This window comes from Lissotriton vulgaris, chromosome 12 (assembly GCF_964263255.1).
Source record: "Lissotriton vulgaris chromosome 12, aLisVul1.2, whole genome shotgun sequence".
In the NCBI taxonomy this organism is placed as follows: domain Eukaryota; kingdom Metazoa; phylum Chordata; class Amphibia; order Caudata; family Salamandridae; genus Lissotriton; species Lissotriton vulgaris.
The window spans coordinates 717,392,749-717,507,219 of record NC_141700.1 but is presented as its reverse complement, the minus strand read 5'-3'; the positions used below and the strand labels follow the sequence as shown (position 1 = coordinate 717,507,219).

Genomic DNA, 114,471 nt, shown 5'->3' with positions numbered 1-114,471 from the left:
TACTGTCCCGCTCAGCGTCTAAACTCCGAGCACCATTAGCCTTGCCATACTAAGGCTTGATTACTCCCTTAGGTGCCCGAGCGTGAAGATTTTTCCCCCAGCCGCGAGCCCATGCGGTGCTGTGAAATAGTCATGCAAGTGAGTAAATTGACTCGTTGTAACATTTTTAATCCCAGTATCTCCTATTTGGTGACGGTATATATATATACATCTTTAACATGCTCAATATTTCTGAGTATCCGGTTGGCCAATAGCTTTTGGCTGCTGGATTGTTTTTAAATTGTTGGACACTAGTACAAGAATATGGACTGAATTATCCTTTCCATTGCGCACCTTTCTCCTGAAAGTTGACTGCGCTTATGAAGTTCTTGTCTTTCTGTCGAATCTTCAGAAAAACTTTAGCTGGCTCCCTGTTTACAATTCTTCATAAATAACTTATGAAGGCCACATTGGAACTTTAGTAAACAATATATACAAAATTCCATGTCCAATTGGCGGAGCTAATTCATCTAATCGCTCCATTAGCCACTTCTGTAGCAAATCAAGATCCCTCTCTAGATCAAATGATAGAGGGCAGGGATGATCCAAACAAGGCTGTGCCAGACTTTCAGGGGTCACCCGATGGTATGCCCGACTAGTCTGCTTAGGATGACTTGACGTTGCACAGGGGGATTTACTAATACCCCGAATCTGAAAGCTAATCAGAAAATGGTCCGACCAAAGGACAGGGACGGGGCTGGCCATAACAAGTGGAATGGTGGAAAACACCTGATCAAGGGTGTGGCCCTTATTAGGAGTCGGAACAGACAGATTGGGAATAAGGCCCAGGGGGGCGGTGACATCATTGATTTTAATTGTGTCACCGTCCGTTCCTGCCTCCATATGTATATTAATATCCCCAAGCACAATACAGTGTTCTGTCTTTAGACAAAGTGCCGAAGTTAACACCTGCAGCTCCTCATAAAAGGACCCCCGCTGACCTGGTGGTCTGTAGACCAGGAGCCCGGAAAAGGATTGATGGGGAGATAGGGCTATAGAAAAAGCCAGGGACTCGCAGCCAGAAATGGGGTCCATAGGAATAACCACACATGTGGCATATCTCCGGACCACAATCGCCACCCCTCCACCCCTCCCGATTGGTCTATCGTGACTAAAAATCACATAATCAGGAGGGATAGCAGTCGCAAAATCAGGGTTGGAGGACTCTCCTAGCCAGGTTTCAGTGAGCATTAAGCAAACAGGTTTTTTGACAGTTAAAAGCTCGAAGATATCAAGAGCATGCCTGCTCAAAGAGCGAGTATTAAATAAGAGGCACCTATAGTTAACAATGGTCTCAGGGCTGGAGGCCCCGAGCGCCGGGATATTGCCTGGTAACCATCCGCATCCCAGACACCGGCGTTTGCCTCTGCATCGCCCAGGAAAGACCACATGACACACACCCATACCTTTCCTAAATGAAAGGAGATCTGACGCCGAATACATGAGCCTAGATCCAGCCCCTCCCGCCACGCCAGCCGCCTCCGAGATGCTGACGAGCACAGACGGGCTAGACTCTGGCTCGATATGGCGCGCTCGCTGCTCGCGTTCGCTGCGCGAAGTGGTAGCCATATCCTTTTGTAGTCCCTTTGAGAGCGCAAGGGCGCTGGGACTTGTAGTTCTAAGTCCTGAAACCTGGGGGGGGGGGGGCTGATCGCGCGTATCCGGCCACAGAACCTAATCGTCTGTGAGCAAGAGGAGAGAGGCGCTGTGCATGCGGTATGTGCTTTCAACAACAAACAATATAGTTAAAATACACAGATTCCGCGCAAAAACAAACTAACCAAGACAGTGCTATTTTAAAAGGATGTTAGCAGGCTATCACCCGGCTTCCGCCTCAGGTGCAAGGAAAAGCTATTGGCGCAGTAGTCAGAGGCAAATTAGATATACTTTGTTGCCAGGCTTCTGCTGTCGTTGTATTGAGGAATCTTGCGTCAAAGGTGCGGCTCGTCCTTTTGTAGTCCCTTTGAGAGCGCAAGGGTGCTGGGACTTGTAGTTCTAAGTCCTGAAACCTGGGGGGTGCTGATCGCGCGTCTCCGGCCGCAGAACCTAATCGTCTGTGAGCAAGAGGAGAGAGGTGCTGTGCATGCGGTATGTGCTTTCAACAACAAACAATATAGTTAAAATACACAGATTTGGCGCAAAAACAAACTAACCAAGACAGTGCTATTTTAAAAGGATGTTAGCAGGCTATCACCCGGCTTCTGCCTCAGGTGCAAGGAAAAGCTATTGGCGCAGTAGTCAGAGGCAAATTAGATATACTTTGTTGCCAGGCTTCTGCTGTCGTTGTATCAAGGAATCTCACGTCAAAGGCGCGGCTCCTCCTTTTGTAGTCCCTTTGAGAGCGCAGGGGCTCTGGGACTTGTAGTTCTAAGTCCTGAAGTCCTGCCCTAGAAACCCCACCCATACTCTGCCCATATTTGTCATTGGCTTGTGTAATTGTCCTTCATAAATGCTAGCTTCTGATTTGTTAATAGGCTTGTTAGTCCCTCCTTAGAACTACCTTGTCTTCATTTGTAATCTCCCATGAGGACTGGCCCTTTACTTCTGTTACACCGTATGTCTTTTTTAGTCTGCAAGCACTATTTTCTTTAATGAGTTTCTCCTAGTGCAGGCACGACATGCTTTCCTGCAACATTTAGTGCACCACATGCTCTTTAACTTTCCAAGCAGCCCGGGACAATGGCGACTGCTTCTTTGAATACGTTGCACATTTAAAAGAGTTTGAGCTATTAGCATTGTAAATGACAATGTGTTTTATGTACGTGTTAATTATCAAAATAGATAAATAAAAAGTATTGTCATTTACAGTACAAATGGCTTAAACTGTAGAAAATGCAAGACCTTCTGCATTGCAAATGCTGGTTATCTTTACCTCACTGTCTTACATCTCTTTACCACCGTTCTCACAACCTCACCTGAATATTATGTGCCTCCCTCTACATTTCCTCCCCTGTCCTGCTCTCTCTTCAACTCTCTCAAATCCACCCCACAGTAGGGCTCGAATGAGCTGAAATAGAGTAATACGTCTAAAACGGTTCTGAACATGGTGCCCTAAACTCTCTCTTGCTCAGGGCTCTAAGTGCCTTGAAGATGACACTGGGGACAGCACCTAACCCCAGGCACTTTGTGTGATTGGCACGGTGCACTATGACAAAGACCCTCACATTTACACAAAACTGCAGGGGGTCCGCTGTAATAGCGCCTATTTTCAGCTCCAGTACCCAGCGCTCCGTAGCAGCACATGATTCCTAATTAAAGAAAATTACAGCAATAAACGATAGCGTATAAATCGCACACCTTACTGTCTCCACCCTCCCCTGCACACGCGCCCAAACATGTTCGTCTGTGCCTCTACCTGCAGCCCCTGACAGGAAATCAGCGCCAAAGTGATCGAGAAGGCGCTTTTCACCCTCGGCCAGTAGGGTGACCAACCGTCCGTAAATTTCACAGACAGTCCGTAATTGGGACCTCACGTCTGTTGTCCGTGAGGATCCCTTTTACGGACGCCTTTTGTCCGTAATTTTGGCCATCACAGGGAGCAGCACTGCTCCCCTGTGAGAGGCCTCACCCCCGCTGATGGAGCCACCTCGCACTCCTCCTGGAGCACAAGAGCAGCTCCACCCCCCCATTGTCATTCTGTATGCCGGGTAATTGCCACATACAGAATGTCAATGAGCCTGGGGTGTTAAAAGGGTGTGGCGGACTCCTCCTGCCTCAGTCTAGGGCCGGACATTCTGTTAGACGTTGCAGCATGGGCGTTTTACCTTTTATCTAAGTTAGATAAAAGGTAACACGCCAATGCTGCAACTTAAGAGAACAGTTCATTTAAGGAAGCCAGTAAAAGAAGTTAGAAAGAACGGGTTATCGTTCTTTCACTGTCTCGTCATTTTAGAACTGAAGTATTTTCAATATAATATTCAACAAAGCCATGGTTGCTGCTTTTTTATTTTAAGGAACTAGCAAACATTGACAAAGCCAATAGTCCTGGCTTGTTGTTGGTGTAATGTTACTTGCTGTATTATATATCTGGAGGATGCAATGACAGAAATAACAATACCAGTCACGCGAAACACTATGCCAAGCGCAGATTTTTAGCCTAGGTGTTTTAAACCACGCTCTTAATTACATCAATCACCCCCTTTGAAAAGACCCACCAGTTTTTTACACCACTTAAAGCCCTGGAAACAACACCATGTCACAGTCACCTCACATCCTGGCACTGTGCATCATGCATGATTCATGACTTCTACGTTTTCAGACTGCCTGTATGCAGGTGCATAGTGAAGCCACCCCACCCCACCCCTTGCTTTAGGAACTACAGCAAGGAGAAGTTCTTGATGGGCCTCTTCTGTCTGCAACTCTGCAGAAAAAGGCTCGGCTCATAATGTGAAGAGGTGGGTGAGTAAATAAGTGAAGGAATGTGTGAATGGCTGGATATATTACTGAATGGATGAATAAAAGGGGGAATGGATTGAGAATGAAAGAAAGGATGGACGGATGAGTGAAAGTATGGATGAGAGAAAAGGTAAATGGATGTATGGGTGGAAGGGTAGATGGATGGGTAAAAGGGGGGTTAATGGGTGGATGAATTGATAAGTGAAAAGGTGAATGGATGGATGTGCGAAGGGGTGGATGTAAGGATTGATGAGTGAGGGAAAGGGTGGATGGATGAGAGAACGGATGGCTGGATGAGTGAAAGGATGGATGAGTAATAGGATCAATGGATGGATTCATGAATGGATGAGTAGATGGGTGGATGGATAAGTGAAAGGGGGATGGGGAGAGAAAGTGAGGATGAATGACTGAAAGGGTGAATGGGTGGAAGGATAAGTGACTGGGTGGATGGATGAGTAAGTAGATGGATGAGTAAGTGAATGGATGGATGGGTAAAAGGGTAAATGGCTGGATGGGTGAGTGAATAGATAGATGGGGGAAGAGTGGATGGATGACTGTACGGATGGATGGGGTGAAAGGGTGGGTAGATGAATAATGGATGGATGAGTGAAAGGGTGGATGGAGGGATGGATGAGTGAAATGATGGATGGAAGTGGACATGGTGGATAGGTTTGCAAATGGTTGAATATGTTTGGATATAGATGGGCACACAGATGGGACAGAATGAATGGTGAAAGACTGAATGATGGATGAAAGAATGATTACACCTTGTAGCACCCATTATCTTAAGTCACATTTCCTATACATTGACTTTCATGTTAATATGAGTCATTGTCTCTATATAATGTGTGTGTGATGTAACACACTCAGACACCCTGCGCTACATACTTGGGCTGAGTAACACTATAAAAGAAATTAAATACACATGAGACCATCTAAGTGAAGATGAGGGGCACCATTGGAGGGTGGTAGCAAGGCCGGACTGGCTGGACCAGGCATCAGAAGTTTGCCTGGGAGGCTGGAAGGGGAGGGGGGGTGTTACTGGGGCTGGCACTGCAAAGTTCCTTGTATAGCCAGACAAATGAAGATTAAGGAAGGAGCGTTGTGTTCATAAACAAGTCTTCAGTTCGAATTCTGGTTTCAAAGTTTTATTAGTGCAAAATTCATCCAATATCAACAATCAAAGATTTATTCCAACAGTACAAAAGTTCAGTTGAATGTAGATTCAATAATCCAATCAGACTTCTTATTCAAATTCAAATTGACTTTATTTCGGATATATTGCAATCCATAAAAGTACGAAACATTACACATTTCATATTAAAAACATCACAATAATTGCAAAGTCAATCTTAATTACATACAACACATATGCTTCTTAAAAGAGTGAGTAGCCAAAATCAATACAGGAAAAGTGCAAGTAGTGCCCACGTACAGAAAAAGTGCATTAGTGCATTGAGCTGCAGATGATTCACAGTTACTCATCTAAACATTTTCTTAGTCTCATAGTTAGTTTTAAAAATTCTAACACCTGGAGGACACTATCAGAGTGCAGCAGCTGTAAATACATAAGGGCGGGTCTAATTTGATTAAAATTTAATTTCTTTAAAAGAATGACAAGATACCGCCTACGGGGGTATTCATAAAATGTACATAAAAATATAAAATGCAGCATATCCTGTGGAGACTTCCCGTCGCAGCCACTGGGAGCTGCAGGTTTCTTAAAAATGTCCGACTTAGGTCTAATTAAAAGATGATGAAAGATGTTGAACCTGAACCGGGTCAGCAAAAATTTCTCATGAGAGGTAAAGGAGCATGTTAGGTACATTTCCATAGTATCACAAGTTCTCAGCAAGATATACTTTCTAACATTGGGTTTCGAAAGCTCAACTTCATCTCTTAGGGCATTACGATCCATGTAAAAAGCACTCTTAATTGCTGCAACATCACCCTTAACTATATCCCTAGGGTTATCAAACAAGTTCAGGCGTCCAAGCTTCAGAAATTGGGACTTCAGATATTTAAGCCAAGGTACACACATTGCATGATCAAGTGATACAAGATCTTCCACTATCTGGTGGGTTAAAGGAATTTCACTACTTAACCATAATTTTACCCAGCATAACAGTGGTTTCAATCCAACAATGTCGGATAAGTGCTGGCAACCAAGCTCTTCATGTACAGTTAAATTTGGTGTGCTACCTGGGACACACAACAGACTCTTTAAGAAATTATTTTCAACTATTTGTAGTTGTTCGCCATTTGTATAGCCCCATATCTCGCTACCGTATACTGCGGTGGCTATTGATTTAGCATTGTATAATTTCATCATGGCCACGTTTGGCTTTTTCCCCAATTTAGAGGCAAAGTTGAAGATGGAGGCATTTACTCTAGTCAGTTCCCCTTCTTCCTGGCCACATGTGGAGCCCAACTAAGCTTCGTATCGAATAAGACACCCAAGTATGAGAACGTATGGGTGATGGGGATCAAGACATCATTTAATTTAAAAATGAACTTTTTTTGTTGACGGCCAACATGCATTATATAAGATTTAGAGTTGTTGACCAGAAGGTCCCTATCAGACATAAAATTATTAAAAGCATTCAAAAGTGCCTGGAGACCCTTTTCTGTTCGTGAAATTAAAACCGCATTGTCGGCATATAAAAGTAAAGGAATACCCCTCGCACCAGCTCTAGGGCAATCTGATTTTACCTCTTGCAGTTCAGCCTCTAAATCATTTATATAAAAATTAAAAAGAAATGGGGCCAGAATACACCCCTGACGTACTCCTTTATTAATACTGAAATTTCCTGTGGTTTCCCCAGTCGATGAGAACCTCACATTGGCTCGTGTCATTGTGCAGATCCGCTAGGAAATCCACAATCCCCCTATCAACACCTTTATCCCTCATGGTCTGCCACAGCCTCCCCCTGTTAACACAGTCGAAGGCTGAGGACAGATCCATGAAGGCAAGGTGAATTACTCCTTTCTGTACGACAGTATATTTATTCAGAATAAGAAACAGGTTGAGACACTGGGTTATAGTAGAGCGGCCTTCACAAAAGCCGTATTGAGAAGTCGACATGATGTTATTTTCAATCGTCCAACTTGTTAAGCGTTGAAGGAGAACTCTGCCCATAATCTTAACCATTGAGTCAATTAGGGATATTGGTCGGTAACAAAGAGCACTTCCCCTATCTCCCTTCTTGAAGACCGGGACTATAGTTGACAGTCCCCACGTTCCCGGACAGCCCACTATGGCCGCAGCATTAAATACAGCAACCAGGATGGGTGCCCAGAAAGCTGGATCAGATTTATAAAGATCCGGTGGTATTCAGTCAGGTCCTGGGGCTTTATTTGCAGTGAGACCCATTATGGCAGCCAAGACCTCACTTTTTGTCAAATGTAATAGCGCTGCCCCTATCATGGGGGACAGCAGCCATAGTTCCAGAACTCTCAGAGTAGTACAGGCTTTTAAAATGACTTTCCCATTCCTCTTTGGTTATGCAGCAGACAAGTCCATCTCCAGGGTCCTCGGTCAAAAAAGGTTTTTTAACCAGTGCCCAGAATTTGGTGCTGCTATTCAGGGTAGAAGGGTCAAGTAGTTCCTCCAAGGCCTCTTTCCTTAGAAACTCCTTGCGGGCGACAGTAATAGCCTTCTATTCCTTTCTACATTGTTTTACGTCCTCCCGATTCCTCGGGGAAGCTGACAATGCAAACCTCAGTTTGCGAGCAGCTTTAGTGCAGTCATGGCTAAACCATCTCAGGCCTGTATTAACCTGGGTTTTGTTAGGGACAGATAGAAACGCTGGCACCTTCTCCGAAACATTTTGATAAGCCTCTAGAACCAGCCTAGGTTCACCCCCCACATTGGTACAGACTTTAATATCCTCTGCACACCTTTCAGCAATGTTCTTATAAAGGATATCCGCATTGACCATTTTAACCGCCTCTACCCATCTGTTGTGCCCAGTCTGCCGTGACTAGTGATCTTAGTACCTTTTTTTGCCCAGGGACATTTTAAGCAGATTGTTAGAAGGTTATGATCACTGAATTCGCTCGAACAATGCAAAAAGAATCTAAAAAAGTTTGCATCGTCCGAGAGACCAGTATATGGTCTATAAAGGTACCCCTTCCATGCCCTTTAAAGGTGGGGGTATCAAAGCAAAAAAGCGGGTCATTTAGTGACATAGCCAGAGAGAGGTCAAAGTCATCCAGTAGGTCATTGCACATTTCCCCCTCCTTAGTGTGCTCCATGTGGAGACAGTCCGCACGTTCACAGGACATTTCTGGTAAGCACTTGTGCAGTGGATCTATACAAGGATGCAGGTTAAAATCCCCCATAATCATGAAGTTATGGCCCAGGTTTTTCATGAAACTAGAGACAAAAGAATTTAACATAAGAATTTGATTCCTGCCTGCACTAACATAAGTAGCATTATAAAAATTCACCAGGCCCACAAGGACATTACCTCCAGATAAAGTTAAGCCCAATACACCTGTATGATGTGCTTCAATTCTTCGTACTTCACAGGGTATTAGTATGGAGACAAAAATTAGAAGACCCCCTTGGGCCTACCCCGCAATGATGGCAAAGCTGGCACAAAGAAGGCCTTGTACCCTTCCAAAAAAAGGTTACAGCCCACCTCCCAGGTTTCTTGTAAACAGATGATTGAAAATTGCTTAATGTATGTCACCCAATTTACATCAAACATTTTGGCCGAAAGACCAGCAATATTCCAAGAGACAACAAGACATCCTGGCATTATGCCCACCGGGTTATCTGAGTTTATAAATTCACCTGTAGCCACAGTGTCCTGAGCCGCAGGTGCCACCCGTCAATCACACAGCTCAAGACCGGATAACACTTCGTACCTGTTCTGTGTGTTTAAGTTCGACCCATATTGATAGCGGCCAGCACTAGAGCTCCTGTTATAAATTCCATTGGGTCCACCTGACCCACAGGGATTAGTGATGTTTTCGAGAAATTGAGTCTCTTGGACAGGAGTGTAAGGTTCAAACACCCGCCTGGTTAAACTCTGTTGGGGGTAAAGGTTTGCACAAATGCGATAAAAGTAACCCAGGGGGCGTACACAGATACTGTTCACATTATATACCAGTGAGGAAGCTCTCAAGAGGACAGTTGCCACATGCTGGGGATGTTTGAAATTTATAACTATACAATCCCCGGAACCAGTCTTTTTAGAAGGTCCCACCCAATTTACACGCCTTACTGCCATTATCTGGTCAGAATATGAAATGGGAAAACCACAATTTTTGTTAAGCCATGCCACTGTCTTATTTTTCAGGGAAGTGTGGGATTCATCATAAGGAGATGCGGGATGGGTGCCACAAGGGGGCACATTAGTCAGTACTACCACATACGGAGCACAGTCTGGTGGTAAATTTAAATAGCGGTTATACCTCGGGAGTCTGGGAGCTCTACTGCTTTGGGGGTTTGTAGACGATTGTGGCTGCGAGGCAGTTGCCACAGGGATATCCGATCGAATAGGAATTTCAGACCCTGTGGCCACTGCGGCAACAATATTTCCCCTCCCCTTATTCCGTGTGTCATTAACTTCAACAGTTTCTCTCCCTTTTCCCCCAGAGTGTACATTTCCACTAGATGTTACAATCTTCTGACGATAACAGACCACCCAGCCTTGTCGCTTCCTTTACTAGGTTATCTATCTTGTTGGTTAATGGTTTAATAAGCTCCTCTATTTTTGCTTTTAAAGAAACTTCTAGATTTTTTTATAAGTGAAGCAAGCAAATCAGAGTTTAAATTTACACCATAGCAGGACTATTGATTGCCTTACCATCCTTTTTTTTAGACTTAGAGTTATGTTTCCCAGTCTCCTTTTGAGATACTGTTCAACAAGTTCTCAGGGGCCTGGTTTCAAGTTGGGTCTCATTCAACACACCGGTATCTAAGCTTGACAGCGCCCGTGAGTCTGAATGAACCTCGACACTCACTAGAATGGGCGCTGGAGGGTCAATAGAAATGACATAGCTCGTGTTAATTTCACTGTCTTGGGTCAGACTAATAGGGGATTTTTCTGATAGTTCCCCTGTCATAGTGCCCTTCCCCACAGATGCACGTCTATCATTGTTAATCTGATTTACTTTCCTAACCAGGAAATTGTCCAGAGAAGCAGGGCCCACCATCACCTTATCAGTTTTGGATTTAGACATTATGAGCAGTGGTGATATAAAACTTACACACAAGTACCTTTGAGTCTAAACACTCACAAAGAAACAAAACAATAATGAATAAAAAGTCTTACGTGCTCGCAGCACGTTAGAGGTCCAAAAGAGGCGATGTAAAGTCCCTGGCCCAGTCCAGTCTCCTCAGGCCTCTGAGGGCCACAGAGGGCCCACACTTGTCCCGGGCTTCTCCCGGGTGCGCCCGCGCGCGTCCCGCGGGACGAGGGACCAGTGAAGCCTTTAAGCGCCTCCTTTCGCCTTGTGTTCGTCGTCAGCGGCGTCCTTGCCGCGCTGGGGCTGCTGGGGTTTGTAGTTGAACAAGCGGCCCGGCGGAGCCAAGCCCGGCCAGACCCAGAGCGGAGCTAAGCCCGGCTCGCAAATCACGGGGAGAACAGGAAGCACAGCGGAGCCAAGCCCGGCCATCAGTAGCACTCCCAAGCAGCTGCAGGTAGCTTCCCCAGGACTCAGCACCAGTGACGCCTTTAAGCGCCTCCTTGCGCCTTGTGTTCGTCGTCAGCGGCGTCCTTGCCGCGCTGGGGCTGCTGGGGTTTGTAGTTGAACAAGCGGCCCGGCGGAGCCAAGCCCGGCCAGACCCAGAGCGGAGCTAAGCCCGGCTCGCAAATCACGGGGAGAACAGGAAGCACAGCGGAGCCAAGCCCGGCCGTCAGCAGCACTCCCAAGCAGAGTGGATGTACACGTACCTAGTGTCGCCGGCCTGGATCTCGTTGAATTGAACTTCGCTTTGCCTAGATGGAGGCAAATGGTTGCTCTGGAACCTTTTTGAACTTTTTGTGAATTATATTGGATTCTTTACTAGGGAGATATAAATTTGGAGATTATACAAGTCACTTTATCCAGGCCTAAATAGAATAAGGAGTCGTTATTTTGAGAGTTTAACTGCCAGAAGATTTATCAATTGAATGTTGTTGGGAATCGCAGTGAGGATCTGATGTGTTGGATCTAGGCACTTAGTAAAGGCCACCGTACCACAGATTACTTACTGTTATTCACGAGCCCTGATGTCCGTATAGGACAAAACGCGTTGGCTGTTTCAAGTTATCTACACAACATTGATTTGGATGAGATTGGATTATTGAATCCACATCCAACTGAAATTTTGTGCTGTTGGAATAGATCTTTGATTGCTGATATTGGATGAATTTTGCAATATTAAAACTTTGGAACACAGCATTCGTACTGCAGACTTGTTTATGAACACGACGCTCTTTCCTTAATCTTCATTTATTTGGATCATTTGGGTACCTTAAACGGTAGACCCAAGGAAGAAGAGCGTACGGACTACTTATACTATATTGTCATCAATATATTGATATTCTCCCTGTGCTTGTCGAGTCACCCTTACCGTTTTATACGTATTTCTATTCCTTGTATAGCCAGTAGTTTTCAAATCAACAATAAAAGCGGCCTCACTTATATTCAGGTGCGGTTCACCATTGTCTGGTGACTAATGTACCTGCTGGAGAGAGGTGGGAATTTTGAATCGTCTAAGGTAGCAAGTTGCGGCCATACTGAAAAACCGTGAAGTGCATGATTGTCTCAACCTGATAAAAACTTATTTAGACTTGTACTTAGGTGGTTGTTAATTTACTTACTTATATATTATTGCACGACCACCTCTGACGTGTCTGTAAAACGTACCTTTTGTCCCGAAGTTTTGTCCTGAATTTTTACTCTCACCGTCCTGAATTTGCACCTATGCCAGTTGGTCACCCTATCGATCAGGGACCCCACCAGGTTGATGGAGATGGAGTCCAGGGTCTTGGCAAGGGCGGCCCAGCCGGACTCCACCTGAATTTTTTAGTCAGCCATATCCCAGAGCAGCTCTCCGGTACTGGGAGAGAGGGGTGAACAACTTTTTTTTTTTTTAAAGATGCAGCGGCCCCGGCGTCCTTATAAGCAGCCAACCCCTTACAGGATTATATGGGCGCGGCAATAAACTAACAGGCAGAGCCGAGCCAGAGGGCTGGCGTGGCTAAGAGCCCGCTCAAGGACTGAGCCTTAAAGCCATGCACATAGCTGCATGCCAATGGTGTAACCAGCTTTTGATATATGAAAGGTGTCATGTTTTTACAAGTGTTTTTCTTTAACATGCGAAACGGTTTACCCTCAGTACATCCAATTGTATCACTGCATTGAAAGCTATTCATTAAAAAGCTAATAGTTTTTGACCCTGAACTTCAGCAAATTCTTGCCCCTCCCTGCCCGAAAATTAGGGATTTAAGAGGAGAGTCCGATATCATGTGCACCCTGTATGTGGCCTAGATTCTTATTACACACGGATCAACATTATGATACATTACACGAAGCTTGAAGTTTTTACAGTGCACACCCCGAGCCCACCTATTCGAAGGCGTTCTCATGGAATAAGGAAGAAAAACAAGGCTTGGCGAAAATTTGTGCCTAAGTTAACACAACTGGATCAACGACGAAGCCAGGATTGATCCACCGATCCCTGGTTTCATAATATGAAATGCAGAGATAGATCGATATGTTTCTTAAAGTTTTATGCTTTGGTTTTAAATCTTGACACAGGAAGGTCCAGCTTGGGAGGCAGCCAGAAGGCACATGGCGGTTTGGCTCAGCTTGAGGTCCTTTTGTCCCTTGAGCCCAAAATGAGCCAGAGGCAGGCCTCCGACTCAAGCCTTAAGTGCTCGCATGAGTCAACTTGTTTTGAGCTTTCATAGTAGGATTCCGTGAAATAATTGGAATTTATATAGGTAGACTTTGCTTCAGATCTCTTACGAGAGACCACTTTAAATAGGATTCTTAAACTCATTGTTGCATTGCCAATCCAGAAATGAGCCAGGCCCTTCTCCTAAATTGGATCCATCAACAGCTTGGTCCAGACGGTAACTGAAGAATCCTCCTGACCGTCAATGAATTCCCAGATCATACTTGCTAATGAGACTTTCCTAAACACACTTAACTGAACCTCAAGAAGGTGCTTTTCACTGCTAATGTCAGTTTCCTCGGGCCACATTCCAGCCCGATCTGAGATGGCTTTGGGTACCCGGAACAAGCTCCTAAAGGGGTTACATTGACTGAGGCAAAGTGCTGGTCCAGATTCCTCTGGAACGACAACCTGACCATAAGACAGAAGGTAGTAACTTTAATGTAACTATTCACAAAACGTGCACAGTGGTGAGTCTATAAAAGTTGTCAATGGACCTCCCAAAAACATTAAAAAAAGAATGCCAATCTCTTAGTCTTCTGGTACAACAGAGGGTGGAATCAAAATTAACATCAATATACACAAAAATACCTGACACCATCAATCAATTATCCATTCTGCCACAATGGTTATAGCAAAAATAACCCTAGTCTACTATTTATGGATTCCTTCAATGTTTTTCAAATGAAAAAAGAGGTTGCCATCATATTATATTTTATGACATATGACCCCTTCTATTTGGAAGCAAACACTACTTTGAACACAGGTGCATAACACATAGGCGCTATTTATATTACAAACATTAATATGACCTAATACTTAAACAAGAGAACATACAAACAGCCGTGTTCCAGGTTAGAACAAGGCTTTTACACATTTCTTATTAACAACAATGGTCAGTCCTACTTAAATCGTGTAATTGGGACTTTATTTTTGTTTTCTACCAAATAAAAGGGGTCATTTGTCATAAAATATAATGTGATGGCAACCGCTTTTTTGAATTTGAAAAACATAGACTGAATCCATAAATAAATAGTAGACCAGGATTATTGCAGATAGCTATTGTGGCAGAATGGATAAATGATTGATTGTGTCAGAGGTATTTTTGTGTGTATTGCTGTTAATCTCTTAGTCTTAAACACAGGGTACATCTTGATCAGTTTTATGCTCCATGAATATGTTTGCCCCATACTTACAGGTTACCTCTTACTAGGGAGCCCAAGGCACGTAACCAAATGCAGCATCTCAAATCGAGTTCTGATGAACTATATACTGGTGACGTGAAACTGAGTGAAAGCATTTCTGATGTTGGTTGTGATCAGTCTGAAGATTCTGTGGCGCATGCAAAGTGTATTGGAGCAGCCGGAGGCAACTTTGTAGGCTTGTAATTTCTTGGTAAGTTATCTGTAGTGGATGATGCTGAGGTTGCATGTATGGTCGCTTGGTGTGGGTGTAGGTCCAAGTTCTGCAGAATTGTCACACATCAACGTAATATATATATCCAGGTTATTACCTTGAAGCAGAGGACATGGTCCAGTGTGCTGATCTTGGATCTAAAGCCAGCCTGGGACTCTTCAAGAATGTGTTTTGTTGTATCCACTCATTTAGTTTATATAAAACCTGTCTGCAAAAGTTTTACGAGTTTTCAAGTAGGTTTATAGGCCTATAATTTGAGGGATTAGTTCTCACGTTTTGTAGATGGTAGAATGACAGCACCTTGCCAAGCAGCGGGATCAGGTTGCCTTTTATAATGCTATTAGATAAGGCACTCCGGTAGGGGGACCAGATATCTATTGCAGAGCAAAAAAAGTCACCAGGGATGCCATCCGTTCCTGGGGCCTTGCCTTTTTCCATTTGTTGTATTGCTTTGTGTGTGCCGGATAGGGTAAATGAAAGTGTAGAATGTGCAGCTGTGGTAGGAGATTGGAAAAGCTCATTCGGTCTTTGATAGACACTAACCTCTTTTAGGGAAGTGCTCTCTATGGTGGTATTTCGCTACGCACACTCATACCACTGAAATGAGTGACCCAACTATCAGGCTTCATCACTGAATCTAAAGAATTAGAATGGCTAACTGCTATTAATTTCCAGAAACTTTTAGGTTCACCCTTCTCTAGGGACTCAGCAAATAGTGATTGGTACTCTTCCCATTCTCTTTTAGCCAAGAGGGTTTTACAGTCATCTGGTTTTTCGGATTTCAGGCCTAGAACCCTTGGTTTGCCAGCAGGTGGGTCCTTCCTAAACTACATGTTCTACAATACCAGATGGCATTTTCCTTTTGAGAGCTCCTCTCTTCTGTTCTATCATGAAACATGGTCTCCGTGTGTTCATGAGTTCAGTGTACATGAACAAAATTAGTGTTATGAGCATTGATTAAGTCGATCTGGGAAAGTTTAGACAAACTGATTATAGACTAGTGTCAGTTTGGTTTCATCTGCCACCAGTTCTGCCCACTTGACATTTCTCAGATTATATGAGGTTATAATTAACGCAGTGGAAAAACCATTTCCAGTTTTACATCACTGCAGCTGGTCATAGAAAAAGATGCGCTTATTGCCAGATGGTCGCAGTGCAATCTGGTATTAACTTGCATATCATACAAATCTTATTCACTAATATATAATCAATTCTTGATTCGCCAAGACCTCTCAAAGGTGGACAGAGGGGAAGATCAAATTTGGTATTACCATTAAGAATTCTTAGGCCATAAATCAGTGATAAGCTCAATTTGAGCGCCCACCTTTGATATTTATTAATTTCATATGTTCCGGGAGGGCAATACTTCCAAATGTCTACACCCCTCAAATACATGAATGTAGGTATTAAAATCTCCTGCTACAATTTGAGGCCTTCTGGGCAAATGGTCCCAGAAGGGCATCTAGCCTTCTTACTATGGGTGATGGCACATTTGGGGGTGTGGACCTGTTGTATAGGCTTACTAAAGTTATATGTCTGGGACCTAACCATGTGTTAATATTGACTTAAAGGCAAGTAGATCTTTGGATTTAGTAGGAAGCATTTTGACCACTGGAAACAAGTCCAGTCTTCGCCACATTACAGGTCCGCCTGATGGTCGCCCAGCCGAAGAGTGGGCTGCACTTTCACTAAAGGCGATAAAACCGGAGTGAGGCATCGGTTCAATGGCCCATGTTTCTTGGAGCAGTATAATGTGATAAGTTGATGAAAATTCCCCGCTTAAGGTCAGGGAGTTTAGACTGGATACCCGCTACTTTCCAAGAAAATAATTTTAGGCAATCACTGACGACCCTATGACCGAGATGGCCTGGATAGGTTCTCCCTGTGATGTGTGTTCTCCTTTGGCATTATGTAGGTCTGGTCCCCTCTACACTGTAGACCTATCAGTGCCCACAGCTACATGTGGTATGGTCCCTTCATCTACTGGGAAACAAGGCAATTGAATTCTAGTACACCGTCCAGGGGGGGCAATAGTAAGTCAATCGACATCGAAGGTATTTGATAGACTAGAAGGTTGGACTGCTCTGCACTGGATGGCAGATTTTGTAGGCTTTTGACGGGTGCATCCAATATGTAACGGGGAGGTTTCAGTTTTAGGGATATTTGGAGATCAGTATCTGGTCTAAAACACAATTCTAATGACATTAGGGCCACATCCATGAAGGTCACTCCGATATAGTCCCAATCAAGGTTTCCTACTGTAAACTTTCTAACATTAGTTATATCCTCCCTTATGATTGAGCGGCATCCCTTTTGTGACAAATCCAGTGGGTCACTTTATTCACTAAACCCTCATATGTTTCAGTGTAGGGCATCGGGAGCTTAGGGACACTGATCATGTAAAGATCAAAACATTGGCTGTTGGAGATTCCCTTAGTGTCAACTACGTGTTTTTTTGTTGGTAAAAATGCTATGAGGTTTGTAGTTCAGGTCAACCTTAGCCAGTTTGACAAGTTTTACATGCAGCATTTCCCTCAGGGGGGACACAATCCTGTTTGGGTGTATTGTCGAAAGGTGAAGTGTCATTTCTACTATGACTTTCGGAATGGGTGGACAACTTTATAATGCTTGCTATGTAGCTTATATGTCCCCTATAGGAGGCTCTTTGCTGGGCCAGTTTTGTCCAGTACGCATGGTAACCCTTCTTCCTTGTGGGTTTGTCGGTCCCTGGGCCACAACAGGGAGTGTGTCCAATTTACCAACTAACAGGTTTACCATCTTTTCCATAGTCACCTTAAAGGATTTAATTTTATCCCTAAGAGCGTTGAATTGGTCAACCAGACCAGAGATTCAGATGCACTCATCGCAGTTGTGTTCTCCCCCCGGAGTATGTAAGTGATTAACTACATTCTCCTGGTTGTCCAATAGAGAATATTTATTTGAACAGTGGTGACAAAGTGGTCCTTGCGGTTATTTGCGAAGTCTGCCAGGTGGTGGCTAGGCCGTTTATCATTACAATGGCTTTGAGTGTTGGAGATAGTAACTGAGTTTAAACCTGGCGGGATCCCAAAGAAAGATGCTATACTCAGTTTGTGGATCGGTTCCCAGTAGCACCTTTTCCCTTCCCCTTGTGATTTGAGCCAAGAGGACTTAGTTTAGGAGCTAGGAGGACTTTAACCTTCTCTATAAGCTCATCAATTTCATTTGGGTACAATTTTCTGCAGCATTGTGCGGCATTTTCCTTGTGCTACCTGGGCCCATACTTTTGATGGATGCCTTCCTTTTACCCATTGTAATAACAGACCAATCAAGGGGGGAGGGGGGAGTGGAGGAGATATGTCAAAGATATTCCAAGTTGAGCCCAGAGAGTCACGTTATGCAGTACTAACAGTTGATGTTGCCCTGGAGTATGACCAAGAGGGTTGGCCCTGCCCGGCCTCCTCCAGTCGCTGACAGGCACAGATGGGCCTGCCCTTGGCCCACACACGTCTCGCACTGCAGGAGTCTAAGGCCCTTTAGAAGCCACTCCAGGTGCATAAGGAAATTGCTGGCGGCCCTTGCACCGCAAAGAATGCTGAATGCTGAATGCTGGAAGTGTGGTCCCCGGTATCGCTGGTTTCTCCTTCCAAGATAAGATACATTAGCTGAAGACTGACCCCATTTCCAAATGGTGCTTAACTTCCATCCTCCAGAATCTAGTCTTTGTTCTGCTGTTTCTCACCTCCTCAATCATTACAGACCCAAAACATTTACTCCATCAATGGGTTACACCAGTAAAGCAAAGTGGGCACAAGTACACATTTAACAGTTCAAAGAAAAGAACGCATTTTAAGATCATATCTCCAATTTGCAAAACTTGTTTATTAAACACTTTTACTAACAGCTAGCCAGTGTGCCTACATTTGAATACTCAAGGTACGCATCAATTACATGCACCACTTTCTCAGAGAATCAATGTTTTCTTAAACGTCCTGAGCGACAACAGGGAAACCTCTGGTTTCATCATCTTTTAAGTCCCCTTAAGACAGATGTGTAGAAGAGGCCAGATGTCAATTAGATCTAGTTTGGAAATGAAATGACTTGCTTTCTGTGAAAGCTTCTCTCTGCACTTGACATATTCCAAAAAAACTGTCCATTTGTTTTTAGCACCTCTAACACTGGAACCCTTGAAGTGACCCCTGTCCAAGGTCCAAAGATGTCAATACTTGACTGGTCAGGATCCAGAACAGAGTGGTATCTGGGCCAAGAAATGCAATTTACTGACTAGTGTGGAGCGTGGGATGCTCGTGTTGGTTATTTTGTTATATGGACACGCTGTTCTCAATCACTTTGGGGTTGAGGTAATTGTATTTGAGAGGCAGGGATGAGTTTCTACTTTCAATCTCTGCAGATATCTGGGACAGGCGTTCCTGGAAAGCTTTGATGCACCGTTTGGGTTCCTCCTCTGTAAAATGTTCATCAGGGAATGTGCCTAAAGGCCTCTATAAAAAAAAATAAAAAAAATACATTAGTTCATACAGAGCGTAGATTAGGTCAGCAACAAACAAAGCATTCACCAATGTTCCTTGCTTTTAAGTGATCAGGCTAGCATAAGCATGGAATCAGCTTTACTTTCCTCCCTCCCTTTTTGTACTATTCAGTGGTCCTCTGACCTTTGAACTCACTCCAAGAGATAAACACTGATCCCATGACAACTCTGGGTCTCTCAAGTGTCTATCCTAGGCTCAGCGTTATTCTCCCTATACACAAGCTCCCTTCGCAGCATCTCCTGTGGCTACTAATGTGTCGTTAGCAAGAATTATGCAACTATTGTTTCATACAATCTTCCTAGGAGCGACCACTTCTCTATGACCAGATGTTGGATAGTTCCCATGAATCTTAACTCCCCCCCCCCCCCCCAAAAAAAACCCTTAGAATCTTTACTTTCTCTTCACCTCTGCACCAACATCCCTGTGTAGAGTTGAATGGACTTTAAGACATCTGTACTTTCACATACTCTGCCAGAAACCTTGGGGTTTCCACACATGGGTACAACATGTTTAATGCAAGAAAAATACAGTCCTGTACTTTCACACCACTGACATTAATCCACAAATAGCTTGTAAGGTATTTGTTTACCTGTAATCGCAGTTCTCTCAGGGGCATCACAATTGAAGTCATAAGCATTTGACTAGTCCTGCCCATGTGCAGGAATCCCAGAGCACCTTTCCATAGAATATCCTAAGTGTACACGGTCGCCTTTGTTCGGTAAGGCCTGTACAAGCACTTAAGAACATATTATGCAGCTTATAAACACAGGCTACAGTGGTGAAATTCTTCAGATTGTGTATACAATAGGGTCAGTGTGTTCATATATCTATAATTGTAGGTAAAAAATGTATATACAAGCTTAAATCTTTGACAAACCCTTTTTGTAAAAGTAAAAGATTAAGGATAGCAGGACAGTGTAGCCCTTAAGGCTGCTATTATGAGAGTTCAAAACAAAGTCTCCAGCTCTAAGGACCCAAAGACCACCAGTATCTCATCAAGCCTAGCAGGTGGCAGTTGCCTCAGTACTTTTTGATGAATCGTGTCAGTAATAGGCAAGTCGAATAATGTTCTCCGTTATGTCCACCTTGAGAGGATTGCTTAGAACTTCAATGGAGATTCTCCCAAGAGAGAACCGAGATAACAGGTAAGAAACCATACCTTCTCATAGGGGAACTCAATTGATAGTCGTAAACATGTAAATAGAACAAGCCAATCCCTACCTGGAGTGGTGGAAAACGAAAATCAAAATCAGAGTGAAGATAGAACAGAATTAAGCAAATAAATGAAATTCTTTTCCTACTGAAGCATCTGCTCAAGCATCCAAATCCAAACAATAGTGCTTGGTGAGTGAACAGAACTCCATGTAGCGGCTTTACAAATATCTACTATAGGGACATTTTCTTCAAAGCAGCAGTAGCTGCTTTGCCTCTAGTAGAATAGGATTTAGGTATAGGACAATCTTGTTGGCCTTTTGGTAGCATAACAGTATGCAAGACACTATCCATCGGGAGATGGATTGTTTGGAAGTGACTAAACCTGTACAGACCCAGGCCATAATTGAGAAACAATTGGTCTGATCTACGCATGTCACATGTCTTACCAAGATAAAACGTTGACCTTACTCACCTCCTGGGAATGATGCGCTCTCTCTGCCAGGGATGAAGGATGCTGAAAGAGGGTTGATAATGAAATACTGACATAAGAATCAGATCCAGCTTTAACATGGTAGCCATGAGGACTTGCCCAAAATTGTTCCTTAGAGTGAAAAACTGTTAACCCCTTCGATGCTCATGATGAGCTCAGCTCGTCATGATGCACGGTGCTCGTGACTAGCTGAGCTAGGCATCACCACACCCATTTACATGGACCTCCAGCACAGGAGGAGAATATCCCAAGCACCCAAGAGGTTAAGTTTGGAGAACATAATGCCTAGATTTCACTAACCCTACAAGATGTGATGGCTATGAGGAAAGCAGTTTTCCATGAGAGATGCTGCAGGGAAGACTTACGAATGGGTTCAAAAGGATCCAGCAAGAGTTGTGAAAGGACTTAAACTCCCAGGGAGGGAAAGGATGCCTAATGGGAGGCAACACCGCCTTCAACCCAAATCCTTGATCACAAGGATTTTGAGAAAAAAAAGGTTTGTGAAAGACATTTTCAGTAGGCATTAAGAGCGGCCAAGTGAACCTTTATGGAAGAGAATTGCAAGCCAGATGTTGCCAAATGGAGAAGGGAGGGAAGAATGACATCTTTGTGTAAAGTGGTAGAGTTTACATTCTTCCAAGAACACCAAATGCAAAATATCTTCCACTTGAAGGCATATGTTGAATGGGAGAGCAGTTTAGCCTCCCTTGAGGACGTGAATGCAGTGTTGTCGAAGGCGCGCCTAAGGCAAGCCCGTCTGCGCCCGTCCGCGCCTGACCGCTGCCAGCTGTCCAGTCACTATCTTCCACCTATCTACCGGATTTTCAGCACTTTCCTGGGCTCTAGAAATGACTTTCTGCACTCCGACCTCCATCAGGTATGCACGACAAGATCTGGTGGCTCTAAATCGCCCTCCCCTAACGTTATCTGACAATCTAAAAACTGATCTCTCAAAAGCCCCCAAAGACTGTATTAGGTCGGCTTACGACCAAACAAAACTCAGTCCCATACTAGGGAAATACACTGCTATATATGTGAATGCCAGATCTATCCCTAAACATGCCATGGAAATATGGAGTCTCCTTAATGATGAAGAACCAGAACTGTGTTTCATTACGGAAACTTGGCTGCATGAACATGCAACCCCGGACCTCCATATTGCCTTTCCCCCACAATACACCATAATAAGACGATAGAATAGGAGGTAAAGGTGGTGGAGTACTCATAGCAGCTACAAAGAACATAAATGTTCAAATCATAGACAGTCTAGTAGTAAGTGACACTGAAATTTTAATTTTCAAAATCAACGAGCTAGAAAAGGAAGGTATTTGGAAAGGGGCTTTATTATATCGCCCTCCAAGAAACAAAGGAGATTTTGCAAATGCCCTACTAGAAACCATCGCCCCTCACGTACTGACGTCTGACAATTTCTTACTATTAGGCGATTTTAACTATCATGTGGATGATCAGTCCAAAGCGGACACAGATAAACTGATTTCCACAATGAACACACTTAATTTGACACAATTGATCACTGGTCCCACCCATCTAGCTGGTCATACTCTTGATCTTTTATTCACAAACTTGCCAAATGTCTCACTAAAGACTCCCACTCCATTATTATGGACCGATCACTTTCTGGTGAAATTCTCTATAAGTGGACATAGTGCTAAAAATATAATAAAAAAAACGCAAAAAGCATGCCGAAACATGAAAAGTGTTACTCAGGCCTCTTTTTCAGCAAATTTCAAGATAGATCACATAAATCTCAAGGAAAATGTACACCTCGGAGCTATACACCTGGAGTCTGCCATTCATAAAACACTAGACAAAATAGCCCCCTTACGAAAGGTATACTGTAGGGAAAAAACCTCACCATGGTTTACCGACCAACTAAAATATCTTAAAACTCAAACAAGAAATGCCGAAAAAATCTGGCGTAAAACAAAAAACTCCAATGATCGCCAAATTTACCAAACCCTACATACTGAATACATGAGGAAAATCAAAGCAGCAAAAAAAACCATATAGCTGAACACATAAGTAAAGCTAAAAACTCGTCCAAAGAGCTCCACCACATACTAAAAGAACTTACGTCCGTTAAAAGCCCACCAGAGGCCCCAAAAACCAAAAAATGGACAGAAGATCTTTCAATGTTCCTAGACGATAAGATCACAAAAATATGTCAACCATTCAATGCAGAAAATACACCTCTCCAACACCTGGACATAGAACTACACATGAACAAAGAGGTCTCTTCCTCTAACTGGTCCACTTTTGAATTGCTAGACGATGATAAAATCCTACGTCTAGGACATAAAATAAAATCCGGATCTCCCTGTGACCACCTAACATCCAAACTATTTACTACCCTCACTCCAGTGTTGGCCCATCCCCTCTCCTGCCTCCTAAACACATCCCTGAGAGAAGCGGAATTTCCTCAAATCTGGAAAGCGGCTAGAGTAAAACCTCTACTAAAAAAGCCTGGTGCGGATGCAAACACCTTTTCAAATTATCGCCCCATCTCCTTGCTACCTTTCTCGGGGAAGGTGCTGGAGGCATTTGTAAATGAGCAGTTGAGAAGCTATCTCGAGAAGAACAATCTACTTGACACCTCACAGTCAGGTTTCCGTGCGGCACATAGTACGGAGACAGCCCTGATAGAGGTGACGGATAACATCAGAGGTGCCTTTGACAAGCGCCAATCATGCATTCTGGTACTTTTAGACCGATCAGCTGCCTTTGACACCATCTCCCACCATATCCTAATCAGACGACTGTGGGAGTATGGTGTCAAGGGGCAGGTCTTAAAGTGGTTCATTAGCTATCTGTCAAACCGAACCACCACACTGCAATTAGATGAAACCTTAGCCAGCACACGGCCAGTTACAAGGGGTGTGCCACAGGGCTCTATTCTCAGCCCCTCACTTTTTAATGTTTATATGGCCCCCCTGGCCAATCTCATTAGGGCACATGGATTTGACGTATTATCATATGCTGATGACACGCAAATACTTGTTACCCTTGAACATGATATTAATGACACCAAAAAACGCTTTAAAAAGTGCTTAATAGAGGTTAAAAACTGGATGAGTCTAAATCATTTACAACTAAACGGCGCAAAGTCTGAAATAATGACTTTCGGTCAAGCCAGTGCGCACTGGTCTCAGGACTGGTGGCCCCCGGAAATGGGGGAATGTCCGGGCCCAAAAGAATCTGTCCGCAACCTTGGAATTCACATGGATAATAAATTATCCATGAAGGACCACGTGAACCACACTGTTGGAACCTGTTTTGGAATCATGCGAAGTCTCCGTAGAGCCTTTAAATGGATACCAAAAGAAGCACGTAAAGTTCTAGTTCAGGGCCTTATTATAAATAGGCTAGATTACTGCAACTCCATTCTGCTTGCCATAAATGAATGCCACATAAAGAGACTGCAAGTTGTTCAGAACACTGCTGCTCGTCTGATTTTAGGACTCCCAAAACGATCCCCCTCCCTTCCTAGCCTGAAAAATTTACACTGGCTACCCATAAAAAAGAGAGTCATTTTTAAAACCATGTGTCTGGTCCACAAACATATGCATGGCACTGGACCCAAATACTGGAACCAAAAACTGACTTGGTACCAGCCCGGACGAGAACTGAGATCTAGCTATAAGTTCCAACTTACGCCATCTAGAATACAAACAGTCAGGAATGGGGGACGTGCTTTCTCACATATGGCACCTCTCCTATGGAACAAACTTCCTCTGAATATTCGTGCAACGACCGAGCACATGAGTTTCCGAAGACTGTTGAAAACATGGCTCTTCAGCTAGGTCTCCGCCTTTTTCGCAAGATCTCTCTCCTTTTTACTCCGGGGCTGTCCGCATGCGCCATGAGACTCCCTCACGGGACGTGATAGGTTTTGCGCAATACAAATTTCCAGACTAGACTAGACTAGACTAGTGTTGTGGTAGGTTCAAGTGTCTATACTGCACTAACTCAGGAGCCATGACAAATTCAAGGAGGAGGGTGAGGGTGAGGGGGGGGGGGGGGGGGGGTCAACCGTTTTGCCCCTGAACTTCGTTACCAGGTCTGGTCTGCATGGCAGTTTGAGACATAGCTGCTCTGACTGTTGAAGGGCCATGAGCCACCATTGTTGTGGCCACAATGTGGTTATGGAGAGGTTTCCATCTCTTGAATAGGACAGTTTGAGAACGGACAGGATCTGTGGAATCGGTGTAAAAGCGTAGAGAAATCTGCTGGACCAGTCGTTCCATTGGGCATTCCCCAGAGTCCCTGCTTGGAAGTATCGAGGCAAAGTCTTGGCAGTTTCTGCTTTCCGCGGTGGCAAGCAAGGATGTGTGGGGCTCCCCACAGCCTGAAGACAGCTTGCACGACATTGTGAAGGACCCATTAGTAGTTTTCTTGCAGAACTCTGCTGAGGGCATCTGCCTGAACATATTGTACACCCGTTAGGTTCCTGGCTATGAGCCTTTGCCCTCAATCAATCATCGCATTTATATAGCGCACTACTCACCCAGAGGGTCTCAAGGCGCTGGGGGAGGGGGGTCCGCTACTGCTCGAACAGCCAGGTCTTGAGTTGCTTCCTGAAGGCGAGGTGGTCCTGGGTCAGGCGGAGGTGGGTGGGGAGGGAGTTCCATGTCTTGGTGGCGAGGTAGGAGAAGGACCGTCCCCCTGTGGTGGCTCTTCAGATGCGGGGGACGGCGGCGACCCTGGCTCTTCGTGGAATAAGTGTCTGGACCTAGTTACCTAGTTTCCCCTCCCCTTTCCCCCTACCCCCCACTTGAGGTAGAACATGGTGGTTTTATCAGTCAGAGCAAGCAGGACTGGGTCTTAAATGACAAGGGAAAAGCTTTTAACGCCAAGTGAACAGCCTGGATAGGAGATTACTAGGTTATCTTGGAGACCATGCACCCTGAATATGGAGATAATCCATGTGGGCTCACCAGTTAAGCAGGGATTCATTCACCATTACGGTCCGATAGGAGGAAACGTGTTGGTGAAAAGGAATTTCTTGAAGGTTGGTTGGCGAAAACCACCATTTATAAGACCACTTTGAATGAGGGGAGAGAATGACATTGTCCTCCTAGTTCCTGGTCCATTGGTCCCACTCATCCTCGAGACACTCCTAAATAGGATGCATGTAAAGTCTTGCATTCGGAGTGAGGAAGATACATGAGGTTGTATTGTAGCTAGTCTTCCTGTGGAGTGGACTCCTTGATTAACCAATGATCTAGGCAGGGGTAGACAAAGGGTCAATGTTTCCCGAGGTGGGAAACTACAACTGCCATGCAACTTTGAAAAAGCTCTGGGTGCTGACTTTAGGCCAAATGGAAGAACCTGGTACTGAGAATGATCCTACCCCATGACTAACCTCAAGAATTTGCAAAGTTTCTTGGTGATTTGTACATCAAAGCACACGTCTTGGAGGTATGTGCAGCAGAGCCAATCTCACTGGTGTAGTTTGGGATCGATCTGATGCAATGCCAGCATCCAAAACCTTTATACCCAAATACATTGGTATCTTTATTTCAAGAATTAATCTGAATGAATGCCTTTCTTTTAGACCAGAAAATATATGGAGTAAATTCCTGTTGCTCGTTTGTAAGGAACCACCTCGACTGCATGCTTCTGCAGCAGGATGTTGACTTCCATCGTAGTCTTAACAGATGGTGATTGAATGGTTTTGGTGGTATGGTCAGTGGAGGACGTGTGAATCTCAGACAATACCAGTTTTGAATAATATTCAATACTAAGGTGTCTTTCGTGATTTTTTTTTCCACTCTGCCAGAGACTTACCGGAGTGGGTAACTGAAGAGGGGGGGTGCGATAGATTCATGGCTTGGAACCGGTTGTCTGTTTACCCCCCTGGGTATACTGTTGGGTGGATCTTTACTCTAGGCTTCCTTTGATGCTGCTATTTAGGTTGTTTCTGTTGTGGCTCCTGGCAACCTGGATACCATTACAAGATTGGAACCCTCAGAGAGAAACCGGTGCTAGTAGGACTTGGAAGACAGTCTTTGCCCTTTTGGCTTTTCTAGGCCCAGCACCTTAAGAGTCTCGTTCTTTGATTGCATCTTTGCCAGCTCAGTGTGGCTGCCGAAGAGGGTAGAACCCAAGAAAAGAAGATTTAGGAGCCTCTGTTGACTCTGGTTTAAGAGTTGTAAGACTAAGCAAAAATGCCTTTGCTGAAACTATATGTGCCAACAACAACGAAGAATCAGCTGTGGCACTAATGACTTGATTGGAAGCCATGAGGCTGCTGTTGACTATTTCTAGGAAGTCTTCCAATCTGTCCGTGAGAAGATCTGCACACTTTAATACAGTCTCAGAATGCTCTATGATACCTGCCTAGTAGGACAGCTGGACTAGTCACTTTCATGGTGGATGCAGCTGTGCTACAGACTTTGCAGCCTACAGAGTCCAGCTGTTTTGTTCTCTTCATTGGGTGGTACATAGGAGGCAGGAGTACCTGCATGGTGTTTTTTTGGCCACCAATATGCCCGCTGAGTCTGGAGGTGGGTGTGAGCGGAGGAAGATTGAATCCTGCTCAGGAGGTCTATATTTTTCTGTACCCTCAACGGAGGCCAAAGTCAAACCATTCCATTGCTGGCTTTAAGAGATCTGGCTATAAAGGAAGGCGTGGTCTTGGTGCAGAGTGGTGGTGAAGTGTCTCAAACATAACTGATGTAGAAGGTGTAGGAAATGACATCTATGTATTAGAGTTTTGAAGCTACTCTTACCAGGTAGTGAGGTCATCCACTGGAGAAATGCGAGGTGATGGAGAACCTGACAGGGTCTGTGAATAACTTCCTGTAGAAGTGGAGGATATACATCTGGAAAAATGCTTAGATCTTGTGCACGATCTTGATAGAGCTCTATGACTGATGGGGAGTCCACCTGGAAGATTGACGGGACGATGAACGCGTGGATCTGTGGCTAAGGTGTGTGGTCTAAAGTGTCAACATACTTATAGACACTTGTAAAAACACTTTGTAAAGGTTTTAGGCAGCCGATTGAAGCTCGGGAGTAGTCTCATTCGATGTCCCAATTTGGTTCCCGAGAGTAGCCAGTCTTTAAACCTGCTCCGGTCTCCCGTAGTCCAAACTCGCTGAGCCCAAATTGGGGAATGGGATGAGACTCCTCCCGAGCCTAGATCAGCTGCCCAAAACCTTTAGTGTTTTTACAAGTGTCCGCAAGTACGCTGACACTGAGATCCCTACACACGCGCTAAGGTGTGTGGTCTACTTTTCACGTGGCTTTCTACTTTGCCACTCACTAGGCTCACTAACTGGTCCTGAAGAAATCCCCTTCCATAATCTCGCGAGCTGAAACATGTAGACCACTCACGTAGTCTACTAAGGACAACAATTTCCTACTAGTTGCACTACACATTTTTTAACCATATCCTGGGCCGCCACTAAAAGTTTACAGGCAAGGATTCTCAGATATAGTATAGATCACGTCACATCACTCATTCACACCACACCAGCTCCTCTGTAATCAGGTGTCGTAGCACAACCGGGGGCATTCGGCCACCCGGTCTGGACCCCAATGAATGTAGGATGACACCAACCAGGCTGGTATGTTAGGGGTCTTTTAAACAAACCTAGTGGGTCCATGTACCAACCACAATAGTGATTGTACTATACCAACATAGTGGGTTTGTCCACATTTGTTTAGTCTCATTAGACTGGGGATACGGATGCACCCTGCATTTCCCTTGCCATCTCATGGTTTCCCTTAAAATCAACTATACAAATCAATAAAAAGACAAATGCGGTTATTTCCAAGACTAAGTTTGCAAACAGCAAAGAATGCGGTGTATAAAGTGCTATAATGCAGAAGTATTAGGTCAATCGCTATGTTATGGTGTGGTCTGAATAGAAACACGGGATGGCGCATAGTGATCCCTGGATACAGCCAAAAGAGACTAGCTCATGTGAAGGCAACCTCTTCCTGTGTCCAATGGCACCAGTTAAAAAGCTCCGAATCCCAAAGCAGAACCATGGGGGAAGATCGCATTTGAAGATGTACTAATGCAGGCCTTACTTGGCGAATTGACAGTTTGAACAACGGAAGTATAAACTTTCTACGCAGGTGGTCATAATAGTCACAGAAAGAAATTCAATGTATGGTGTCCTGCTCCGAGAAATTGTCACATGGCCAGGGTTTTAATATGCCAGGTTTTCGTATAGCCTTTAGGGAATGCCAATAGCCAGGAGACCAGGTTCAAACAGAATCTAATAAACACAAAACTGTGAAAAGTATTTGTGACAAAAAAATAGGTATGGTTCTACCTGTGGGCTCAAACTCAGTGTGACAGACCTTCTCACGAGGGCTTAGCTAGCTCCTTATCTTACCGAAGCCTCTGCCATTTGGCCATTAACTGCTTTTTAATATCCCTAATGGCTGCCGTGCCTAAGGGCTTGGTATTTAGATACAAATTGGGACAGCCAAGCTATATATTCTGTTCCTGGATGTATTTAAGCCAGGGAATGCGTAAAGCCCTCTCAAGTGCAATGTGATCCATAATATTGAGTTGATTTAAAGTAGGGGTAGGACATGCCCAGATTCTCAGCCAGTGCAACAGTGGGGCTACTGCTGTCAGATCTGTGAAATATCCTACACCCAGCTCCTCGTGTAGAATGAACACCGGGTGGTGAATGGGACTGCCAAAATCTTGCGCATAGATTTGTTACTCCGCCCCTTGGATGTCACTCACATCCTTACAGCCCCAGACATCATACTTATACGTGGCTATAGGGATACATTTTTCTTTGTAAAGCCCAATATTTTGGCAAGGTCCAGTGTGGCACCAGACACTTGCCAAAACATTGTGTTTTGTGCGCACCAGGACCCTCGCTCGTCAAATAGCACCCCTAGATATGGGAAGGTTGGTACTTTAGTGAATTCTGCCTCCTTACAAAATACAGACGTAACCATGGCAACCTTTCGAGCGCCTGTTGATATGGTGTGCAATTTCATAAAATGAGTGGCTAAATTAAGTGAATCAATAAAATCTAGAACTGTTTAAACGTTGCCACATCTTCTGCATACAGAAGTGCAGGGATCATCTTAGATAAGACATTTACAACAATCACTCTGAAATACCACCTCATGAGTCTTTAAAAAAGGAATTAAAGCAGCACACCCTGTCAACATTGTGACTCTACTTAGTTACTATGTGTTTTATTATTGTTGGTGTGTTGCATTCCCTTTATCACAAACTGCTGTTTTGTTCAAAGCGGGAATCACCTCTGGTTTATTTATTCCATCATAGTGAATTATCTATGCAAGAATCCACCTTACAGAAGGTGTCTGACAAAATGTCATGCCAGTTATTTGTAAGTAAACATAGCTGCCAAGGTGTCACTATGGCTATGTGGGACATTCTATACTTTGAGTGTGCCATTGTTTTACAATTGAACACCCAACGTGTAACAATTTGAGTGACAATGTAGCACAAGTTTCAGCAACAAACTGGAAATTAATCGCTCCATTTTTTCTCTGAATCCAGGCACACATGTAGTTCTGCATTTATAATGAAAGCAGCAAAACTTCAAATACAAGAACAATGGAAAGAATGAACAGATCCGAGCCCTGAAGTCGTCCCATAACATGTTCCAGCTTACTATTTTTTTTGTGGTGCTTGTGAACATGACATGTTCAGCTAACCCTCTGAGTCCCCAGACAGATGTATTTCCTGATGTCTGGGTTTCGGAGAGCGCTGGGCAAGGTCTCACCTAATATTTTGGGGACCTTTTTCTGACAGTTCAAGCTGTGAAAGCGTGAGGGCAACCTGGGAAGAAAAGCTTCCTGATAAAAAAATGTCATTATGTGACTAGCTTAAAGATCTCATTGTTATACCTACACATACAAATGAAATATTCATAGCAAAGGAATCTGGCTTCATGTTGATTTTAATATGCATATTTTACAAATCTGAAGAGTTTAAACAGCACATAAAATCTGAAATCATATATTGTGGAATCATGTAGTGTGGAATCATGTAGTGTGGAATCATGTAGTGTGGAATCATGTAGTGTGGAATCATGTAGTGTGGAATCATGTAGTGTGGAATCATGTAGTCAGGATCCATACCGGTTGGAGACTGTTGAAGCAGAGTTCTAACTTTCCATTGTATGCTCACACTTTGTGAATGCAAATATAGCTTTCGCAATTGAGTTCAGAGATGGCCAGTTTCTAGCACCTTGGGTACTCAACACTTCCCTGTTGACAGGGACACGTTAAAAGAATCTATTCTGGGCGTTCCAAGGGTTCTAAACACCTGTGATAGTTGCAGTAACTCAAGCTAAAACATGCTAAGTCACCATGGCTGCTCTTTGCGTTCTAATAAACTGACATATGCATGGCTGCCTCTCCTCAGTTTGTGACACCCAAAACTGGGAAAGAATGCCACATTTATAACCTCATTTTACTTTCTCAGGAGAGATCTGGACTAGAGTAATTCTCTAGTACAGCAGCTGCTGAATGACTGGGCGCCATCGCTGTTCAGGGATGGCACGAGCACCCCTCAGCACACAGGCTCACACCAGCCCAGGCTCAAAGATCTGGTAAGAGTTCTTTGTTGCCACACTAAGAAGCAGTGGGCACGTAAGTGTCTAATTCCATTACTTTAGTATTTTAATCAGCCATTCATTCGCCGATAGATAACTCTAAGGGTTACTGTAGCTGCTGTGGAAATTTGTCAGTAAATGAGTGGTCAAAACCCTATTCTTGGAAGAGTAACCACAATGAGGACACTCAGATTCCAGATCAAGTTCTGCTTTTATAAATAGGATTTAAAAGAGGTAGGCCTAAAGCAGGAATGATGTATTAAACATCAAATGCACAACTGAGCAGTGCTCCGTGTGAGAAGGTATCCACCGACAGTAGAGGCCTTTCACTAAAAGCAGCAGAGATGTTCAGAAGAGGAGTGTAAGTAAACAAAAGTACATGCTGTTTAGGGGAGACACCCACTCATAAGTAGCACAAAGCACCTGCACACTTGTAGCTCACAACTGCCACTAAGTAAATATTTAACTTGTAGCTCACAACTGCCACTAAGTAAATATTTATTTGTTGATTACTTAAAATCATTACAATCAGCAAAGTACATATACAAAACTAGATTAAAAATATGCAGCTACAGTGTACACTTATATCGAAGCAAAACCTACAGCTAAGCCCCAAGTTTGTTTGACTGCAAATTATCAGTATGCAAAAATAAAGTGCATTGTGCCAGCAGCTATAATTCACACTATACATTACTCTAAGAAAAACTTTAAAACAATAAGACCTGCAAAGATAAAAAAGGACCAAAAGAATAACATTTAAGACAAATTTGGCAATGAAGTGCAATTGAGCTAGTAAACGTGTAGCAGCAGAAACTAAGGTATTTGTCATTCTTGTATCCTTTCAATTGTTTGATTTGTTGGGATACAACAAAATTAGATATTCCTTTCGCTTTTCTATACAATTCTCTTATTTTATGGTATAGCAATCGATTAGAAAACCACCCTAGATTATTTGAAGTCAAAGTTACACTTTGATGGTTTAAAGTTCGAAAAATTAGCCAAAAGAGCAGAACACAAACCAGGCCAGAGAGCAACCATAGATTTTCCTTCAGCAATAGCATCTTGGACATTTCTAATTAAACGGTAAAGGACTTCCAATATACCCTTTTCAGTTCTCTCATTCCATATTAACCTTTTAAGGTTAAATGGAATAGGAGCAGTTTTGATTATTCTTGATTCCTGTAAGAATTCAAAAGAAAAAGGAAATAGCTTGTGGATTATGATCACTCAATCCTTGGTAATACATGATAACTTTGTAGCGAATTAAAAAATTCTCAGAAATTATGGAGTAATCAATAATAGAGGGACTACATGTTTCGTTAAATGTCGGTGTGTTATCCTAGTCTTGCATAATCTTAAGATTACATTTTATAAACTCGGAATTCATCCACTGGGATAACATTCAAATGTATATTCAGCTTTTTACAAGTAAAAAGGTGTGTGTTAAAATCACCAGAAATGATCAAATCTAAATGGTCATAATATAACTTTCACTATTTCCCAATAAGCACAAAAGTGGAGTGGATTTAACCTTATTTTTTTAACTTTTATAAACATTTAAAAAAATAGATCGCTTGGAAATTTAACACACTGTAGGCATTTTACCAGAAGATCAATCTCAAAATGTTTAACATCCATGTTCACAGAAACATTGACAAGCCGCCACTAGGACGACTGGTAGAGGCCTTACGAATAGCCACATTTGAATATTCAAAATAACCAATAATGGGTTCACTAAACATATTCCAAGTTTCCTGGAGCATTAATATGTCAAAGGTTTTAAGAAAAATTATTACATCTAGATCTTCAAGAAGTGATTTAAGACCGTTTGTGTTCCAAAAACAGATTTTAAAAGGTTTTAATACTTTTTCAAGAGAATTCGGGCATCAATTCACAGGGTTTCCATTTGCCAATGTTGACTGAAGCCAACTCCAATCTTCAACTGGATTGGTTTCTTTCTTTGACTCTTAACATACACGAAGTCCTGGTTGACAGCTCCTGATCTTAATTCCGAACGACAAATTCAACTTAGTTCTGAAAGGTGCCTCTGGTCCATCAACAAACATGTGATCCCTGACCTGTTTTTTGCCCACCGATCTTTAAGTCCAGGCTACAAGGTAACCTACTCTGAACCAACAGTCAGATATTGAGACCCATAAGTTCTCCAAACTTTGATGCCCCATTTCTCAAATTGATTATTGTTAATGATTATTTTACTGACAATTTTATCACTTTGCCAAGTTGTAACGTTTATTTCATTACAAAAGTTATTACAATCTTTCTTAAACTAAACTGATTCCAAATCATCCATTACATCCTTCAAATTTGCAATTTTATGCAATAATTTCAGAATATTTCCAAGGTTCAAGATATCATAAGGGCCTCTTGTAGTATACTGAGGGCAAAATACTACTTTCTTCAGTTCATACGAGTAATCTGTAGCCTCCATTTCCTCCTTATTTATAGAACCAATTCGATCCCTCTTCCCAATTATAGTAGCCGGAACTGGGACTACAGATTGTCTTGGTACATGGACTTCTGTCTTTTGGTGATGAAGTAGTTGCTCAATATGAATCTCGTTATGACTTTGATGGTTAACACTTACAATTTTCTGAGTGAAGGTATTTTGTTCTCCACATTGATCAACCAATTCTTTAGGTAACTTGCCTAATGACCCCGGACTTTGATTGAGCAGAAATTTTCGACCGTATACTGGCATTGGGCAAGTCAGTGGTGGGTATATCGATGGTTTGTCCATTTTTTTTAACATTTAGATTGACCACAGGTGCTTCCGCAGATCTAAAAATCGGAAGTAGGGCTTTTGTATCTGACTCTTTAGGCTCATTAAGTTCTTTGGTTTCAACCTCCTTGAGGTTTTTTTTACCCCGTGATATATTTATTGTGGGTTTCCCTTAACCTTTTTCTTGCCCGTTTGGACAAGATCTGAGTTTGTAATAGCACTTAATGCTGGATTTGCTTCAGAACAGATAGTTTTCACCTCTTCCACTACCAAATGATCCTTAGATTCAGCACTTTTAGGCCTATCTTGAGATACCTCAGACTTTTTCAAATCGATGGCATCATTTGCAGGTTGTTCATTCGTAGCGGTAATTTTCCTATTTCCTCTATTCACATTTTCTTGTGAGTTCACTGACTTTTCTATGGTGGTCAATCCCGATTGAACTGGATAATTTAAATTATTTTTTACCACAATTCATTTCATCTTCGTTAGTAATTAATTTACCTTGGGCTGTTCTACCAGACAGTTTTACTTCCTGTACCATAGAACCAACGATTGACGGTAGATCTGAAATGTTGTCACAGTTGTTCACAAGTAAAAGTTATTAATTGGTTCTCTTTATTCTATTGGACTTTGGCTATCAATTTGGTCAATTGGAGAAGTCTTGCGTCTATCCCTACTAATGTGTTTAAAATATCTACCTGGACGTTTAATTTATCGGAGTGAAAATTAAGAGCATTTGTGATCTAATCCATAGTGTGGAGTAAACACTCCCATATTCCACGGTCAGGGCTAGAAGGGTTATTTTCTTTGTCACCAGATCTAGTTTGGAAATGCCCATCAAATTCTGTTAATAAAGATAAGTCCACTGAATTAAACGGATTTAGAAGTATGTGTGGATTTACTTTGCTCATTCGAAATGGGAACACTCAGCACTAGCAGTCCCAAATATTGGGAAGGAGAGGACACAAGCATCCTTCAGTGAGCAAGCAATTACGGGTGCAGACTGATCACACCGACTGGCCATAAGCGAGTCACCGAATGCCAGTCTGGGAGTTTAGATTTTTTTTGCTTTCAATTTTACACTAAATACATGTCAAGAAGGTGGGGGTGTTTCCACTCCTTCTTCCTAATGGATTCAAGTGGCCAGTATGTTTAACAGTAGATTAACTCACGCAGGGGCAGGGTGAGTACATGTTCCAGGGACATCGTAAGTATTTTGGGGGCCCAGTGCCAAATGCATTTACGGGATCCTGGTTTGGAAAAGCTTTTAATTTAGGATCCAATTTCAGCTCTGGCCAGGCCACTGACCGTGCATAGGCGCACTTGTCAAAATCAGAATAGAGTACATCTAACAATAAGGGATATTTTCTCTTAAAGAAACTGTCTGGTGAGTGTTCTTTTAAAAACTGAAAGGGGCTGCCTACTCACAGTAGTAAGAGCAATCTCAGCTAGCTCACTTTGATTGTTGCATTTGATAAAGGAAGTGATTTTAGCCTCCTCTCTTCCCACTCTTTTTGTTATTCTCTGGAACACAACATTTCTCTGTAAAATGTCAATAATACTCACACATAACCCACAATAAAAATTTTAAGGAAAGTGGATTTTAAAAATTTATGTTGAAGGATTATTCAAAGTCATTGCGGCACGACTCCCTGCAGAGCCGAGCTTGCTCTACAGGGGGCCTCTTGGAAGGCTGGGGCTCTGGCCCAGAGTGCACTTGGCCCATGTCTTAAAAACATCTTGGGTCGATCTGGGGCTTTGGCTTCACTGCTGTCCACTTCCCCCATCAGTGAAACAGTGAAAGGCACTGATGCCTTGGGTGGAAAGGCTGTGCACTGCATGAGACATGGTGTTCCCTTCTCGTTTAAACCAATTCTAACATGAAAGACTCTAGCCAAGCTAGCAAAACCCTTCGAGAACCAACAAAAAACATTGTAGTCCAACGAGGCGAGCTCCTTGGTAACCAGGAGTGTATCTCACCTACAGGCCAGCCCAGACTTCACTTCTTTATTTTAATAGATGCCCGGTTAGCATTAGAATGTTGGTATTGAAGTAACATGTTTTAGATTAATTGTGTGACAATCTTGTCAGTTTACGGGGTGGGAAAGAGCTTAAAAAAAGATGACTTGCATAACGAATAAGAATGACCAGTCGGCCTTGGAATTTAAACCTGACCTGCAGACATTTGGTGCTGAGAATATGAGGTTTTGATATTCAAAAGCTTTTAACCAGACGCTATCCCTTTAATAGAATCATGTTCTTTAGAATGCTAATATATGCCCATCTATAATTTAGAGTTAATGTGATTAGCTTAGATCGTTGAACTATAGAATGTGGTTATTAAACTTACAATAATTGTTAAACTTGCGCAGCATCAACGCACAGTTTGCATTAAATAAACAGGACATTTAAAAGTGCAGAAAACAGTCACAGCTAACTAGAATTAATGGTTGGTAGAAATGCAGCTTGCTCAAAGAAGTTTACCTTCCAGATAACAGTAGAAAGTGCCCTGCGTTTGTAAAATAAAGACACTTCATAAAAAGTACAGCATTTACCCTTGAAACATTCATGATAACGTATTTGTTGCCGATAGAAATTTATTTAAACCTAGCCCTATTCATAACCGAATTAAAGCCTAATTTATTTGTCATAGACAGAAAGCACACTTATTTCAAAATGCATTGACCATATATTACTTATAATGATTTCCTGCTAATATGCTTTTCTTTGTAGTTTACAGATTATATGTTCAATTAAAATATCAGTTGCTTTATCAGAAGGTTAGGAAATGAACTCATTTTAAAATAAGATTCAGCATGTGGGAACAAAGATAGCCTGCTCGTGTGGTGGATGGCGTGTGGACAGCAGGATGAGGAAGATGTGCCATTTGAGGAATGCTGAATTTCCATTGAATGGAGGCAGAGAACATGCCACATGTTGTTGCAACTTTGAATTACTGCTTTAAAAGAGTGTTCTTAGTTTAGGAGTTTCTGAAGAGCTGCAGATTGTGAGATTTGGACTTGGATTTAGATTCCTTTAGCACAGCAGAGATTCGGATGGGAAGCAGGTCAGCTGGGATGAGGGCAAATCGGACAGAGCTTGAGAGATTTAGTATGATGGTAGGCAGATCTGAGATTCACAACAGTAAATGATAGGCTGTGTTTTTAACATTTATTAAAGCCCAAGCTTTACGATTTGACTAAATTGGCTTTGCCAAAGCTTATTTGCCTTTAACCCCTTGCATGCGTCGGACGGGTCACGGTGGGCGTGTGCGAACAACGCCCACGCCATAAATAACCCGCACCGCGGCAAAATTTTCGCAGTGGTCAAGCTGTTAAAGGGAATTCTGCTTTATTGATTTTGGCTTCATGCTAATCTCACGCTTTCCATTATTTTGTAGCTCTTCATGGGTTCTGACAGACTTCATTTGTGCCCCATTTCCTAGAATAGGAATTTACCTTTATGGAAGACGCTGTATGCACATTATATGATCTGCACTAACTATACTTTTCTATTATCAATTGTGTAACCGGATTGTTAAACAAATGAATTAGGAATTAGTGAAACCTAAACTTTAATACGAAAATAAAATCTTAAAAAACTACTCCTCTCTCATCATGGACTCAAAATAAAGAACGTGACAGTTGACATGCTTGACCTGTACATTCTTTTTGAGCTCCAATTCTGAACGCAGTGGCCAAGGTCCGTTAACCTGTCAAGAGCTAAAATGGTTGGTTCTCTGATCCCTTTATTAGGCTCACACATACTTGAAGTGGTCAACATCTCCCTCAGGACAGGACAGGTCCCGACAGAATGGAAAAAGGCAGTGGTGAACCCGATAAGGAAAAAGACATCATCTCCCTGGACAGACCTTTCCAACCTACGTCCTATCTCTCTCCTACCTTACCTGGGCAAAATCACGGAGAAGCACGTGAACACCTATCTCTCTCAACATCTTGAAGCGACGGACGGCCTGGACTATTCTCAATCTGGGTTCAGGCCGAACCACAGCACAGAATCAGCACTTCAAACAGTGACCAACAACATCAAAATGGCACTGGATGATGGTTGCTCTATGATTCTGGTGCTGTTGGATCTTTCCGCCGCTTTTGATACGGTGTCTCACAAGGTGCTTCTCCATCGCCTAAGGGAGGTGGAATAGGAGGAGAGGCTTTCGCGTGGTTGGAGAGTTTTCTGTCCGGGCGTTCCCAAGAGGTTAGGCTGGGCTCCCATCAATCCACCCACAGAGAGCTCAATAAGGGGGTGCCACAAGGCTCTTGTTTGAGCCCCACACTCTTCAATATATATGTGGCCCCCCTAGCCAACCTAGTAAGATCTTTCGGGTTCACCCTCGTGTCGTACGCTGACGACACCCAACTCCTTTTTCCTTTTAAAAATCTCACACCTGCAATAAAAAAATCTTTTGCAGATGGCATGAGTGCCATTGCAGACTGGATGTCATCAAATTGTCTGCAATGTAATGTCGGGAAAACCGAAGTTATGTTGTTCGGTCAAGCGACGACACTTTGGTCATCAGATTGGTGGCCCCAAGAACTAGGTCCCGTCCCTACCCCCAATAGCAAGGCCAAAAACCTAGGAGTACTATTTGACCAACAACTCACTTTTAAGGATCACATCAATCAGGTAGCTGGTACCTGCTTCCGGGCTATCGGGATGCTAAGGCGTGTCTTCCCCTATCTACCAGACCATTACAGGAAAACACTGGTCCAGGCTCTTGTTATCAGTAGGGTAGACTACTGCAATGGTTTGCTCCTTGGAGCTAACGAGGAGCAAATCAAGAAACTACAGGTTATACAAAACACTGCAGCAAGGATTGTCATGAATGCTCCACCTAGGACACCTTCCGGCCCCCTACTGACTCATCTACACTGGCTTCCTGTGAAGAAGCGAGTTCAGTTCAAGACCTTATGTACTATACATAAGAGCTTAATAGGGATGGGCCCCAAATATTTCATTGACATCTTTCAGCCCTATATCCCAGGGCGCTCTCTGCGATCCAGCAATCAGCAACTGCTGAAGGTGCCCAGAGTTAAGAAAGCCAGGCAGGGTGGCCGTGCATTGGCTCATACCGGACCCACACTCTGGAACACACTACCGCTGGACCTAAGGTCCATTACCAACCATATGAACTTCAGAAGAAATCTAAAAACCTACCTGTTCCCTACCAACTAATGATCATATTACATCTGGCTACACCTCTTGTTCTCACTCTCATTTGCAGTTATAGCGCGGAGATACCCCTTCGGGAGTCTAGTCCGGCGCTTTATAAGCATATAAAATAAATATAAATAAATAAAGAGCCATAAGAAATTTTAGAGGACGAAATCTGTGGGTTGGGGTGTTTAATCTTAAATACCCATTTGACCAAATCCCCTTAGTTTTTGAACAGCAGTAATGCACAGATACTGTTCAAATGCATTAGTATAATGCACAATCCGTAGCACTTGGCAGGGTGGAGTTTGTCACAAAGAAGTACAGTTTACCCACAACTTGCGATTACTAACATACTCAAGGAAAGAATCGATTGCTTACCATGTCACCAGGCTCGGTACTCAGAAGCCGGACAGCTACCATCATGCTGGCAGTAGTGCCCACCTCGGGCAAGATCTCAAGGACACTTTCCAGGGTTGCTGTGCCTTTAGTCTTGGGAGGAGGTTGGCGCATTGTGCTGGGACTGTTCGGCATCCAGGCAAGGAAATCAAACTACAGTAGCACAAGCCCAAAAGAAAGAAAACATTTGATACTTGTGTGATTTTAAGTAGATTTATATAGTGCCAATAGACCTAGGATTGTCAGAGTGCTTTATAAGAAAAAACTATTTCGCTTTCTAGGGAGCACATCATCGTTGGAGGGCAGGTTGGAAAAGTAAGTATTTGTCATGTCAGCTAGAGTTTATACACATGTAATTCCAGACCAAGCGGTATTTCCAAAAGTATCTGAATATTCAGTCTCCCATTCTTCCTCAGCTGGTAGTGTACCATCTTTCAAAACAGGGCCTTGTTGCTAGGGTGCAATGGGGAAAAACACCCTTGCAAGGACTCGCCATGAGTAAAGTCTGTCCCAGTGGTCTCCACTCAGGCTTGTGCTCCAGCTGTCCAAAGGTGCACCAGGCACATTAGTGAAGACTTTGTTCTAGGAAACCCTGAACCTCTGCATCCAGATCAATAACTTCTGATAAGCCTCTGGACATCCTCGGCTCAAATTCTAATGTCAAACTCAGTGCTCTACTGATCGCCTTGTACCCTGCTATTGTTTGCTCTCACAAACCTTTAAGATTGATATGGTACACATTCGTTTTCTAGCCTCTTACATCCCCTTGGTAATTTTTCCCCACCACCTACAGTACTAGAAGCATATTCACAATTACCTGCCCACTGTTGACAGCAGCATGCTGAGCAGAACTTGTGAAAATCACCATAGTCAGATACTTGATCAATTCAGGGCGGGTCTGTAGCGAAGATGGAACTCCTGAAAGAATGAGAAAACATTTTATGAAGACTAATAACACATTTACCGGAGTCAGATCCGGTGACGCATGTGCCAGGAGACTGTAGGCCTGCAGTTGTACGATTAAAATGTGTATGCAGGGTATTTAATTTTGGCACTGTATATACAGATTTAATAGAGTGCTGCAATCTAATGACATGCCAATAGTGTTTTCTGAGTTGTAGTACATTGAAAATCGGCACAGAATTCTAGATGGGTCTCCTGGTTTTATGGTATTTATTTTTCCAACATTTCCGTCTGTATTTATCCATATTTATTTTTTGACCATTTTTTCTGTATTTTTATTTTAGGTTTTCTAAATAAATGAAGCTGCAATTAATATTTTTCCACATTTGACTGGCAAATTTATACTTGCATTTGGAATGTCGAAATGTTTCAGCAGTATACATTGCAATAGCGTTATCTGAAAACACTTGCATTGTAGAATAGCATTAATAATTGTAGATCTGCACTTAAATGGGAAATCTATTTTCTTTTTCCATCTCCCCTACCTCTCAATCTGTACTCCTACTGTCTAGTCACTCATGGACTGTAGAGAAAAAAAAAAAAAATTTGAAAAGACGACTTATTTTCCATACTCTATTTAAAAATAAATACATACTGGAAAATAGTTTTCGGTCTGTATTTATCTGTAAAATTCAGTAAAGACAAAAAACACATGGAGCCCTAATTATAGATCAGAATTAGTTCTGAAACCTAAATTAGCTTTTTTGTTGGAATATAAAAATAGCAGTGAACACAGAAAAGGAATTTCAAAACCGTGCTAGAAACTTAATTTCTTTAATCTGGATGGCACTTCAAGCATAAAAGTTCATAAAACCTGAACTTACAATCCATCTCAATATGTTGTGGTTCTGCCATCAAACCATAACCAGGGCGAAGAATGTGAATGGGGAGGATGAACAAAAACACTTGTCAACAAGTTCAAGCAATCATACCAGAGGATTTTCTCTCCAGGAAGCCTTCTTTGAAGATCTCCCCCACCCACGCTTGAAGCTCTGGGTCCGTCTGGATGCTCTCGTCACTCTTATAGTAGCAGTCCACAATACCAGAAACATAGCTGAGGGTGAAAAAAAAAGTCAATGGATGCAATACCACATGGAACAATTACCCAACCAAAAGAGATCAAGCTCTACCTCTTACAAGAAAGTAAGAGTTCATCCCATTTATTCAGCACATGTTAATAGGTTAACTGTAGAATTGTTTAGGTGTCTCCTGCAGAGATAAACGCCTGCTAAGTTTAGCAAGCTACCATGTCTGCTCACCTATACATAAAGTAAATGTCTTTTTTTAAGCAGTCTGTTTTCCTCAAATGAAACTTGGTTGCATTTAAAACTAAGTTTTATTTTTTGAAAAGTTTAAAGGTTTGCAGTGTGTTCCATGGACCACTGCTTATTCCAGAACAAACTTTTGTTTACATTCGCAAAGGGGAGACTGCCTCTGCAGGTCCCCTTACTCTGTAAATGGCTTACCACCTCAAGTGGGGAGTATGTCATTTTTCAATGTTGTGCAAATGGATTTCAATCATCTCATATTGATTGGGTATTTAAAAGGGACACGTACAAAACACCCCTCCCACACAGTGAATCAGAATGGGACTGAAAACTCATTTTAGGAGTCATTAAACAATTAGACTCAGAAAATGTGAGTGAGCTCCTATTTAGAGTATTGAGCCAAATGGCTACTTTTTCCCTCCAGCCACTTTAACAAGGACTTACCTCTTATGGGCTTCACTTTCATTGCCTAATAAATCCTTAGGATTGTGGGGTTGAGTGCGCTACTGGGGTGTAAGCGCATCCCTGTGGTGGGCACACTTATGTGGTACTGTGTGTTGCAGCATCACAGTAACTTCCAGAAAATAATCGAATAAAGTTCCAAAACTTTGAGAGTTTTCAAAATTTAATTCACATTTTCATAGGTATGTCTCATATTTTCTTCATATGAATGGATTCACAATCATTGTTATCATCGTCAAACATGAAAAAAGCTCCAATGCATTTCGGACAAACCGTCCTTTTTCAAGGAGCACTGCAACAAAGGATATACGGAAACTGAATCAATATAGAATCTTAAAACAATGATCAAACAAGGTAACTGCACGTGAATACGCGGATCCATGAAAACAACCTCATGCGCCCTTGCAAGAGAGAGGAATGGTTTAATAAAGGGAGGATCACCCATATGTGAAATTGATGAATAAATAGGATGGGGTGATGACCGTGCTCGGGACTCTTAGAATCGGGAGAAATTCAAAGTGGTAAACGTTTGTGCTTAATGGCGTGGTTCAACGAGGGTAAGTCAGACAAAGTAATGGGCGGCTCGATTATTTTATAATTTGATTATTTTCTTGAAGTTACTGTGTTGCTGCAACACACAGTACCACATAAGTGTGCCCACCACAGGGATGCGCTTACACCCCAGTAGCGCACTCAACCCCACAATCCTATTGGACGTACCTGAACAGTTGCGTCACCTGTAAGGAGCACCTTAAATTGATCAACCTTGTTCACCTTTCCAACAAACCCTTGAACTCACCGAAAGCTGTGCGCCGTGCTTAACTTTCTTTGCTTAATAAATCCTTAGCACATCACTAAGTCATCAGTGAGCTTTGATTTATCAACCATTAACCCTTTTTTGACCTGCTCTTACCTGTATTTTGGTAGGTTTGCCAACCTCTGCAAAAAGTTTGGATACCAAATTGCCACCCCTTGGTTTCCATTTGACAAGCTAATGCTTTCTGGGAGTAGTATTTGTGATAAACTGAACTAGACCAGCACAACTAATGACAATGATCTGAAAAATAAAATCAGCGGATCAAATAAACTGTAAAATGGAGTGAGGGGACAACTCTTCCCAAGGTTTCCAGTGTCTTCTCCAGAGCTTTGCTGTTCTCCCCCAAGCTGCGAGAGGCGTTATCAAGGTTTCTTTTACGTTCTGCTAGGTTATCAGGTCAAATCTTTTTTATACATGACTTATTCCTTCTTTTAGATATTTGGTTACTGTGTCTGGTTTGAATTTTGGTACCAATCTGTCAATCACAAATATTCTTTTTCATTTATTAATTACTAAGCTATTCACATTTTACACACAATGCTTCGGATCAAGGCCTTCCATTAAAATCCTAAAAATAAGCAATCACTGAAAGCCACAAAATTACTAGGGACAAAGACATCATGCCTCACCTCTCAATTGCTGACCAGATCTTCAACCCATCATCTCTGTAGTAAAAGTTGGGCACAGACTCAACCTCACGGGATTGGAGGTTGTCCGCAATGCAAATGGAAGTGTAGGTCACGGCCTGCATGTCTCTGGATATAAGCTCATTAAGACCTGCTACTCCTATTGCCGTGCTCTGTGGGTGAAAATTACAGTTTTAGGTTAGATCCATTTTCAAGGCTGCTCCGGACTCTTTTACTCCTGGACCAAAGTCATCACTTTATACATTTTGGATAGTGCCTTCTCTATCTAGGGTGTGTGCCAATGTTTTACGCATGTAGCTTTGGGTGCACAATACGCCACAGAGGTGCTGTTGGAGTATTTGTGCAATTGTTAATACATTCCATAGGACATAAAATCCAGCTGCCTTTGGTTACAGATTGACTGAGTTTGGGTTACAAATGATGTTGTGCATTTGACTGTTTTGGGCATGATTTTGGCTGACAAATGTGTTCCTTGTGAAGTAGTGGCACTGAGGAGCAGTCCAGGTTCTTTAGTAACAAACATTTGGAGTTCTGTCTAATGTGTTTGTGTTGTCTGCCAATGGTGGGTGCGATACACAGCCATATTTAAGCTTTCTATACTTAACTGAGTATACGAGAGAGTCTGAAGTTTAGGGTTTGCACCAGATTCATTTTATAAGTTGTGTTCAGTGCACTATTTTAAGAGACCAATATGGTATGGAAAATGCTCTATTGAATGTTTCAATACCAAAAATATATGGTAGTAAATAAGTGTGATAGCACCATGATGCACATCAATGCCTTGAACTTGGCTATCGTATTTAATGACAATAGCTTCATTCTCTTCCCATTTGTGAAATAACTTGAAGAAAAATATGGGTTGGTGAAGGTCTTTCTCTAGTGATCTTAATGCCCACAATTCTGCAAGTCCCACAGGAAATAGGTTGTGAGAATATCGAAATCAATGGCACACAAGCAGCATTTATGAGTGAGCAAGGGCAATCCAAGAGGCCATAAGCCGGGCAACAGAAGGCATGGGGTGGCACTCTAGGAGTAAGGGCAAGAGTGGCACAATGAGGGCCTGCATGAAGGCTCTTCTGGTCAAAGCGATCTGGTTCCTGCCCAGGTTGGGAGTTATACACCAAAAGGACAGGGGACATAATTGTCTCCAGAACGTGCAAGGTATTTATGGGTTGAACTAGTTTGTCAAGGGTTATGTGGTGTTATTCTATAAATTGAAAAGCAGAAATAAAGTATCCAGCCTCCATGTCATGACTTGTCTTCTCTCGCTTGAGGATTAGCAGCCCTACTCAGATACAGCCTCTGATAAACACATTGAAACAATTCAGGAATTAGTGATAGTTTATGGAAATGTTACTTTACTTCAAGTAGAAGTGCCTAATACAGTGATTAAATCCCAAACCACTGTATGTGCTTCCCCAACTACTGCAAGCAAAGTACTGGAGCGAGAAAGATACTGACAAGGGAAATCCACAAAGCTTATTTTATCAAGTACAAACACTTGTCTACACTCGGGGGCCTGGAGATCAAACAAGAATCCCCCATTCCATATCAGTTATGGGTGATTTGTATTTGTCTGGGGGGGTGGGGGGACTGGAAAGATTCCTTTAGTTTGTTGCTCATAAATATTTGCCAACAAAATACTTTTTGGGGAAAGAAAATAAGTAGCCTTTGTGAAAATGCAGCAGGTGGATGCACTGTAATTATGTTCAATAAGGTCAGGTAAAGAACAGGTCATAAGGTAGTGAAAAAGCTAATCTCATTCCAAGCAGGTTCCATGTATTTATTTCCTGAACTCAGTGCTCCTCTACCATGGGATCATAGCTTTCATTCCATCCACCTCATCTAGCTGTGTCTGGTGGGTCAGTGGACTAATGCATTCACTCCATGGATCTATGTTGGAGTTTAGTCATAGGTTTGAATACTGGATATTCCACTTAGCATTTCACACTTCAAAGTTCGAAGTTCAATAAAATGAGTACCACCGAGTTGAGTAACAAATGTTATTTCAGTGTCAAAAGCCAGAAGAGTGAACATGTGCTTTACAGTGTGACATGCTATGCTTATTAAGTTATTTATCTTAATCACAGACTCTCTTGAATGCCAACAAAACAAGTGGTCTAAAGTAGGAGTTCTAATCTTACCTGATCGAAGGTTCCTCCGGTTCCAATAAGGCGTTCTCTGGCAAGAGCATTAATTTGCAAAGTGTAGCGATGGTGGGGGATCAGGAGCTAAAGAGAGACCAGGTGAGTTATTAGAGAGAATTACAGTGGTGGTTTTAAACAGACCTTCTGTTCTCACTGCCTCTCTTCTATAACATATAGCCATATATATAATGTCCAGTCCGTCAAGAATCAGTCATTCTTGATGTTTTGTACCCAGCAAGGCATGGGCAGCATGACCAATGAGCCTCCATTTATTGAACATGGAATTAACAGTCTCTTTGCACGGTCGGATTTGTCTTTACCTTGTATAGAGGATGAGCCATGGGGAGCTGCCTCAATGTAGAAATGCAGAACACCTCTGCAAAGACGTGCGTATGCAGGAAGTGGGAAAGAGCCTGGTGGGTGGAAAAATTGGAGCTCCTCACCCACATCTTGGCAAGCAACCAGTCCCACTCATTATCGCTCGGCAGGAAGATGGGATTCTCTGAACCCGGAGTCTGATTTAGCTACAGGGGAAGATGCACAAAGACAGTTACTAGACTTACGTGGTTACTGACCAAGCACATGCAGTCATAGCTTAGCTCAAGAGTGAGACAACACATTAGACTTCGAGTTTGCAATGTTCTTGGCATTCTGTTTCAGTAAATATCATGCAAACTTTTTTTTTTACATTACACATTCTTTAATTCGCAGAAATCCCACAGTAAGAAAGTGTCAGCTGACAAATTGTCTGAACCAAATGATAAGACACTAATGTTAAACCAACAGCAAAGTGGGGTAACAGACACTGCTAAAACTAGGTGACTATCCACTCTTCTGGATGAAGTCCAGTGTGGAAAACTTGTACACTAGAGGATACGCAATCTTCTTTCGTTCTTATACAAACTATTTTTTCATAAGGTTTTTTAGACCGTGAGTAGATGGACCTATTCTTCAGCGTACTGTTTGAAATGATCTTTATAAATTAAGCGCAATATATGCAGGAGGGTTCTCTTGAAACATGTTGTACTTCAAGGCAGACACCATAGATAGTTTTTGTAAAAAAAAAAAAAAAAAAATTAAAAAATAGTCTGTTTGTGGCCAATGGTGCACAGAAGTGAATGCGAAGCCCGTGATTTTGCCTAGAGGTAGGAAAAGGAACAAACGGCCTAAGAGTAGGATAGAGGCCATCTAGAAATTGAGAAAGCAAAGGGACAATAAATTGGTCTGGTAAGGAAAGCCACAGCCAGCTTACACAAAAACATCCCATTTATACTGCAAAATACTCCGAGACAGAGCAAAGATGAGAAATAGGTGCGAGTGCTGAAATAGGCTCAGAGGAAAATATATTTACACTGCATATTAGTATGCATACTAGTATTCCGTAAAAGATTTATGCACAGCAATGCATATAAACTGACTATTAGTGGTACAAAATGCAAGACCCTAGAAGAGTGTTTGATTTATAGTGACGTTAAGGGGTGGTTTTCTTTCTTTGCCCAATGACAGTTGAAATGCATGTACTTTTTCTAGTAAAGGCTTTTCTAGAACAGTGCATAGTAAAATCCCAAATAGGTACAGACTAGCTCCATAGTGCAAAACATCCTCCATTGTCATAATGACAAACCTTTAGGATAGTATTGCGGTTGGTTCTAGCAAATATCGATCAAGTAACAGGTGACATTGTCAAAATGCTGATCAATTCATATGAACTATTCACTAATGTCCTAAAATGTCAAAGTTTTAGACAGGCCGGACGGCTCCAATACAAAACCTTACTTGGATTGCTAGGGGTATCATCTCATCCTGGGGCGAGTGGTAGAGAAGACATAAGGGAGCAGCCATGTACTGCTGACGACCATTCAGTATATTTCCAGGAATGCCTTCCAATATCTTAAAATCCACAAGGAAGATCTTTCCTCTCTGCAAACAGGAAACCGTACAGGTGAGCTTGGCATTGGAAAAGTACATACCATCAACAAATTCATCCAATATTTCAAGATGGCATGGTGGTCCGATGATATCACATCGGACCGCTCACCCACCCATGACAACATTCTTGTTCGGATATAACATTAAATAAACCACACACAAAAAAACACTATTAAAACATTTAATAGTGCTTTACTTGAAAAGTAGATCAGGTTTTGTAATTGGGAGCTCTTTATAAAAGGACACTGTATACAGACACATCTAGTAAAAATCCCTTCGGACTCTAGCAATATATTCCATTAAAAAACCTGATTGAAGAAAGCTGCAAAGAAATCTGCCAACACGCAGATTTCTAACATGTATCTCTGGCATTAAATTTACACTATTTAGTGATACATGTGCCAAAGTTACCTTAAATCTCAGAAGCTCTGAAGTTAACTTTGTGCTGCATGCATTCAAGGAGCTTTCATAGGGTGGAAAGTGTTCAGAAGATGGTGCACTTATTGTGGAGTCAGGTCGTGCATCCCATGACTCTGCAAGGGGCTGGGCATCCTTGTGGGCTAAACTGCACCAGTGTTTAAGCAGTTGTGGACACCCAGAGTTGGGCTCTGCTAACTGCACAGAGAATCAAAAAGGGAAGATCCGTGGTTGGAGTATAAATAGGCTGTGGGGTTTTAGGTTTAAAACCTATAATAACTGATAAAACCCCACTGAAAGAAAAATAGCCCTCACCAGTGAAAACATGTATACACTGAAAAAACACCTGCACAACCACAAACTAAATGCCATTCAAAGAAAGGAATAAGAGTGAAAGGACTTTTTTTCTTCCTGAAGGGGCCAATACACTGTAACTTTGTTATACAAGTTAGCAGTAAGAAAGACTGGGCTAACATTATTCTGCTTGAGTTTTGTTGTTTAGGGATGTCACTAAAATATTGTTTCATCTTCCTTTTTTCAGTTTTGTGGTCTTTGGTCTAAAGATGCAGGGTTTAGAAGCATGTTTTAGGTCTTGTTTTTTTTAAAAACTGTAGAGAATCAGGAAATATCAAAATCATTTTATATTTTGGCTGAGTGATTTTCACTTAAAGGTAAAATGGCTGGTTTCATAAGATTTTCTTAATATGTGTCTTCACATTTACCCACCGAGAACGGGTAAAACCCCTCAATACATCGCCCAGTTTCTATTGGGTCAGTATTGATAGTAGGTAAATTTCCAACACCTCAGGCTTTTAACATTCAATGCAAGGTATAGTGACAAGTATATGTATAAAGAGCGCCATCGCCAAGCAACTGGGATAGTGGTGAAAAAAGGGACACCTGACTTGGACAACATGGAATGCAGTGTCACTTGGAAAGAACATTTTTTGCAGAGCATTCCAAGTTCAACAAAGATTGGAGTGATATTGATTGTATTCGCAGTGATTCAGCTGCGTATATGAAAAAGTTGTGATGCCCTGTCAAAATTGATACCCGAGCTGAAGTGATTCCCTGTAGGAGATCCTTGCTTGTTAGATGGTATGCTGAAAGCATCTTTACAATCTTTAGAGTTAATGAGGGATGCTATTGACTATATAGTCCATTCTGGTGCACTGTATTCTTACACAGGAACTAATACACAAATATTTATCACTTGTGCTTTGTGTGGCAAAGAAAGTCATCCCAACTGTATCCCTTTGCTGATGGTTCTCAATCCAAGGGGCTATGAATGCTATATTATCCATGTCACAACCAATACAGAATTTTTGCTGAGTGATGATGACAAAGGCAAGAAATGTGAGGAACCTTGGTCGCATATTGATAGTGATGTGAAAAAAGTACAGTCTACTGCATTATTGGATTTATACAGAAAACATAACTGCTGTAGTGGACATAATAAAAAAAGTGTCTGAAAAAACTCTTTTCTGCCAAGTGCTCAGCATGATTGGTGTACATGTGAAACATCTCCTTGAGAGTAGGCTGGGCGACACCTTTAGTGATTTTGGCACTGCAACATGTTCCATGTTAGAGTACTTGGTAAGCAAAGCAAGGTTGAAGAGCAATACAGTAACATTTATTTTACAATGTATGAGAAATGGCTTGCAATGATGCATAGAAATGTCCCTTCACCACCAATGACATTTGAAGTCCATGAAACCTCACTGTGGTACTCTGTACAAGTTCTATATCCCTTCACTAAAGGGGAATTTCCTTCGTAGTTTCAAAAGTGCAGCTTCATTTTTGACCGCTTCAATATCTGAGGGCATAAGCTCCCAGCTAATATTGCAGAACCTGCCCTGAGAATCGCAGTCTTTAAGTACACCAGTATTGGCATGGAAAGCTATGTCAGTGGCCAGAGTTAACAAATTGTGTACTGTCTGTTTTTGGGGTTGCCCGTCTCAAGTGCCAATGTTGAGAGGGCCTTTTCACAGAAGTTTACATGCGAAGGAAACAGCAAGCGCATATGACCAAAGACTCACTGAAGTAGTATTGTATGGTGTACTACCATAAGTTTAATTTGCAAAAATCTATTTAGACTTCATATACACTATACCTACACTGTCTATATGCCATGTTCTATCAGTGTAGAAAGCAAGCAAGAATAAAAGCAAAGTGTTCCATAAACACCGGAAAAACACTGTTTTTAGTGGCGCAAAAATGTGAAACCACTAACAACTGTTTGAGGTATTGAAATCACTTGAAAAAAATTGAACACCCCACCAGAATTTACTAAAAATAGAAACTGAAAACAGGAAAGCCTAAGTATAAAGCTCTACATCTTAGGAAAAGTCTCAAGCTTGGGGTTCTTCACTTGTCTAGTGGACAACAAGGACAAAAAGGGGGTGGCAACGCCGGATTCAAGTCCCTTCCCGTGATTCTGGTCTGTCCAGAGCTTATTGCCAAAGGCTTCCAATTAAAGATAAAGGGGTCTGTTCCAGTTTAAATCAGATATAAAGGACGCATTGACAAGAAATGGAGGCATCACAACACATTCATTCCCTTCTTGTGTGGCGTGCAACACCCACTTGCTACTATTGCCTCTAAATTTTGCTCTTTTAGTCATATCCTATTGGATTTTCTTCTGAAAGTCTTTGCTTGGCTCTTTTTCTATGTTCAGATATGAGTGAGTTCGGTACTTTGCTTACCTACTTCCGCTTAAGCCCACATTTTTAGGTAAGAGCATCAATGTGCCATGAACGTTTTTTGCCCTTTGTGGCTCTCTTCCCTAACTCCTCAAATGGCACCGGTTTAAGAAGACACTTGACACCTTTTGCAAGTTCTAACAAGTGCAGGGTAGAACACTGGCTACTAGGAAGAGACACTTTCCTCAGGCATTCATGATTGAAATTTGATAGACCTTACCAGAGTCGTATGGGTCTCAAGCTAGCGTCTCAATAGTATACGTTATCTCCGGTCTGGACAAACATCTCACAACCCAGCACGTAAGGCAAAGCGAACGGTTACCTGAAAGTATCTCATAGCGGGGGGGGCACACTTGGAAGTTACGGTATGCCATACATAAAACAGCAGGTTGCAAGACTTGCCCAGGCCAGTGATAGTCCTTACTGCAGAAAAGTATGCTTGACACATACAAGGGCCTGCTCACAATCTTCCAACACGTATTTCCTTGCAATGAAAGAGCGCTAAGGTTCACCACTGAGAGTACGCAGCAGATTAACCATTGTGGCAGTGGGCACCCGAGGCACTTGCTGCAAGACTTATAGGGGTTGACTTAAGAGTTCACAAGCTAGGTTGTTGAGTCATGAGGTGACTGACAGTGAACAGACTGAAATGTGTCAGCCATACGTAATGTGGAGTCCATGATGGGAGGCTAAAGAGGGAAGTAACTGAAGTTCCCAATAAATACTTGAAGGGTTCTATTGTGTTTTTTTCTAGGAACCTAAATCAATATTTTTATTTTATGCCTTTATCTGGTTATAATCAATAATATCCCCATAAACGCATAAGAATCAAATCCATATTAAGTCTTAGCCCATGCAGTCACATTCAGCAAAGCTACTTCCCCGGACTCCTAGAAAGCACAACGAGTTCTCTAAACAAACCAAACCTCCAGCAACCTGGGAAATCCCCTTTTTTTATTTCATCCTAGAACTCCTGCGAAGCACGGCAAGAACGGCCAGTTGTTAGTGACATCTTTATTGACGTCTTGTGTCCAAACCTTACGTCAAACCCGGCACCTTTCAGGTATAAATATACCAACTTTGCCTTAAGCAAACACACGGTGGTGGTTTTAGAGCAGTTATCTACTTTGCCCGAGAGCCCAGCTGATGCGAGAGCCCAGGGACACTGCCCCTCTTTAACGTGCTGAGAAAGACGCTGTCTTTTTCTCCAGCCGAGAAAATCCAGCTCTGGGGTTTCCAGCCTACCCTTGCGGGTTGCTGGGATATCAAGTCCTGACAGAGATACCAGACCTCCTGCTTTCTAATACAAAGGTACGGAGCCGACTAAACCCTTAAAGAGAATTCTTGAGTCAGATTCTTGGCAAAACAAACTTAACTTAAACTGCTACTTACTTACTCCTTCCCACGTATTAGGTTTAGGTCAGGTACACCGGGGTAGGCGTATTTTAGGAGCACCAGTTGAGTATGTTAGTCAATGTATATATAGATTTTATCCATTTTAAGTATCTTATGGCTAAGAAACCATATCAATGCTTTTACAGTATTATTTCATAATACTCCTTTTACTGTATGCACTTTACTTTAAGTATTACAATTGTGGCAATTAATTTTTCTTGCAGGAGAAGGAAGACTGCTCAATAAATTATACCTTATTATTGAAAACGCCCGTCTCTCTTCTCTGCACTCTGGTGAATCTAAGTACGCACAATTGACTGAGTGAAATAGCGGTCTATTGTTTTCACACGACTAGAGATACACTCTTATTCTGAGGGAGCAAAGTTGTCATGTTATATGGTTGTCAGAAGCGAATCCCTTCTTGTTTATCCAGGGAGGTTAAACTCCTCCTCGTTTATTCGAGAAAGTTTCTAGTGACCTCTGAGCTAGCTGGCAAAACTTTAAGTCTAATATAGTCAGTAGAGACCTAGTCGACCTCAGTGCTACGTCTACACTGCTGAATATATTATTCCAATGCGCAGAGCCTATTGGGAATATAGGAACTACACTACAGTTCATTGCTACGTGCATAAACAATGAGAATCAAACTGAATAGAGTGTGTTCCCTACAATGGTGGGGAGCGCTCAGTGTTTGTAAAATACCCCTCACACACCAAAAGGACCCTTGGTGTCATGCTTCATCATTGGAGCACTTACTTAAATAAGTTCCAATTAGCGTTTTAATTACCGGATCTAGTTGCGTGCCTATATTTGGGTGATCCGGTTGTGGTTTCGGCTATTGGTCAATAGGCTCCCTTAACGTAAAAGGCGCTTTTTTTCCTTTCCAGGTTTTGCGATTAGCAGAAACCATCGATATTCATGCAGTTACAAAAATGGCAACCAGGTCATATGTCAGGCGCACAGCTGGAGGTAAAACAGTATGAGATAAATTGTAATAGTCGTGAACTCCGAGAGGAAGGGACCGGTTACCATACAATCCCCAGAAAACCCTTAACAATCCAGAGTTTTGTCATGCAACACCACTGGTTTCGACCTGAGCTCCACACAAATAAACAATGCAATCTATACAAAACGTATAGAGAGCAGTTCCAAACAAGTGCAGAAGTAATGTCGGATAGGTACATGTACTCGTGTATCTGGTATGAGGACGAGTTACGATCGATGTAGAGTTTGAAGATGTGATATATTGAGGAGTCAAATATACGGATTAAATTAGACGTTTTCAGACCTGTTTCTGACTCTGAATATTACTATTAACAGTCCAGGGAAGGACTAAATAAAATGTAAGCCCTGAAGAAGTCATTTGATGCAATAATAAGCATCTGACGAAACGTGTTGGCTGTGAAAGGATTTATTTTGAAGAATGAATATTTAAGAAAGTGACTACAAAAGAACGTATTTTTGGAAAACTACCATTAAAATACATTGGACAATCATAACGTTTTGGATTTGTGGATCACTTTACTTCAGTGGATTTTTTCTCAACAAAGACATTACTTCTGCACTTGTTTGGAACTGCTCAATAAGTTTTGTATAGATTGCATTGTTTTTTATTTGTGTGGAGCACAGGGAGAAACCAGAGGCATCGATATTCATGATGTAGGTACATTTTAGCCAGCATTACACTTCACTTTTCTGTAATATAAACAGATTTTTTGAGTAGATAATAAGGTGGGGATTTGTGCACCCCGTCCTGAAGAAGGAGTTCACACTCCAAAACATGTTGACGCACAGGAGGTGATGCACATTATACTGCATAAACACCTCCAATCTCACTAGAACAGTACCAGCCCGGGGGCGCATAAAAAAAAAATGTTGTGTACCCCACGAGCCAGGTCCTTTTAATGATCACTCACTTTATAACCCCACCACTCATGCACATTATTTTTAAAACCCTCACACGCACCACACAGATATTTAAGTAAGTGCTCCCGCGTAGTCGTAGGACGCCGCATCCCGTAGAGGGGTGCGAAGACCCCAATGATGAAGCATGACACCAAGGGTCCTTTTGGTGTGTGAGGGGTATTTTACATATACTGAGTGCTCTCCACCATTGTAGGGAACACCCTCTATTCACAGTTGGATTCTCATTTTTTATGCATATACAGATAGGGAGAACAAATCCATACGATAACTCTCTCTCTCCCTCTTTTGTTACTTTTAGGGTTTATTGCTACTACACAAACTGGCGACCTAATATTTTATGGACTATATAGAGCAATGTTGTATAAGGTCTACCCGCTAGTGATTTAGTGAATTACCATAACCCTAGCAAAATCCACGTCCTCTCAAAAGTACAACACAATTTTGGAGAATAACTATAAATGATATATTACAAGCCCTTGTTCTACAACTTAGGAAGATAGCAGGGGAGATCCATGGCAAAGAGCCTCTCTGCTCATCATAACTCCTCCCACCAGGTCATACCTTCCAAACTATAGTTCAGATTAAAAGGTAAAGGTAAACACACGCCTTTCAGTTCCCAATCCTCTGAGGTCTGAATTTGCAAATGGATGAAACCAATGGCGTAATTACCTTTGGACTTCAAGTAGTCAAAAGAAGGCCGGAGGCATAATGCCATACTCCCACTTTCAAGAGATTGGTGAGACAGAAGGCAGCAGTGAGCATCCTATCCTTTCTCACATGAAGGGAATCAGTCACAAGATTTTCAGGCATCAAACTGGAGGCAGGGTAAAACTTAAGGGGCTAAAGCTCATGATTTTTACTGCACTGAGGGAGAGTGAAGTATGTGGTCCATTCCCAAATTTTCTCTGCTGCTTTCCAGAAAGCCCAGCCAAGAAAGCAGATCAGCACAAGGATAAATCTGGTTTAACTGAAGGCAGGACTTGTTCTACCCAGTATTTTCATATACTGCAAGAAATTTGCATTCAAAGACTACTTCCAGAGTTTTCTGATCGCCTCACTACCTTGTACATCTGACATGCCCACACCACCCACATAGGGGGAACTAAACTGCTCAGAAAATAAAAGCTCAAAAAACAAAAATCCCCACTCAAGATGCACAATATGGTAATGTGCCACCCAACCACTGCATAGGCCACAACCACGACCTTATCTAAACATCACCAACAATCCAATGAAAACCATTTATGCTCTTGGACTGGACCGACCACTTTGAGCAGGGAGATGGCGATGACCATGTACTACTTTTAAATCAAGATCAGCACAAAGGAGATCAAAACTTCATATCCTGCGAGCATTTATCCATGATCAACCTAAAGCTTGAATACATTTTTCACCCCATCCCCTTCACATCCAATGCCAACACCATTCTAAACAAGGTCAACATTGTTTTGGAAAACGTTGTGAACATCCACACTCCAATTACAACATACAAGTGCATGCCAAAGTCTTCAGCACCTGGCATTCTGAAGACTTTGCTGACAACCCATTTGCAAACAGAAAAGAAAATAGAAGATAAACAGAACCTCTGAGGACCTCTGGATGCGGAGGTCCCTTTTTGTAACATACATATAGCTCATCACATCAGTCAAAACAAAGTACTATGCCAACCTAATCAACGTAGTGACCAACAGAACAAGAAAGCTCTGGAAGACCAGTATTCCAGGAACCCCCTGCTGGACTCCGATATTCCTCACAAAAAAGTGCAGTGCCATCAATGTGTCAAAATGATGCACTGATAGATTTTATGGATTTCACTAATACAAAGCATGCTTCATCATGTACACCAATCTCTTTCTAAAGAATCACGCAGTAGTCCGCCTTCACTGCCTTAACTCTTCTAGATCGAACTGATCGGCTGGACTACCCCAAAGCTACTTCTTAAGAGGTCTGATAATCCTTCAAATCTCTGGGCATGGTCTTCCCCCTACTTACCAATGTGAATGCTTCCTTTAATCAAGGAATCTTCTCAGAAGCTGAAGACTGGCTAGATCCTCCCACTCCTAAACAAACCTACACTAGACAGATGACCTCGCCAACTATTGGCCCACTCACCTACCATTCATCAGCAACATCACTGAAAAAGTAGATTATGCTCAACTCCACAATCATTAATTACAACTATCTCCTGCACAACTACCAATCTGGCTTCAGATCACGCCGTCGCATGGATACTACCAGGCACACCTTACACATTGTAGACCTTGCCCTCTTGAACACAGATGGATGAACAATGTCTCCTGACCTCTCAGCTGCCTTCAACACAGTTGACCAGCTCACTCACACACCCTTGGGCTGTGAATGGGGTTCACTGGCAAGGTCCTTCACTGGTTCTCTACCCACCTTTCAAAACACCAGTTTGGTAACATGGGCACCTCCAGGTCTCATAAGATCCCCACCACAGGCTGGTCCTGTTCTCCTTTGCTGTAATGTCCCTCAGCGCTCCAGTTGTCTACGAAAGTATAATGCTAGCAGTTGTTCTTCTGTTTATTTGGTATTTCTCAACACATAAGAGATCGACAAAGGGACGTTTCCTCTACTTGGATGCACTTTAGAATAACCACTACAAGAATTGTTTTGAGCCTCTCCGCTATACAACACGACTGTGCTGGACATCCATATTTTGAGATGAAGGCTGCTCGTGGTCTAGATATAGACGGCTCTAATCTTGGATACAATACAACACTGGACGGGGAAAAGCCTACTAGCAAGGAATCCTTGGACTAGTGCCCTGAAGAAGTCCTGCACTAGGACGAAATGTGTTGGCTGTTCTGTATGTAGAGTCATATATATTTGACTCATCTACTGGAAATGAAAATGGAATAAAAAAAATATTGTTGAACATCTTGACTGGATATGGACTCTCGCATTGTTCTTTTGGAATAAGTTCTGTTGTGTGGTGCGCCTGTGTTTGTATCGCTAGGTTCCAAAGGGAACAAGCATTGTGATGGTGGGTGCTACTCAGTGTGCACTCAGACCCCAGCAAGTATAAGGGGGGAACATTGGAGGGACAACAGGTTAAGTGCTGGTAATTAGAAGGTTCCATTGTCAGTTCTAATTGTTTATGCAGTTTGGTGCTCTACTCTGACAACAGCATCAAGATTTACTAATATTTGGCTAGGTACATACTAGAGAAATAACATCCATAAAGTTTGGAGTGTACATGGGGAAATAGAACCCGTCCTCACACTTAGGTAGGTGTTTGATCAAGCTAGATGGTGCAGAGGACTGGCACAGTACTACAGAGTATGTTCTGTCACTGGACGAATACCAGAGTATTGATAAACACTTTTTTAAAGAGCTGGTATTTTTCAGGCTGAATGGAAGCAGGTCACAGGATTAAAAGGGCTTTTCAAGCTACTGCTACAGGATTGCTCACAGACAATGGACCGAAACGGATGCAGAGCAGGTCACCTTCAGTGCTTTGATGGGGCAAAAGGGCAGACTTATCAGACACGTGATAGCAGTCACTAAACAACATTAAAGGCTGCCTCTGAAACAAGTCAAATACACGCTTCAAGTGCACCCTCCTAGGCCGGTCATTGTGCAACCTAGTAGTGTCCATTTGTACTGAAACAGACTCCTTTGTCAGTAATAAAGGCATGGTATGCATTACTTGTGTTTAGGCTAGGAGAGATTGCAACATGGGCCAATCAAGGTCAATGGGCATAAGCATGAGGTACATTTATGGTTTCTTCCATTTAGTAATTCAAAACGTTTATATATCAAAATATCACATTCACGCACTTCATATAGAATGAAAATGCAAGTAATGTTAAGCTTCTATTCTAAAAGCACTTGTTTATCGCATAGCTACCTGTGGGCATCTCAGCTCTGGTAGTGCGGCAGAGACATTCATTCAGCTTTAGGAGGAGTTTACGGGGACACATTATGGAAAAGCCAGGTTTTTAGGGATTTCTAGAACAAAAGTTCCTTTTTTTACTGAATGAAGAGATATCGAGAGACTGTTATGAGAAGGTGCGCCCTCCATATGTTACTCTTGATGACAATAATCTTAGTCATCTCTGGGTAGGGACCAAGAGAGGGCGATGCAGAACCCAGACTCTGGGAAAGAAAACATTAATTGCATAAGATATTGAGATCCAGAAACAGAGGACAATATCTGAAAAAGATCTTATATATTGAAGAGTGGGATTCATAGCAGAGCCCTGAAAAACTCCACATTTAAGAGGGAAATTGGCCAATGTGCAACCCCCCCTCAAAGGTCTGGGAAGTCCTGTCTTTTAGGAAAGACTGGAGCCAAGCTGGAGCATGTCCAGCAAAAAGATGGAAGGCAATATGGTGAATATTTTGCATATCATTCCCAAACAAGCAGTGGTCCACATAGTGAAACTCACATTACAAATGAAAACAAACATTACCTAGAATGAGGTGGTCATCTTTGAACTATAGTAAAATATGGCAACAGAATGATGTGCTGTTAATAAGATACTCTGCATGGCAACTGAATGTGGGAGTCGATATATGGACAGGAAGCTCTTTATAACACGTTTGGCTGGTCTGGCACCCAGATTTTTCAGTGCTCCAATTACAATTTTGGGCTATTCAAAAGTACATTTTAAACTTAAATTCTGAGCTAGTTATTCAGCTGCAGAAAGATGAAACAGAGTAACCTGGCCATTATAACCTTAGACTGATACTCAAGGCCAGGGCATTTATAGACAGCAAGCTCTATTTTGGCTAAACATCTTTCCAGTGCTATGATTAGCATGATCAACAAACCCAACAAGGTTGGAACACAACTATAACCCTAACTTATCAGGCTGAACTCTTCACAAAGGGCACCGGGACACACACACACACACACACACACAGGCAGAGGGGGGGAGACACACACAGGGAGAGGGGGGACACACAGGGACAGGGGGGGGGACACACAGGGACAGGGGGGGGACACACAGGGACAGGGGGGGGGACACACAGGGACAGGGGGGGGGGGACACACAGGGACAGGGGGGGGGGGGACACACAGGGACAGGGGGGGGGGACACACAGGGACAGGGACAGGGACACACACACACACACACACCTCTCCAGTCTCCAATATAAATTTAGACGTGCTGAGCCAATACAACCTAAACTGAGCACATCTTCAGCCCAAATGCACAACAAAACCCTTCCCACAATAGTAAATCACTCACCCAGACCTCTCAAACCATTCAGAATGGCTCTGGCCTCCAAACGCTGCTGGTCAAAACTCTACTAGACTACACCAATGATATCTGCACCCTAAACAAACACTAATTAACACCAACACTACAAATGCTGGTCTGGTCTCAATAGAAAAGAACGCAACATACTCAAATTACCAACACATATACAGAGATATGAGGTATAAAGACTAACATAGGCTACATCTCCCGACAAAGCCTGGTATTTGTTTGCTGTACACAATGCATATTTGAGATAATGAACTTAATACATCATTAAAGGCACGAGAGATGTAAAGGATAGATTAGACAGTGAAAAAAATTTGAGAACCGAGATCGTCCTCTTGGCAGAGGGCAATCCTACATTACATGAGGTTTAAGAGCCAGTAACAATAGCTTTTGAAGACCGTTACACAGTCAAGCCACACCTAAAAACAAAAAGAGCTGGTGGAGACTCAAGCTGATTCCACTATATACACACCAGTTTGCAGGCATTTGGAAACAAAGATCAAATGTGCATACCTGCAACTCCGCTGTAAGGTTGGTCTTTGGCCCCAAGATGCTTGCCACCATGCTGTCTGTCACTGGGAAGTTGTCTGGGATTTTGTTGCACTTCTTGATCATCATTGGATCCACGCTATTGAGGAACTGGTACCCAAAAAATGCATCTTCTCTCCAGTGTTCGGACACATACTCTATGCGACAGAGCACAGTAATGTGAATAAGAATACAGTCTACGAAATATTTTCTATTTGTGAGTGCTATTATCCTTAAGAGGATAGGTTCTTCTCACATACTTCTCTCCAGAATATGCTGCCCTACTTTAGTATTGGTCCATTTAGAGCTTTTTTTCCAGTGAGTGTTTTTTGCATTTGATGAAATTGGAAATTAGCAGGTCTAAGGTTTTTTATTAGACATGGTAATATAAATGGAGCGAAATTCATTTATTCTTAACACCGGGAGCACAGAGCATTAACGGGTGTGGAGAGACTCTGAACCTGCCTACCACAATTTTCCGCTAACAGCACGTGATGGGTTAAGCATGCACACGCCAACTCAAGGAAGAAAGGGGAAGGATGAGCAAAGAAGAGGAGGCAGCTGAGTTGAAGCTGGACTATCAGGGGACCACAAATAACATGCCTGTAGGGCTCCAGGATGTACGGGCATCAGCACCTGGGAATATGGGAAGTTTGGGAGGGAAAGCAGAGTGCTACGCACCCTCCCCTCAGCAGGAAGCACTTCCATGATGGGGGAAAATCCATGATCAGGACTGGCGCTGCATCCTTTTAAAGTTACCAAATCCAGGAGAAGGACTTGACCCCACCCCCTTAAAAGCCTAAAAGACTAGGAACGGGGGATCAGCAGACTGCTCCAAATGAAAGATGTGTGGGGGCAGCGACATCTCACAAAGGATTAGGGCTTCATCCCAAGGAAGGAAATAAGGATTAAAAGGTGGGATTTCAATGGGGGTCAGTCTGAAAGGAATCGGATTTAGTTTGCTGATTGGCCTTCCACAGGCTTGGAAAGCCCGTCTGCCATTCGGAACCCGCCAACAGTAGCAAGAGGTTAGATTGTAAAGTATTGTACAGTAAGCCGCATCTGTGGGAACATTTGGTAAGTAATCAGGTGGAAGACAGTGGGAACAGTCGCCTCAGTATCAACGGTGTGTTCAAGAGGGAAGCAATAATGCTGCCAACTGAGTGCATCTCCAAGGAGGAGGAGATGTGTTTCATCCAGAGTTGCCAGCTCTTGGACCTTGGAAGCAGGTTCAATTCCCACTGTCTGCTCAATATCCTGTGAAAATAGTTTAACCTCCTTGTGGCTAATAAAAGGCATCAGACCTTGGGTAATATAATTGGTGCTTGTTTAACACCTTGGGTGCTATGGGTTTTCCCACTGGCTGCTGAAGATCCTTGATACCCATTGTTCATGACAAAGCCAGCTAGTCATAAGCACAGCGCAGGTAATGCCCATGGCGAGCTGGCTTTGTCATTAGCGCTGAAGAAAAGGAGCCTAAAGCTCCTGGAACAGGTAGCACTATATAAAACTGCAACAACAAAAAACAAAACAAAAAGCTTATATTTCTCAGAAACACACAGACAGTGGTGCTCCCGGTTGCCCAGTACTCTCAAACTCTACGGCTATTTCTGAGGTTAAGCGAAACTGAAGTTTGACAAAGGTACTCCAATTTTAATGCATTGTAATTGGTTACCCAGGTGTTTAAATTACATGGCTGGCCCATAATCCGTGATGTGCAAGTCATAGGCCAAGCTCACCCATTCCTCTATCTACAATCAAAGACTCTGTCCTACGAGCAGGAAAAGGAGGCAACTACGGTAAATTACGAATAGATAACAAGCCCGTCAGCCAGATAAAATATTCATAAATCTAAGTGTTCGGTATATGGCAATCCTTAAACTGAATTGTAAAAAGTGCTGCAATGCCAGTCAACCATCAGAAGTCAGACTGCTTAAAGTGAGCTAGACACACAACGTACACACTGCCTCGTCAACGGAAATTTCTTACCAGAAGTAGGAGTTTTATGGGTCCATAAAACCCTCTTGAGGTCTTCAAGTGACTTCCAGGATTCCTGACGTCCAAAAAATCCTTCCAGTTTGATTTCTAGCGTTCTAGGAGAATGAGAGAAGATGGCTTTACTAAGAAACCTCACATTACCATAAGTATAATGCATAATGGAAAGGGTATTTGAACATAGTATTCTGTGGTTTATCAAAAGATGGATTCTGACAAACATGAACGGTGTCACTATTTGGATTGGGTCAAAGCAGTAAAAAAAAATTAGAGCAGCTTTGAAAGGTAACTACTAGAATAAAGGAGGAATAAGTCTATATGAAATACTTTTCCAAACTTTTGAAAAAATTTAAGATGCAAACATTTTCTAATGCTAGAATACTTAAAGAACAAAATGGCGTGACAAAAACTGCAAGGTTGGGGCAGTGGGTTAGGAGTCAGAAGAAGCAAGTTATTTAACTAAAGATTGATGTGTCTCCCGGCCACAACCCCCCATGTTTCAGTGGTTGGTAAGTAAGTTCAGGCTCGAGTTTATATGCACCAAACCAATATTTAAAGATTCATCTATTGGAGTTAAATAGAGACCGGGTGCATGCAGATAATGAAAGAATGCTTGTGCATAACATGCACCCATCATAACTGAACGCTTAGATGGCAAACACTGGAGGGAATATTAGACATATGAAGACCGAATTAGATTAGAAATACCACAGAATATTTTTTCCCCTCATTCCAGTGGATGCAGGACGGGGTTCATTTTAAATGAAGCTCAACAAAATGGCTGCCCATTCGTACTAGGGTTCTTAAAGCAGGAACTTAATTCTTTGTGAACACTGGGCAGTCCATGGTAGCAGCTGGAGTAAAAAATCACGACATCTTAAAGAAAACCTTGAGTCATGCAGGATTTCAATTGGAAGAGGCCACTATTGCGGTCTTAGAAGACCAATTGCTATAGTGAGTATGGCTCCCTTTGAAGCATCAACGTATATTTGTTGGGATCACCATAACACTTAATACTTACGAAGCAGTCTGCGTGTGGGCAAAATTTAGCGATTTGGTGATGGAGTATTTAACATTCGAGTCTAGTTCTGTGACATTACCCACATCGATGCATCTTGGAAAGGCTTTGTGGTACACTCTCCACCTGGCAGAGATCAAAGTAGAGAGAGAAAAGACAGGAGAAGAGGGTCAATGAATACTTCAGTCTGAAAAGGGTTCTAGAAACCGGCAAAATGTCTGCCATTTGTATTACATTGTTATTCAATGAACAATCACAGGTAACAAAGACATTAAACCATGCGTGTGAGTGAAGGCATGGGCAGTGTGTTGGGCAGAGGCGGGGTCCCTGGTCTAGTCTAAGATCCCTAGGTTTGGAACTAGCACCCCAACCATTTTGCAAGCCTTCCCTACTCTTCCTTGTTCAAGTTTGTTTTATACGCAGCGCAGTATGTCCTCTCTTTGTTAACTTCTGGACCTTAAGCGCCTCTTCTTGAAGCAGAACCATAAAGGCTTGCCTTGAATAAAACCCTCAACTGTTCTTTGATAGACCTCCTACGGGGTGATCAGCAACCATTCAGCTTCTGTTGCTGACCCATCACATTTGTTTACATTAGGTGGTGTTTTCTTTGAGTAATAGATCACTGTATTGGCTCTCCAAGTGGTTACTCCTGGAGAACGACATTTGCCTGCATGTCCCTCTTGTGTGAGAGACTTGTGAATTCCATTGAGGTAGCCTCCTTAGTCTCTGCAAACAAGACTCCTCCTCCTGTTGACACTAGCTCCAAAAGTTGCAGGACATCTATGCTTGTGAAACAAGTTTGACATATTGGCAGGTGAAATGCAGCATATATACAGAGGCAGCATTTTTGTAGGCGTTCATGTTGCAGTAGTGAGTTATATGGTGTAGTATGATAGCATCAGATTAAATCACCCAATGAGTGATGTGGTGCGATACATAGCATGACATTCAGAGACGTGTTATGTATTGCGCAGTGGGATATGGTGTGGTCTAGTATGATGCGAGGATAAACAGTGATGTATTTATTGGACACGCTTGGAAAGTGAGGACATACAGCATGTACTATGATGTGGTAACGTATGAAATTGATTTTAGTGCTATGATGTGGTACAGTTGTTTAAGATGGGATGCAGAATTTGGGGCGTTAGTGATGCATAGTATCTGGTGCGGTGGTTTGTTGTGGAGTGGTTGTGTGATGTAAGGACAATGTGGAATGATCTGGCACAGGGCTGAATGTTGCGAGTCAGGCTCTCTACTACCCCCTCAGTCAACAGGTCAAAGTGAGACGGCCAATTCCAGCACCCTCCCGGAAGACCTATAGCCACACTGGTTTTATGCACAGTGAGACAAATGTTTAAGATTGAGTTCCAGAACTCTACACAAAAGGGATAGGAAATAAAATTAGCCCCCTAAAACCTGCCATAATGGACAGATGGTCCAGCTAATACACCAGAATTTATACCAAGCTACCAGAGTCAGCAGTAGCTAGACTGGAATCACCTTTGGTATATGCATTTGGCAAGCAAATATACAAGGATATGAAAATGTTGGCAACGTTATGTTTAACATCATTGAGTATCCACAAATCACTGTATCATAACCCCGATTTAACCCCTTCGCTGCATCGGCTATTCCGCCGCAGCGCTAAGGGGGTGGGGCGGCCGCGCAGTAGCTCCATACTAGTGACGGAACCGCTCCGTCACGGCTCGCGGGTGAGCTGTGCTTGTGACGGAACGGTTCCGTCACGAACCCGCCCGCCCATTAAAGCGTCAGCGCAGGCGCGAAATCAGCGCCGCGCAGGCCGTGACGGAACCGTTCCGTCACAAGCACAGCTCACCCATGGCTTGAGACGGAGCGGTTCTGTCACAAGCATGGGAGGGGTTAAAAGCTGCTAACTTAGACTTCTGATTAAGTTAATCCCTTCATTTTGTGTCCACTTCTACCTTCATATCTGGTGAGATGGCCCAGTATCCCTGTCATTATGAAAGTTGTGTTAAGGTGCTGTACAACATGGTCCTTGTGGTGGTGGATGATGTAATGTGGTTATGAACAGGGTGGTGTAGGGAAGAGGGGTGTACTATGGAAGAGGGGTGTACTACAGTGAGATGTTGAATCGAATACGGTATTTTTTATTGGGTTTTAAAGCGCGAACAAGACCACAAAGGTATCCGAGCACTGTACAGAGAGGGTTGTAGTACAGTAAAGCTTCCATTTCTAATGATACGCAGCACATAGCAGTCGAAGATCAAGGTACCAAAAGAGTAGGATGCAATAAGAAATAGAATATACAATACGAAACTGGGGGAATGACGTTTCTTATGCAAAATGCGACAGATTTATGCAACATGTTTCTCTAGTAGTGGGGCTTTTAATTTTACTCTTTAAGATCCTGAAGGAGATAATTGATCTAATTGAGGGGAGGGAGGGAGGTAGGAAGTCCATGTTTTTGAAGCAGATACAGAGAAAGTGCAACCTTGTGCCTTACTTTAGTTTAACTGACTGCTTCTAATATGATGAATTTAGCACTTCTAGAAGCCCTTTCTCCGCCTGATAGTTTGATCCTATTCATATTCGCCATACATTGAGGACCAGCATTGCATAAAGCTTTGGGTGTAATGCATGAAACCTTCAATTGGATACTTGCTTCGACTGAGACAGTTGAGAGTACAGAGTGAAGGGGAAATTGTCAGGAGTTGATCAATGCGCCTACATAATAATTCTGGACTACATCTCCCAGCATGCTCTTAGTCAGTGGGAGGAGCATAATCAATAAAGGCCAGCAAGAGCGCACAGGAAGTGCGCGTAATTCTGTCCTTCCTCGGAGGCAAGCAGGCTTGTTTGTCTTCTGGTATCCTTCTGCTGGTGTTCCCAGAGGTCGTGACGCCCACCGGTGGTGTTGTTTCCTGTTATTGTCCTGATCCATTGTCTGTTCGGCGAACCGCGCTGCGGAAAGTAGCAGCTCGCAGAAGTGTCTCGCTGGGTTCTTTCTGACACTAACGCTAGGAATCTCATGAGCCGCGTTGTTGTAGCGTTGTCTCTCGGACCCATCTTTGGTTCCTCTCACGCTGACGTAAGCGTTGAGGTTAGTGGATTACTGAGCAGAGTCGTGCTCAGGTAAGCTCTATTTCTTTTCTTACTCTGGCTGGATACGAGGCGTTGGAAATATACAAATTCTTATTCACGCTGTGGCCTAGCGTTGGGAGTAAAGGACCCTAGGTTTACTCGCGCTGTTGTCAGGCGCTGGGAGTATTCCTCCTTTGTGTTTCTAATGACTGAGTTTATTGTTTTGTTTATTACAGCTGGAAACTATCTGGAACTATTCCTGTCCTGTTACTTATAAGCTGCATCCCCTTCTCTTGCTGCTGTCCCTACCTACCGAGGGGGTGATTTTCCATTTTGGAGTGGACCATTCCTTGTTGCATTTAAGTTCATCTATTTGGTATGTAGGAGTGTACACAGAGTGTTTTGACTGAAAGACGTTGTGGTAGTGAGAATAATGTCTCATACCTTATCTGTTGTAGATTTGTCGTTTCGTGTTCTTGGAGAGAAGTATCTCTGTTGGTGATCATTAGTTGGTATCTTGGGGAGAAAAGGCTTCGGCAGCTAGACCACAGGTATTAGTTCAGCCTTAGTGAGACATTACGAGAGAAGACTGTTTATGCTGTGTATTTACACTGTCCTTTTTTGCAGGCATCCCCTTCACAGCGGTTCCGGCCCCTACATCCTATTTTTTCCCTCACCTGATTGCCTCATTACTCGGAGTTCCATCCAGAGTTGGGGACGTCGGGAGGTGGACCCCTTTTGTGCATCATACCAAATCCAGGAAGCAAACGTGGATCTGACAGAAATGCCTAGAGTGCTGGGTGAGTCTTAAAGTCTTGCTGCTGCATTTTTCACTTTCATTGGGGCAGGGCTGGCTTTCAGTAGTCCTAGGAGTATAGCATTTCCAAAGTCCAATTTTAAGAGAACTAGCGATTGAGCCGCCGTTTTGAGGTCTCCCATCACTGTAAAGGGTTTTGTTTCTTAGAAGGGGGAGATGTGCGTTTGTGCTGGTGATTGCAGCTTGTATGCAGGCTTGCATGTTTAGCTTGGAGTCTAGTATGATGCCAAATGATGTTCCAGACAGATGTTGGTATGCAATTTAGCGATTTGCAAATATACAACCATGATTGCGATTGTTGGTGTCTAATGGGTGGGGCGAAAAGAATTAATCAGTTTATCGGATTTAGTTTTAGCTGGTTGAGTGCTAGCAAGCCTGTGTTTTTACTAGGGTGTCATCCAGTCTCCATATGTCCGAGAGGAGAGCTTGATGTAGAGTTTCACATCACCAGCGAACATGTGGTACAAGATTCGATTGTATAAGCGTTTCCATGTATAGATTGAAGAGCATTGGTCAGATTGTAGATCCTTGCAAAATACTCCTGTTGATTTCAGACTCCGATAGGGTGCTGTCGATTTTAAGTTATCGGTTCTGGCAAGTAGGAAGTTAACCAGTTGAGTATTGCTCCTGACAAGCCCATTCTTGATTCAAGAGTTTCTCGGAGGTATTTGTTGCTGACCATGTTGAATGCTGCCATTATAGCTAGAAGCATTAGCAGATCGGATTTGTTTCGGTCTAGTGAAATTTGTAGATCAAGAAGGTTTAGAATGGCGACATCAATATTGTGTCCAAGCCTAAAACCTGAGTGGAGTTAGTCAAAATTCTTGATGTGTTCACATAGTTGCATTTTTTCAACCAATTTACCCAGGAAAGGCAGATTGAGTATAGGTCAAAATTGTCATTCTGGTCAGTGCCAGTTTTTTTTTTTTTTAGTAGGGAGAAACTTGGCCCATTTTTAGGTATTCCAGGAGGGATGCATCTTGGAAAGATGCGGTAACAATTTGTCCATAGGGGAGTTAGGGATGGATCTCTTTCAGTATGTCGGAGGGAATGAGATTGAAGTGTGTGTTGGGTTTCATGGACAATAGCTTTAAACACAGAAAGACAGCTGTACAGATGTTTGGCAAGGTATGGGATACTGCATGCATTTTCATTTTCTACATGAATTTTGATGGTAATTAGAGAACAAACAGTAAAAGCTGGCCCACCAGACCATAAACCAGACCGCCCCCCCCAAAAAAAGGTCCACAAACTCCTCCCGGACCAGCCTTTTGGGTACTGCCAGAATGTCCTAAAGGTCACTACGAACCCAGGCAGGAGCAACTGCTTCTGCCAGATCAGTTTTATGTATAGGACTACATAGAAATGCTTATTAGCACAACGCTTTTTGGGGAGACTGCTGAACACAGAGTGGTGAATACTGAGGCAAGTGGTAAAGGGTACATTTTGGAAAACTTTCCCAAAGAGGAAAAGGTGAATTGGGTGCCTAAGGTGTGGTAATGTGGAATGGGATCTGCACCATTCCTATAGTATTTTATTTATAAGACTCACATAACCCACAGAGGAAATCATTCAATACCAGTTTCACTATTGACTGAAGAAAACCCCATAAACTAAACCCCCCCCCCCCTTCCCCACCACCACCACCTCCCCGGGAAAACAAAAACGTACTTTAAACGCTATTTAGTATGTAGCTGCAAGCTAAATTAGAAATTACTTGTGTGTTTGTCTGTAGAATTAATCAATAAAGTGCTGACAGTATGAGGAGGTCCTGAAAGGACTGGCTATGAACTACAGGAAGAGAGATTTCTGTATCTCAGTTGCTATAGTGTTAGCACAATCTATGTTCACATATCATCGAATAACTCACTTGTAAGTCTCTCTTCTTTCTTTCAGCTCGTTCTCTCGCCACCCTAGGAGAAGGGGGTTTTGAACTTCTGCAGAGGCCAGGGTAGCTGCTCAAAATGTTACAAAAGTGCTGTTTAGAGAAGTCTTTCATTGAATAAATGGAAAATATCATGCGAGAACAATAAAAAGCCACATGAGATAGAATCTGATGCCCATCAATTGCAAAGAAATTGCGATTCAAGTGACATCAACATGTCCCAGGTATAGAAGAACAGGACTAACGGGTAACACATTTGAAATTATCCAAGGACCAGTTGTGGTACATTTCACATATATTGACTGTTCAAGCTTAGTTTGGTTACTAAGCTTCTGCCATCTTCCTTGAAAACAAAAAGGAAAATAATTATACCTTTGAATACTGAAAACCTGTTCACCATACACCCTCATACCACCCATCCCAGAGTCTTCTCTCCATACAAAGACACATTGGTCACTGGTAATCTCCAGATTACCATACATCCAACAAAAAAAGCCTTCCAGTACTTCAAAGGACTTTAATATGGAATGGACAAGAGCCCTGGTCCTACAGCAACAGCAACTTTGCTAAACTGAACCTTATTGCCAAGTTACAGACCCAGGTAGTTTAGATTTTCCATTAACTCGAACAAATGTTAAGACATCAAGCTCTCCCTGAATGTGCACTGGCTTCCACAGGAATTAAGGACCAAATCCAAGTTTCTCTTCAGTCCATTAATGCAAGTGGGGGAAAAGCCCAGAATTCTTGCTGAAACTGGCCCTACACTGCTCTTCAGCCAGAAATCTCTCATCAATCACCCTTTTTATGTATTAAGGCCTATTAAGGAGCATAAACATGATGGATCCATGGCAGTGCAGTACCCCAGATTGTGGAGAACCATCAACCCAGACTTGTGAACTGAACCAAACACTTACGATTCATGGGGGCACACTCCCTACTAGGAAATGCTTTCAACAAAAATTAGATTGGATCCTAACCTATTTCCCCCTTTATAGAACCTACACTCCTATGTCCTCTGCATTTGAGCTAATTCAATGACAATGTGGTGTACTGCTGTGCACACACAGATTTCCCACTGCACCTTTATAGATTTTCCTTAGCAATGTTCTGTGCTGTTTGGTACATTACAGAGTTCTGAGGGAATGTTCTTGAAGAGTCAGCTGGACTTTTGCAAGAAAGCTATGGCGGTAAGGATATGAAATCTCACTTTGAATTCTCCCTGCGCTTAACAGTCTTCCCTTACACATAAAACCTATTGCTCTATAAAAGTCAGTGAAACTAACAAGGCGCTTCTTTGTGCGATTACTAGTATAAAGTTAATACATAGGAGATGGGGTGCAAACGCCTAATTTATTGGTGTTTGTGGACCCCCCCCCCCGTCCCCCTTCGAGGATATTGTGGTGCTGGAAAGCATGTGTGGCTCAAGCTAGGACAGACTAGGTGGATAGTCAGATCTTCAGTTTCTTGAGAAGTCAAGCAATGAGGAGGTGGCATTGATGTGGTGGGATAAGTCATTTCAGGCTTTGAAAGCGAGGCAGATAACCCAGGCTCTAGATATGCTATGAATTTGCAGGGGAAGCAAGAGAGTAGAGTTTGATTGAGTGGAGGAGTCTCTCATTGTAACCAAGACCACATTAACCATGGACTGGTTTCACCAAAACTGAATATATACATATTTAGGACAAATGTATGTGTTTTAGCACATAGTCAATGATAGCCGGGTCTTGAGTAGTCTTCTGAAGGTTAGAAGGTCCTGGGTCTGTCGTAGGAGGATGGGGAGGGTGTTCCATGTCTTGGTGGTGAGGTGGGAGAACGATCTGCTGCCGGAGGTTGCTCTTCAGCAGCGTCGAGGTCGGCAAAGCGGAGCTGGCATTTGGGGGTGTAGAAGGTGAGTGTGGAGGTATACTGGTCCGGTGTTGTGTAGTGCCTTGTGTGTGGGTGAGGAGCTTGAAGGTGATGTTGACGGGGAGCCAGTGCAGGTTTCTTAGGTGGGGTGTGATGTGGCTGCTGCGAGGGATTATTAGGATCAGGCGTGCAGAGGTGTTCTGAATGCGTTGTAGTCGTTTATTTTATCTACCCGCAAATTTTATCTAGAAATTATTTTTAGCCGTTTTTAAACTGTGTATATTTATTGCTATTGATGTATGAAATGTTTTCTATGAATTTGGATTGCCTTTTTAATTGACTGTAGCATGCTTTTATGATTTTTAACTAAATCGAATAAAGTGGTTTTTGACTTGACTAGTCGTTTCAGGAGTTTGGCCGGAGCTCCTGCGTAGAGGGTGTTTCCTTAGGCCTCTGTGACTGTTCTTGTTTTGGTGGGGGATCCACCTGTAGATCTTGGAGCGTATTTAAGCAGGAGGATGAGACAGCGTTAACCTGTTTCGCCATGCAGAGAGTAGAGTCGAGGATGAACTCCAGGTCTGTGCTGCTCCCAGTGTAGTGTAGTTCTGTAGCCACCAAGAGAATAAATGATTTACTAGCGACCACTTTTTTTTGTAGTATTCTATAGCGACAACTCGACCCAAAGGTATTAGACTGCTTTACATGAGCACCAGTTACATTACACAAGGACTCATTCATTTTTGTTGGGCACAGGGAAACCAAGTAATTTGCCCAGAATATTGAGCAGACACCGAGACTAGAACCCGGGCCTCCCCTCAGTTTCATGGTTGGTGGCTCTCACCGTTATGCACACCCTTTCCCCAACTTGCATTATATTTTGCACAACATGGTTACATTACCTGTTAAAGAATGTAGGTTTCACTCCCTTCATTACATCTACTGTGGTCTAGACTGATCTGTGCCACCTGTTTGCCACATAGCATTGCTGTTCACCTTAACCAATTGAAGAGTTGAATGCTGGTCAGTCTATCCATGAGAAAGTTCCCAATTGGAGTGTGGCTGGATCCTAGAGAAGTGTAGTTGTTCATCCCTAATCCACATCAGGACTGTAGTCCGGGTAAGGCGGACTTTCTGGCTCCTGCTCAGATAACCACAGCTTCAGACCAGTACCAAACAATAGTCAACCACCTATTACACAACATTTGCTTTCATAGATTCTAAAGTGTACCATGTAATTACTTTCAAATATTGGATTCTATGGAACAGTTCAAATCTTAGCCAGTCGTTCAATGTTCCCAGGTGAGCCACAAGAACAGAATACCCTTCATTCGACAACTTTAGGGTTTTCCTGCAACAGTCTGCTGGCATTTTTAACATAACAATTACAACTTCATTAAAGAATTTGGTTGACTGGTGCAGCAAATCTTAAGTCCATGTGATCTGGAGATCTTCCCTGATAAATAATTCAAGCCAAACTTCATGAACTCTATAGTACATGTTTTTTGCAGCGATGGTACTTTTCCCATCAGGGAAAGAGCTTAACATAATATTCATCAAATATAGAAAAAACACAGAACAGACTCCAGAGATAGGGCAGGGCATGATTCTTCATGGCCTTGGCTGTAGGACATGATCCAAGTTTAGGGGTGTTCGGTTAAGTTGCGTTGTTTTTCTTGGTATTTAGGAAAAACAGACACATTAATACAATATGAGTTTGAAATATTGTATACAACGAAAACAAAAAAGATAACTATTCCTGTATACCGAATGTCCAATATGTCCTGCTGTGGACACTGGTTGCACCCAGATACAAACCATCTAGTATTAGTTCTGAAATAATCGGCCTACACTGTCAATTCATGGGAATGATAAGATTTTAAAATCTGTACACTAGCATTCAAACGCAAGTGATGGCCTACAGGAGATCTGGTAAAGCATTGGTGAGCTCAAATAAGCTACCACCCATTGGGGGTAAACATCCCTCATTTCTTAAAGTGTTAGGAATTACTTCTAATTTCCCTTTTGTACACAAACTCAAAATGTACCACGAGGAAAGATTACGGTAGCAACATCCACTGGCTGGGAGAAGTTGAAAATGAAAATTGAAAAAAAAACCTGCTATAGAAAACCATCAGCTTCCTCGGAGTCAAATACATAGTCAGCTATGAGGTCCAACTAAAAAGTAGAAGCCTTTTTGTAATTTTGATTTAACCTTGACATTTTTCATTGTTACAGGTATGTAGAACAAGTGTTTAATGGTTTAGGAAAAAATATTGCAATGTGTATTAAAATGACCTTAAAAATGTAATCAAAGTATTGCAATACTTAAGCCAAGTTAGCCTAAAACGAAATTGTAACATGAAAAAAATACTGTAATGGGTTACTGTTGAAAGATGTGGCAGCTTCTGTAATCTTCTGCTACTGTAATGAGGTGATGGGGGGGGGAATGAAGCTCTACTCTGGTCACAGTTTGCTTCAAAAGTAGGTTAGTAATACAAAATAAGAAGAAGTCGCACACATAAGTAGTAGTGCCTCGAATTGCTACATAGTGGAGTGAGAAGGGGAGTTTCGTCTTCCAGGATACCCACGATTCATTGCTTAGAATTTTCAGCTCCTCCAGAGTCTGTGCCTCTTCATTTCAAACCAAGAGGCACCTGCACTATATCAAGTCCTAGTTTTGGAATTAGTTTTATTTTTATTCTCTGTAAATGCAGTGCAAGGCTGCACCCTCTTTTTAATAATCTGCCCCATATCCACTAGTGTCAAGGTATGTTCATCCTTCGGCTCTTTATGCCCGTCTTGAAGTACTAAAAGTTATTTTTTTTATTCCGGTTGCCTTTTATGCTTGGAGGAGGACAGTCATGTGGCAAATGTATTAGAAAAGACCTGAAATGTGTGCACCATTCTTATGCTCGAAGGTACGAGCTATCCGTCACGTTCTTGTCTGTATGAGTTTGGTGCATAAATGGTACACAAAGGATGCAGCCAAGAAATTCAGTGCTGCACTGCCTAAAGAAGTCACTGCACATTGACCATATATAAAACACGTTTGTATACCTGTGGTTCTCAATGACAACCTTAATGGAATGGTGTCCAACCGACAGTCGTATACAGGACAAGAGGACTAAAAGGAGTCTTTGAATTTAGGGCACCTGCAGCTGTTCCTCGTGGGAGTGCTGTTTTAGAAGAACACACATTGGACACTATTCCCTAGAGATTGTTTGATTAATCATACCACAATTATGTGGTTCTCAATCAACTTTGACTCATGCCACGGATTCTATAACCGGATGATATACGCAGTGGCCCCTGAATGATCTAATTTTTCAGCAGGAGCAAATATTGAACCCCATGTGTTTAGACGTGGACACTATTTATTTCACACCAAGATGATACTTGCATCCCCAGTGATTCAAATCTCTTGCCCTGATGAAGCCTTTGTAAGGTGAAACGTGTTGGTAGTGTTATCTTGGAAATGCCCAATAAAGAAAAATATTGCATCAATAATCAAGACTCACGAGCATCTGTTTATGTTAAATGTCTTCATCCATTATATCTGTTGCCTCTACTTCTGGTAGACAAAGGTGTATAAATTGTAAATTAATATTTTCAGCTGAGGTTCTGTGAACTCAAAATCTGGGCTCAGAGTATGTTCCAGGCCTTCACTGCCATACACGAGGAGACCATGAAGTATTAACCATATTTTTTTTTAGAACAGATTTATAATAAATAATAGAATTATAAAAAAATGCAGAAAATTTATTCAGAAGGACATCCATGGCTTTTGTAAAATTCCCAAATTCAGTGAAAGATAGATTTCATGGGTTTTCCTTAAAAAGTGTAGTTGCATTCTGGTTTCTTGCTTTGTTCTGAAAGATTTGCGCTAGGTTTGATTTTAGAACTACATGTGGTTAGTTTTTTTGGGATGTCTAGGATTACTTGGAAGTCTTCTGTGGCAAATAGGAGTACTAAACATTAAGTATGTTAAAGAAAAAATGTACAGCCTGGTAGAAGTTGTCTTACAACGGGCTTTCTTTCTACAGACTGATAGTTGTGTCTCCGAGGACCATATTAAAAAGAAAAAAGCTCAGACAGCAAATCAATACCACATGCATTAAAGCGCCAAATCTCAGGTTATTTACTTTAACACTGTATTTAATCTTTAAGTAAAATTCATAGATTGCCTTATATAATGAACACCCAATGCTACTTTAAACGAGTTTCAGTAACAAGGCCAAAATGCCCAGTTGAGATACAGCTTTATGAAACTTGTGAAAGAAAGCCAACATTCCCCCTTTTGCGGCTTCGAGTACATTGGCTTATTAGTGTATGGAATGTGTAGATATGATCCGCTATAAATTTAGCAAAACAGTGCCTCCAAGCTGCAAAACACAATTGTTCCTACACAAAGGTGGGCGAAGGTTACACTAAGTCAGTAAAGTTTGGCATATTTGAGAGCCGTGTGTTGAATTTGGCACTCAATTTGTTTTGTGACCAAATTGCCCCAAGGCTTTGCTAAACCCACAGTGTGGAGCGGGGACGGTGATTGAGGGGTGGGATGTCAGGAGGCCTTGGGTGATCGCAGCAGATGGTCAAATGAGCAGGATCCAGGAACATTTGCTGCCACAAAGGGCTGTTGAACAGGTCACTATTAAATCAAATCCTTGGTAACATTAAACTCGAAAGTTCTATTAAACAAATCATTTGAGAGTTCAACCTTGCAAAGCTTGGAGGTTTTGCCTTGTACCGCTTGGCCTGTTGCCAGAGCCTTGTACTGGGGTGAACTTTGGGATAGTTTAAACTAATTAGTCACAACTTATGAAAATGGATTCTTTGGGAACCAATGATATTCAAACGTGGTACTATGAAAATTCCTTTTAAAACCAAGATGGGCATCAATTCAGTGTAAAGGTAGGAGTCTCTGAACCCCTTTCTTTCAAATCCCTTAATCATAGATTATCTGCAGTTCCATAAAGCAGCAGCACCACCACTTCAAGCAAACTTGTTGATATGGTTTAGTCCTAATTTTGCTAAAGTAATTGAATTAGAACTATGCATCTGCCTCGAACTGGCATAGCCAGGCAGTGCGATGTCTCTAGAGGAGTCGTGACTCAATGAGATGCATCCTAATAAAAGGAGGGTCTTCTTTGCCTTTAGGTTGGGGGGCATATAACCCTTTAATGGGATGGTATTAAATGTTCATCCTCATGCTGTATCAAAAGCTCGACTCATGAGACGGACATCCAATTTGGTCTTCTTGCATCTCAATTATCAGGAAATACACATGCAGTGCCTAATGGTTTGCGAAAAAGTGAAGAACCAAAGAAGGCTCCCCTACTCCTCAGATAAACAGTGAAGGAAACTGATTTGCTTCAGCTGAAACCATAGAGAGGACTCAGGCTGCATGAAGAAAATGTGCAAGCTTGGGTAACAGGCCATTGCATTAGTTTGTTGTAAATGCATTAAAAGTAATGTAAAACTGGATTGCTTTAACTACATCCACCTTAATTTTTTCCATGACTTTAAGGGTATCTTTCTATACTCTATACTACTGGTGTGATTTTTCTCCAGTGTTTCAATTCTTGTGCCTATATAATGTAGCTACATAAATTTATGTTGGGATAGCTTTGCCAACATAGATTAGTAAACAAGATAAACTAGAAATTCCAAAAGTCAAGTTTTACAATTTAGTAAGACATCAGGTGTGGGAATTAGGTGCGATGTTCTAATTTAAGTAGTGTTCTACCTGTCCCTTCAGGAAGCTCCACAGTAAGGTATCCCTCGATCCAACGGTAGCAGGGGAAGTGGTAGATCTTTCCAGTCGGAGATTCAACAGTAACTTGACTGCAGAACCAGCTGTCCTCGGAGAAGAACAAAAAGGGCTCCTTGTGAAGGCGGATCAGCTCAATATTCCCCAAGTCCTGTTTTTCATGAATGTGGTACAAGTCAGCCTAAAAATAAAATTTAAAAAAAACACAGAAGTATTATTTTACTATACAATTTTCATTTAGATGTTCGGGCCACTAGGACATTTAAATATCATCAAGAAAGACATTGCTCAATTTCCCATATTTTTCTAAATCTTCCCTAACATTTGGAAAACTTTCACTATTACAAGTTAATCATATCCAAAACAAGTGTTTAGATTGCCCAACCATGGAAGAAATTCCACTTACATCTCAGAACTCGATTTAAAAAAACATGGTTTTCGCAGTCTCAGTTGCTAATTTGAATTGAAATTCCATTTGCCCCTGCAGTCCTAAGGGGTCCAGTGTCCAAACAATTGATTCAATAGTAACTAGAAAAAGCCTGTTCAAGAACTGGATATCGGGTTATTCAGAGAGAAAATAAAGTCTTATGAAGTGTGGGTAGTTAAAACTGCTAAAATGGAGTTTGTTCGATTTTGTAGACTAGTTGGTTATTTTCCAAACTTTCCAAAAATATTAATGACACTGGCCAGTTCGGAGCAGACCATTTAACATTCAAGAGCAATACTGTAGGATTTTAATTCGCAGATGACCACTGGCAAGGCTGGTCACTTCAGAATGAAAAGCACAGTTACTGGTAAGGGGAGCAAAGAGCAAAAGAGCAATACCCTTTCAGAAAGACTATTTAAGTAAGCTCCAGATCAAGGAAAACCTTCATGGAAAATCTATGGCAATGCCTCCACTGGTTGGTTAGCTAAATTTGCATAACCCTTACTTGAGAGGGCGCAAGACTGTCAAACAAGTCACAAGGGCCCTTCATTATGACCTTGTTTTTAAGACATTTTCCAGGTTTATGCTGAAGCCTTTCAAAACATTGGTGCATTCAAAGAAAAAACACTAACCATACAGGCATATCTGAAAAAATGCCATACACAAAATCAGTTCTTACTGTAATGTCTAGTATTTTCAAAAAAATACAAACTCCTACTTTGTACCTACTGGCTCATAACACTTGTGTGGATCATTTACTGAATTCTACAAGATGTTCAAAAATTATCTAAATGTAGGAGTTTAAGGACTGCAATTTTAAAGAGTGATAAACTGAAGAAAGCCCATCACTGTAAAAAGGTGTGTATTTGGAATCAAATCATTGCCATGTGTACAATCGAGGACATTTGCATGACCAAGCCTGACATTTAGGAAACAAGCTAGAAATTAATACATCCAAAAAAATTAGCCTAAACATGGCCAGAGGTTTAGAACCACTGCCCAAAAATGAGGGGTTTGTGGGCTTACTACACATTAAACAAAACCTTTTCAGAAAATGTATTCCGTCCCACAGCAAAAGAAAAACAAATTTAAAAAGACTGGAGATTTACCCCACTGTTAAACAAAAAACGGCTTTAAGGAGTTTGCCTACCATAAAAATGTATAAACTTAAGGTGAATATTGGTAAATTGGCAAATAGCTTTGTTGAAAAATTTATATTATAGGGAAAAAAATGTCCCCCAATGTCCCCCATGCTTTGGTCACATCTAAAATCGGAGGGACAGTCTAGGACACAGCTACACTGAAGCGTTTAAGCATGGGAGGTCAGTTACACCAACAGCAAGGTTTTAACAAATTCAGTAGGTACAAGGCCTGTAAACAGAGCAGCAACCATAAAATGTACCCTACCTATGGGCAAGACACGCCGTTCATCACATGTGGAAGCGATTGTGTTTCGGTTCTATAGTGTCCATGCAGTTACATATATGTCGACAATACGATCTGACCTTTGAAAAATTATTTTCAAGCATCACAGAGCTTAAAAAAAGAATCTTGATGCGAGCTACCCGATGGCCAGGCACTGTGCCAGAGTACATAATCATAATGCTAATTTGTTGTCATTATTTGGAACGGACAGGATCGTGAAAAGTGTACAAGGAGGAGACTGAAAGAGGCGGCTCAGGCTTTTGGAATCAGAATATATTAATCTGTTTAAGAGCAAGTCTCCAGGAGTACTCAATGAGGAATTACATCTTTACGCTGGCGGATCCTGTAAAACAGGCTTTCCGGTTTAAGTCCTGGTGTGATAGGATTTTCTCACTTGGCTGACAATCTTAAATTTTTCCTTAATATTTTAAATGTTTGATCTCTATAAGAATTGTGCTAGGACAATGTGGCTTTCTCCTAAGGATTAGGACACCTTTTGGGTTACTCTCCCTCTCCCCATGGTCCTAGGTCCAAGTAACACGCTTTTAGTTGAATTTAACATTAGGAGATTAACACCTTGTACGTTTACAGCAGCAGCAAACCTTCCATAGTGTGCTGTAGTGGATGTTATTTATTAGGTTTTCTGTGTGTGAATTCTCATGGTGGGAGAGTGAGATGCAGTGAAGGACGGTTTGAACTATGTTTTTCATTGGGGTAAAAGAGACCTGGCAATGTGATGTCAAGTCCTATCACTTGGTTTAATGGTTTTCCTGTTCTCCTTTCCCTTTAATGGAGAAAGATGAAAAAGTTCCCTTCACTGCCATAGCAAGAAAGCAAAACAAATCTGTTTGCACATATTTTTTGGGCACATGCACTCACAATGGATGCGATGATTGTTACAGCAATACTATTTTCTATGTACTTCATTTCCCATGCTTACAATTGGGAGACCCTAATACTGCATTCGGGGCACATTTTCGTTGTATTGAGAGCCACATTTTACATGCATTTCTTTTATCTCTATTTTCTATTTATGTTTTCTTTTTTGCATCTATCGTGCATGAAATGACCAATTAAGATGAATTCAATATACATGAAACCTATAATGATACAAATAGATCACAATGTATATCCCGGGTCATGGAGTTTGTGGCCTAGTACAAATTTAAGATTACCGATGGTCACTATGCATATTTAGTTTAAATCCTTTTTATAAAATTTTAGTAATTAGATGTAGTTAAATATGAGGGTTATATGAAATACTAATATTGCGTGCAACTGACAAATTTCCCAAGTGCTTGATGACTGCTGAGGGAGATAGGAATTAGGTTTCGCCTATGAGTAATAAGCTTCTTGTAAGTTATAGCTTACTGAGTAGTTGTACAAGTTACAGAAAGTCCATTAAAGGGTTTTAACAAGTGTATGTACAAAAAGGCAATATATTGTGTAGTTACTAGTGGTATAGTGAGAGTAATTGCAATATTTTGAAAAGTTAAATGAAGGAGGAAAATAGAATGAATTGCTGTAATCGCAAGATTATGTGTTTAAAAATATAGCAATATTTGGTGTTTAGAGGAGTTATGACAACTTTTGCCCCAGGTGCCAATGCTCCTGCCGCAACATTCAAATCACCCTATTGCCTGTAAGGTAACTGTACTTGTGAATGCCTTTTGAATTGTAAAATATAGCAATAAGCTGCGTTTAGTGGTGTCTAGAGCTTTCAAACTCCGTGCCACTGCACTTGCAGCACTATTGAAATCATGACCTAAGTGCCTGCTAGATAACTGCCCTTATGAATGCCTATTTAGGAGTAAAATACAGCAATATTAGGTGTTTAGTGGAGTGCCTAGAGCTTTGTCCTTTGATAGTGAACTTGATGCACCATTGAAATTACAACCCTATTGTGTGCCGGATAACTACACTTGTGACTGACTTGTTTAGTATTAAACATTTAGCTATAATCTCCGTTTAGTGTGGTCCCTAGTACTTTTGGCCCCAGTTCCCCAGCACACGCTGCACTATTCAAAGTATGCCCCTTTTAACTGAAATGTACCTGCAATGGAGACTACCTGCTTAGTTGTAAAATATAGCAATAATCCGTTTAGTCGGGTGTCTAGAGTTTGGTCCCAGTGCAACTGCACTATTGAAATCATAGCCCTAGTTTCCGCTAGAAAACTGCACTTAGGACTGCCTGTTTAGTATTCAAATTGAGCAATATTTGGTGTTTAGAGGAGTCTGGATAACTTTTAGCCCTGGTGCCCCTGCACCATTTATATCAAGCCCATTTTAACTGAAATTGTGACTGCCTGCATAGTTGTAAAATTGATCGAATAATGCCTAAAAAGTGCAAAGAAAGATACAGAAGCATGAGTAGGAAATGCTTCAAACTTTCAAAGGCCAAAGTATCTGTTTCATGCAACAAAATAAAAAACGCAAGCATTCGCCATACTGTTAAAAGTAGTCTGCAGTTTCCCTGGGAAGAGATCTCTTATAATTTAACAATTCCTGAAGTCTGGACAGTGAAAGGGGCTTAAACAGTGTAAACAGCTTTAGTAGAAGATAAGTATTGTAAATATGTACAGCCAGGGATCGACAAGTATCTGCAAATAGTACATGCTGTACAGCCATAATTTAATAGAAAACGTTCTACCCACTAAAGCGTATTGGAGGAGTGCTTTGGTCTTGGGAACTGATAAGAGAAGCCCCTTTAAGATCTATTAAATCCAATAAAACCTAGAAATGAGAAAATTACCTTCTGTAAATTTGGAGAGCCTGGACCAAAGCTTTATTTGGAATCATTGGTATTGGAATATCAGACTATTTCACAAAACCCCCCCATGTCCTCTCGAGTAGTGGCTACTTGCCTAATACAATTTTTCTCCTGAAAAGGGGAAAATGAAGAAGGACCTGGATACCGAGAAAGCTAGCTCTGCCTTGAATCAAAACTACAGCAGCCAAGCACATGCAACACAAAACCCTGAAGTGCCCATGTGGCAAACTATAAATTGGTCAAATGGAGAGGAAACTTAAAACATACAGCAGAGATCACAAAAGCAATAACCAAACCAGAGAAAAAAAAACTCTAGTGTAGACATGCACTGGCTGGAAGCAGGGCATAGCATAGCCCAATTTCGATTCACACACAATTGGCGCAAACTGAATTCTTTTGGATCAAGAAATTGAAAACCCTACAATCCTCAGGGACGAGCAACAGTTTAGAATACACGTGTTTTTAAAACTACATGACCCAATCATGATTTAAGGTTACTTCTATTTTTGTATAGAAAGGTGGGTTATGTTTAATTTTTGCTTTCAATGTGTACATCCTACAACCACCTACTTCTGTCAATTTGTACATTTGAGGTAGGCTTTAGAGCCTCTTAAGAGAGTCACAAAATAGCATTGAAACAAATGTGAGATGCACCTTTAAGAGGGAGGTATTGCATATGGCGTATGAGGATGCAGTTCACTTCTACATACACATTCATTTGTTGATTGCATTAGAGAGAAGTCACTTCCTCCCACTAATGGTTTACCATCTATTCGAGAGACACGCTGCAGTCACCAATCAGCATGGGTAAGTGTGTACAAGGAAGGACATGGAGAAATTTGTTACACTGCTGGTGAAATTGCACGCACAGATAGATTTGCATGGGGAGAGGTATCTCTGGGGGAGGACTGGGTGGTTTTAGAACATGAACTTCGGAGTCTTGTTAAATATTGTGTTGTCGCTTAAGTGCTACAAGTATCATTTCACATTGTTGATGTTTCATTTTTTTGTAAGATGCTGTCATGGGTTGACGTACAAGCACAAACATATGATTAAACACTGGTAAACATTGTTCTGAATCTAGACAACTCACCAACTGCTAAAGTAACACACCCTCACATGCACATTGTGATGGAGATAAATTAAATGTCTGCTCAATTCAGCCCTTCCATACAGAGATCAATAGTTTTGATTTTTAGCACAGATGCCCCTGAAGAAGGGTCCTCATCCGAAAATGCATTGGACACGGATTATACACTTGGATATTTCAAGCGATGGTGACCAATGATTGGAAGTTATTTATGAGAACTATTGAGTAAGAGTGGTCAATTAAAAAAATGGAATGAATGAACATTGACAAAGAAAAACTGCAGAGCAAGGTTTTATTTTGATTGGCAAATAAACATGGTGAACAAAACCATTTCATTTTGAAAGCTAAGTGCAAACAGAGTTGGCAAGTGAGGATCCACTCCCGACACATTCTTTCATTATTTGCATTAGAACACAGGACATACTGCAGATGTGTTTTAGGTCACCCCCTGTGAACATTGACTCATTTGGCTACGAAGTGGTCAGGGGTTTCCCCCACCCACAGAGTGGCACTGGGCATTAATGCAACACCTTCATTACCCTTCAGAGAACACTTTATGGATAGGGGGAGAAAAGCTTGGACTTGCAGTCTGAGCAGACCTCCTGCGAGTTAAGACAACAGGCTTCCTTATGCCATTTTCCTGTATAACTAGCTGACCAGTTCCAACCAGACACACCCTGAATCCACCCACTATGTGAGTACTGACCCAAACCTCCCCCCACCATATTTAATTTAGTGGCTTTAAGGGCTCACTCTGGCAATGATTTTGGTTATTACTCGAGGTTGGTATTCACCCCTTCAACTAATGCCCCAATATTTTACACTCATGTAATGTACAGTGCTCCACTGTATTGGTTACGTTTTGGATTTACATAGTACAAACCTACATGCTATTAACCCTGGGCGTAGTTCGCATAGTAGTGCTTCGTCGTTTTCTGCCGCTCTGAACCTTAAATTTACCCCCACTGATACCCCAACACCCATACCCACCCTGAACCCTAAAATTACCCCCAGCACCCCAAAACTCATACTGAACCCTAAAAATAACCCCTGGTACCCAACAACCCATACCCACCATGAACCCTAAAATTACCCCCAGCACCCCAAAACTCATACTGAACCCTAAAAATAACCCCTGGTACCCAACAACCCATACCCACCATGAGCCTTAAAATTACCCCCCTGGCCCCTTAAAACCCATACCCGCCCAGAACGACATGGCGCCCCAATCGCTATTCCACCCTGAACCCTAAAATTACTCCCTGGCACCCTAAAAAACACCCAACCTGAACCCTAAAGTTACCCTCTGCACCCCAAGAGCTGAACACTACAAGCTTACACTACATTTGCATATTCAGAGGGGACTGTCCACCTTGACGTTTCCATGCATGTAAGTCTAGAACACCTTTCACTTAAAGTAACCTAGATATGCAGCCAATAGGTGATTCTGTAGAAGGCATTAAAGTTACTTGAACTTACTTAAAAACGGCTGACTGCTCTTTGATACTATTCAGTGGAATCGAGATGATCAGCAGCACTATTGTCCCGGCATCCAGCCCCTCACGAAGGTCTCACTGTGTAGATAGATGTGGGTCAAATGTCTCCTGGTTTCTCCTTGCCAGGGCCTCCTTTACTTATTCGGCGGTGCCCTTAGATGCAAAAAGAGATCCCTGGCCCTGTTCACCATTCCATCTGGTGAGCAGCGCCGTGGATGTGTATTCCACAAAGGTGCACAGACAGCAGGGGGGAAAGGGATGGCAGTGCAGGTGACGCTTCACCTTAGTAAAGTAATTCCTGCTGGCGTTGTAGCCCAGGGTTTGCCGTCTGTGCACTTGTATGGAATACACATCTATACAAATGCACAGACAGCAAACCCTGGGCTATGATGCCAGCAGAAATTCCTATACAAAAGAAGGTCACCTGCACTGGTCATCCCTTTCCCCCTGCTGTGCACATCTTCCCAGTCCCACCCCATGCTCACATTCACATGACATCAGGTGCTTAGGTGAAATCCCTGCCTTCAGGCAAGATATCACCTCTGTGGCACCAGTCTAAAAGAAAACCAAGGGTGGGGGCAGGGAGGGTCGCTGAAACCGTTCAGAGGCAGGCTAGTTCTAGGCCTCCCAGAAGGAGTCACAAAAATCACTCAGATGCTTAGCATTCAACCATGGCTTGTTCGTAGCACCTGGTGGTGGCTCTGATTAAAGTAGGCGCTTTTTAAGCGCGAGAGTGATATGCTATTCAGAAAAAATGCAGAAACATCCGGGAAATAGTTAACACTAAGGGAATTAAATATTAAGCAAAACGTCAAACGTAAACAGGAACTAAATCGCTGATATGGATTGCCTTTACATTCATTATTTAGAAATCAATCAGTGTTTATGTCAGAATAAAGGGCATGACGTTCGGACCAGTTACAATGTCCTTTGCGACCCGGGGGACCTGGCCCATTTAAAGCCCTGGCTGAGGGGTCACTTCTGAGAGATCCTTATTCTGGAATGGGGGCTGAGCAGGACATTTGAGGCAGGGAAGGAGACTCAGGGTTCATGCGCAGCTTGTAGCATGTCTTTTCTGTGCTAGTGGAGGTGCATGCTGGTCATACTTCTGGGCTTCAGTCCTGTCCAGAATTGGGCATCTGAGCATTTCACATTGTAAGTACCATGGATGCGTCGGTGAATGCTTTGCAGACATGTTTGGGTGAACTCTGTACTTTTGGTGACGTCATGTGTGAATACAGCACCCCAAAGTGAACTCAGCAGTTAATGTAGGGTGACCAACTGGCATGGTTGCAAAATCAGGACGGTAAGTGTAAAAATTCCAGACAAAGGGTACAAATTAAGGACAAAAATTCAGGACAGAAGGTCAAAATGCAGGACAAATCTTCGGAACAAAAAGGTATGTTTTACAGACACAGAAAATTGCGCAATAGTATAAAAGTAAATAGACAACCACTTAAGTACATGTCAAAATAAGTTGATATTAGGTTGAGACAATCGTGCACTTCACGTATTCTTTTGGTATACGCACAGCTTTGTGCAACTGTTAAGTCTTTTTGAGCTATATCATGATGGAATATCATGAAATTAATCTATTTATATGGTTACTGCACTGTGTTGTCCAGTCTGGTATTTAGTTTACATATCATGGTCGTGAACAGACAAGTATGGTGAGAGAAGTGCTCAGGAAGATCTGCTTGGATAGACTTTGTTACTAGCATCTCATATATGAGTGCCATTGTGAGATGTAAAGCGACACGCATAGGTGAACTAAAGGGAGGATTGCTGTGATGAACCCAAGGAAATTGGGGGCATATTACCAAGGGGGGGGGGGCGATAGAATTATCGCCGAAAACGGCTGCTAAATCGGTGATAGTTGCCCATCACCCTATTAGCAAGCTGTCGCTAACTGATGTTAGAGACCGCTTTTAGGATATAGCGAGCGGTTTGGGGCCCGCTTTGCATGTCAGCGATGTTGATCGCTAATGACATGCAAGGTGGGCGTACCCATCCAGTTAGCAACTAAAAGCAATCGCTAACGTCGCTTTCGCCTATTAGCAAGGCAGGCGTAGCGATGGAAATATTCGCACTAAGCATGAATATCTCCAAATACTAACACCTGCCCATACCAGTTCTTAGCCATGTTATCCAATGGTAGGTGGATAGCATGGACTAAGAGCATGGTCGCCAATGCGTGAATATCGCTGTATTCTCAGCGATATTCACACATTTCGCCGCTATTGCTGGATATTTTAGCACAATGGAGAAAAACGTTGCTAATGGCATGTTTTCTCCGCTGACATATCCAGCGATAAAAAAAATGCGCTAAGCACATTTTGCGATAAATATCGCTATTCCTTGGTAATATGCCCCTTGGTTCCTTTGGGGAACAAAACTCTACCCAGCTCTGGAATAAAAGTACCTTTGATTTATATTCAATAAGGAAGAGACGTTCTGGCGCCAGAAAGAGGAAGTCAGAGGTAAAGATCTGATTATTCCCCCAACAATTAAAAATCCCACAAATAAACTGATGGGGCCGACCCGGACTCCACTTTTGAAAGTATTCCAGGCTAAACTAATCCCCATAATTGCTTATGGTAGGGAGGCAATGCGGTGAAGGGATGCTAAGGAGCTGGACAGTACGCAGGTCAAAGCGTATAGAATCAGGTCAGGCTTCCGTCCTACACATCGCCTGCTCAAATAAGGCTGGAGTTTGGCCTCCTACAACAAGATCTAGCTAGGTATGGTGCTTATATCATCTGCTTGCACAGGGTTAGACATGCCACCACAAACACGCTAAACAATTTGTTGTGGCAGGCTATACACCACAGCATTCCCTAGCCAGAAGCTACCTCCAGCTAGCCCTAGGATCTACCAAACTCACTGAACTCCGGGATGCGCAAATCGGCTATCACAATTTTTAAAAAAACTGGTCTGGAAAACCTTAAAACAAATCTCTGGTGGAGAACAAAGCAAGCTTCTCAAATCTTATCTTATGCGGAATTTGTTAAGCGCACGGTCACCCAGGGGTTTCATGGCGCTGAAGGAAACAGATAGTAGACGGTAAGTGAAGGGGCAGATGGAATAGTGCTCTAACCGTACGCTTGTTTGAATAGCCAGGTCTTCAACGCTCTCCTGAACTCTGTCAGCTTGGTGCAGTTCCGGATAGACAAGGGCAGTGAGTTCCAGGTTTTTGGGGCGAGGTATGCGAAGCAGGATACGCCAAGTCGTTTCTTTTTAAATGTCGGCACCGTGAGGAGGGGCAGATGGGCAGAACGAAGATCGCGGGTCGGTTCATGTTGGTTTATGAGTTGGTTGACGAACCTGGGGCTTTTTCCGTGGATAGCCTTGAAAATTATGCAGCCTGTCTTAAAGGTCATCCGATGGGTTATGGGGAGCCAATGAAGGGAGGCCAACAAAGGTTTGGCTGACTTCCTGCGATTGCTCTTGAATATTAGTCTGGCCGCTTGATTTTGAACAATCTGCAGGCGTTTAGCGATGGTGAGGGGAAGGCCCAGGTAGATAGAGTTGGAGAAGTCTAATCGCGAGAGAACCAGTGCGAGTACTACCTGGATGAGAGCAGAATGGGTCAGCAGAGGGGCGATTTTTTAAATCTTTCTTAGCTGAAAGAAGCAGGAGGAGATCACTGTTCCGGCCTGGGTTTTCAGTGAAAGGTCGGTGCTGAGAGTGACCCCAAGGCTTTTAGCTGACTGGGAGGGGGATGGGGGAGTGCCCATTGAGGATGGCCAGAAATGGGGGCCCCAACTGAGTGCGCTGTTGCTAGGGAGTACCAACTCAGTCTTTCCTGGGTTCAGCTTAAGATGGTTCTGATCCATCCAGCTCTGAATGTGCAGCATGGATTTTTTGAAATTCCTCGACAGAGTCCGGGGAGTTGAGGGGGAATACCAGCTGCAGATCATCTGCGTAGTTGTAAATAGTGACTTTTCTATTTTTCAGGGAGTGCAGTAGGGGTTTAAGATATAAATTAAAAAGGAGGGGAGACAGTGAGGAGCCCTGTGGGACACAGCAAGTGGTAGTGAGTGTGGGGGCTGTGAAGTTCTCCAGCTTTACAGCCTGGGATCTGTCCATCAAGAAGGACTTAATCCAAGCAAGAGCCGCGCCGCTAAGGCCGGCTTGTTCGACACGGTGTAATAGAATAGTATGGTCCACCGTGTCGAACGCGGCCGATAGGTCAAGAAGTACGAGGGCTTGGTGGATTCCATTGTCGGCGTTGGTCCTTAGAGTGTTCTGCACGGCGAGGATCACAGCTTCGGTGGAGTGTGCCTGGCGGAATCCCGCTTGGTTGGATTCCAGATAATCTGATGTTTAGATGAAATTGGATATGCAGCTGGTTACATAGGCTTCCAGCAGCTTTGCGCCGTAAGGGAGAAGGGAGATGGGGCGGTAGTTAGAGAGGTTAGAGGGATCAGCACCTGGTTTCTTGATTAGAGGGACCAGGGTGGCTTTTTTAAAGGAATCAGGTACTATTCCTCTTGATAGGGAGGTGTTCAAAATGGGGAGTATGCCCTGAGGGAGTGCGGCATAGACTTCTTTCAGTATATGCGGGGGGCAGGGATCATTAGGTGAGCCCGATTTTACTTGGTTCATTAATTCCAGTAATTTGGGTGAGTCAATGGGAGGGATATCCTGAAGGGTATTAGGATTTCTACTGATGTCCGGGTAGTCAGCCACAGCATGGTTGGTTTGGATGCTGTTTTTGATGATGTCGATCTTCTCCTTGAAGAAATCGTTGAGTCGGTTGACATCATTTGTGTTGCAGGTTGAGAGGGAGAGGTTCTGGAGTCATTGCATAAATCGTTTACGACTCTGAAGATTTCCCGTGATTTGTTTTTGGCATTGGAGATTTTATCTGAGAAAAAAGATGCTTTGGCAGATAAGATAGAGTTCTTATAATTTTTGCGGGCTGTCTTGTATAATGCTCTGTCTATGGCGTGGTAGCCATGTCTCCACTTCCTCTCTAGTTGGCGGAGTTCTAGTTTCTGCTTTTTTAAGTCAGCAGAAAACCATCTGTGGGCGTCCATACGGCAGGCGCGGGGGAACGTGGTGAGGGGAGCGTGTTCGTTGCATGCAGAGCGGAGCCACTCTGTGTGTGCTTTGTCCATCAGATTGATGTCTGTTCCCTGGGTAGGGATGGAGTTGGTCAGGGTGCAGAGGAAATCTTGGAGGTTTAGGGATCTCCATTTCCAGGCTATGCAAAGCCAAACAAGGAGACATACTACAACTGATCTGTTTATGCAAGGAACTGAATCAAGCACGGCAACAGTTTTTCAAAGAACCCTTGAAACAGAAAGGCATCCGCACCAGGAGGCAAGCGTTGCTTGCCTGTTTAACCCCAAAAAAATATGCAACTAAACTGCAGATTGGTAAAATTCCTTATGCTAGCTAAAAAAAAATGTTCAAAACAAAAAACCAGGCATTGGCACTGTAGTACACTGCTGACAGGAACATGTCCCAATCAAGATCACTACAAGGACAACCCGCCAGGAGAAAAGGGAAAACCCCCGCAACGAGTGGAGAAAATCTGACCAAAACAAGCATCTTGACCTGCAAATAGAATTCTATGGCTTGTCCAAAGGAACACAATACTAATAATTATAGCATCCAGTAACATAAGGACACATAACATGTCTACAATCAATCTTTATTTTATATCTATACAATTTTAACAATGGGTCTCATTTTGGTTTTAATCTTAAGACTTCTCAATTTTAAAAACAAAAAGGCAGCGAAAAAGGAGGAAATCAAACATATTTAAAAAATGTAAATATATTTTTGTATTTTATATTTCATTTGGCAATATTGCAATGGTTTTAAGTAACTATACAGGAAATAAACAAACTTCAAACACTATAGGAAACACATTATGGGCGTTTCAGCAAGTGGAACTTGAAATATGGAATCGGACTTTGCTTATGGGGGAGAGTTGCACTAGCTGACCAAAGTCAATGGCAATTTTCCCTGCAGCTTTCTTAAAGAAGGCACTATCAATACACTATTACATGGTTTATTTAGCACACCTTGCTTATTGTTACAAACACAATATACATCTCAAGCACAGCTTATGGCACTATGAGGCTCTCCCTAAATCTTTACATCTAAAACAAAGCATGCAAACATTTACTAGTATAACATTCAAGTAGCAGTTTAGTGTCACTCAAAATGTCGTATGCATGATGTATGGATCCCACACATCAGCACACAGCAAATGCAGAATAGTAATACATAGGCAAGGGAGTAGCCAGAACATGTAAATACCTCCCACTTTGAACTAAAGCTCTTATGGCACCAAGAAAGCAAAGTCAGTTATCACAATCCTCCCCAAAAGAACTTACATCCAAGGATCTAGCCATTCATCCTTCCATCAAACCCCTGACATCCACCATTTCAAATGCACTTTGTAATCTATTAATTTTTTCATCCGCAATTGTCTTTCACCATTCATTCTGTCCTTCCATCTGTGTTCCCATCCATATCCAAACCTTTTCAACCATTGCAAACCTACCCAACGTCTATTCTTCCATCCATCCATCCATCCACCCTTTCACCCAATCCATCCTTTCACTCATCCATCCAGCGCAGAGACATCCATTGGTATTTGCACGCTCTACAAATCACTTAAAAAACACATCCACTCTTCCACCCATCATACCGACCACTTATCCGTTCACCCATGTAGCCACCATTTCACTTATCCAACCATCCATCCTTTCACCCAATCTATCCTCTCATCCACCCACTCTTCCACTCATGAATTTAATTCACTCATCCATCCAACCATTTACCTTTTCACCCAAGCCACCTTTCACTCATCCATGCACTATTGCCCATCCATTCATCCAACCTCTCACTTATTAATTCACCCATCCATCCATCATTTCTCTCATCCATCAACCACCCTTTCACTCATCAATCCATCCTTTTACTGATCTATCTTTCATAATTGGTTGTGTGAAGGATGGGAACGCCAGGACAGCGCACACATGCGCACACTACCGTTCTTTCACATCCCCTACTGCTCACCTTCACTGGCACAATCAAATCTACTGCTGCCTGAAGTCAGTCTGGTATTTTTCTAAGTGGCCCTTGTATTTTTATTGGAGCGGCTTGTGTTTATTCTTGCATACAGACAGACATGCACAAACATCTCTCTCTTTCATTACAGACAATTAAAACAGAATGATTTACATTTCTTTAACAGTTTGAAGGCGAGATAAAGCGTTGTCCATTCCTTTCACACTACAAAATGAAATTGCACCGGAGAGTTAACAAAACCACACAATTTATCGAACACTAGCAGGTGCATTCGTTAGAAGATACGCATCGAGAGAAGGGTGAGATTATTCTTTTGACTGCACGGATCCCCTACTTGCATTTTTTTCCAGTAAGAATGCCCCATGCAAGCCATGGCTGTCTCCAGTCCAGGCCAATGTCACCATGTATTAATGAAGTCAGACGAAAGCAGGGGGGTGAGATTGATAAATATAAGAATTTAAGCAGAATGACCATCTTTACAATTGCTACCTCACCCTGCCATAGAAAGCAGGAGGCTTGTCCACAGTGTCTCTTTGATATGAAATTTTAAAGACTTAAGGAATCCGGGCTAAAAAGCACAAAGCACCAACTGGAGTCATCTGCGGAGAACAGGACAGAGGCCCAAGCTCAGCGACGCAGCACAGGCCGTATACAGGGATCAGGTTGGGCCTGATAGGAATTTACCTTATGCCCTTGATGTGGGGCTTTACACCACGCAGTGGCAATTTTGAGGTGTGAAGTGGGGTCCTGTGTAGAGTTGTGTTACGTTGGTCTGATCTGATGAGATGAGACCCTGGTCAAGTTGCATTTCTTCTAATGAGAAGCTGCAAGGACCACGATGCAAGATCTTGCATCTGTTTGTGTCAATTCTGATGAGCACCACAGCTGGGATGGCAGAGCACATTTATTCCCACTTCCATTCCATTCCAAACTGGGGAGGCACTACTTTGGGAGAGTAAGGACTCAACAAGCAGAGTCCAGGTGCAAGGCTCAAGATGGTTGGAGCCTTTTTCTGTCCTTGGTGCACTGATCAGGAAGCCAGACAACTATCCTCTGGAGTCACTCTGGTAGCGGTGGTCTAATTCTTCCGCGTGCAGCAGAGCAGCCCAGCGTGCAGCAGAGCAGCCCAGCGTGCAGCAGAGCAGCCCAGCGTGCAGCAGAGCAGCCCAGCGTACAGCAGATCAGCAGGCCAGCGTACAGCAGATCAGCAGGCCAGCGTACAGCAGATCAGCAGGCCAGTCCTCGTAGCAGGGCAGCAGAGCAATCTGGAGTCATCAACAGGTCCAGAAGTGATCTGAAATGTGGAACTGAGTCCAATATTTATGCCTAGTGCCCACTTTGAAGTAGAAGCAGCATCTGGACTTTCCCCCTACAGAGGTGCGTGGAATTTCCGGCATCCCTACACTAGTCCTAAACTGTCAAGGGACAAAAAAAGGCTAGTGTGAAGTCTGTGCGAGCTGAGCAAGATCCTTTGAAGTGCAAGTACGATGGGAGCGAGCTCTGTCCTAATCGAGGAAGAGACGGCCCATTCTGCCAACACCCACACCGTCTACTGTCTAGGAGAAATACAAAAAGGCCAACTACACCTAGCATGTGACCCAGGAAAAGCCACCAAATGGTTTGGACAATAAAATGGCAACCTTCTCATTGTGGCATTTTTATAATTGTGACTTAAAAACACAACTTTACAATTCCTCAGAAACAAATGTCAAACGTTCCTACCTGTTCCCAATGAAAAGCTAGCACATTAAATGTAAGGAGGGTAACCCAATGTTATCCTGTGGGAGAGGTAGGCCTCACAGTAGTGAAAATCAAAATTTGAGAGAATACACAAAACTAAAAAAATACATGCCCAACTTTTTAATTGGAATGCACCCTGTCCTCTTGACTATTTGGGCCTACCTTAGATATGACCTATGCAATAGAAATGGAGTTTTAGACTTGGTAAGGGAGATATATTGTCAAGTCGAATTGGCAGTTAAAACTGCTGACAGACTGCAATGGCAGGTCTGAGACATGGTTGAAAGGGCTACTGAAGTTGGTAGGTAGCAGAATAAATGTGGTAGACCAACTACTAAAATGTTTATAGGCTGTGTGTATATATAGTATACCATGTTACTAGGGATGTACAAGTAAATTAAATCTACTAACCAGGTGTAATCCAATGTTCTCATATTTAAAGGAGAGAGCACAAGCACTTTAGCACTGGTTAGCAATGGTGAAGTGCACAGATAAAGCCAAAAGAAAACCCAGCTAAAATAGGAGTGGTGAAGGCAAGCAGTTTAGGAGGGGGACCCTGCAGAAATGACCAAGAATTGCAAACTTTAAGCATAGGTTGACAGACTGGAGAGTACAAGAGGATCGCAGAGCTTGCACCATCCTCTTTTCCACAATGACAAACCAATGTACCTTCTACAGCTCCCCAGCACTACCCCTAAGCACCCCAGAGCATACACTGTAGAGGTGAAGCACGTGTCTCCTGATTTTATAGTCCTCATGGACAAAGAAAGGACCAGATGAAGAACTTACTGGTGACCTATGCACTGAATGAACAAAAATACACAATCTGCACAGGAATCTTTAATTCTGCTAAATATTTACTTCGAGATCTTTAATACAATTGAGAAGCACAACAGGTTTACTGAACTACACATAGGCCGATGTCTGCCCTTCGAGTGGTTTATTACAATTTGCATTAGGCAAGTAACTTATTATTTAACCAGCTAGCATTTCCTGTGCATTTAATTCTTTGTTGCTCTAGTTTAAGGGTAACCCAGCTTGACATTCTAACTATTGTTCTCTTGTACAATTTCACTTGGGATGCATTGGAGAAGGGCGTCCATAGGGCTCTATGAGCGGTGCCTTCCTTCGAAAGGAGACTGATGACGTGTCTGCTATACAGAGTCATTCGATTGGACAATCAAGTGCCCAGCTTGGCTACAAAGCTACAGGAGCGCCGCCTCATAGTCCAGCAATTGATGGGGCATCATTTCTTAGAGTTTAAAAGGTGGTCTGAGGGAACCTCCAGTGGGGCTGCCTCTGACCAGCGTCAATGGGTAAGCCACCATCACATGCTATTATTGTGGAGCCTAGGGTGTGAACATTGACAAGAATGTATCATTTCATGGCCAGGTTACTTCGCTTGTCAAAGCTGGTTTAAACCTTCCGAAATACCTAAGGAACCATTTTGTTTTCTCGCTAGATAAGACCCGCCAGCAATTGTCTCTCCTACTTCTATCCAGACGAGACTAGATTGAATACACTATATCTCGATCTATGGTGTGCCCAGATGCCAGGCTGCACCATCCCCAAGAGTTTGCAGTAGACTGTAATATGAAGAAACCTGGCCACGTCTCGACTGCTGAAGGCTGCAGTGGGTTCCTTTGCATCGAATAATCAGCCTCAAGGTCTAGGAACTACGTCACAAAAACTATTCCTGGGAAGACACTCTGGGCGCCAGTTTTCATCTGAAGCACTACCGTTCTCAAAGGACTCAAAGGCCAGTAGGTCGACAGCTACACAGGACAATTATTTATTTTTTGTTTTAACTTTGCTGAAGTTAGTGTGTGTTTTTCTATAGTCAGGATATTTGCAGCGCTCCGTAGGTGACGTTCACCACCCATGGTTATCTGTGCACAGGAGTAACGTGGGCCCCCTAGGGAGAGAAAAAGGCAGAACTGGTGGTGGGTGAGAGGCAGTGATTGACTCGTGCCACCAGTGACAGGCGGTGGGCACCACTCACTTCAAGCCCTTGGGTATATTTCAAAACATTAGAATTTGAACCAAAGCACGAGCGACACAGACAAGATGAGGAAAGAAGTGGCAGAAAGGGAGGAAAACGTGACAAAGGGACAGGCTGGGGCAAAAAGCCCCATGCAAGAGGGAAATACAGAGGAGAGGAGGGTGGCAGATGAAGGACCTGAAGAAGATTGTAAACAGAGTTTGCATTCAGCACTGGGCAGCATCGAAGGCGGGCTCCTAAGAAAAACGTTTGCTCCATGCACTTTAAAAAAGTTAATTAAAATAAAGCACTGAATTCAGTAGGAACTGTTGAGACAAGCAAGTCACAAGGAGTGAAGAATCGGTCCATGGAAGCGCCAGCGACCTGCAAGCGTGTATTGGCGCTGCTGCAAACATTCAAAATAAACCCAATCTCTCTTTTTCAGGCAGAAATACATAACTGATGCAGAGGGGCCTCTGAAAGGTCTAGGCCCTGGTGCTGCTGAACCCGTTACACTATTTATGGATGGTCCCCAAGAATGTTAAAACCATTGAATAAGAAAGGAGGGACACGGGGCTGAGAGAGGCAGATGGACATCTGGAATTCTGAACACAAAAGCATCATATCCAAGAGCCACCACCACGTAGTTCGCGCGCCACCTGCTATGGTGCACAGTGGCTACATTTAGTCCCGCTCTGCAAGGGCGGCTGCAACGAAATACTTTCTCTTTAAATCTCCAACATACCTTACAACCAACCCCCGCACTCACGCCCAAGCAGCTACTCACCGCTCCGGGAAGAAAGTCCCTGCCGAATTTGTCCAGTTTGCTCTTGGCCCCCACCTCCTGCAGGCCCACCAGGGTGATGGAGATGTTATCAAGGGTCCCGGCTAACAGGAAAGAGCCCGTCTCCACCTTCACCTTGTAAAGAGCCATGTCTGTGCGCGCGTCTTCAACACCACCGTCCTGCTTCAGAGATTACCCCGCTCTGTCCTTCCCTCCAGTCCAGCCGTGGTGAGTGATTCCAGCGCCCTGCCTTCTCTTCTCGCAGGGGGCGGGGCCATCGTCATCCTCAGGACTCGTCCATCAGTTTTAATGAGCGCAACAGGTGTTGCGGCACCTGAGCCGGAGACTTCATTCCCAATCGCTGTTAGCGGCCAACCGAAGGGGGCTCCTTGCTTGAGTTGTGGCCGATAGGTACCTTGCTATGCCACTAGCCCTTGCTGGTCGCCCCTTTATTTCCAGGGTCCTTCCATTCTTTCAAAAATTACATTGAGGTAACTTTTGTGCCTGACACATAAACGCTTCGTCCTGCAACAAAACAGAGGCCTTCCACATAGATCCGGTTATGCACCTTTTTTTCTATCAACAGCAAATTGCATTCTGGGACAGGAAGTTTTCTTTTTACCAGTCAGTTCGATAAAAAAAAAAATCCTGGCGTGCAAAATATTTCTAGTTATAGAAAAAAGATTCCAAAATGACCCCAGTCTTGAATTTTTCCTTTACAATTTATGTTTTTTCGTCTGTGTTTGTTGAATTGTATCAACTTAGGCGGTCCAGGACTACTACTCCCAGAAGGCCCCTGGGTGTTTGTCGAAAATCTTGTCTGGCGCACCTCGTCCTTGGTGACACGGACTCAGCTGGTAACTTTACTAAAACCAGAACTGGCCGAAGAGCTGAAGGTGTCACCCATGACGAAGACTCAAGTAGGAGCGGTGCTATGAGGTCACAGAGGGGCCAGCTCAGGCTGTACAAATGTTACATGGAATAACCATCAATTTTTCCCATTTAATCTACATTTTTAGCCTGAACTGGTCTTGCTACATGGTGAATCCTAAAGCAGATTGTCCTGTCACCCAAGGAACCTTTAAAACAAGCATTGGCAAAGCCAATTGTTCTGGTGGAATAGGCCACAATACATTGCATGCGTTTACAATGCATGCCATTACAACGACCGCGTTGTTAAATCGCATACCATTACAACGCAAGTCATTACAACGACTTGTTATAGGAGGACCCTTTGGATTTTGGAATAGTATAAATTACTATTCCAACTCCAGTCTGTTAAACAGTAGGGAAGGTGTTGGATTTTAAATCCAACACCTTCCTGCCCCTACAAAGTCGTTGTAACCACTTGCGTGGTAATGGTATGGGAGGTAAAAATGCTGTCCTTGTAAAGACAGCATTGTAATGGCATGCGTTGTATCGCATGTGTGGTAAACAATGTTGGGTGCTCAGCCTTCGCCAATATAAACTGGCTTGGGCACAGCTAGTAGGTGTGGCTTTGGGGCTCAGCTATTGGCTATAGTATTGCTCCATTTTTGGGAGAGATTTTGTTCTTTTCATATGACTTACAATCTAAATCGGGCCATTAATTCTGTTAGAAGGTTAACCGAAATGATTAATGAGCAGTCTGACATTATAAACATAATTGAAGGGCAGATGGTCAATAGCATACCATTACAATTTATTTAGTAACAACTATCATATTAAAAAAAATCTAAATTTTTCTTCAAGTTGGCACAGCACGGTCATGGTTATACCCCTTAACTGTGTTGTCACTCTGCCAGAGTGAGCTAAAGTCCTTTAGTCGGAGCAACCCTTCTGCTGATAAAGATGATCTTAAAGACCAGCCTGGCTGATTACCAGCGCAGGATTTACGTATAAGCTACACAAGCTATAGCTTGGGGCCCCACTTTCTTGGGGGCCCCCCAAAAATATTATTGAATCATATTTGTCACTGACATAGTCACATAGAATATCTGGACTTATAAAGGGCCCATATTTCAAATAGCTTAGGGCCTTATCAAGTCTAAATCCGGCCCTGCTGATTACATTTGTATGACCAGCACGCTAGGCTTCTCCCTCTCCTTGAAGATACAAAATCAACAACATCCATCCGAAACCTATCCCCATTACCTATGTCAGCGGTCGTGCAAGCTCCCTGTGGCCCCACACCCGAAACATCTGGGGCCACACTTGTTACTGTCTCATGTGATAAAGACACCTGCAACATCTGCTGTGCAGCCAGGACACACTACATCTGTGGTTACCCAGTCAGGAACACAGGGTGGTTTGGAAAGAGCTAGCGAAGGACATTCTGCGGAGAGGGAGCTACATTGTGTAGCCACCAATGTCAACAGTATCGGCCACATGCATCATTGCACCCGTTTGCGATTCCTAAATTGCGAAAATTAAGGAATCGCAATTTAGAAATCGCAAACAGCAATGCATGAATAATTCGCAACTATTTTTGCGATTTCTTAATTTTCCTTAATTGCGATTCACATTTTGCGAATCGCAATTAAGGAAAACCTTCCCATTGATTCCTATAGGCCAAAAGGCCCATAGGAATCAATGGGAAGGCATTAACATTTTGCGATTTTCATTTTGCGAATCACAATTTGTTAATGCATTTCAAGGGTGCTGAGGGGGGTCCAAAGGATCCCCCCCCCCCCCCTGCACCCTTGACATGTTTTTTTAAGTGCAAGTTTCACACACACATGCCCAAAGGACATGTGTGTGTGTAACATGACACTTTCAAAAATGCATTATTGAGCATTTTTGAAAGATTTTGCAAATTAACACAAGGTTCAACCTAGTGTTAATTTGCTCCCCCTATTTGCGAATTCACATTTTTTTAAACATTCATGCATTGCATTTAAGGAATCGCAAAAATGTGATTCCTTAAATGCAATTGCATTTTTAGAAATCGCGAAACATTGCGATTTCTAAAAAATGGTTTAAATTGCATCCAAAAAAGTAATTTTGGAATCGCAAACGGGCGAATTTTGCGATTCGCACAGTTTGCGACTCCAAAATCGCTTGATCCATGTGGCTGTATGAGTAGAGACCTGATGGGTACAACTATGTGTCGGGGGATGAACTGGGGCAGAATAATGGCCACCTATAGGCCCAGTACGATCTCATGGGGACCCAGATGTCATCCAGAGGGCCCAGAATAGTCTCCTCGAGCTTCGCGTAGGTTTCCTAACTCTACATTCTGGGGTGATGCCGGATGGCTTCAAAGCATTGCCTGCAGCAGTGTCTTAGTTGCCTCTTTTTGAGGTCAAGGGCCATCTGGTGCCTGCTTAGATTTTAAGTCATATGAAAACAAATTGTGAGCAATATTAGTACATCGTAAAGTGAAGTGATTTAGGGGTTCACAAGGAAGGGCTGACCCACTGTATGTAGAACAGAAGGTTGTTTGGCTATTAGTATTATTAATGTTGAATAATCCTAGACTTCTTAGGGAGGATAGAGTGGGCACTCAGCAAACTCTGATTGTAATATTCATGCCACACAATGATTACTTTGGGCATAAAAACAAAAAATGATGCTATATTGAAATAGGTAATATGCATGTGGAAGTCAAAGAAAACTAGTGTTGCTGTAACTCAACAAACTGACCAACCACTTTTGTAGAGTTAGTTTTATAAGCTAGGTGCGGCACCACCCCTCAGTTCTTTAATACTATATAAGGCAGAAATGTACCTATATACTGACAGACAATCTCTGGGTATCAGCTGACAACAGTGGTTCTCCTCTTGCAACCTGTTGCTAGCAGAGGTATGTTGTGCCACAGTTGAGTGAGACATTTGAGCCACTCTATTGAGCAGACACAAGGGACTCTGCAGTTCTCTTGAGTGATTTATATACATCACTCTATTTCCACTTCAGTGTAGATAAGCCGATGTCTGTGTATTTTCTTTTTGAATAAAATAAGTTGCCCGTGCAATTTTCAAGACCCAAACCACTCAATGTTGCGTGGGAGGAAAATGTGTAACATAGTAGTGTATTACTTAGTTAACAAATGCATTAACTTCACCATAACACCACTTTTCTATTTCTTGACTTTTTTGTATCATTTAAATTATGTGTGTTAGTTCAATAGTAGTAGTAGTAAATAGTAGTAGTAGTAAATACATTATTTGTATTAATCACACAGATGTTAATAAACCCCTTACATCTAAAACAATCGTGAACATTTGTTAAAACAACCTTGTCATATCTATTTAAAAGTATTAAAATAGACCAGTCATCTTTTTCCAGCATGCAATAAACTAAATCTATTAATTTTATTTATTTATCAATGCAAATATGAGGTTCTGTTGTAAGACAGTAGCTTAAAGCCCCACTCATTGTTCTTCAAAAACAGGTCTGTAAATAAAATCTCCTTCATGTTAACAGTTTTTGACACATACAGACTATATGAATGAGAGTTTCTACTTTATAACCACAGAGATGACAAGTACACTTCCATTCAAGTTTCAGATTCCATTTTCCCTCAAATTAAAATATTAGTATATAAAGCAGTTTGAATCTTAAATATTTCTTTTTTAATGTGCATTTTAGATTGGGTTCTGTGTATTTTTTGATTTACTGATGAATAAGATTCATACACCAAATCCATATATCCATACTTCATTAAGGAGGCAAGGTCATTCTTCCTGCTGCTTTCAGGGAATAAAAAAAAAAGTACTCCGGGAACCCATAAATTGGCCATTAAGATGTGGCAGAGGAATGGGCGGCGGAGTCATAAGCGTCAGAGCTTGAAGAGCACAGTCTGACAGTCAATTTACACATTTGTTAAAAAGAATCTGAAACTACCAATACACAGATATTTGACATTAAAGCTGTTCTAGCTTACTTCATTGGTCACAAAAAGACAGCATTTTAAAATATCTTACAGGGTTAAGACACCTGTGGCAGAGATCTTTGGATGCCCAGCAATGTTAGAGTGATCATAACAGTGGTAAGATAAATTTAGTCATAAACATAATTCTGGGAGAGTTCTGTGTTTTGTCAGGTTACAGTTTTGACTCATAAAGAAGCACAGAGGGTTAATGTGCCTGCTGCAAACAACATTGTGTATCATGCAGATCACAGATTTGTATACAATGTAGGAAGGTAAGTATGCTACTGCCTTTGACACTAAAATAATGTTGTTACTTCCAGTTCATAGGTAGCAATCCTTCTACAGGGCTGTCAAGTTTCCCAGGTACATGTATGAAGTGCTATGTCAGTCAAGAATTGGGACTTGTAGTCTTTTTTATTCCATTATAAATGGAACACTAAAGGTCCCAGAATTCAAAGACAAAAACTGGATTGAAGTAGCATTGTGTCCAAGGACCTGAGAAACGTGTTAGTTATGTTTGTAATGAAGTACAGTGATTTATTTACTAGTATCAAAGAGCTGCATGCAAACTGCAAATCATGGGTTTAGATCCTTGTTATTTTCTCACTCTGATGTTCTTCTAAGATTGTAAAGAATGGTTCTTATGGGAAGTAATAAAGTCTTAGAAGTACATACAACCACAGTAAATGCGTAATGGTTTATATCCTGGCTTTGTGTTTCACTCAATCATCCACTCTTAACATATAATGTCTACAAGTATAAATGATAGGTGATTCCTTCATCTTATAACCCTCATTGTTTTATGTAACATTTCATGCACATTGATTCACAAAGTTGTATGATTTATTGTTTTCGTGTGTGATGTAAATTGCTCTGACACCCTACACTGTGCTCAACAGTTATACAATAATTAAATTAAAATGAGTAGGAGCCATTTAAATGATTAATTTTGTAATTACTCAAACACACAAATAAATCTTGCATTGTTACAGCGCATACACATCTCTTACATAGGAGGATGAACAAAGTCAAAAACCAGAGCCCAAGTCATAGTTTGTCTAAAATATTTGAGAAGTGTTAATCTTTGCTTTTATTTCCTTTCATTCCATTGGTATCTAGGTGTTAATCTCTGAATAGCTTCCAGGCAGCAGGATACTTGAACAAAAGAAGGAAGCATGACCCTTTAATTCAGGCTTTTGTTTTGGGCCCGCCTGGAAGTGAAAATAAGAATGCCCCTGAGCTGCCTGCAGGTTCCTGCTCCCAACGGAAGGCAGATAACCTGCAGGTGCTGCTGAATTATGTCCCAGTGTCTGAAAATTACACCAGGACAAATTAAACATGTTTCCCTGGTCAGTCGGATTGTAGATCCTGCCCAGAAATATCTTCCAGAACTGGGATCCTACGGGATCCCTCCTCTTTCCAGTACTGCTGCCCATGATGTGTCTACTAGTCACAGCTTATTATCTGTTAAAAGTCTGGGGTTGTATCAAGTTGGGATTCGTGGCCCAGCACAGAGCCTAGGGCCTATTTTTCTGAGGCTGCTGTGAATCCATTTAATCAGGTATTTGTCCAAATTAAGGCTTGATTTTCAGACAGTGAGTAGGGGTTGCCTCCAGCCGTGGTCAGAAGTGGGAGTATTCCAGGCGGTGACATGGGGAGGGGGAGGGAGAGGAGCAGGGTGGGGGTAGTAAACTATGGATTACGGAGGTTTACAGGTAAGTAAACATATAAATAAATAAAACAAATTTAGTTGCGTGCACTGCATCCCCAAATGCGATGCAGTGCACCCAATTCTTAGACATTATAAGTGCAGGAATGCCATTAAGAGTATATGGTGCTGGTGTTGTAATTTGGCAGCGATTAGGATAGCATTAGTAGAAGCCATCCTGCATTTAGAGACTATCTTGTCCGTTTTGTGGAATCCATTCTGTATTTTTGTCAGCCATTTTGCTTGCCAAGTGCTTGCCATGTGCTCTGTCCTACCTTTCTGTTAACTGCTCTTGAAATCTGCCTAGAGATGAACTATATTTAGCATCTTCCACCTTCGCACATGCTCAGGTGAGCTTGCAGCTGTCCATGCAGCTGCTGTTAGTTGTAACTGTCAGGATGTGTCACCAGAATTAGCAACGGTTGGCTCCTCCCACTTGTTGACTGTGCATTTTTTGTATGACCTTATATGTACCTAAAACCAGCATTTTGTACTTGTACCCCCTTCATTTGAGCCCCTGCGTGGGTATAAAAGGACCAAGCTCCTTCCATTCAGGGTGCTACTTCATACACTACCGAAGGGTGTTGTGTGAATGTAGTTCCACCTCATGAGGTTTAATAAATCTTGTATTTTCTATTCCAGTGTCTGTGCCAACTTCTTCCCATTGGCCTGAGGACTCTATGCAGAGACAGGCGAATCCCTTGCACTGGTAGGCCTTGCTGAGGCTCACCACCACAAATTGGCGCCCAACGTTGGGCTCATCGGCGACTCGGATGCCCAAAGGAGTGGTCTAGATGAAGGATTGGAATCTCCCTTTGGACGCAATCGCTGCCTGAGGAGACCCGAGTCTTGGCAACCACAGCGTTTTTCCTTTCTGATCTGACCATCCAGGTGTTTCCAGTCCTCGACTGAGATCTCTTCTGTTGATTCGCCGTGCAGTGACCATTTGGTCGATTTGAGAGCTTGGCAGTTGGAACCTGGACACCATTTGATTGGTAAGAGTCGTTCTGTGGCACATACTGTGGCTTTTGATTTAAATGATTGGCCAATATTTGTATTTGTATGTATGTAATGTGTAAATTGCAATTTATATAGGCAGGTAATGAGGAGATTTTTCTCTATTTGAATTTGTTTGAACGGCGCAACGTACAAAGAGTACACTAAGCGCTACTTTGATTATAATACTGCATATTTTGCACTATTTTTGGCTTGCCTGTTCCCAGCACACTTCGTAGGATGTGTTGCTTTTCTAGAGGTACCAGTTTGAGACTCGATGAAGCACAACCGGCCCCCCCTAATAGGGACATGTACATTAAGTTTGGTATTTCTTCTATAATTGTACAGCACGTTATGAAATAAATATACTTGTAAGGATCCTGAGTTGCGTTGGCCTATGCATGGGTCATTTGTTTTGCGAAAGATTCAGTATGTGGAGCAACAAATGTTTAAGCGAAAGGCTAGGCAAGACATGTTTGACTGTGTGCGAATGTTGGAGAAAGCAGTGTGTGAGCGAATTAAACGTGAGCAGGCCTTAATTGAAAAACATAAGAGCATTCATGCGAAAGCATTGGAAATGAAAGAAATTAAAGATAGGGAGCATCATTTTCAGGTAAACGGCCAATACGCTGTTCATAGACCTCTTTATCCTATTCTTAATAGACCCCAAGATGATTCTCTCTTATTAGATCATTGTCCACCTCCGTATACTCTTCCTTCTGCTCCTTATGAGTCGGATGAGGACTCTCCTACAGACTAGGACAAAGCTCGAGAAACTCACTTGATGTTATCTGCAGGGCGTGCGTCTGACATTAGATCTGCTGCGCATAAAACCATTCGTTGTACTACTACTGCTTCTGAACTTCTAGATAGTATAAAAAGTTGGCAGGAAAGGGAGCAGATATATTTTACTGAGGTATATGCTGCAGAGGTTTAGGAAATATTCGGTGGAAATGGAGCCCGATGATGTAGCAAATGATTGTAAGGAACTGCGTGAAGGTCTTTTTGTCTTCTCCCAAGTGGCTGACACGATCAGACGCTTGCTTAAACTACGTGTTGAAGCAGCCCGTTTGCGAGAGGAGAAAAAGGCAGCAGACGCAGCTGCACAAATATCCCAGATCAGCATGGCACAAACTTCTACTCCTGAAGCAGATAAGAATGTTGTAAATAATGTGAAACCCATGGGGGAAGCCGCACCTTTATATGTTCCTCCTAAAGGAGCGGGTACAAGTGATGATAAGACTTCTACAGATGCAAAGGGTTATTTTATTTATAATTGGGTTTACACTCCTTGGAATACAGCAGATGTCGTGGCCCTTAAAACTGCATTACCAGATCCGCGAAATAATCCAGCAGCCTTTTATGAGGGAGTTGAGGGTGCTATTAGCTCTTGTACTATAACTTTGCCTGATATTAACCTGTTTTTTGGACTTTTTGGACTGGTATTACTGCCTGATATGAGGAGAACTGTGCATAAAGTTGATGATCGTGCGACATTTGGAGCATTATGGAACGATTTAGAGCAGTTAGATGAAGACAGAGAACCTGAACAGAAACCGTGTCAGTTCATTTTAAAATCTTCCGGCAGCTATATAAGTTAAGTTAAAGACCATTATTTACCCTAAAAAGATAGATTGGACAGTGTTAGCATCTTGCAAGCAAAAGGTAGATGAATGAGTTTCTGACTTCTCCACACTCTTTGAAGAAGCATTCCACAATTTTAGTGGCCAGTCATTGACAGATGACATGGGTAGGCATCTGTTTGTCGATAAATATGTCACAAACCTTTTGCCAGGAATAGCTAGTCGCCTAAAGGCCAGTGAGAGTTTATGGACTACCTCTTCTCCGGTTTTTCTTTTTACTATGGCTCAGTATTATGAATACCAGGAATTAGAAGCGAAGGGTTATGAGGATAAAAAGACTAAAGAGTTGAAAACAAAGGTTATGTTGGCTCAGGCTTATGGAGGTAGTAATAGAGGTGGACATGGATCTTATGGTTTGTCCTTTCCTTCCTATACTCGTTCAAATTTATCTGTTGACCAGTGTCCCGGGGGCTCTGTGAACTAACAGGAGGTTCGACCACTGGAGCAGGGGTTGCCGGCTCAAAGAGAAACACGGGGGCCTTTAGTAAGGGTGTCAAGGAGGGTTTTATTGAAATGTACGTTTTCTTCATGTAAACCAAAAGAGTCTCTAGTCTTTACATAACGTGGACTGTCGTGGTGCCTTGTGGTCTTGGTAGTCCTCTTCCTGATCCGTCTCAGCTCAAGGATCCCACGAGGAGCCAAAAAGAAAGGAAACGAAGAGAAAGGCGAATTACTTCCTGCACTCTGGGATTAACAATAAGGGCCGGGAGTGAGGGAGGACAAACCCGGTGTAGTGCTCAGTTTATAAACGGGCGTGCGAGAGAGTGCTCGTGCTCAGGAAAGGGTTTCTCTAGCGGGGAGTTTCACACTGGTGGCTGTCTCCGCCTCCCAACCCAACCCGCGACCCGGCCCCGTACCTCTCGTAGCCACGCTCCTCCCGTGGGTGCGTGGCAGGGCGAAGCGTCCAACCGTTGGCCTCCTGGCTTGTCGTTCTCGTCTTCTTCTCGTCCTCGGTTTCGTTCAGCGCCGGTCTCATTCCTCGATGTCCTCCGCCAGGGAAACGCCGTCCGTCTTCGATCCTGAGCTTCCTGCTTTTGTCGTCACGAGGGGCGGGGCTCCGTAGTCACCACGTTCTGCCTTAAAGGAGCCGTACACATTCACCCCGTCTTGCCAATCTGTCTCGGTGTCTCCAGCCTCCTCGTACCATGAACCGGTCTGTGGCTGTGGAGACAAGGTGCAAGGTGAAAGGGGGGTGACGCACCACCAGTCATTAGGGTTTACCGTCTCTTGCATGTCGAACCCGTGACACACCTCCCCCCCTGGCTTCTCCCGATCGGGGAGAGGGAACACACGGGACAGGAAGTCCGCATTCATATTGTCCTTTCCTTTACAATGTTAAATCGTGAACGAATATGGCTGCAAGGACAGAAACCATCTCAACACCCTGGGGTTGTGACTGCTATTTTGGTGTATCCATTTAAGGGGGGCGTGATCAGTATGTAGGACGAAGGGTTTGCCCTCCAAGTAGTACCTTAACTTTTCAACTGCCCATTTTATAGCTAAGGCCTCCTTCTCAATGGTCGAGTATCGGCACTCCCTGGGGAACAATTTCCTACTTATATATAGAATCGGATGTTCAACCCCCTCTTTGATTTGAGACAGGACAGCCCCTATCCCCTGATTGGAAGCGTCCGTGGACAGCAGGAAGGGTTTGCTATGATCAGGCGATATCAGGACTGGAGCAGTTGTCATGGTGGATTTCAGTAGGTGGAACACATGCAAGGCGTCTTTTGTGGGGTGACTAAATTCCTGAGTCTTGGTATCTTTGCGGAGCAAATTGGTTAAGGGGGCTGCCAGCTCTGCAAAGCCAGGAATAAAGCGCCGATAGTAACCCACCAAGCCAAGAAAGGCTTGTAGGTCTCTTTTTGAACTGGGGAACGGTACTGCTGCTATTGCTCTTACTTTCTCGCTCTGGGGAGCGATGGTTCCCTCACCCAGCACGTATCCTAGGTAGTTCACACTTCGGAAAGCTGCTCGCGATTTCTTCGCGTTGATGTGAAGTCCTGCTGTTCGAAGGGCTGACAGAATGGTTTGCAAATGCAGGAGGTGTTCCTCCCAATCCTGGCTGTATATGACTATGTCATCCAAGTAAGCCGAACTAAACAGTGAAAATGGATGCAGTACCTTGTTCATCAGACGTTGAAACGTCGCTGGTGCCCCATGTAGGCCAAACGGCAGAACTGTGAACTCGAATGCTCCCTCATCCGTCACAAAAGCCGTTTTTTTCCTGTCCTCCTCACGAAGGGGAACCTGCCAATACCCCTTTGTGAGGTCAATGGTGGTGATGTATTTAGCGTCTCCAATTTTTTCGATCAAGTCATCGACCCTAGGGATAGGGTACGTATCAAAATGTGAGACTGCATTCAGGGCCCGAAAGTCCATACAAAATCTTTTGGTACCGTCTGGTTTAGGAATCAGTACAATCGGTGACGACCAATGGCTCTGCGAGGGTCGTATGACGCCCAATTTGAGCATGTCCTGGACTTCTTTTCGTACAGTTTCTTTCCTTGCCGCCGGTATACGATAGGGTCTTTGTTTTACTACTTCTCCTGGAAGCGTTTCGATGCAGTGTTCCGCTAAATCAGTTCTTCCAGGTAAGTCGGAAAACACGTCTGCATACGGGGTTAGGGTCTCTGTCAACTCCTGCCTTTCCTTGTGAGAGAGCTCCGGGTTCACCACCAGCTGTTCCAGAGTGGAGGTATGTCGAACTTCGATCTGTCCGACAAAATGGCCCGTCCTGGGTATTGGTCCCAACCACTCCTTCAAGAGGTTGATATGGTACACTTGCGACTTGGTAGGGGTTAACCGGAGCCTGTAGGTGGTGTTTCCAATCGTTTCAATAATCTGATAGGGGCCTTGCCACTCGTTCTTGTTTTTGTTACTGATGGAAGGCAACAGCACGAGAGCCCATTTTCCCACATCCATGGTTCTTAGCCTCTTGCCCTTGTCATATGATTTTTTGTACCTCTCATGTTGGTTCTCCATGGAGGTATATGCGAGTTCTCTTAATTTACCCAGTCTGGTTCGTAGCTGAGTGGTGTACTCCAGCATGTTTTTTTGCTCCTGTGACATTTCGTTTTCCCACATCTCTTTGGTGATGTCCAGGAGACTCCTGGGTAGCCTACCATATAGAAGATCGAATGAAGAGCATCCTAGGCTGCTTTGCTTCTGGGCCCGTATCACGTACAGGGCAATAGGTAGGAGTCGATCCCAGGTGGGTCCTTCCGCCGTCAGCATTTTCTTTAGGGTTTGTTTCAGAGTCTGGTTGTACCTCTCCACTAAGCCGTCGGTTTGTGGATGATATACTGAGGTTTTCAAGTGTTTTATATCCAGCGAGGCGCACACTTCCTTCATTAGTTTAGAGGTGAACGGGGTTCCCTGATCCGTTAATACTTCTTTAGGGAAGCCCACCCGTGAAAATAGTTCCACTAATTTTTCGGCAATGGATGCTGTGGTAGTATTCTTCAAGGGAAATGCTTCCACGAATCGGGTAGCGTAATCAACTATCACCAAAGCGTATAGATATCCTCTCCCGGTTTTAGGCAGGGGCCCTATTAGGTCCATGCCGACTCGCTCGAATGGTACCCATATGATTGGCATCCTTTGTAAGGGAGCAGCCGGAGGACGCTGAGTGTTTCGTCGTTGGCACACCTCGCACCGAGCACAGAAATCTTGTACATCTTTGTATATTCCTGGCCAGTAGAAGTTCCTTAGGATGCAGTCAGTGGTTTTCTCCTTGCCTAAATGTCCGGCCATCAAGTGTGCATGCACAAAAAACAGCACCTGTTCCCTAAAGGACTGGGGAACCAACAGTTGCAGATCTGCCTCAGAACTGGCTTGTCGGTATAGTAAGTCGTTTTTGATCAAGAACCGGGGGTATACTTGTGAGGTCAGACCAGCAGAGCTATGTGCGGACTCCCATGCGTGGAATAGGGTTCTATCCTCACCCTGAGCAAACCTAAAACTACGATCTATAACCCAGGGTTCTGGTGACAGGTAGGATGGAATATTCTCCCTATTCCTTGGTTTAGAAAGGTGTTCCCTAAAAAGGGACAGGAACTCTGGATTGTCTGTTCCTAGGATCATATCTTCAGGCAGAGAATCCACCACCCCCACCCTAACAGTACAGGGGTCTCTATCCTGCAGAGTAATGGTGATTGAGGCAACAGGGTATGGCTTCACGTCCCCATGGACGCATCTAATGTATACGGGGTTCTTGGGATTCATCTGGTCAGAAGTAACGAACCGGGTCTGTACGACAGATTGTCTACACCCTGAGTCGAACAATGCTTTTAGGTGGTACCCATTCATCCTCATACTCACGTAGAACGTGCTGCCCATTTCTGCGGAATACATCACTGTTCGGGGCAGATACCCGACTTCCATGGGTTCCTCTTGGCTCTTCCTTTTGGGGCACAGTCTGGCTATGTGGCCCCATTCGCCACAATCGAAGCACTGGGGCCCTTTTGACATAGGAGCCATAATTCCCGTAGGTTTGAACAGTCTGGGTACCTCGGGTACTATTTTCGGCCTCTTGTCTATTTTGGCGGGAGGAGCTGTTTTGGAAGTCTTTTCGGGCTCCCACGGAGTAGTCTTAGGCCGGGCCCTTGCGTATTGTGAGGCCATTTCTATTGCTTGCTCTACTGTCAATCCTACATGCTGTCGAAGCCACAGCTGGGTGGCATACGGCAGTGCCTCCATGAACTGCTCAATGTAGATTTTATTCAGAATGTCTTCCTTAGTACACACATCAGGGCGTAGCCATTTGTCGGCCGCCATTTTTAACCTGAAGAACAGCGTTTTAGGATTTTCCCCTTGAGCCCCTTTCTCTTTTCGGAAGCGAACTCTATAAGCCTCCTGATCCAGACCTAAATGATCCAGTATGACCATTTTAATAGTTGCATAAGGGGTTGTCCCCAGAGGATTTGCTGCTTGGTATGCCGATTGAGCCTCTGCTGTAAGGAGAGGAGCCAGAAAGAACGGCCATTTGTCTTCAGGCCAGCTCAAGGCCCGGGCCGCCCGCTCAAAGTTCACCAGAAAAGCGTCAGGATCTTCACCGGGTACATACTTTTGAAGGGCCATCCCTGATGAGTGGGGAGTGTGTATTCGTCCCTCACCAGTAGCTGCCTGTTGGACGGTTGGTAGGGGTATAGTCTTAAGGCCTTCGACGTGTGCTGTCATGGTTTTCGTGAACAGTTCTCTGTCCGCCTGGGCAATGGATAGCTGGTTTTCCACCGCCCACTCCAGTTTTTCTTGCCCCTTTATGAGGTGGTCGATCAGGGTCTCCATCTTGTCCTCACAGATGGATGGTGAAGGGGATCCCACTTCTGACACCAATTGTCCCGGGGGCTCTGAACTAACAGGAGGTTCGACCACTGGAGCAGGGGTTGCCGGCTCAAAGAGAAACACGGGGGCCTTTAGTAAGGGTGTCAAGGAGGGTTTTATTGAAATGTACGTTTTCTTCATGTAAACCAAAAGAGTCTCTAGTCTTTACATAACGTGGACTGTCGTGGTGCCTTGTGGTCTTGGTAGTCCTCTTCCTGATCCGTCTCAGCTCAAGGATCCCACGAGGAGCCAAAAAGAAAGGAAACGAAGAGAAAGGCGAATTACTTCCTGCACTCTGGGATTAACAATAAGGGCCGGGAGTGAGGGAGGACAAACCCGGTGTAGTGCTCAGTTTATAAACGGGCGTGCGAGAGAGTGCTCGTGCTCAGGAAAGGGTTTCTCTAGCGGGGAGTTTTACACTGGTGGCTGTCTCCGCCTCCCAACCCAACCCGCGACCCGGCCCCGTACCTCTCGTAGCCACGCTCCTCCCGTGGGTGCGTGGCAGGGCGAAGCGTCCAACCGTTGGCCTCCTGGCTTGTCGTTCTCGTCTTCTTCTCGTCCTCGGTTTCGTTCAGTGCCGGTCTCCTCCTCGATGTCCTCCGCCAGGGAAACGCCGTCCGTCTTCGATCCTGAGCTTCCTGCTTTTGTCGTCACGAGGGGCGGGGCTCCGTAGTCACCACGTTCTGCCTTAAAGGAGCCGTACACATTCACCCCGTCGGGCCAATCTGTCTCGGTGTCTCCAGCCTCCTCGTACCATGAACTGGTCTGTGGCTGTGGAGACAAGGTGCAAGGTGAAAGGGGGGTGACGCACCACCAGTCATTAGGGTTTACCGTCTCTTGCATGTCGAACCCGTGACAACCAGTTTGCGTAATGCAAGAAATTTGGACATTGGATTTCTGTTTGTTCAGTTCTGCATGCTCAGCAGTGTTCACGTGGTCGGGGACAAATGAGAAATCATTCAGGATATCCAGGGCCTAGAGGAAGCACAAATGATCATGCTAGGTTTGATGCTAATACATGTGGGCAGGATGGGTTTAAAACTTTTGATAGAAGGAACCAATATCAAATGTCCGACTATGTGCCTTCTGATTTTCAAGATTCTGCTTATGCATAGGATTGCCTAGGATGGGGTAAGGAATCAGTTAAAGTTCCAGTAGATCAGAGAGGTCCCTATGTTACAGCACATGTTTTGGGTTCTACTGATCGGTTTCTGGTTGATACAGGAGCTACTCGTAGTGCCTTATCTAAACAATTAGTTCCAAGGGCTCCACTGTCTGGCTCAACCATTACATTGATAGGGTTCGATGGAACGCCTTCCCTTAGCCCATTGTCCCAACCCCTTGCATTCCATGTTGATAAATGTACTGCTCCATGTCCGTTTTTGCTTTCTCCAACACACCAGATAATATTGTGGGTCTTGATATGCTCAAATATTTCAGGGTTACGATAGGATGTTCTCCGGAAGGAGTACGGGTTATTTTGAATGACAACTACCCTGTGATTGAGAGATCCTGTATTGTTAAAGAGGACATTGCAGTAGCTTCACTCCCTAGTACTTTGTGGGCTACTTCAGACACCGATGTAGGGCAAATGGTTATTCTGCCATTGCATATTAGTGTCAAGGGAGGTGCTTCATTGCCAAGACTGCCTCAGTATAACATTTTTCGAGAAGGAGAGAAGCACTTACATGCATTGTACATGATTTGATTAAAGTGGGGGTTGTGGAAGAAGTTCCTTACAATGTTTGCAATAGTCCGATTCTTCCCATTTTGAAAAAAGATACTGACACTAGGATTTACAGATTCATCATTGATTTGAGAGAAGTTAACAAGATTCTAGTACCGGAGTACCCTGTGGTTTCTGACATAACGACATTGCTTACCCTAGTCCCTCCAACAGCAACTACATTTTCTGTATTTGATTCTAAGAATGCTTTCTTCTCAATTCCTAATCATCCTGCTAGCCAATATTTGTTCGGTTTCACTTTGAATAATCGATCATACAGATTTTGTAGAGTTCCTCAAGGGTACACTGAGAGTCCGAGTATTTATAGTCAAGCCTTAAGACGACAACTTGATTCCTTTACTTTGTCTAAAGGAGTGGCTCTCATACAATATGTTGACGACATCCTGTTGGCAGCCGATACGCCTGAGCAGTGTGAAAAATGTACTTTGTCTCTAATTTCTTTTCGTGCTACACACAACCATTAAGTATCGTGAAAGAAATTGCAATATTGTAGACCGAAGGTTACCTACTTAGGTCACCTTCTGTCTAAGGAGGGTCGTGCACTTACACCAGACCGCATTCAAGCAATTTTAGACACACCAGTACATTCCACTCAGAAAGATGTCCGTGCATTCATTGGTCTGACCTCATTTTGTAGGCAATGGATGTTAGGGTTTTTCCACATTGTCAAACCCTTGCTAGCACTTTTGACGAAAGATACTCCAATGTCCCTTACATGGACAGATGAATGTGAGAATGCTTTTCGACAGTTACGTCAAGCTCTGTGTTCTGTACCAGTGTTAGGCACTCCAGATTACACAAAGCCTTTTACGCTCAATGTACACGAAAAAGATGGATGTGCATTGTCAGTTCTAGTACAGACACATGGTGACAAGCAGCGTCCCTGTGCATATTTTTCAGCTGTCCTTGATCCTGTTGCTCGTGTATTGCCTGGGTGTTTTCGTTCAGTTGCAGCAACAGCTGTGTCTATACATCAGAGTGAAGGGATAGTGTTGTCACACAAACTGTTGGTGCTAGTACCCCATGCAGTAGATGCCCTTTTGAATCAGACCAATACAAAACACTTAACTAGTGCCCGTTTGACAGGATACGAAATCACACTGTTAGCACCTCATATTACCTTCAAGAGATGCGCGACACTGAACACAGCCACTTTGTTGCCAAATCCTGTGACTCAGTCTCAGTCAAAGGAGCCTCACAATTGTATATTCCTTACTGAGGAACAGACAAAGGGTTGCATCGATTTGCAAGATACACCCCTTTTAGATGTAGATGGGGAACTGTGGGTTGATGGGTCCTGTTTGAAGTTACCAGATGGTACGACCTCAGCTGCATATGCAATCACGTCACTTGAGACAGTAGTGGAAACAGCTCGCATACTACAGAAGTCGGCTCAAGCAGCTGAACTGATAGCTTTGACACAAGCGTGTGAGCTTAGCACTGACTTGTGTGTGAACATCTATACAGGTAGCCGCTATGCTTTTGGAGTGGTTCATGATTTTGGCCAACTCTGGAAGGAAAGAGGCTTTCTTACATCCCACAGGATGCAGATAATGCACAGAGAATTAGTGCATAATCTCTTGACTGCACTTACATACCCAAAGAGAATTGCTATAATGAAGTGTAGTGCGCACAAGAAAACCATTCACCAAATAGGACAAGGCTATGCCCTTGCAGATCGCGTAGCCCGTGAGACTGCGATTCAGCAAAGCACTACATCCATGTACGTAGTGAAATCACAAGCTGAGCGTTGGCATGATGCTGGAGAGGAAGCATTGGATATACAGAGATCTGCCTCTGTGAAAGAACTTGAGCAAAGGTCTAAAGAAGGAATATTGGACAATGGGGGTTGTTGGCGCAACAAAGACATGGATAAATGGAAATTGTCTTCAGCCTATTTACAACCTATGGTTCAAATGGCACATGGGCTGGCACATGTTGGAGCTCTAGCAGTAACTAAATTGCTTACGCAAGTTTGGGAGCATTCTGAAATTGCCAACACAGCTAAAAGAGTAGTACAGTCCTGTTTGATCTGTTGGCAGTATAATCCTGGTAAAGGGACACCGTTTCTTACACGAGGGTTTGCTACACCAACTGCACCTTTTGAAGTTTTGCAGATGGATAACATCCAACTTGAAAGCTGCAGTAATCTGAAATACGTCCTAGTGGTGGTATGTGCCTTCAGTAAATGGATAGAGGCATACCCTACAAAGGATAATACTGCTCTCACCACAGCGAAGGTGCTTCTAAAGGAGTTTTTCCCTAGATATGGTGTTTGTAAACTTTTGTGGAGTGACAACGGACCTCATTTTATTGGGCAAGTTGTTGAGCATGTCCTGAAAGGATTAGGGATCAAGCAGAAAACCCATGCAGTCTTCCACCCGCAATCAGCAGGATTAGTGGAGAGGTACAACGCTACTTTAAAATTGAAGTTGGCGAAAATACTGGCTTCCACATCTTTGAAGTGGCCAGATGCACTACCCTTGGCATTGTTGTCCATAAGATCGGTGCCACATTCACGATCTGGCCTTACCCCAAATGAAGTGGTCTTTGGGAGACCAATGAACATTTGGGGAGTTCCTAAGCCATGCCCCATACATGATGTTCCATGTGTTCTGATGAATGATTATTTGGCACAGTTAACCGATAGTTTAATCTCTATTCATCAACAGGTTCGAGAAGCTCTTCCTGACAGATCTACAGGTGAGGCCCATGAACTCCGTCCTGGCGACCAGCTTGGAGCTGAGGTGAGGAGGACCAGAGCAAGTTCTCCTTGA

At 42.9% G+C, this 114,471-nt stretch overlaps 1 protein-coding gene across 2 annotated transcripts; it reads right to left on the bottom strand.

The window, feature by feature from the left end:
- Window positions 1-18,579: 18,579 nt before the first annotated feature.
- On the bottom strand, window positions 18,580-95,650 carry LOC147678107 (hydroperoxide isomerase ALOXE3-like). Of its 2 annotated transcripts, none has more exons than XM_086945965.1 (14): window positions 95,427-95,650; window positions 76,634-76,838; window positions 69,028-69,112; window positions 63,281-63,403; window positions 62,254-62,357; window positions 60,250-60,422; window positions 47,907-48,050; window positions 46,451-46,654; window positions 46,128-46,214; window positions 43,966-44,135; window positions 41,722-41,843; window positions 40,644-40,744; window positions 39,809-39,979; window positions 18,580-19,230 (listed from the first exon to the last, which is right to left on the bottom strand). In XM_086945965.1, exons 1-14 carry the CDS (start codon window positions 95,571-95,573, stop codon window positions 19,051-19,053), a joined length of 2,016 nt encoding a protein of 671 aa, XP_086802091.1. In that variant the 5' UTR covers window positions 95,574-95,650; the 3' UTR covers window positions 18,580-19,050. The 2 variants fall into 2 exon arrangements, with proteins under 2 accessions (XP_086802091.1, XP_086802092.1); XM_086945966.1 differs by having other exon boundaries at window positions 76,634-76,772; window positions 95,559-95,650.
- Window positions 95,651-114,471: the final 18,821 nt, after the last annotated feature.

What these genes read in the sequence shown, in the direction of transcription:
- LOC147678107 (XM_086945965.1), bottom strand. Translation starts at nt 95,573, where the DNA reads ATGGCTCTTTACAAGGTGAAGGTGGAGACGGGCTCTTTCCTGTTAGCC. An exon ending in CCATAAAACTCCTACTTCTG is followed by an intron (nt 60,423 to 62,253) that starts GTAAGAAATTTC and finishes TCTGTCGCATAG; the next exon opens with AGTATGTGTCCGAACACTGG. An exon ending in TGATACCCCTAGCAATCCAA is followed by an intron (nt 46,655 to 47,906) that starts GTAAGGTTTTGT and finishes CTTCCCCTGTAG; the next exon opens with CTAAATCAGACTCCGGGTTC.